We start from the raw sequence: 119,900 nt of genomic DNA, 5'->3' as shown, positions 1-119,900 counted from the left end.
AAGTGACATGCATGCATACTAAAGTTTTAGAAGCACTGCCCTAACTATATCTGAGTATTTACTTTTCTTGAACAAGAACTGGTCTGAGGCATACCAGTTCATGAATAATAGTTAATAATTTAGGCACATTGTCAGGGGATTAGAAATGACAGGACTGCCTCTTACTGTTAACAAGAAGGTCTAGGGAAAAGGTTTATGGCTCAGTCTTTTTGGATAGATCTAGAACATGATGATGTTTATCTTCCACATGGACTTCCACTGCAGAGGAATCACTTGAAAATCAGATGAAAGATTAATTTACATGCTTAAGTTCACACAGTTCCTGCATGAAGGAAGTGGAATTGAAACCCAGGTAGTTTGGCTCCAGATTCAACACGAAGCATGCTAATGCCTACATCCTCAAAATCTGCCCATTAAAGATTGGGTAGAGCAATTGATTGTTTCTGATGCAGAAGGATAGAGTTAAGGATAGAATGAGGAGGAGTTGCCTCAGAAAGGAGACAGGGAAATACTCCCTCCAGTTATTTAGTACAAGTTGAACATGGGACTAGGGTTGAAGATGTGGTTGAAGAGAGAGTGTTTAGGTACATGAGCTGGAGAAAGTTTAGCCAAACCACAATCCACATGCTCCTGCCTTTATGACAAATACAGTTTTGGGGCTTGAGATCAGCAATGCTTACTAGTCAGAGTCAGGTGAATATCTGGCTGGGGAAGACATATCCATATAAGTCAGTACTGAGGGGTAAGGAGCTGGAGTTCAGGATTAGCTTATCATACTCTTCCTGCTACTGGATTTAACTCTACTGACCCTGGAGTTTGGCTGGCTAAGTATAGCTATATTAACATTGGGTAGTCCAGACCTAGGATGAAATGAAAATTTAAACACAAGCCATGGCACTTCCACCACTTACAAAACTAGAAGAATATACCAGAAAATATTTTAGGGATCACAAAATTGGCAAGGAATTTAAAATCATAGAAGCGATGAAATAAATAATAAAAGACTTAATGGCATGGATGTTTCATATTTCTAAACCTCAGAAACAAACTTTGAAAGAATGTGGAAATTTCGTAAGGTGTGTCAATAAAAAAATAAGACAGGCAAAATGCTAATCAAATGTAATAAATAAGAAAAATATGATTCTTCATAAAGAAAATAAATCAATCATTAAATGCTTCATTAAAAGAAGATATGTGCATGATCAATGAATGTATTTTAAGGGAATCTCATTCATAAGAAATGTGCCTTGTGTCACCTCCGTGGGATTTGGGAGTCAAAGAGGAGCATGGCAAACCAGATGCATCCATTGTGTGCTGTACCACAATAATAAAGTTCTGGAGTGCTGACCTAAGACACATGTCTTCCACTAACAACCTTGAAACTGTGTCAGGTAAGCTTACCAGCGTGAAAATGAATGAAAATGTAGTCTCCACAGTTTTCGACAATGGTTTGGAATAGGAGTTTTTTGTGAAGCCCAAGAGCTTATAGGCTTGCATAAGTCTATATCTTTGGATGGTTGCATTGACAGACCAAAGTCAATGTCAGACAGAAGGAAATCATAAAAAGCTAATGATAATCAAAAATGGATTTATTTGAAAGAAGTTATTGGCATAGCACATGACTTAATGGAACAGGTTAGCAAGACAGGTGATATGAAACCCTAGCAATTCCCAAAAATCTTTAGTCAAATTCTAAAGCAATGGCTCAAAAAATTGACTATTTTTAAAAAATCTTATTATTCATACTAAAGAAATCAAACTAAAAAGATACCTTCTTTTTGTCTAACATTTATGCATAATGACACCAATGCAAGACATGTTTAAGTCCTCACACTTCAGAGAAATGACCTTTCAGCCACTCTTAGGGAAAGCAAGCTAAAATCAGTGGGGCATTCCAGTTGCCAAGGACACTTGTAATCATTTCGTTAATTGTCCTTGACAATCTTATCATGAAAGATGGGGACATTAATTAATGATGGAACATCTATTCCTGGAAAAATAGACCTTGAAGACACAATAGAGAGCTTATTCTCTGAACATTCTTTGTGAATGTAGTTTCTACAGTGTGGGTCGCTCATGTTGCAAGCGTTGCCTGGATGGCATGTAAACATTTGGAGCACTCGATTGCATGAGAATTGGATTGAATAAAATCAATGCTCATAATGCTGAAAATATGTTCAAAACCAACGTCCCCCTAAAGAAGCTTTTATGCCTAGATTAGTATCAGTGTTTAATTGACAGCCTCTTCACTTGGTTAATTACTTGGTCTATTGTGGCAGGGAGAGAGAGAAAAGGACAAAGGCATTTGTGTTATGAATAGTTGCCAATAAGGTAATCAAATAAGAGAAAGCTGAACACCCCGCTAGAGAATATTACCTTCCATAAAGTATTCCTTGTATACCACATGACTTTAGTGAATGACTATCCTTAGAAAAAAGGAAATTATTGAGACAGAGCCTGTCTTACAAAACACAAGTTAGAACCTTTGTGTTTCTAAGCTATCATGGAGAACAAACTCTGAGGTGAATTTTTGTCTTGGTGTATCTTTTGCTGTAAATAAAAGGATACAGAAACTAAAATAGGAAAATACACATTGAGGATTTATTCTTTGTACCTTTGAGCTCAGCATAAATGAAGCCTTTTTCACAAAAGAAAACAGAAATTGGTATACTATGAAAACATATGTATACATTATCATATTTTTAATTTATACAATATGATTTATAAGTTATTTCTATTCTTGATTTTTCTGGGAGAAGTTATCTCACTCTCTGTTTACTCTGCAATAGTACAATGAGGTTCAAAGACATTGAAAATATAAGATATTTCAGCAAAGGAGTAAGCTTGCTTTCTTTTCTGGTATATTTGCATTAGTTGGATCTTTAAACACTGTTGCTCCAAAGGCTGAGTTTATGGCTCAGTCCCACATTCTCTGCTCTTTTCTGTCTGCATATACTTTGTTGACCTCATTCAGCCTTATGCTTTTAAGTACTATCTATATAACTGCGATGATGACTATTCATCCAGCCTGTTCCTCCTCCCTGAACTCACTTGGTTGTCTATTGGATTTCTTAAATGTAGCATGTTCAAGTCTAAAATTCCCTTCGTTTCTGTCCATTGTGCTCCTCCCACAGTCCTCCTGTTTAGTGCTCCCTTTTCCCTCAACCACTCATCTCACTCCTTGAGATGCTGTAGATCTCAGAAATATTATGGGTTAAAACAAAACAAAACTCTCCTGCTGTTTTGTGAACTGTTTATCATTTCTTACCCATGTATTACTGTAGTCCTCTAAGTAAGACCCTCCCCCACTCTCTTCTCTTATTCTTTTAGTTGACTATCTTTAAAACCTAAGCACTTTACATACTACATTTATACTTCATATTTATCGCATTTTAGTCATCATAAAAATGTGATTATACCCATTTTATACCTAATACCTGAGGATCAGGGAGATTAAGGCATTTGCAAGTAGCAGAACCAGACATTAGGTTCAAACTTTTCTGATTCCTAAGCTTATATTATGTCTACTAAAACACAACATGCATTATATTTGGGATGTTAAGACTCTGTTAATTTAATGAAAACATTACTCAGGTAAGTTGTTTTCTGTCACCAAAGAAACTGATAGACTGAATATTTCATTTTTGAGCACTGGTTTTATTAGAAATAAACTGCAACTAGACTTTAATAAACCTCTTGCTCCCCATGGGTTGGAAGCCAAGCAAGTCACTGTCCTTGTGGAAGAGCAACAGGAACATCAGAGAGGAAGCCAAGGAAAAGCAGAAGGAAAGAGCATGACTTGGCTCTACCAGCCAAAACTTGATCTGTGCCACAGATACTCATTCAAATGAATTTATGGTTGTTGCTTTTTTTTTTTAACATCACTATTAGTGCCAAAAATGAAAGCCAAATGGTCATGACATGCTGATTGATGTGTGGGACACTACAGAACTCAACCATAAGGCGAGTCCTATAGTTTTTATCCCAACATGCATCATACTTAGATTAATTTTTATTTAGGCAATTCATACACATTTACCTTTTCATCTCCATTAAGAAAATGAATAAATTCCTAAGCCATCTAATTTGCCCTTTTAAATTTAGGTGTCAATTAAAACATCTAAATGAATAGCCTGTATGCCTACAGACTTCTAAACCAGAGCACTGCCATTGCCATATTCCACTAGAATGGTGGGGACCAGTCCATGAATTGTGTGTTGATTTTTATACACAAATGACACAACCAGCCTTCTCAAGTTGAGACTTCTACAACTACTGAGCACTTACATGCAAAGAAACCATGATTATTACCAATTTGCAGATGAGAAAATTCAGATTTAAAGAAGTACTTAAAGCTAGTTAGTTGTAAGTATTCTTTCTGGGTTTTACATCTGCAACTTAGTGACCCTTTCCTCTGTAATTATTAAAATAAAAATCTAGAACAATAAAGACAGTATCTTACATTTTGGTGATGACATTTTATTTACATGGAAATATAATAATTTTGCCTTTGTGATCACAGAACTTAACACACAGTTCATATCAGGTAATGCCTCATAATTTGACTCTAGGATATATTCAGATTTGAGATTTTCCATGCCAAGATTTCAATGAGATTCCTAGATATTTGTCACCAATGGGAGAAATGTGTGTCTTGTCTATCCAAAAAATTGACACGCAGAATTACAATAACCTGTTGCTCTTTTCAAGTTAAGAGGCACATGCGTGTGGAATTTAGTGCCTCTGTAAAGTCAAGTTCATAATTTGACAGACATGATTGTGTTCCTGCTGGACTCACAGATCTCTATTGCAAAGCATGCTAAAACGAGAAGGTAAAAGAGGAGAGAAGATCTAGGAAGAAGTTAAATGAATAAAAGTATTGATAATGTTTGGTAGATAGCAAAATCAATCATGTGTAAGTTCTCTAATTATTCCAAGTTATAATTTATGTTTCCTTGTGGGTATCTGATGAATTCGACTAAATTATCTATACAGATGATAGAATTGATAGATAAGGACATTAAAATTATTTATATTCTTACATATGTTTAAAAAGGAAAAGCATGAACATTTTAAGAAGAGACTTAGAAGATGATTTTGTAAAGAGACAAAAATTCAATTTTTAAAATGAATATTGGGACCTGTAGAAAATTAGAAACTGTTTATACATTAGTAACTATGAAGAGACAGTATAACAATAAAAACTAAAATGAATAAAGAGGAAAAAAGCTTGAAAACCTTTACAACTTCAGTGAGCCTTGGAGCAACTTCCAATGGCCTCATATACTTGTAATTAGAATACTCAAAATGGGTAGGGAAAATTTGTAAACAAATAATGCATGAAAATTTCCAAATTTGATGGTAAAGCAATAAACTTACAGATCCAAGAATCTCAATGAAACTGAAGCACAAGAAGAATGAAAACCAAATATACCCAAGTACACTACAATCGATTTCTTAATACCAGTAAAAACACAATGGGGGAGAGGGCAGGAAGGACACATTGTGTTCAAAAGGACAAAGAAATGTGACAACAGATTTCAAAAATAATCTACGCTCATAATGGACTATGGTGGAGGACTATGGGTATTTTCATGGTGGGTGTGGTATAGTAACAAATACCTGAGGGGGGAAATCCTATACTTCTAAAATATAAACAAGTGTGTAAACCAATGTTACCTCAATTAAAAAAAAGAAAGAGATGAAAAAAATGCAAGCTAGAAGCTAGTGTAACAATTTTAAAAAGAAAAAAAGCTAGTGTAACAATTTTAAAAAGAAACTTAAAAAATGAAGATATAAAATCTATTCCTCAAAATGTGCAATGATTTTCAATGTACCATTTATTAGCACATCATTCCCTTTTATGTTTGAATAACATTATTTATCCATCCATTGCTTGATACACATTTAGTATTTTCACTTTTTGGCTATTTAATTCTTGACATTTGTGTACAACTTTTGTTAGATATTAAAAAATAGATTAGACAGATAAGATCTACATTATTATAACTAGATTAGATATATTAGATTTTCTTAGATTTTAAAATATGTATATCTAAATCTTTTAATTTTTGCGGTACAGATTATTATGGGAACTCTGGTTAAATATTTTTTTTTAAGATTTATTTATTTATACAAGCATTTTATTTTCATGTTGTAAAAGTTCTTTATATATTCTGGATATAAGCCCCTTTTCCAATATTTGATTTCCCCCAAAGATTTGTCTCTCACTTTGTGGTTAATAAACAAACATTTATGATATTGTTCTTTGAAGCACAAAAATTTTTGCTGTAATTTAATTTTTAATTTAATTTCAATAATTAAATTTCAATTTCTCTATTTCTCTTGTCAGTTATCCTTTTGATCTTTCTAAGAAACAATTGATTAATGCAAGATAATGAACATTTATACCAATGAATTTTTTCTAAGAGATTTATAGTTTTAGCTATTATGATTAATTTTAATACATTTTTAAATTATGGTGAAGTACACATAACATAAAATTTCCTACCTTAACGATTCTTAAGTTCACAATTTTATGGTGTTAAGTATATTAACGTTATTGTTAATCATCATTCATCTCTTAGCTTCATGAATTCCTATATTTATTTTATTCTCCAGGGTTGGAAAGTTTTCCTCTATTACTTCTTTAAATAAGTTCTTCTTGCAATTCTTTGTGCATTATCAATTTCAAGGCCATTGATTCTATTTGCCATTGCAGCACTTTCTCCAGAACATTTTCCTCCTCTATTAGTCTTTTACATTCCCACTATTTTCTTATTAAAAGCTTTCAGTTTGTTCATTTTATTTCTAAGGACATTCATTTGTTTTCTTCTGTGCCCATGATCAACTTTTCAGTATGTTCTACCATTTCTTTGAATTCTTTCATCATGGTAATTTTGAACTCTCTAGCAGGATGAAAAGATCTTTCATGTCTTTGCATGTGATTGGGTTCTGAAGATTTGTTCTCTCTGTGGTGCTCTCTTAAAGCAACAAATAGATTTTGTGTTAGATGTTCTTCCACAAGTATAACATGTCAGTGGTATCAAATTATCTTACAAGAAAGTCACCAGTTACGCAGGAATTAACTACACTCTAACGACAATGGCTTTTATCTGACGTCTTCCCTGGAGAGGTTCCTAGTATACTACGTATACTAAATATTAGAATCTAACAAACCAATGACTGCCTCTTTTTTAACGGCTAGAGAGCTTTTGGAAATGTCTTCCCCCATCAGCCTCCACAGTGCAAACTCCATCCTTCTCTGAACATCTCCAAGGTATGCCCTTGAGATAAAATGCAGAGAGAAGGGAGGGAGTTTTTGCTTCTATTTAGACCAAACAGAGGTTCTGAAATAACAACATATCACAAAATTCTAATAATAATCATGGTCATTATTTTTGCCATCAATTAAATTATTTTTTATGAAGCCCAGTAACCTTTCAAAGTGAAGTTTACTACATCCACTCACTGATAGAGGGTTCACATTGGAGGGAAAATCTCATTGATCAAATGCTTTCTTACACAAAATTTCAAGGGCAAATAATTAGCACAGGAAAGAGGGGGGGGCATTTCCAAGTGGAAAGAGATCACTTCAAATTGTAGATCCATTTATGAAAGAATTCAGCCATGCCAGGGAAAAATCGACACAAACCCCGGTCACAAATTGTTTTGTAATTACAAATGTGGAATTTTAAATGTATACATACACATTTCCATCCATATACAATAAAAACCCGGAGCAACATTTGTTGCTCAAGCTTCAAGAATTCTCTTTACCACTCACCTCAAAAGTCGCTGATATCTTTCCGTGACATGGTAGAATCAGCCAGAAGCAAGCGTAAGTTGCTTAAAAGTGCCTCAAAGGGTTTCAGGTCTTATGTCTAGTTCTTTAATCCATTTTGAGTTGATTTTTGTGTATGGTGTGAGGTGGTGGTCAAGCTTCATTCTTTTGCATGTAGCGACCCAGTTTTCCCAGCACCATTTATTGAACAAACTTTCTTTGCTCCAATGCATAGTCTTTGCTCCTTTGTCAAAGATTAGTTGACCATAAATCTGTGGGTTTATTTCTGGATTTTCTATTCGATTCCATTGGTCTGTATGTCTGTTCTTGTTCCAATACCATGCAGTTTTGATGATTATGGCTTTGTAGTATAGTTTGAAGTCTGGGAGTCTGATGCCTCCATTCCCTTCTTTTTTTTTCAGGAGAGCTTTGGCCACTGTGGAAAGCTGTGTGGAGATTTCTGGACCTACTAAACATAGAGCTTCCATATGACCCAGCAATTCCACTCCTAGGTATTTACCCAAAGGACACAGAAACATCAATTCCAAAGAACACCTGCACCCCTATGTTTATAGCAGCACTGTTTACAATAGCTAAGCTTTGGAAACAACCCAAATGCCCAAAAATAGATGACTGGATCAAGAAGATGTGGTACATATATACCATGGAATATTACTCAGCATTCAAAAAAGATAAACACATGCAATTTGCTGCAACATGGATGGCGCTGGAAGGGATCATGCTCAGCGAAATAAGCCAAAAAGAAAAAGAAAAATACCGGATGGTCTCACTCATAGCAGGAATCTAGAAAACTTAAATAATGGACCAGGAAAATGAAAAACTATAAGAAAGTGAAAATCAAAATCAACAAAAAACTATGAACCAGAGACACTTTTAGGGGGCGGGGGCGGGAGGGGAGGGATTGGGTCAGAATGGGGGGCGGCAATTGTATGGGGAATATAACAATAAAATTTATAAAAAAAAAAAAAAAAAAAGTGCCTCAAAGGGGCAGCGCTCCCGTCTGCCTGTGACTCTGCAGGTGTTTCTTCTTACAAACATTTTCCCTCTGGAAAGTAGCCACAGCAGCTCTCTGCCCACCTGTGTCAGCAGCCGTCTCTCCTTTCCTCTCCTTTTCCGAATAAATGTGTCTCTTTAAAATTAAAAAAAAAAAAAAAAAAAAAAAAAAAGGTGCTTAAAAGGCAAGAAGAAAATGGCCTGGCAATTGTGGGTGGGGGTGGGCAGGGGAGCATTGCAAGGAACTGAGAAATGTTTCCTTTATTATTTTTGGTTTTTACAGACTCAAGACAAGTTCTTGAGGAAAAAAGGACTATAAAATGCCACAGTCCTTCCCTATTGAGAGCAAAAAGAAAACAAGTAATAAAAAATTTCCTTTTAAACATTCTTAACAGCAGAGGTAGGAGCCCTGGCTGCCCAGCTGGCCATCAGTGGGGCACTGGGGTGTAATCTCTCTTCTGTCTCACTTAGCTGCACCTCCACAGCCAGCATGCTGCCTCTTTAGTTGATTTTTTTTTTTTTAAGATTGATTGATTGATTGATTGATTGATTGATTGATTGATTTATACAAGCACTGGGCACAGTCAGAAGCACGGGAGGGTGAGAGAATTCACCAGAGCCAGAGCGGGGAGCAGAGCAGGCAGAAGGACCGAAGCACACTGCTGAGGGGAACAGCGGGCGGCAGGAGAGGTCTAGCATGCCATGTGGGACCCTCCTCCGGTGTCCGGGGAGCAGCCGGGGATCGAGCCGTCGCTGCAGAGGCTGCAGGCAGCTTCTCAACCCAGCGCTCAACCGCTGCGCCACTGGGGAGGCCCCTCTTTAGTTGATTTTTAATAGTACATAATTGATTTTGGTTTTTTGGTTGAGTTATAATTTATAAGTTAATTATAAGTTGTGCATAAATTATACAATTTGATACATTTTTATATGAAACCATCACAAAAATGAACACAATGAACATATCCATAATTCCTAACTGTTCTTCATCTGCTGCTTTTTTCCCCCTGGTCCTCCTGTCTTCTCAACCCCACACAACGTATTTGGTTTCTGTTACAATAGATTGTTCTGCATCTTAAAGACTTTTATAAAGATGAAATAATATAATTGCTTTTCATTGGCTTCCTTCACTCAAAATATAATTGAGACTTATGTTGTTGAAAGTATCAAAAGTTCATTCTTTTTATTCCATTACACAACATGCCATAACTTGGTTAAATATTCACCCATGTAAGGGCAGGAATGATCACTGAGCAGGTTTTCTGACCCAGCAGACCAGGTAAAGGAGGAAAATCAGAGTCCTCAGTGGTTTTTTTGCAGGTCTTTTATTGGGATTACCAGGTACATGGCAGGCAGAGGCGCTGGGGTGCCGGGAGGCTGACAGGCCTCCCAGCCCCCAGCAAGTCTTTAATCTTTCTGGGCTCTCCAGCCTTCTCTCTGCTTCTCTGCTCTTGGCTTCTCTTTCAGCTTCTTTCTCTGCTTCTGCTGACGTCCCCCTGATGCTGCCCTTAAAAGCACATTCTTAGCCCAGGTGAATCCCATCTACCTATGCCCACACCCTATTCCAGGTGCCCGCCATCAGGCATGCATTCAGGACCGCAAGCATCCATCATCTATCCTGATGGCGGGAGGGCAGAAAAGCCTGACATTTTTCCTTACCCTACAACCCATCAATGGATAGTTGAGCAAGTTCCAATTTTGGCTACTACTTTGTAATTTTTGTCAAATAAAGCCACTATAGACATTTGGGTTGTATAAATTTTATGTGGTCTTAAGTTTTCACTTCCCTTAGTTAAATAGCCAGGAGTAGAATGGCTGGGTCCTATGCTAGATGATTGCTCAACTTTTATTTATTTTATTTTTTTAAAAAGATTATTTATTTATATAAGATCTGGGGTACAGGCCAGATGTGCGGGAAGGTGAGAGGATTCACCAGAAACAGAACAGGCAGACAGACAAAATACACTGTTGAGGGGAGCAGTGGGAAAATGCTCAACTTTTAAAGGAATTTGCAAACTTCCAAACTGATTGTATAATTTTGTATCCCTATCAGCAAGAGTTTCCTTGCTGTTCCACATCTCTCATAACAATTTCTGTAGTCAGTCTTTCTAATAGTAAACATTTAATATGTGGAGGGGGTTCTCCTTACAACTTTAGTTTGTATGTTCTTTGAATCTGCTGATATCTCTTCATACGTAGCAGCTCTAAGTAAAATATTATTTTAGCAGGTGTAGTGCCAGCAAGGCACAAAGGAGGTTTCTATGATCCGGGCAGATGGGTAATGGAGGAGTCCTGGGGCCCTCAGCAGATTTTTCAAGCTTTTAATGATCTTTCTACACCATTTGTAGTGAGGTAAGTAGGTGCAGGACAGGCAGGGGAGCCTGGGGGCCAGGAAGCTGGGAGGCCTCCTAGCCCCCCCATGAATCTTTATTCTTTCTAGTCTCTCTGGCATTCTGTTGTGGTCTCTCCTGCTCTCTGCCACACAGTCTTCTGCTGCCTCCCGTCCTCCGCTGTGACACCCACGATCAGGCCCATGTATAAGACCACAGGTGTGGATCATAGATGCTGATGATAGGAGGGCAGAAGAAACCTGATCTCTTCCATTTACCCTACAACAATTTAAAGCTGCATGACAAAGGATAAATATGGAACTGTTTCAGTTGAACAAAGGATTGGAAATTGTCTATGAGAAATGGCTATAGTAAATCACAAAAAAATGGATCACTTTGCTGTCCAGTTATTCTTGAGACATTAGAGGTTGTCATGGAAGTCTCTTGTTTCTCAGATATTGTTATGAAAAATTAGGGTGAAGAAAAAATAGAAGACACTTCTCTGCCGACTCCACTAACTACAGTTTTTTAGCATATGGAAAGGAAAGCATTTGAAAGCTGACTGTATGTGTTAGGCTCTTTATGGTCTTTCTACAGTTTGTCTATAAAGGTCTGCCCTTGACATAATTAAGATATTGTCTAAGAGTGGAAAGGACAAATTAGGTGAATCCAGGCTCCATGAAACTTTCTTGAGCTTTATCACCTGAGACTGAGTGCTTATCTCATTAGTGAAAAGAAAGACTTGCTGTTTCAAACAGTTAACCTTGTCAAATCAACTCTTTCATTAACCTCTCACTCCTACCAGTCTCAAACTTCCCTCAGTGATAAACATTCTTGGAAAGCAATAAACAAATATATTGTGGCACATTTGCTTTGTATGATGGTATAACTAATGCGGTTATATCTTCAGTGTTTTCTTACTTCTTGCAGACTTCAACTGATTTCATTTTTACTTAACCTAATAGTATATATTTTTGCACTGTCTCTACACCAGGCACCAGAGCACTTTGAATATATTTTTAAATCCCCTGAACAGCCATTATTTTACTAAGAGGAGAGGCAGTAATAGTTTTGTATTTGTAACATTATTATAGTGATTATCAAAAGTAATACTAAGCAAAATGTTAAGAAAATTATTTACCTTAAAATACCTTTATTAGTAGATGATATAAATATACCTCATTTTTATATCTACACTGCTTTTCTGTATTATCTTCCAAAAATATACTTTTACCTTCCATCTTGATAATCTTAATTTTAAGGAGTTTATCTTCCTACTTGCCACTGAAAATAAAAGACTTTCAAGTTCAAACCAGTGCCTACTTCCATTAATGCTCATTTCCATTATACTGCACAATTCAATTTTTTGAGCCCTCAGTCTTGGCTTCCATGTATGCAAATGAAACAAGTGTATATGGTCTGGGCCTCAATTTCTCTGCTACAATTTACTCTCAAATACATCCATAAGATATCTGACCGATATTAGATATCTGAGGAGCTGACTTTTTCTTTTTAATATAAATTATATTAAATTATATAACTTTAGTATATTATAAATTAATTACAAATTAAATAATTTTAATATAAAAATATTTTTTATTTCAAACTATAAGACCTATCAGCTCTTTTAATTAATCAGGCTTTGTAAATCTTGAAGTTTATGCAGTTTCAAAGGAGGTTCTTTTTAAGAGAGCAATGTAAACTACTGAAAATAAATTGGGCAAATATTAAGCATAAGAAAAGCAATCACAACAAATTGCAAATTTTAAAAAGCTGACAAACTTCATAACCACTACAACAATAAAGAAAAACATTATATTATTTGACTGATGTTCCTCTATAGTACCTTTATTTAACTTTTTTGTCTGTCTACTTTCTAATTTCCTAATTGTATGACAAGCAATTTTTAAATATTTCCTGTACACAGAACAGGAAGATAATTCAATCATTCTTCTAATATGGATGGTAGAATTTTGCTTTTTATTATCAATAGTTAAGATACATAAAAATAGGTACATTCATACACAGACATACTATTTTCAATTTTGACAAAAGTTTATGCCCTATCAATATAATCATTCTGATTAATTCTAATTCATGAGATTCCCTTTGAAAAGGAAAAAAAAAGTGGTGAATTTGCAATACTCTGCACTGCATTGCAGAGCACATTCTCCAAGGGACAGTTTCTTTTTTGACTAGGTATTAATGAAAATAGAAAACTCAGCATATAATTATACATATCAAAGAAAAGGAAACATTTTCATAAACTAGTTTTTATCTTCAAACAATTCAAGCTTTGTCTCTCCTCTACTACATGTTCATTCGGCACTGGCTTTGTAGGACATAGTCAGAGATTGTCGCTGACAGCAGGCTATTTTGTGTGATATTTATTCTTCCCAGCCCTTTGCAAAGAGATGACATATGCATCTATGTACATGCACATTACTAGGGTCACTCCCAGGCTACAGAAATGATGAAATCTGGTGGTATTCACATACAACAACAGTATTTATTGTGTGATTTTGGACTAGAGTTTCTTCAGGTGGTGTTTGGCTGCCTACTTAGGCTTTTCTCCCAAATTATCTTTGCTTTCTGATCCAGATAGAAGTAGACATGTGAAGTTGGCATCAGCTCAGTACAGGAGCATACACAAGGTGACTGTAAAATGTGATACCTGTCTAGTGGAAAGAGAAAACTAGACAGACACTTGGAGACTGGTTCAACTCCACCCTGGGATGCTTAAGTATCTGGAAAGAAGGCCATTTAAACAACTTAAGAGAGGAAATGCTGAACTTGAAAAAGTATTGACTGAAAGCTGCGAAAGATTCAGTCCAACCATCTTGGAAAGGCAGCCTCAGTCCTCAGGGATGTCATCAAGCAAATCTGTCATCTGTACTGCGACCTTGCTAATGACAGTGGGGCCTCCCATGGACTAAACCATAATCAATCACATACAAATCAAATATTCTAAGTGGATAGACAATCTTTGTGAATTGATGAGACAGGTGTGACCCTGAGAATGTGGGGATAACGGGTACAGAGTCACCGTTTTCTCAGAGCCCATCACATGAAATGGGAAGGCGATGATGTGTGCAGCTGTATTTATCCTGTATTCGTCACACAAACGCAGCGTTCTGTTTCATTGTCAACCCATTGAAAGTAAATCTAAAATAATTTAGAGGGGAGCTCACAAGGTATCCAAACCAAATTCAGTCCTTAACTACCCAGCTCTGATGAGTTTTAAAATGCGATTCTGGTCAGGAAAGGTACTTTGAAATTTGTGAAGTGGAGGTTGTTAAGACATACATTTTGTGAGAGTCTCTTAGAAACAGGCACCAGCCCATCTAAGCAGGCACGATGCCTCTCTAACAGATGGCCAGGAGAGAAGGCAGCCAAAAGACCATGTATGAACAACAAATGTGCTCGCTACAGGCGGGAATCCAAATGGCAGTGTTGAAATTGTTTTCCATGCTAAGCTTGCAGCCCTGTGGCATAAGGCATGGGGAGTCAGTTGACTTGCGCGCTAAAGCAAAATGACCAAGCAGCTCTCATGACTGCAGGAAAGAGACCAGCTGACATGGGAGTGGCAGCGTGTTCCTAAGGTGGTGTTTCCAATGCTTATTATCCTTGTTCCCTTATGCAGGAGTCCTTTCTGCTGACTGGTAGCACCATACTCGATCTCATTCTCATTTATACAAATTAAAACATGAGAGCCACATATCCACAGACAGGCAATTTGGCATCTCTAGAGATGCAAAGTACTTCCAGGAGGCGGATCAGATACAAAGTTATGTTGCCAAGAAGAGAGAGATTATTCATGAAAGGACAGTTGTCTTTTATACTGTGCTTTAAACAACTTCCCACCAAATAAATGTGGGTTTGAGTTGTTTATAATCTTCTATCTATCCAGTACTAGTGTTGGAAGGATACACAAAACACCTGACGTTCTGTCTGCCTATGCTAGTTACTTCTGTAGTAAAAAAACTAAAAATTGGGGCCTCCCTGGTGGCCTACTGGTTAAGTCTCAGTGCTATCACTACAAGGGCCTGGGTTCCATCTGGAGCTAGCCTGCCTGTAGTGCAGCAGACCTCTCCTGTCTCACCCGCTGCTCCCCTTAGCAGTGTATTTCAGTAAATCCACCTGCTCTGCCCCTCATTCTGTCTCTGATAAATCCTCTCACCCTTCCCTTCCCCTCCCTCCCCACCCCCATCCCCTCTGGCCTATACTCCAGTTCTTCTATACAAATAAACCTTTTAAAAGCCTGTAATTTATGTTATATTGCTGAATAATTTTTACATTAATGATAATAGAGATAAGGGCATTTTTAAACAGCATGCATTTTTACATGCTGTTTTAAAAATTGAAAATCTTTATATAAAATAGGACTGAGTTATCGACTTGAGAATTTCCCCCTGTAGTGAGTGGCAAGCCTGTAGTCTGGCCAGGCAGGGAGGCTGGGGGCAGGAGACTCAGGCCCAAAAAGGCAGGCACTGTGGCTGGGGAGGGGGCGGCGTGTGGGGGGTGTGAATGGGATGGGAGACAGGCAGGAAACTGAGCCTCCCAGCTCCCCACAAACCTTTACTCTTTCTCTGGGCTCTCTCTGGTGTTCTCTTGTGGTCTCTCCTGTAGTAGCCATCCTCTGTCTTTGAGCGATGCTGCCCTTAAATCCCTGACCTTCAGGCCCAGGTGCATGCACACTTACCATGCTCACACCCAAACTCCAGGTGTCTACAATCAAGTATGCGTGCCCTGCCCACTTAGAGGCTAGGGGTGCAAAAAGCCTGATGAGTTCACTTACCCTACACCCCCCATCTGCTGAATCTAGCTAATACAGCAAAGATTTATTGATTATTCTGAGACACTGATACAGTTTTGTAAAATACGTTCTTAGGAATTCTTTCTATATCTTCTTGTTGGATTTTGTACTTTGGGCCTTTAGAATTGAACATCAATCACACTGCCAACTTTGCTACTGCAGAATTTTTTAATATTTATCAAATCCAAAGATATTTTCCCTAATTTTCACTAAAAATGTAATGTGAAATTATGGTAACATTTTTTTACTTGTTTCTCTGTAGTTTAAAGTAACATTGGTTGAAAATAATTTAAAATCACATTATTGTTAGAGTGTAATAAGAATTCACATTAGCAGTGTGAATGGTTAAGCAAAGTCACACCTTTATGAAAGTAGAATATTTAAAAACTGAAAAAATTCTGTCAGGTTAGTGAGACGCCAACGACAGTAGTTAGAATTATTTAATCATTGGGGTGCTTCTGCCCCCTACTGGTAGAATAGGAGAACTTGCTTTGTTTGCTCATTACTCATTCCCTAGGACAAAGTCTGTTCATGCTGACTCGTTCTCAATCATGCTTGCACACTATTATCACTGGAGACCCTTTCAAGCAATCCCGAGATCCTGATCTTATTCACCTGAAGTGTGGCAGGTGACTCAAATGTTCATGCTGTTAAGTGTTCACAGTCACAAAAAGTTTTTCCCCAGTCGCCCAAGCATTTAGCACCCCAGCAACCACTAACCTCTGTCATCTGTTCTGTACAGTTATTTTTCAGAAACATGATTTCTGGTCCCCAAATTTTCTTGATTAAGCATCGACCAGGTCATAACACATGCACAGGAGTATGTACAAAAGTGTATGCAAAAGCGTTTACATTTGCAATTGCAGAACCAGCTAGTCCACCTTCTCCTTCCTCTGCACCTCAGCTCCCTGCCAACTTCTGACCAAAACACAGCTTCATCAATATAACTCAGAAGTCTTTAAGCTGCTGCCAACCCTATTAGGAAGATAAAGGAACAGAAATGGTAGCATGGCACTGAAACTCTTTTTCTCTGAAAGTCATTTTAAATAACATGGCAGTTGCCACTGAAGCCACCCAGTCTGCCAGAGCATTTCCATTTGCCACATGGAGGACAGGGACACGTATTATCCTTACTGGGGGTTTGTGGGAAAGAAAATAAGGAGAGGGTGTCGCCTAAATGTCAGTTCTCTACACATGGGTAATATTCACTTTTTCTAGTAATATTTTTATATCATTGCTATATAAAAGGGATCTCTACCTGGGGTTCTTTGCTTATGTTTTTCTTTCCTAAGGAAAATCATTTGTACTAGGCTTTTTTAGTAATAAACTTTCAAGAAATGATGCTCCCGCTTTGTGTCCCCCTTCCAAGTACATGTCATTGTGTACTCCAGAGCAGGTGCTTGTACAGATTGAACCAGTGACTGATTTCACTTGTGACTCTGGTGACCTGCCCTGTATATCCAGCAGAGGGAGCAGTGAGCACGGATTTGCAGACCCCAAAGAGGATGAGGCCACTTCCACCAGATTGTATTAAACGCACACCATCCCTTTTTGCATGTTTCCTATTTCACCTCTATTTACAGACCCTGGAGCTGCAGTGGTAAGTGAGAATCCACAAGCAGATCCTATTTAGTCTTTAGCCCACAGTCGCTCAAAGATTCTTGTAGTAATGTGGAGCCAGGGAACATGAATACAGTTTCCCTTTTAGGTGATTTTACTTCTTCAGAGTCGCACATTTCCTTTTACTTTTCTCTCCTCATTTAATTCTCCCATAGTCTTTTTCTCTTGTCTATTTCCATTTCCTCAAATCCTTATCAATGGTGAGGTAAGAGTTATCCTCCATTTTCACGCTGCTCATTTTAGGTTAAGAACAGATACTCAGACCAGGAAAACAGCTTCTGCTCTTTTCCACCAGGTGTCCCTCTGCATGCCCCTAGAATGACTGGCGGTATAAACCTTTCCAGACAAGGGGCCTTCATGCACATTCAGTCAGCCAGACCACTTTTTGAGCAGAACTGAGGGGTAATTAGCTCTGGTGGACAGGCCGAGGCATGAGGCACCTTTTCCACTCACTGCCTTTGAAAATGAACCAACCCACACAGAAAGGCTTACAGCCACCTCAGTAACAGCTGATCCACTTTGGCCTCGCTGGTAACACTCTAAGAACACAGCAGCCCGGCTCTACTAAATCCTCATTCTATAAAAAGCAAAAGACTCTTGACACCAGCTTAGTGCCTCAGTGAGGGTGAATGGGGCTGAGCCCCTCCGAGAGTCAGCTGTCTCCTCCACTGACTGCTCTTCCCGCAGAACTCAGAACCCAGGGAGAAGAAGACATAGGGCCATGGGGCCCACTGAAATCACTTTGTTGTTATTTAGAGCTATGCAAATGTGTCCTCATACTCTCTCTTGTAGAAAGAATCCTGCTTCTTGCACCAAAAAAATCTTTATTAGTGCTCAGGCTTTAGTGTTCACAGGAATCGCTTGGAGATCTTGTTGAACCACAGATCTCTGGTTAGAGTCAGAGATTCTGCAAGGGTCCACCCTGATTTCTCAAAGTATGGTCCATGGACCAGTTCCACTGGCATCATGGATAAGCAAGTTATAGATGCAGAAGCGACAAGTGTTTGTAAAAAATGATGTGGAGAAAAGAGATGCAATGTTGGTAGGAATGTAAAATGGTGCAGCTGGTATGGAAAACAGCATGGAAGTTCAATTAAAAAGTTACCATATGATCTGGCAGTTTTACTTCTAGTGTTTATCCAAAGAAAATGAACAAACTAACTTAAAAAGATATATTCACCCCTACATTCGTTATAGCATAATTTACAATAAACAAGACATGGAAGAAAAATAGTGTCCATCAATGGATGACTGAAGAAAACATGAAATACATATGTAAGTGTGTGTGAATAGTTTTCAGTCACAAAAAAGAAGGAAATGTTATCATTTGCAACCATATAAATGGACCTTGAGGGCATTAAGCTAAATGTAATGTCAGAAAGAGAAAGACAAGCATAGTATGATCCCAATTTTATGTGGAATCTAAAAAAAAGAAAACAAACTCATAGACCCAGAACTGATTGGTTGTTACCATAGGTGAGGGTGGGGAGTGAGCAAAATGGGCAAATGTGGTCAAAAGATACTATGCAAACTTCCAGTTTTATAATAAATAAGTCCTGGGGATATCATGTATAATATCATGACTATGGTTAATAATATTGTATTGTATATTTAAAAGTTGCTAAGATAATAGGTCTTAAAAGTTCTCATCACAAGAAAAAAATTATGTTGTAACATATTTACCAGACTTATGGTGATCATTTTGCAATCTATAAAAATATATAATCATTATGTTGTACATGTGAAACTAATTCGATAATCAGATAATCTCTTTGAATTCAGAAAAGTTGAGACTAAATTTCTCTCAATAACCCTTCTTTCCTCTCAGTTACGTGACTTGAATATAATTACTCGTCCTGTGAAGAGCAGCAGTCAAATAACCAAAATAAAAGAATTGCTTTCCTGAATATTGAATTACAAATAATTATTCTTAAGTTCTCACTTCCTAGTGTTAATTTAAATTAATTTATGTATATAATAATGTTACATATGTAGAGCCACAAAACTAGACATAAACTTTATTAAACCAAATTAAATTTCAGATTATATACAAACAAAACTACAAGACCAACATTACTTTTATTAACATTTAATTTAATGTGACAGATGGTTTTGTTTTGATGGAACCAAGTTTCTATTTGAAACATGAAATGATGCCGACAGCGGGGGTGTGGATTCTTGAACTGGGTGTGCCCTCACTGCTAGTGCAAATGTGAAGACCCAATTCTTATTGCCATTGGTTTTCTGATCTGCTATGATGCTGTCATTCATATGGCACACAGAACATTACCTGGTCTTCAATTGGCAGGAATGAATAATCTTAGTCTGCTTTTGTTCCCTTCTTATTAAGACACAGACCATGGAATCATGTTCTATTAATGCAGCTGTAGGACTAGAAATCCAGTGATTTCTATACAATCTTGATTTGAAAGCGAACATCCAGATAATTGAGAATGATTTTCTATTATATTTAAAGGTATTTGTAAAACTATATAACATGATTTTAATTATATATAACATATAATTTAATACATATACATTATTTTTGTATGCACAATCACGTGTGTCTATGTAACCATATGTACAGTATATACATAAAACTATATGATTTATGATTTACATATTAACTGCATGTATATATGATATAAAAATTTCTGATTTTATACATAAATATAAAATTTATGCACAAATATAAATATGTAAATGCATATATAAAATTTATATTTATATGTATATAAAATAGTGAACTTACTGGTATTTGAAACAATGTCTGAAATTACCAGTTGGAAAACAAGCTATAATACAAAGAACTGGAAGGTATTGGTCAGTCAGCAATACCATCAAGCTTCCAAATTGATTTGTTTTGTGAAAAATTACAAAATGAAGAATGTGAAGACATGTCTTCTTTGTTGTTAAGGGGAGACTCTATTCTGAAATCATTTGAATCTTAATTTTCTTGGCACTGACATGTCTTTTTAGCTGTAAGAGAAGAATATAGTTTCATTGCTTTAAAGAAGCATTGTCACTGCCTTAAGGAGTTTAAGGCCTATTGTAAATTGCTCCAGATCATCCTTAGAATCAATCTCACTTTCCTGAGGTTAGACAACCCCCCCCCCCAGGATTTAGTCCCAGATCTAGGTTTGGAATCATGGTGCTGCTACTAGAAGCCAACCCTAAATTATGTCCTCTCCCTGCATCTCACTTTTCCTTACACTCAAAGTGGAGGTGGAGTCACTCATACCTGCTTCATGATAGTTGTAGGGGTCAAAAAGAGCGCATGAAAAAAAAAAAAGAGAGAAAAAAAGGAAAAAAAAAAGAGTACATGGCACAGAGCATCATTTCAAAGAGTATAGGTCCCCACTAGTTTGCCTTTGCTTGAGAAATGCCACCAAGTCAAGTTTCAATCCAGAATTCTTTTACTTCAAATATGAGACAAAGCCAACTGGCTAGTATCAATCAGCATAAACAAAAGGATATTTTCATTTTCTTTCAGCTTTCCCCCTACAGGATCTCAAAGTGTTTGAAGGTCTATTTTCTTAAGATGGAGGGGCATTTTCATTACATCTCTGCTATGGAAGACCAGTGGTGCAATGAGAAAGCAGGGAGAGCATAGCATACTTGCCCTGGAGAACAGTACCCAGGTGGAGAACGGACACACATTCACAGGTGTGGCCCCTCCATACTCACCCACATGGTGATCCTAACAGGGAGAACTTCCTGGGCTCCATTTCTCAGCTGTCAGGATTCATTAAAGTCTCTGGTCTTAGATCCAAGGTATCACAAACCAGTACTAAGAACAAGACCTCCAAATTTTGGAGGTGACTATGGACAGCCCTGCTCTTGTTACCCAGTGATTATCTGATCATGTGCCTGACGTTTCCTTCATCATGTCCAACCAGATCTGTGTCCCCCCAACATTTCTCCTCTATGGTGATTTTCTCTTCCATCCCTTAGCAATTGAAAATATTGTTCCTATCAATGTTGTCATGATCCCCCAACCACATGGAACATTATTCCAGACCAGGCTGAGCCTTACCCAGCTTCCTTGGGATTTCTGAGAGGAGATAAGGACTTTGATGTGTTGTAATACAACTTTCTACTTTGGCTTTTTAGTTACTTTTATCATCCTCATCTCTGGTTTATGTTTCAAAGAAAATCCTGAATTTCTACTCCCAGTTTAGCTCAGAGAGAATTTTAGACATTAAACTCAGTGAAAATCTTCTGACGTAGATCAGTGAGAAAATTTGCTGTTGACGATCATATCAAGGTCCCTACTAAGGGGTAGGAAATCATAACAACTGCGTCTTCCCAGGTTACCTGCAACATTTCACTGTTTTCTGCACAACTGACTTCCTCACTTCTTGGATTACAGAAATGGTCACACATGGTTTTAGATAGAAATGACTCTGCTCTTGTAACAAATCTTGCAACAAATCTCCGCAAATCCCATCCTAAGTTCCCAGGTCAGAATCCTTTTGTGACTCTCAATAGATCTTGTGATAAAGTCCCATTTCCTCATGTTACTCACAAGGCTCTCAATATCTTGCTTCTGCCCACCTTCTGGCCTCTATCTTGTCTCACATCCTTTCTAAATGTCCCAATATTCCAGTTAAATGAAATGAATAACATGTTTTTGTGATTCTCTAATGTTGCCCCCTCTTCTCACTTTTCTTTCCTAATCAACACCCAATTGTTCTGTGAGACTTAGATTAGGCATCTACTCAGTGGTAGGCAGAATAATGTCTTCTTGAAGATGTTCATACCCAAATCCCAAGAACCTATGAATGTCACCTGCCAACAGTTGTTTCATAGATATAATTTATATTACAGACTGTAATTTCAATTTCACTCAAATCTTGAAGAATCAGTAGTATTTCAGTCAACAGATGAAAGGAGGGGGCTTTATTTCAAACTGACAGAATAGAAATAATGCAGGAAAGTCTTAAAATCTCCAAGCAAGAGTTGTGATGTTGGGATGGGAAAAAGGGGGAAAGGTTACTTTTCTTCTATTTTGAATACTTGGTTTATAAAATCTGCCCAGAGTTCATAACCTAAAGCTACAATGGAATAAATATGAATTTTCTTAACTGTAGAAATAAAGAACAATTTTGTTTTCACAAAAGGCAGCAGATATTGCTACCAAGATATTAACATCTGTTTCTTATAGCCACACTTCAAAATATTACTTTTTTTTAAATTTTATACTTATAATCTATAAAATATATAGCTCAGATATCATCTTTCTCACTTTACAGGGAAGGAAACTGAAACACAATGTATGTCATAGAAAATAAAAATGAACACAGTATCTAGATTAAATTGTCATAGAATGACAATCTCAAAACATCTATCATTGGGGCCTCCCTGGTGGCGCAGGGGTTAAGATGCAATCTATGTAGCAATCCGCAGCCACTGCAGCACGAGTTCGATTCCTGGCCAGCCAGCGAGAAACCCACATGGTGGGACAGACCGCTCCTGTCTCGCCAACTGCTCCCCTCAGCAGTGTACTTTGGTCTGTCTGCCTGTTCTTTTCCCTGCTCTGTCTCTGGTGAATCCTCTTACCCCATATTTCCGGCCTGTACCCCAATTCTTATATAAAAATAAATAAATCTTAAAAAAATCTACCATTGATTTTCAGTAAGAATGGAAAGCCTTTAATGTGATTATAACTGGAAAAGTTTTGTCCAAATATAGTCATCTTAGGTCCTGGATACATCTTGGAGTCATATTATTGGAGCAGATGGTCTAGTGGATAGTTCTACAATGTCTAAGGATAACACAGAGGACCTAGTTGAGGAACAGATAGTGGACATTTGTTTTTAGTTGAAAAAAAAATTTCAAGGAAAATTATGTATCTGTGGTATGTGGAATTACAAAAGCAGTTACATAGCATAATTTAGCATGAGTGAGGAAGACACAGAAAGGTTTTTTTTTTTTTTAACAGAATGGTCTTTTTAAAAAAAGTCAATTGCATTATTGAGTCCATTCGTTCTGTAAACAGCAACAAAGGCCTCAAATATACAATAGTTAAGCTGGAACTCTTCCTAGAGGAGCTGAAAAATGAAATTCTGGTTTCCTAGGTCCTTGAAGCTCCTCTACAAATAGGGCAAATCTCTTTAGGAGTGTTTCTTTGCATATGAATAAAACGTCATACAGAAGGAGACTAGATGCCAGTTGCAGCATCAGGAAGAATGCCTTTGTAGTTGTAGACCATGTTTATAGAAGAGTAGGGATGAGTGGGCTATAAATCAGAACAGTCAATGGCTCTTTCAGTAGAGAGATTTCTGTGCCTTTATTTGGCCTTTGTAAATCTCTTGGGGTTTCAGAACCAGCTTGTTCATATATATTTTTTTTTTTTTTCAAAAAAAGAATAGTACTTTAGACTTATCATTCAAGGAAAATAGAGACTTTCTGATCTTATTTTATGAAGCTCCTTGTCCATGATGAATGTGAGGTTATACTTGAAATAAGCTATATAAGTGTTAGAGGCAGAAGTTGAAATTCTTTTACCTGAATAACAAGATTATACAAACTCTAGCTGCCTTCACCTCCATTTGCTGTTTTAAGGACTTCCTCTCACACAGACAGTAACACAGCCAACTTGAGATGCTAAGTGATGTTTAACCTTTGACATTTTCTTATTGGCATTTGATTTTTGCCATAAGTAGCTCTTTTTTTCTCTCAACGAGAACTGATTGACGCTTACATCTACCTAATGCAGTAGTAAAAGATTTAATAGAAGTGGAACACGATTGCTACAGTATATTTTCAGGTACTAAAGTTCGAGCAAAATGGAATAAGGGCCAGGTGGCGGTATCTACAAACTGTGCTAATAGCTCCATCAACAGATGTTTAATGTACTTAGAGTTATTCTCCACATCCTACGGTTGCTAACACATTTCCTCCCATACCTCCTCTCAACACAAAAATTTTGAGAGGAAAGGAAACATTAATAAACCCAAAGTGTTTAATTTTAAAGGATATTTAAATCTTAATACTGGTCATAGGTGACCTATTTGACCACTGGATAGCTTATTGCAGGCTCCAATAATTTTGTTGCCATCATTAGTAAAAGTTGTTAACCAAGCAAGGTCTTAAAAATGTGTAAGTCTTTTTATTTACTCTTGAATTGCACAATGCTTTGAAGCTATTTTTCGGTGGCTCCAAAATACAGAGGTTTTATACAGTGATGTTTAGCCTCAGGTGCAGGCAAGGCTAATGGGTCATCTCACTGTGTGAGAAGGGTCCAGTCAACCAAGGAGTCAACTAGGGAGAGCCCTTACTTCCTGCCTAGAGTTTTCAGTTCTTTTGGTGTCCATCAAGTCAGACAACAAAGTGGGTTAGACAATTCTAGAGAGTCACAAGTCAGTATCAGGGCATGGTTGTTGTTGTTGTTGCTTTTTTTTTACCACAATGGGAATAAAGAATGAAGAGCTGACTCCCACCTGCAGCGATACCTTCTCCAAGGAACAGACTGAGAGATGTGTTTCCATGATATCCAGCCTCCTGGAGGCTGGATACAGAGAACAAGGGTCTGAGGGAATGCGCTGTGAAACAGAAAGTGTTCTGTGAGAGGGAATGTTTAAAAATCAAGATAGTCCAGGGGGTTGGTGGTTGTGGCCATGTAAGGCCTTGCTAGAGATTCCATGTGGAAGACAAGGGAGGGAGTGAATGCATGTGGGTCAGCCCGTGGAGGAGCCTTCTATCTAGTTACATGGACAGATCATTCCTATGCTATCTCTTGTTCTTTTTTCCCCTTCTATTTCTTTTATCTGTTTTCACCATCCTATTAGATTTCCAAGCTTTCAAATTTTTAATATTTTTATATGAAGGAACCCACAGAGAGAAAAGTGCCCCAGGTTTATGACAGTTATGATGATGCCCTGCTTGTACATTCCCATTTGACAGAATTTAACCTGTGTTATAATCTAAGCATTCTCAATATGGATTAGACATGAAATTTTGGTTAATTGACAACTGCGTATAAGAAAAGGAAAGGCATCTGAAAGTAAAATTACAGGATGTAGATATTTTCTATAGTACTTGATTTAAGTTAGATGTCAACATCATCAATACAAAGAATAACTTCATCTTTAAAATTACACAAGTGGAATTACCATGCTGTGGTTGAACAAACTTTGAAAAGGAAGTCAAACACTCATGATGCTGTCTCTATTTTATTCCTATGGAGGCCTTATCCGGTTAGGAAAGATCGGGAAGGCCACTCATCTTGGGTGGTCATCAATTCAATGATTGCTATTGCTCTCTCTAAACTATAAAAAAGTCTCTGACACCTAAACATGGGGTTCTGTTCCTGCTCATTGACATTTCTGTTCGTAGCCAAAAACCAAGGACGGGTTAAAATAGAAACAAAATTGAGTAATAAGAATCCCTGCTCTAACGCAGTATAAAATTGTAGTTACATTAACAATTACAATTTAAAATGTCCTCAATGTGAGTTATACATAATGATTGAGTTAATTAAGAAACAAACCTGGAAAGAAAGTAATTATCTTAAAACTACAGGATGTGGATTTCCATACATTACCAAAAAAAAAAAAAAAAAAAAAGAAACCAAACTGTTAGATTTGGGGAGAGCACTGCCCTCTTGAGAGGAAGGGATGTATTTACTTCTATTAGGACTTAGCAATGAAGAGAGGTACAAAGAGATGAAGTAGAGAGGAAAGACTAGATATTTAAAAGAAGTGAGTATTTGAGAAGGTCACAATGAGCAGGAAATGCAGTTGATGATTATGAAAGCAATGATGTTAAATATAATGGAAAAGCAAATGACTGAAATTGAAAAAGTAAGAATGCTTTCTAACATTTATTAACCTATGTAAAGACATATTTATAGGCTACATATTTTCTTCTTTACTTGCCTTTCTGGTTGCAATATCCTTGAAATACACAGAAAAATATAAAGAAAAAATCTCCCTAAATCCTATACTATAGAAAACCTGTGTCTGAAATATTTTCTTTGAAATGTATGCATTCAAAAATAAAAGTTGGGTCATATCTTACAAAGTTATAGTTTTTTTCTCAAAATATTGATTTTCATGAATACTTTCCCACAAAGTCTTTAAAAAGTTGGTCATTTTATTTTATTTTTAATAAATTTTTGTTGCTTAGTCATTTGTTTGTAATACATATAAGTTTAGCAAGTAGGGTTTCACAGCTCAATATGTATACATACTGCACTACATCCAGTGCCATAGCTTAGTGCCCTTCCCCATTATTACATTGATCCCCCTAGAACTGATCCCTTCCATACTCTTTCCCTTTACCTTCTGGTAAATGCTGTAGTTTTCTCAGAGTTTAAGAATTATTTGGGTGATTTTTTTGTTAGTGTGTTTGCTTTATTTATTTATTTCCACATATGAGTAATAACCTGATAATTTCATTCACTTTCTGCCTTATTCCATTAGACATAATCCTCTCAAATTCTTCCATGCTATTATGATAGGTAAGATTTCATATTTTCCCAATATCATTTACAATAACATCAAAAAACTATCTAGGGATAAACCCAACAAAGGAGTTGAAAGGCCTATTCAATGACAACTATGAGACATTGCTAAAAGAAATAGAAGAAAACACAAAGAAATGTAAAGATATTCCATGCTTATGGGGTTGGAAGAATTTACATTGTTAAAATGTTCATTTTACCTAAAGTAACATATAAATTCCATGAAATACCTATCAAAATTTCAATGGAATTATTAAAGAAATAGAGGAAACATTATTGAAACTTATATGGGTCCACAAAAGGCCCTGTATGGCTAAAGCTATCTTGACAAAAAAGAAGAGTGAAGGTATTACTCTTATAGACTTTAAACTATACTGCAAAGATATAGTAATCAGAAGAGCATGGTATTGGATTAAAAATAGACACACAGACCAATGTAGTAGAATTGAGTCCCCATATGTAAATTCACATTTATATGTACAGTTAATATATGAATAAAGATTATACAATGTATACAAGAGTATACAATGAGAAAAGAAAATTTCTTCACCAAATGGTATTGACATAACTGGAAAACCACATGCAGAAAAATGAAATCAATCCATTCTTTTATGCCAGACACAAAAGTTAACTCAAAATGGATTAAAGACTTGGATGTAAGGCTGGAATCCATAAAATACATAGAAAATAGAATAGGCAAAACACTCCACAGCATTGTCTTCAGTAATATCTTTGGGGACTCAATTCCAATGGCAAGGAAAAGGAAAGCAATAATAAACAAATTATACTCCATCAAACTAAAAAACTTCTGTGTATAATGAAATACCACTAAGCTATAAAAAAGATGAACTCTTTTCATTTGTTGCAACATGGATGGAACTGGAGGGGACTGTATTAAATAAAACAAGTCAGAAAGAGAAAGACAAACACCAAATGATTTTACTGATATGTGGTATAAAAAGAAGCAAAACGAAAGAATTGACAAAAGCTAAATCAAAATAAGTTATAGAAATATGACTATGAAACTAATGCTACTAGAGGGGGAGGTAGAGAGGGATGGGAACAAGGAGGAATGGGCATAATGGTCTATGTTGAAAGAGTGTGTGTGGTTTGGTGGTAGGTGTGGTGTAGTGACATACATCTGAAGAGGGGTGAATTTATTCCCCCAGATGTAGTAAACCAATGTTACTTCAATATAATTTTTAAAAATTTCATCATTTTTAATAGCTGAGTAGTATTCCGCTGAGTACATATGACACAAATTTTATATGTGGTCATATATTGATGGGCATTTAAGCTGTTTTCATATTTTGCCTATTGTGAATAGTGGTGCTATGAACATAGTAGTGCCTATACATTTTTTGAATTAGTAATTTCATATTCTTTTATGCATTACCTAGAAGGGGAATATCTGAATCATATGGTATTTTTAGTTTTAACTTTTTTAAAGAATCTCAATACCATTTTTGAGATGTTGAACCAATTTACATTCCAATCAACAGTATATGAGAATTCCTTTTCTCCATACTCTCACAGTTTCCAGTCTTTTTGATATACACAGGCCACTTTCACAGGTGTAAAGTGATATCATTGTATTTCATTGTGGTTTTATTTGAATTTCCTTAATAAACGATGTTGAATTTTTTTTCATGTCCCTGTTTGTCATCTCTATGCCTTCTTTGGAGAAATAACCTATTCATATCTTCTACTATTTATTGATTAAGCTATTTGTAAAACTTGGTTTTAATTGGACTTATTTCAGTTCCTGGTGAAAACATTACCCTATTGTTATATTCCTGTGGTGTTATAAAAATGTACCCATTGTGTGGTGATATATAGTTAAAAATAACAGACTTGATGTTCATATAATAATAGCTTGCACAGAACTTAAATTCATTGAGTTGAAAAAAGTAGGGAAAAGAATGAGATGTATAGCATAGAACTATATTAATTAAAATATGTGCATGTAGAACAATAGTTTTACAGATGTGTTCACAAAACATCCACCTGCAATAAAATGGAAATGAACTATTGTATAGTTACAAAGTGGAATATTATATAACAGTAAGAATGGCCAATCATCAATTGTACACAAAAACATTGATAAATTTAAAAACATAAAGTTGAGCAGGAGAAGCCAGACATACAAATGCAAATGGTATTATTCTGCTTATATAATGTTCAAAACAAGAAAAAATCATCAGTTTAAAATTAGGATGATCGTTCCGCTACACTGATAGTACCTAAAATACAGTACAAGAAAGGCTTATGGGGTGCTAGTAACGCCTGCTTCTTGATCATGAAGCTCTTGAACATGAGGAAGTGTGAAAACTCACCCAGCTGCACATTTAGCAGAAGTGGAATTGTCTCTATCTCTATTATATTGCAATAAAACGTTTTTAGCTTTTTTAAAGCTATACATTAAATGTATTAGAATTGTTGTCTTTCAAGGGAAGAATGAAAAGGTAGATGAATAGATTTCAAATGACTGTTTCTTCAAGAACTTACCATTGAGGAATACCAAAGAATTTTTAAATTTTATTATGTTTTAAATAGTAAGATGTTAACCTTTTGCTTCAGGGCTATTTAGAAACTATTTCCCCAGAATGGAATTAGGCAAGCAACTAAAGGTAAGTCCTGCTAAGAATTAGTGTAATTAAATTTAATACTTCTCTAAAAGTATAATCAATGTACGGTAATGATGATTCAGAAAGTCACTTACTTTGCCTTAGTGTAATGTTTTTAAAATGTACCTTTTAAGCCATTTCAATTTTTAGAACATTGTATTTATTTCCCTGAACCTTCCTTTTACATTTGAACTCCAACACCAACCTTTCCCAGTAATCCCAGTAAACCCTACTGGAATGAGACTACTGATCTATTTTAGAGCAACCTAAACAGATCAGAAATCACAAAAATGCTTCTGATATTAATTCCCTGCATAGAGTTGTTAGAAGAGTTGTTTTAGGTTTTCCTGGTGACATTTATTAAGATCAGAAGGCGCAGAGATAAGATCATCAGAAATGTTTATTTTACTTAACTATTTAAATCCTCCCACACTTACTTAGCGCAGTGACCCTAAATATCCTATAATTGCTTAGATGAAATGTTTAGTGGATATGAAGTAAGACTAATCAACTTAAGGAAAATGCAGATGGCTTTGTTTTACTTCAGTTTTCATGGATGGTTCTTGTTCCATTTAATAGTGAAAATTAAAAGAATCTCACTGATCAAGTCATTTGTTATAGGAGTGGATAGCTAGATATACAGAAAAGCTTTGGCAGGCACTTTAATTTTAGTTTTAGTATTATAAGTTTAGTTAGAATCAGAATTTAGTCCACAAATAGTTTTTGTATCTGCCAATCCTCTCTGTTAGGAAAAATGAGATGAAAATTTTTGCAATTTAAAATTTTTCCTTTTGTGATTAAAAACAGCTTTACAAACATGTAACAACTGATTCATGTCTTAGTATGTCACTGCTTTTGCTTTGAATTTTAAACCCAAGTTGACAATTTAATGTTTGGAAACAGATTTATTAATGTACAATTTCAGAATGCTGTCTTTTTTAAATATTCTACAAACACATTCCTGTGATAAACTCTTTCTTCATGTAGCCTTAAGTTGTCCTAGTTGCTCTTTTTTTTGCTGAAATGGAAGCCTAATACTGGGTTCTGGTCTCAGGCTTGCTTGTGTGTGTGTACATATGTACACATATTGCCTATGTACACATATGTACATATTACCTATTGAAATATACGCACGTATATAACTCTTCACCCTTCGAGGACATTCAGTGGCTAAGAACCCAGAATCATGTGCTCTGTAGTTTATTAAAGCCCTGTGGAAAACCCACTGCAGTCGCTATGCAAAGTTCTGGTTAAACATTGTCCCAGCGTTTGCACTGCTCCGTCTGTTGTTTTTATGCTGAAGACTTAGCCCAGGTTGGAGGCAGTATTGACTTTGTAATTAAACCATTTTACCCTCAGAATTTTGTAATCACTGCATTTAAAACCATCTGTTGTAGTGAGAGGGTAAACTCTTTTTCCTCTCAAGGTATAGAAAAAAAATCTACAGTGGCCTTATTTATTTATTTATTTTTAAGTTTCAGAGTCCTGATTTTAGGGTCTTTATAAAGGAAATGTGTCATAGAATTAAAAATAAATGCAGATAAAGTACTTTTTTACCTGCTGCCCTTTTTCAATGGTATATTGTTTCCTCTTGTACGGGCAGTGATAGTTTGAGTCTAATAGTACATCAATGGAGTCATATTGCAGACAGATTCTGGTATGTTTATAGTATTGGAAACGTCTTATTAACTTACCATCATATTTTCATAATTCTAAGAGTGTGCATTTGCCATGGAGGTGTGGAGTTTGCTACAGTGAGTAGAGAGGACTCATGATTGTTCAAGAAAGGGGAAAATATTTTCAGAGTAAGTGTTTTATAAAATGTATTGGCTTTGTAATGATGTAGAATCCGTAGATCCTGCCTTTCTGTTCCTAGAAAGAAGAGGCAGAAGAGGGGCCTGATTTGCACCTTTTCAAAACATTTTTAAGGGGCGTGAAATCAATCTCATCCCCACCCCTGCATGGTAGATCTGAGTAATGTCTCAACTACCATAACTGCACCTTTTGCATTTGGGAGATGTAGCATAGGAATTTGAAAATATGAATTTTGGAATCCAACAGGGCCCAAGTCATGCTCTTGTCACACTTGAGCTTACAGGCTTGGGAAGTCACTTCACCTCCCTACACTAGGGTCTCCTTGTCTCCTCAGTGATGTGATATAAGTACTTCCATCATGGGTTTGCTGTGGGGTCTTTATGAGACAATATAGTCAAGTATCTGATATGGTGTCCAGCATGTAAGATGCATGAAGAAAATTATATATCAATCAACTGATCTATCTGTAAATAAATTCTTTTTTTAAAAAAAGATTTTTATTTATTTATTTATACAAGAACCGAGATACAGGCCAGATTCATGGGAGGGTGAGAAGATTCACCAGAGATAGGGCGGGGAACATTAACAGGCAGACTGATGAAATACACTGCTGAGGGGAGCATTGGGCGAGAACAGGAGAGGTCTGCTGCACCATGTGGGACCCTCGCAGGCCAGCCAGGATCGAACCGGCGCTGCAGAGGCTGCGGACAGCTTCACAGTGCTATGCTCAACCGCCTGAGCCACCAGGGGAGGCCCGCTGTAAATAAGTTCTTGAGGCAGTTCACCTTTAAGTCCCTATGTACTTAATCAATAAAAGTATTGATAATTGGGTATATCATACACTTCTACAGCAATTACATATTTCTCTTTGTTTGACATCTATTAGCTTCATTTGGGAAGGGAGCAAGACAGATAATTGCCAATGATGATAAAATTCACTAATTGAAAACTTTTCTTTCTTTCTTTCTTTTTCTTTTTTGCAAATAATTCAGAAACGTTGATCAAAGACCTAACTCAGAGACTCCTCTTAACAACAGCTCATGGTAAGCCAACAACAGCTGATTATAATTTGGGACAGGGATATAATGGTGGTGAAGAGAAGGAAGGGTGGGACAATTTCAATCCTAGACAGAATTGTATGATCTCTGAATACAAGCTTCAACCTCATGGTGCCTAGTTTTCTCTGCTGCTTTGGAAAACCCACCTAATTTCTCCAGCTTCAGCACAGATTTTTCTCACTATAAAATGGAAGTAACAGAAAAACCTGCCTCACAGAGCTGATGTGAAGGTTGACTAAGGCTTTCCATATATGTGCTGTCCCACTTAACACAGTGCCTAACATATAGCAGACACTCAGATTTATTTTTTATTAGAAGAGCCACCATAATTAATATGTGATGACTGCCTATTAAACATTGGAATTCAAGATAAGAGGGTTGCCACTGATATCATGAAGATTTTGAAATAGTTAAGGGTATCCTGTTTCTCTTACAAATTCATTCATACTCTGTCAAATGAAGAATTGTTGTTTTCTTTTATGGAATTAGTGTGACCACATTAATAGGAGTGTTAGTGAAACTGTGCTTATGCCAGACAACCAACAGCTAAACGGTCTTTTCTTACTCTGAAGTAGAAAATGAAGAATAATTTATGTTTAGCAAGCTGCACGCTGTACTAAGTACACAAAAATTACTGAAGCAGTGTGCATTTTGTTGTGTGTTATCAATGATGCAATTGATCCCTGAAACCATGGATGTGATTGTTTATATAGCAGTTCTTAAATTACATGAAAAGACAAGCAGAAATTACATAAAATTTTGTCCTTTTTATGTTTAGGAAAGCAAAATGTGCAAAATATGCATAATTTTATGTTTTACTTGTTATGATGAGCTTATAATAATTCTAAAAGATTCTGATACCTTCAAAAAGTATTGTATAAATCAAAATCCATTAGGATATTTAACTGTCCTAATTGGTAGAAAATTTGTATAAAATCTATGGAAAAATGCAAATGTCTATAGGCCTGAAAAGTAACTAGAGCTGTCAAGAGGAAAATCTCAAAGAAGTAGAAATTATTTTGTCAACTACAGGGATTTCTATATGCTTGAACACTCTGCAAAATAAAAATCCAATTTCACACTCCATACCAGTTCAGAAAGCAGTGCTTTTTAGCTTGGAATATCATAGGGAAATTTCTATCTTTTCTTAAAACTTAATCTGATTTATAATGCCCGAGGAATAGGCAATTCATCTTGATTAAAAAATAAGTGCTTTTCTATCCTTCCACCAATGCTTGCAATAGACCAATGTGTCTCCTTAAATTATGGAGTGTAGAAGACAGGGAGAAATTTAATGGAAAGCCTTAGAATCCCCCAGAAGGGAAAATTGTATGGCTAACACAGATCACAGCCAATCAATCTGATACTGTCTGGGAAGTTACCAATATTCCTTTAGGTTTTTGTGTGAATGTATTAATAATAAGCTATCATCAGCCTTTGTGCAGTTCAGATACTTTTCTTGTTCTTATCAGCATAGATAAAATGAGGTAAACCAGATGTGAGAGAAAGCACGGGAACCCATCAGCTGTGCCTCAGCCACTTGATTGTTCTGTGGTCTTGCTCATCTTGCCAGCCAACCAGTCACAAAGGCCTCAGCTTTGATCTCAATCTGAGTCTATTTGACAAAGCCAGTTGCAGACGCTCTTCACGGAGACAGCAGATTACAGACAACACCATGCTAAAGAAATGCTATCTTCTAGCCATGGATACACTGAAAGCTATCTCCTTACCCTGTGATGTTCTTGTTCCAAGGAGTCCTAGAAATGAGGTGACTCTGGAATGGAAGGCATTTATTTAACCAAGTTACAATATCTCCCTGAGAATGGCGAACTTTAGCAGCAACAACTAACAATCGTATATGCCATAAAATCACACAGGAATATGTCAAAAGACTGGTGATTCGCACAGGCTGCTAATACGCCTCACTTTCCCAAGGACGCTTCCACCTTCAGCTGTTGAAAGTGAGCAACAATAGCATTATAGAATCACAAAAGAACACCTGTATCCCTATGTTTATTGCAGCATTATTTTTTTAAGATATATTTATTTATTTTATACAAGAACCGGGGTATAGGCCAGATGTGCGGGAGGGTGAGAGGATACACCAGAGACAGAGTGGGGAACAGAACAGGCAGATGTACTAAAATACACTGCTGAGGGGAGCAGTGGGAGAGACAGGAGAGGTCTGCCTCGCTGTGTGGGACCCTCCCCGGCTGGCTGGGATCAAAGCGGTGCTTACTGCAGCACTCTTTACAATAGGTAAAACCTGGAAACAACCCAAATGCCCAAAAATAGATGACTGGATCAAGAAGATGTGGTACATGTACACAATGGAATATTATTCAGCAACCAAAAAAGATAAACTCATGCCATTTGCAGCAATGTGGATGGAGCTAGAAGGAATTACGCTCAGTGAAACAGGCCAGAAGGAAAAAGAAAAATATCAGATGGTTTCACTTATAACAGGAATATAGGGGGACAAAATAAGACATCAGTGTAAAAAAAAATAACAGTACAAAACACAACAAAGCAAAAACAGACAATTATAAATCAGAGACACAGTGCAGAGGAGGAGGGAGAGGGATCAGAGGGAGGGAGGGAGGAGCACAGGGGACTGAGGTGATGGTGCACGGGTGCTTTGGGGAAGGAAATTCTATGGGCACTACACCTGAGGGGGTGGGGGGAAGCAAATATTGTTTAAAAATAAAAATAAATTAAAAAAATAAAAACTAACAAAAAAAGAAAAAAAATAGTATTATAGAATCAGCTGATTGAGAGGTCACTCGTGGACATGTGACTCAAATCTTAAAAACCTATTTTGACCTTTGCTACTCCATGAGTTGGAGATTTTGATTTCACTTTGACTGATAACTACAGAAGAAAACATGCCATGTTAACATCTTTAGTTCAAAATAAACTTTACTAGAAGATATATGTGGCTTCAAGTTGCCATAAAATACACAGCCCTTCTCTTTGTACTTTGAAATTATACTATCAGAATAATTACACTATCAGAATGATACTATCAGAATTGAACAAATGAATAAGTTGATGTCAAAAGGATGGATTTTGAGTTTTATCCATCGTGAAGTAGGTCATTACTGTGGTCAAGTCCTTCCTGGCTCGACAGCCCTGAAAACATCAAATAAAAGGACATTGCTTTCCAACCACATTTCTTTCATGCTGGACTTGAATATCTTAGTCTTAATCTTTTCAAGTTAAACTGAAGCCCTTTCTCAGCTTCCCTTCCTTTTAAAAGTTGAAGGAAGATATACTTATCTTTGAGACAAGCTCTCGGTGACGTCACTCGAGGGCTCTGTCTCAGTGCTTCTCACTCCACTCATCATTCCTCTCGGCATTTGAATTTCAGAGTTTCTCACATTCTAACTTTATTTCCTTCTACTAGACACTTTCCCACAAAACTTTTTCTTGTTCAATTCTGACAGCTATCATTTTAATGAAGGTTCCAGTTGGAAAAAAAAAAAGGCACAAATGATCTGCTTTATTTCAGTTTTCATTTTGCTCTGGGAAGTTGCAACAATATCTCTGAAAATTATTATGTGCATGTCTATCATAAGCCAATAGAATGCCTATTATTTCCCCTTGATTAGAGTCCATTAAATAGGATAATGCAAAGAAGTTTTTCAAATACAATGCAAGTATTCTGGATTAGGCCTGTCCATGAATCTGTCATCACATTCAAACAGGATCTATTTATACTCTGTGAGATAAAACTCATTTGGCAGGAAAAAAAACTCATTTTTCAGAGTGATTGCTTTCAGAAATATCTAATGTCAATCCAAATATCTACCAAATGCCTATTCAATATAGAATTCTCAAAAAATACCCAGAAACCACTGGTAACTTGTAAAATAGTCAACACTTTTTAATATTAATTACCAGGTCCTAAATCTTGAGAGTGTGTACATGTATTACAAGATGTCTTATATATTCCCCACCCTGGAAAATCACTACCAATAGTTTGAGGCCTAATCTCCTCCCCAATATTTTCTTTCTTTTATGTTTACATGCAAAAAAAAAGTAAGCTAGCACACATCCTAATTTATAATCTGTTTCTCTATCCTCTCCTACATTAAGAGGTTTCTGTGTGCTTCAGCAGACTGCCAGGCTTAAAATTCATTGGGAGAAAAAATTCATTTTATAGCGTGATTGTATTCAGAAATATCTAATATAAATCCAAACACCTACCAAATGTAATAAGCTCAACTGGAAAACAAGAAGATATTGCTGAGCGAAAAAATGTAATGTTCCTTAACTGATAGCATGGCCAAACCTCCAAAGAAAATAGAGAAAATCATGAATTCTCTCCTCTTGTACAATGGGCAGACTGCAGAGGTGTTTGTGTGGATCTCAGCTTATCTGTGTCCTCAGGGATTCAGTGGGACGCCTGAAGGAGTAATTGTTCTCTGGCTCTCTCTCTCTCTCTCTCTCTGTTTTTTCACCCCTTTCCCTTTCTTATGCAGCATCCAGATATTTTCCTATGTACATATTACATGACATTTCTAATTTTAAATGTTTGAATTTGTTGCAGGAAATTGTTGTTTTCCAATTCAGCAAGAATCATTTATTGTGAATGATAAATTTTCATTCCATTTAAACATTCTTTTTATAAATTGAAGATTTAATGTAGTATATTGCATATTTGAAAGTTTAATTGGTCTTAAGTCATTATTAGAGGAAAAAATTATAACTGTGTGTAAGACAGATGTTAACCAGATATCTTGTGGTAGCCATTTTAAAACATATACAAGTATCGAATAATTACATTGTACAGCTGAAATTAATGCAATATTACATATCGATTATCCCTCAGTAAAATTTTTAAATAAATAATGAAGAATTTGAATGCACAGAATATGTTTGTATTCCAATCGTATGCAAATCTGTATAAGAATAATTTATCTTGTCTTAAGTCTTCTTTTTGTTTCTTTCTCTTTCTCTTCTTTTTTTCTCTCACTGTGGTAACCAGGGCATAAGGGCAGCTGGAACATTTGGCCTTTTATTTGATCAAAGGTAATGATCAACCAAGCCCTCAGAGAGGTAGGTCAGCTTTCCTAGTTCACCTGCTAAATAGAATCTTTTTACATGCTCTCCACTTGTGAGTCCATCTGTGCCACCATTAAGAAGGAATAATCTGCAGAAATAAAGAGATGGAACACAACAGAGCTGAATATTTAAAGTTGGTTTGAATATGCATGTCTGGCCTCTGCCACTTGAGGAATGGAAATGTGGCCTTTATTCATTTCTGTGAATGAAAAGAGCCATTGATTGGTGCTTTTGTTATTGAGTTGCTTATTTCAATTTTCATTTTCTTTTTCTGCATCACTTTGACTTTGATTTATCTTTTTTCCTTTTTAGATTTTAAGCAGAGGGCTCAATTCTCAAGATTATATTAAGAACATCAAAACATACTTATATGTTTGCAACTTACATTTGTTTATCATAGTTTCCAGAACAAATGGTCTTCATTTGTGAAGAATGACAAAAGGGGTTAATTCATTTCAGGGATCAGTAGGGATTTGCTACACTAATGTGTTTCATCTAGCACTTGAGGAAAATTTATACAGTATCTTGGAATTTCTATGAAACCTAACTATTTTTTCAGCTCTAAGTTATTCAACTGTTATTCTCTCAGAATAAAACCCAAAGGTTTACAAGTTATTCTTATGCAACAAACACCTTGCTTATTTGTCTGTTTCTCTGTACTGTTTCAGGGGCTCTGGTTCAGATTCTAATTGCTATTAGTACTCTTTGTATGGACAAGTGCCAGAAAGTGAAACTAGGTATACCTGACAATAGCTTTTGGTTCTGGAAAATCTATACTACCACAACTCAAGATAATAGTGTTTGGTGCTTAGCATCTGATTGGTTGATGTATTGATTGATTAGTTCAGAAAAGGTATCTAGACCTGCTGTTAGAAGGCAGTGGTAGTTGGCTGTGGGGTGGGGACAGTGGATAATGAATTTTTATGCCAGTTAGAAAAGATGAGAAAAGAGAAACAGATTGTCATTAATACTAAGTGAGATTACTAGGAATGAAAGGAGGATAGAACAAAGGAAACTAAGAAAGTCACTTCTATGACAAGGCTGTTTTGATGTTACTATTTTCACCTTATGGTCTTTTAAAATTTATATACATTCATGAAATTAAGAACACAAAGCATTTACTTTTTAATTTTTAAGAATCACCACATATTAACATATCAGACACCTTCACCACATTTCTAACCCTCACTCTTTCTTTCAGCTTCCACATGAGGTTGACAGAGTGAATATGAGGGGTGGACTGGATTTCAGGAATCGAGTGTCTACTATTCACTTTACTAGACAATTAAAAAGCTAAAAGTTCGGGGGTCTCCCTGGTGGTGCAAGGGGTTGAGACGCAGCACTATGAAGCAATCCACAGCCACTGGAGCACGAGTTCAATCCCTGGCCAGGCAGGTGACCCACATGGTGCAGCAGACCTCTCCTTGCTCACCTGTTGCTCCCCTCAGCAGTGTGTTTCAGTACATCTGCCTGTTCTTGCATGAATAAATAAATAAATCTTTAAAAAAAAAAAGTTGAAAGTTTGATATCTGCTTTTATACTCTCCTAACTGTGCCTCTGGCTTTTTAACATACTCTGTGTATTCTCTGTATATGTGTATGCAAAACATATCTTAAAACTACTTTATTTCAACTCAGGGAATTAGAATTTCCTTTTTTTTTTTTTAGGATTTATCTATTTATTTATTTATTTATTTATGCAAGCACTGGGTACAGTCAGAAGCACGGGAGGGTGACAGAGTTCACCAGAGCCAGAGCGGGGAACAGAACAGGCAGATCGACCGAAGTACACTGCTGAGGGGAGCAGCAGGCAGCAGGAGAGGTCTGCGCGCCATGTGGGACCTTTGCCTGGTGGCCAGGGAACGAACTGGTGCTGCAGAGGCAGCGGGCAGTTTCGCAGCCCAGCGCTCAACCACTGCGCCCCGAGGGGAGGCCCGGGAATTGGAAATTCTATGAGATGTGCCCAATAACTTGGAATTTGCACTCATCTCCACCTTATTATGAAATCATGAGGTTAATGTATTGCTGATGTAGTAATTAAGAAAGAAACAGAGAAATCTTTCTAGTTTCTGCTAGAAATCTTTCTAGTTTTCTACATTTCTGCATTCACTCACTAATTAATCATCAAGCTCTCATTTTTATCTGCCAGAATTTTTCAGAAGAGTTGGAAGAATCCATGTACATAGATGGGTTATATTGTAGTTCCTTCCAGAGAAAGTGGATAGATAACAAATTAATATGAAAATAGAGAATGTCAGGCAAATAACTAGGGGAATAAGAATAGCAAGCAGTGCATTACAAGGATGCAGTCGTGCCTGAATAAGGAGGCACCTTCTGGTGCGTCCAGGTGTTATCTCCATCTCTCCTTGCCACTCTTTACCTGGATATTCTTCACAGAATACTCTTCACTGCACTTCCTGTATTTATCAGTTATTGGCATTACCAAGTTGCTCAATCAGCCCTTTTCTTTCTCTCATCTCCAACCACTGCCTCCCTCTATCTCCCACATCTTTTCTTTTCTTGTTTTTTAACCTATTGGATTCATCACAGGAGTTGAAGTTTTAATCATTTTTTCCCTGTAATACAGCAGTATCTTCCTTACTGATTATACAGATTGCAATGATCCCAGAAATTCCAGGACCCCCTTTTATGTGATATATGGGGCTTTCTTTTTTTTTTTTCTTAAAGATTTATTTATTCATGCATATAAGAACTGGGGTGGAAGCCAGAGGCACAGAGGTTGGTGGTGAGAGGACTCACCAGAGAGAGTGGGGAGCAGAACAGGCAGATCAACTGAAACATACTGCTGAGGGGAGCAGCAGGCAAGACAGGAAAGGTCTGCTGCGCCATGTGGGTTGCTCCCTGGCTGGGGATCAAACTTGTGCTGCAGTGGCTGGAGACAGCTTGACAGCACTGTCTTTGACCCCTACGCCACCAGGGAGGCCGATATATGGGGCTTTCTTCTATGAATTTCAGGTACTCCAGCAGAAACAAGAACATACAGACTTGCCTCAGAAAAAAATCAGGCCAACAGGAGATGGTCTCCTTATATAACTTAGGAAAGGCCTTAAATGTTGGACGTTATTATTTTCACTGACCTTGAGTGAAAATTTGAATTTTATTCCTCCACAGGGATGTGTAGAAGGTGTGTCTATATCATTCCTTTTTATCTAAGGGAATGTCTGATACATCTAGCTTGAAAGCAGAAGGCAGATGAGTTGCTAGGCTATTGAGAGGTGTGTTTGCATGGAGAAATAATTTCAAGGGAGGAAGTCATGTTTATAACCTCATCAATATTAACTGAACTTGAAGAATAAATTGTGACACTGCCATTGATAGTGGATCAAATCAGGACATCCACAGTGTCTGAATTTCATGTAATTGTTTAAAGGTATTTGCCCTTACTTCGATTCTACCTGCTTGTGTTCTCCGTTGTTCCTTGTGTTAATCATCTCTTGCCTAGACTATTTTCATATTCTTCTGGATACATGAACATGGTTGTTCATGTTTCAGAAGGTCTTTTTTTTTTTTTTTCGGTATTTAGTCTAACAAGGCTATTTTGTGATTATCCAATAAGAATCAACACAGTTTCTCCTAACATTCAGCATGAATGCTATTACATAGGGTTGTTGTAAGAATTAAAAGGACCCCATCCAGTGACTAGAATGATTAATATTTTGGAAAGAATTTTTATTTAAGAAGATTTAAATAGTTTGGTCATCCCCTAGGAATTTTATTTTGGATATTTTCATTGTGACCTCCCTTTTCTTCTCCTCCTGAGTAGGCAGGTAGAACTCAATGTAGGATTTCTAGCGTAGGCACGCCAATTCCCAGACATGCTAGGAGCTGACCAGAATATTATAGTGGATTTTTTTTCTCCTGGACATCAGACATTATGATAGTACTGGGTTAGAAAATATCCTAGATCATATTATTTCCAGTGAACCAGAAAATCATTCTCTCTCTGCTTTCTAAAGTCTAGTAGTCACTTAAATATTCAACAGTAGGGAATTGGTAAAGCAAAATATAGCAATCCATACTTTGAAATTTTGAACAACTAATAAAAATCTGTCAAAAGAAAGTAAATAACATAGAGAAAAATATTAATTATATAATACTAATTGTAAACTGGTAAGTACAGAGAGATGCCTTAAATTATATGTATACACAAACACATATATGTGCATGCACATGTATGTAAAAATTATTTATAGATTTGACTTATAAGAGATAGGAATATATGTTGATTTCCCTCTTATTTTGCGTTTCTGAGCATCTTTTGCTTTTTTTAATTAGGAGAAATATTTAAATTTTCTGAAGGAAAGAAGTTATTTTTTAACAAAACCATAACTGAATTTTTCAAGATATGAATATTTGCTAATGAAACTTCAATAACCTTTGATTCTCAGTAACATTTTATTTTTGCTCACTGATGCATTGCTGAACAAATGTCTATAAAGTTTTAATTTTGAAACTGCATCGTTTCTCCCCTCTAGTGGCTTTATTTTCTCACTTGTAATTTATGAAATGATGATGAAATAATTAAATTTACTGAAAAGAACACAGAATCATTTAAGAGAGTTAATGCATCTATCCATCACTGCACTTTCACAAATACGTAATTTTTTGCCATATCTATTCAAATCTTATCTTAGAAGAGTTTTGTAATATCATTGAAACTTCACCCAGTCTTATTGACCTTCTTCCCTCCCCAAAGATAATATATAGACCATCTAACCACATATTTATACTTTTGCCACATATATATGTCTATAAACAATAAATAACTTTGTCTCATGTTTTTTAGTTTATGTGAATATTAGACTTATTCTTTTGAGATTGTTATTTTCACTCAGTGTGATCTTTTCACAATTGATGCCTGTTAATAGATATAGATTTAATTCATTGTTCTTGCCTGAAGTGTATAAGTATTTCATTGCATGAATTACTTTTCCTTATCCATCTTTTGATGGTCGTTTAAGCTGATTCTAATTCATTTATTCTTATTTCTTATTGAAGTAACATTGGCTTACAACATCATATGTTATTTTGAGGTATGGAATCCTAATTTTTTATTACAAACAATGGTGTAATGGCGATCCTATTATCTGTCTCCTTGAGCAAAAGTGAAATCATTTATTTGAGATGTATACCTGGATCTCACCACTGACAAAGGCGTCTTGCAGACCTTCTCAATCTACCAATTAGTGAATTAATCAATATTTGCTGAGGACATACTGTTCTAAACAGTTGGATCTTAGAATCCCCTTGCCTTTCAACATTATGATTCAAAGTAAAATCTAAAGACTAAGAGGAAAGTAGTAAAATTTCCTTCTCCAAAGGATACTTTTGGTGATTATAGCAGGATGAATTTGGTTTTCATAAATTTTATCCTCTCTATCATTTGATAGAGGGCGTCTTGAGTGATGAACCCAAAGGTGTTTATTCACTCTGAGTTTACATGTGTTTTTCACCTTTACTATTGATTAAATATGTATTTATTGTGGAAATACATCAATAAACTCAATAATCACCTCAGCCAGCTTAGAGCTTATAGTCTAGTTCAGGAGACAGAAAAATAATATGATAAATATTATGGTGGTAAGTATGGCACCTAGAAGGGACAAGTAGTTAAAACACTAACCTGGACTTTAGGATTTCAGGGTAGACTTCTTAGGGAATGCAATGTCTATAGTGGAAGCTGAATAAGAATCGGCCAACCTCAGGAAAGGGAGAGAAAAAAGGAAGAAAATTTATCGCATTTATTGAATTCCTTTATGTATTAACCTTTTTAAAATCTCAACTTCAGCCTCAGTTAAGCCTCTATCTGCCTACATGTCATTGAGTTCTGTTAAGATCTATTTCCTTCATCTTTCAATATTATTTTACCACACATTAGAAAGATTGAGAATTGAGCCAAAAATATCCATTAAACAAGGTTTCCTTCAACATTGTTTGTGCCAATGTTAATGCCCTGAAATATTTTAGAGCCATTAAAGCTATTGATTTTTATAAGCATTTCATCTCTATAGACCATTTATCATTCATATTCCTATACTTCCTACTTTGACCACAAAACATAAAGGAAATCCTAGTATCTACATAGTGATTACTTCTGACATCTAAAAATCCTATGAACCTTTCAATTGCAGACAAAGTTCCAGTGAGCACATTATATTGATTAATATTAGGTCCAAGCAGGAAAAGCAAAAAAGCCTTAAACTCATGTATATGAGTTTGGGCCTTGTCCTGAAATCAAAGAGGAGCCAGGGAAGACTCATGAGCAGAGAGGTAGTGTGTGTTTAGGAAGATCCTTCTGGAAGTGCTGGAGAAGCAAATTTGAGTTGGGAATAATACCATAATCTGGAAAATCGATGTGTTGTAATGGAGAATTGTATCTGAGGGCAAGGAGGATGAGCTAAGATTTCAGAAAGATAATGAGAAGGAAAAGAGGGACTGGAAGAAGGGGCATGAGGGAGAGTTTAGTATGATTTTCAGCTTTCTGATTTCCATAGCTCCTTTATGATGACAGGGAAACAAATGAGACCACCATTTGAGAAAGAAGCATGTGGCTCCAGGTCTGTACAAGCTGAGCTTCAAGTGCTGACAGAACATCTTAAAGGAGATATTTAGTAATCAGCAGCTGAATGTTCAACCTAATAGTTTGACAGAGTATATTTAGTTAGGGTAAAGGTTTTCCTTATAATATTAAAAAGAACAGAAAGCACTTTGTCACTAACCTTGTAGTTATGAAGGCATTAGAAATATCTGACATGTTAATAACCTTGTACTATCTTTGTTAGTTTACATATTCACTAGCCAAGGCAGCAGACTTATAATTTTCTTGATGTGAATGTTTTAAATTATTTTGATTTTTAATTATTTAGGGTAATTTGGACTTTACATTTCTTACTTTGATAAATGGTAATTTAACTAACTTATTTAAATAAATGGCATAGCTATTCATTATATCCCCCCAACATCTTTATTTAGATCTGAGAGATCTGTGATACTTTTCTCTTTTTCATTCTTAGTATTTTTATTTTTTTGCTTCTTCTCTTTTTTAGGCAGAATAGCTTGTATTATAGTCATATACAATCTGACAATCTGCCGTTCTGTTGTGGTGACTGGTTCATTTGATTTAATATAGATAGAGATATAATTAAATATAAGACTATAAATCTGCCATTATGCAAATTTTCTTAACTTTTTATAAAATGAATAAAATATAACATACATTTAACCATTTACATTTTTAAAATACTAATTTGACCAACTTTAAGGACAAATAAAATAATGAAAATATTTTCTTCCTAAAGGAAATTTTCACAAAAAAAATCTTCATTTTTATGGCTGCTTATTATAAGTCTATTAAAACCAAGACAATCAGATGGAAAAAACAGATGGTTTCCTTTTCTGAATTATTGATTGAGGAAGAATTTGGATCATTGTATGAAACCAATAAGATATGTACAAATACAAATTATTTTTATATATTATAATCATGTCTTTATATCTAACAATCAGGTCATATTGTGTTCTTTGTCACCTGTGTAACCATATTGAAGCATTTACTGCATTTTGTTATTTTTTTCCTTTACTTTTACATAATAAATTCTTCTTTAATTAGGACCAGCCTAGGTTTTTTAGCTAGACAACTCTGGCAGTACAGCAGTCTGTGAAAACATAAAGATACAAGGTTTGCATTTCTTTAATACTGCCGATCCCATAGGATTTGAATAATAAGAATGATGATAATAATTAATAGCAGTTTACTTATTAAGCTTGTACAAGGTATCAGAAACCACTACATTAAATATTTTGTAAGTTCCAGTGCATCTGATCCTCACAAAAAACCTGTGGCAGAAACTATCCTCAGCCCATCTTGTAGATGAGCAAAGTGAATCTCAGAAACATTTTTTGTCACATAGCTAATGGGATTTCAAACATAGATTTGTCTGAGTCTGTAGTAAGTGTTTTAAATTACTACACATCTTGCCCTCTCTTTTGTAATTACATTTTATGTTAATATTGTCCTTGTATTTTAGCAGAAACTTGAAAATCAATTCCAAGGTAAGTCTTGGAATCTTGAGATAATGCTTTTCCTAAGCTCTCAAGACCAGCCAACATCATCCTGACACTTCTCATTCCCTGCTGCACCATCTCTGAATATTTGAGGATTTCATATCCTCAGATGCATAGAATCCAGAAAAAGCTATATAGGAGTTTTGCTAAGGCAAGACACATGGCAATGGAAAAGACAAGCTACACTTCTGGGGTTTTAGGATTCACTAAGCAGCTCTTAGCCATTTTTCCCTTATACCCCTTGAGGACCATCTGACATGCTAAAAGTTATCTTTCATAGAAGGATCAGTTACCCTCAGAGGCCTTTGTCTACTAGACTTGATGTCCAAGTGCCACTAATTACTCAGGCAACTAAGTACTAAGCTTCCCATAAAATACATCAGGCAATCTCTTCAGGCACATTTTCTAAATGAAATTTCTTCAAGGAGTGGAAAGTGAAATGAATGCTAGAAATTGCAGAAGTAGTCAGACAACAATAAGTGAAAAAGAGCATGTGTGGGGAGAGGAGATGACCTATAGGGCAAATATATTACCTCCAAAATTCAAAGGCAAGAAATCTTAGCACATTTTAATATAAAGTGTGGAAACAGTTTTATTTTCCATGGAGATAATGTGGAAAGCATTAATAAGCTAAAGTACACAAAACATCATGACAAATCTTGATTAACAAACTGCCCACAGAGCTTATATTTGCCCCAGTGTGTTTAAAGATGCTTGAAGGCTGTAAATCTCTGACCCTCATTTTCACTATTGATTGGTAAGAAAACCACCCTTGTTTTTAACTAATAAAAAACAATGGTTTCTCTTTACTTTAGAGCAGGTATCATATTGAGTAGTTAATTTTTCACTCTTGTAAATGTGTTCCTCACCAATTCTTACTTAGTGACTTTACATTTATTTTAAGAAAAGAGGTAAAGTCACCACATTATGCTGAGAAATCTTGGTTTTGACCTTTTCACCTTTAGTTTCCTTCCACTTTAGGGTTAAAATTAATTAAATCAGCAATATAGGAAAACACCTCTTAAAAGCATGAACATATTTTTCCTTCTCTTTATATTTTAATACCGCTTTCAAGGGAGAAGGTCTGGGATTGAATTTGGATCATTGTATGAAACCAATAAGATATTGAAAAAATAGAAAATAGCATCAAAATGTGTTTTATTGACTGAAACGATTGTTTAAAGAGATCTAAATTAAGATCTCCATGAAGAAAATCTGAGATTAACTACCTTAATTATGTGTTGTCATAGAACACATAAAAGGAACTTAAAGCCTATTTTCAACCTTGGATTGTTGAAAAATAGTGATACACACACACACACACACACACACACACATATGTATGTTATGCTTTCCATGCTACTGAGTGGACAGAGCAGCTTTCAGTAAAATTTTCCGATATGACAAGTAAAAAGGTTAAATTAATGAATGGTCAAAAATTTTATCTTCATAAACATCTTCATGGATAGGATTGAAATTATAAACCTAATTAGAAGAAAAATTTGGGGGAAAAATAAGAGATCTCTCCAGCTGTATTAGATTATATGTAAAAACCAAGCAAACTATTGGCAATTCTAGGAAATAGATTTTTTTATAATGAATATTTTTTACCATAATATTATGTAGTCAAGATGAAAAAAATTAAGTACTATTTATAGGATTTTGATATTAGAAAACTAATTGAAAAACTTCTAATCAATCACAATAAGGATAAGATCTTATTCTGTTATCAAATATATCAAAATTCATGAATAAATTATTCATTAGAGTCCATTTGCAACTACCAATCTTTTCCAGCCATTGCTAATGCCTATAATCAAGGAGTAACTGAAATTTATTTTCTTTTCATTTAATCAGTGTGCTTTTGAAACAGACAGGTTGTGTTCTCTGCCATTTACAAACTCTAGGATTTAATTTAGAATTCAATAATTGAATGAGATAGTACAATAACCTTTTATATAAATTCATCATTTCTTATCTTTCCCAAAGCACAAAATGTCCTCAATGTCATAATCACTATTGTTTACTTTCTGGAAGGTTTTTGTTTAAATTTCTATAACTCACCCAGGATTGTAAATCCACCTTCAAAATGCAGTAGAACAGTTTACTCCTCCAGGCCTTTTAAGAGCTGCAGTTGCTATTGAGAGACTTTCATGACAATTTCATGCCTGTGATTTAGAAACCTGTGATATCCCAGGGAGTTCAGGCATATCATTGTCATTTTCCTCTTGCTTTTTTAAAAAGTTGGAACTTAAAAGTTTGGATTTCCAACTTCATTTATTGGGAGGTTTCCCTCCCTCCCTTCTTTCCTTCCTCCCTCCCATTTTCCCTCTCTCTTGGATCTGTGAGGGGGTGTGGGGGGAAATGTGATGTACTACCTAGACTCGCTTTCAAGAATTCATAGTAGTCTTTGTCCTATTTTGTTGACTGCATTTGTATGATCATAGATTCAATGGTTGAAAAACAATCAATGAGCCTCTAATTTTTTTCTTTTATTTTCTTTTATGTATTTTTTACATCATTTTTCATTTTTGGACAATGTATGCATTTTCACCTCGGTTATACTCCCCGTGAAATTCCCACCACCCATTCAAAGAAGAGGAAATGCTGCTTCTATGGGCTGGTGGTGTAGTCAAAGCAGCTGTCCCCTGAGTGGATAAATGAACACTTGCCCACGAAGGACTCTAAAGGGCAGATTCAAGCTGGCAGAGGAGAATCAGACCTTGTTCTCTACTGGCGAGGATGGTGACTGTGTCAGCCACAGCCCTGGTGTCCTACAACAGGTGTAGATAGCTGTTTTCTCTATATTCTCTTTGAGTCCCCTCACCACACTCCCCCTCCAGTTTTTGCTTTTTGGACCTTTCTCATATCTCAGCTTCTCTTTAGTCCTTCTTTCTTTCTCTGCCTCTAGCCTTACTCCTCTGCCTGTCTAGGTTGTGTGCATGAGTTTCACAGTCACAGTTCTGGAAGAGATGATCTGGGTTAGTCAGATAATATTTAATAGAGCGCTGCCATTTGCAGCTTGGGGGCAATCACCTCACAGCCTATAGGTCTATCTCCATTACTCCAAGAAATGCTATTGTCTGCTGAAGTGAGGCAGTTCTTCTTTGTGTAAATCTCCCTACACGTTTCAGGATATTCACATCCCTGGCCCTGACACTGAATGCTAATGCACCTGTTCCCTTTGGGCAAGATGGCAATGAATATCCCCCGCCCCGTTTCCAGAACAGGCTCTTGACATGTGTGACCTCTAGAGCCTCATGAGCTCTTTCATCCCAAAGTAGAAACAAAGAGAAACTGTTTATATTCCTACTGTAATTGGAGGTTAACTGAAGTAATTTTTGTGAAAATCCTTTCTGACCAGATAGTATACTCGGAATATATCACTGAAGAAAGTTCTAATTCTTTTTGGCATGTCACTACCTGGAAAGAAAAAGATAAACCAGATCCAGTCTGATCTGTGATTCTGTTTAGATTATAAGAGTCAAACAATAGGGTCTCTCTCGTGGTGCAGGCAGTTGAGCGCAGCACTGTGAGGCTGTCCACACCGGGGGACAGTGCGGGTTCGATCCCTGCTGGCCAGCGAGAATCCCACATGGCGAGCAGACCTCTCCTGTCTCGCCCACTGCTTCCCTCAGCAGTGTATTTCATCAGTCTGCCTGTTCTGTTCCCCACTCTGTTTCTGGTGAATCCTCTCACCCTCCCGCGCATCAGGCCTGTACCCCAGTTCTTGTATAAAAATAAATAAAATCTTATAAAAAATGCTTTTAAAAGAGTCAAACAATAGCATCCTAAGAATTGAATTATAAACATACTATTTTTTTTAAGATTTTATTTTTTATTTTTATGCATACAAGAGCTGTGGTACAGGCCAGAGGTGGGGGTATGTGTGAGAGGATTCACCAGAAACAGAGTGGGGAACAGAACAGGTGGACTGACTGAAATACACTGCTGAGAGGAGCAGCAGGCGAGTCAAGAGAGGTCTACTGCATCATGTGGGTTGCTCCCTGGCCAGGGATCGAACTTGTGCTTGCAGTGGCTGCAGTTAGCTTCATAGGCTGCATCTTAATGCCTTGCGCCATCAGGGAGGCCATAAACCTAGTATTTTTTATTTCTAATCTTAATTTTGCATTTCAAGTATGTATTAGCTTAAACTGGTCACTTCTTTATAACTGATACTTCACAACTTCTAAGAATAAATATACCTTATTTACTTAAAAAAAAAACAAACACTGAAAAACTAGGTAAGGTCCTTTAACTATGTCAAAATAATATAAAGAAAAGCAGAAATTGCCTTGGACATTCAAGTTTGAGATCCAAGAAGAAAACAGTTCTTAAATGATGAGTGTAGCAGAAAGATATTAAATGTCTGAAATTCCTAGGTAAAAAGCAAAATGCAGTTACACCTTATTCATATAGGAGTGGCACTGCTTTCCTAGGGTCATTTGGAAATGTGAGAGATGTTTTTTATGAGTCAAATTGGGAGGTAGTGCTTTGGCATTTAGTCTTTGAGAGACAGACATACAAAATCTTGGGTAATATGCAAACTAGTACCGCAAAAATCGAGTTTCTACATGTTCTACATGAAACTCTCCATTGAGAAATATTGTGATGCATCTAATAGAGATAATTTCCAGTCCCACTGTCTGGGGGAAAGAGCTTCTTGATATCAAAACAGCATCTTATTATCACCAGATGCAAAAGAAACCCAGGGACATTGCTCCCCGTTTAGATGAGTTTTCCTCATCCACGAAGGTGAAATCAAAATATGATCAACTATTCACACTGAAATTCTTTGCATCCTGTCACCACCACTACTGACACATTCTTTTGTGTGTGTTCCTTACATCTAGTCAGGCATCAATCTTTCACCTATTTTATGAGATACTGTTCAAGTGCCTTTGAAATGATACTCGTATTTCTTTCTCTCCCACTCATATTCACTCTACTTCCATGCAGCTTCTGTGTTTATCTCCTAGACATCTGAATGAGAGAAGTAGTCTCCCAATCAGGCTATTCCTCCCCTCCATAGTACAACTCTTCTCTCTCTTCACTGATAATGCCCCTAAGAATTACTCCCTTCCCCCCATTGCTTCTTATTCAAAAATCTTCAATGAGATTTTTCTATTACATCCGTGGTCATCATTATATCAACATTTATTAAAATTATGGGTAGTGTCTTTTCATTTTTACATGTTCATTTTCTTCTTTTCATGTTTGATTTTCCAGTGTGCCTGACACATCATAGATGATGAATATGCTAACTGTATATTTAATTACTAGACAATGGGAGTTTGGTTCTTAACTTTCAAGACTTAGTCTAAACACTTCTTAAAGCCATTTTATTTGCTACTTCAGTCCCAGTCCTAATTGTTTCATTCCTCTTTATAATTATACAAATATTACTATAGCAAAAAAGAGAGTATGTAGTTTGCTACTTTTGTTACAGATGCAAAAGTTTTCTCAATTATCTCAAAGCACAAATGCTACTGAAAAATGCTGCTGAGAAAATGGTAGCAACACCCCCACATAAATCCAAGGATAATTGTTTTTTGCTTGCTGAAAACAACTCCACAGTCTGTCATTACCAAATTACATCATAATGTATAATGAGTATCTGGGGCTTATAGATCTATTTATAATATATCCAGGGTTTGTGGTGTAACCTAATTCTTAATATAAATAATATGAGGCATGTTGTAAGACTGCAGAAGAAGCCTGCAAAGTTAATGGAAGTTTCCTATGATAGGTGATGAGTTTTACAACAGATCTTTCAGCCAAAACATGAAAAAGAAACAGAGCTAGATGGTGTATCAAATTGTATTAATTTATATGTAACTAATCCTTCACTTCTGAATGTCTGTTCATCCAGATGGTCCTTGAACATTCATTCACTCTTAGTTTATAAACAAAATACTTGATTAGAGACTTTCCAAATCTGTAGAAACTCAAATGGTCTACAAGATACAGTTTCTTTATGTGTAAAGATCTGATATACAAATGTTCTTAAATTATATTTTGACCAAATGGCTTTATTCTTTAATTTGATATTCAACGGAGCCTTTGCCTGCCAATCATCAGTACACTTCAGAAGTAGTATCAACCTTGAAAGAGTAACCCAGTCTTTAAAAATATTTCCATATATTTTCCTTTTATTTCTTATTATCTTTGTTAAATAGAGAGGAAAGCATGTAAAATCTCATCAGTTACATAGAATTGGAATACTGCTATGTAACAGAAATCATGACACTAACACACAGGAATTAAAAGCCAAGAAACTCTGGTCCAAGCTGAATTAAGTCTTGACCTTGTAAACATTTCCATAGGAGGTAGAACATACACATTTGACGTTTTGTCAAATTAGGGATAGTAAACAATGATTCCGAGATCCTAATAAATTAAAGTCATTTTCAAGGCATTAAATAAACTTTTCTCTTGTTAGGAACCAAAGATAAAATGGCACACAGATTTTTAATAAATTAACACATGACATATTAAATCTTCATAATTGAAATGTTTGCATCTTTAAAACTCCAGTGGTTTCATAATTTTGAATCTAAGATTAATAATAAGATCACATTTAAAACTATTTGTGTGCAGGGCAAACTCTGCAAATGTCTCCATTCACTATGGAGTTGGCCATAGTTTTATACCAATGACTTGAAATACGATGTCCTGCCACTGCATGTTCCATATTCTTACTCTGATGGCAGTCTGAGTGAATAATCTTTGAACAGTAGAGATTGTTAAAGTTTCATTAAGTGCCTCCAGCTGCTGTTCCCATGAACACAGTATTGATGGGTGGTAAAGAGGACACCATTTCTCTACCATTTGCGCCATGGGAGTCCAGGGTTTCTTGAGCTGGGTACTGAGTGGAAGCTCCATACATACACTGGGATGAGGAGGAAGGAATTGGGGTTTGTAGGTTGGATGCTGTGAGGGAGAATAAAACCAGTAATTAAAAATGGACTGACCTTTACATTGCAAATGCCGAATCACTGTAAGCCACTATATTTAGTTTTGCATTTAGCCTAAATAGCTGTACTAAGTTTGAGAGTGTATGAAATTCAATTTGAGAGCAATCCCCATATCTTTTCTTCCATTTCCCTTGCTAGGAATTGCTATTTCTTCCGCGCATTTCACAACTTTAAGTTAAGGAAACTCAAATTTAAGTCAAACTTGAACTTGGACAACAATAACCAAAACAAATCCCCAATGTACTGCCTCTTTCCAGCTGCATCTCCACAACTGTAGCTCAAACCTCCCCCTTCTCTTACAGGGCCAGTGAAGCAGCCGCCTAAGCAGTCTATCGCTCTCATCTTTGCCCCCACTTTTTCACCCCTCAGACATCTTCACGAAAGTGGCAGTGACTTCCTTTAACTTTTAGAACAGTCTTACCTCCTTTCCCTGGTTCCTAAGACCATATGTAAATTGATCTTTCTTTCTGCTTTATTGTTCTACACTCCTTTCTGCATTCACTATGCTTAAAACTGCCTTACCTAAAACAATTCCTCTATTACTGTCATTTTACTCTAATCAACTTCACAGTACCTGAAATTCTTTTCAATACATTTGTCTGTGCATCCAATGCCTTAACTTCCCCTTCCAAGATATAAACTTTCTATAGACAGAAACTCTGCTGATCATTACCAAGCTCTTACTCCTAGAATGTAATTTGGCATTTAGTTCATTCTCAAAATATGCAACTGACTCCTTGACACTGCATTTCCTACATTTATGGTTGCTGCCTTCTCACTGATGTTTTCCTTATTTTTCTATCATCTTTTTTGTCACTAAAAGTTTTATAACTAAGGAAACAGAGTGGCTCCTAACTTCTCTTGCACTACTTACCCACTTACTCTAGTTCCTCATTCTACCCTGAAGCGCTCTTTGCAGTTTCCTTGTAAGCCAGTTCTGACAATAAAGCCAGGATTCTACCCTACACCCAAGCTATGCTTCATCAAAGCTCCCACTATCTCCACGAGTAAATAGCACTAATAGTAACACTAGCAACATGGTGCGTTTTAGTATCTCAGTGAGGAAACTTCCTGAAGTGGAATTTTCTGCTTCATTAGAGTAACCTAGAAGCAATGACCATCTGCAGACAGCATGAGATGAGCTGCTAGACTCTGCTCAGGAGCATCTGTGGCCATCACGGGAAGGGAAGAAGTGCTTCCTATTGAATTATTGGAAAAGCACACTGAGTGTGGAGAGACGGCACTTACCTACCTCATTTTGCCTCATGCTATGGTTGGGTGTCAATGCCTTTACATACGCTAGTCTGAAATCCCTTCCACTGGAAGATTTCAAACATCTCATAGAAACAGTAGCACTCTGCCCTGGCTATATATTTGCTTGGCTATATATTTGCCCTGTGATACCTTATTAGTAATTTTAGAAACTAAATCTATACATCAGTTTTGGCCCCCTTCCACCTCACTGATTTATGGAGCCACTCTCCTGGGGCTGACACTTTCCTGGCACATGTTGTAGAATTTTCTTACAGATGGCAAACTGGTGGAAGGAAGATGCTTGTGGACTTCACGGAAAACACACTGCTTTGCTTATTTTTATATAAACTGTATGTTATGGAACAATAAAAATCACAACACTTCTGACAGGCTTGCTAATCACATTTCCGATGAAACTGAGAAAATGATAGCAACCTCAGTCAGAGGACTCAATATTTTAAACAGGATGTGGCTGGAGGGTATTGATGGAGATATCGGATCCAAAGGCACTTGTGGGCACTGCCCCTGGGCCCCACAGTGACACAGAGTGAGAGAAGACATCACTCCCGCTATCGCAAACTTACAGTCTTTTAGACTGGATTTGACGGGTGATACTGATTTTTGCACACATCATAGATGTCCACTATTCTTTTTGGAAAGAAGAACAGATCTAGCAGTATAATGCATATATGTATATGTATACACACATACACACATATACCATATATATATATATATATATATATATATATATATATACACATACACACACATATATAAAATATATAGTAAGAGTATTACTAACAGGTACAAAAAAGTAACTTTAGGTCCAAAGTGATAAATCAACTGTGGGAATGTGAGTACCCAGTTCACTGCAACACTTCTCCCTCCAAAATATACTGTGTACCTGAGGTTAATGACTTTTTAAAATGTTTTCAAGAACTACTAAAATAATTTACCTACTACTGGAGGACGACAGGCAACTGAAGATGACGTGTCTGCATAAAATGAACTAGTCTGCTTTCTACTACTGTCATCTAAAATGTTAAGAGGATCATGAATGTCACTGTAGGGAGGCAGTGAGCGAACACTGCTGATGACAGAAACATGCTGATTCACCATGGATCCAAGTCTGTGAGACTCTGGGTAGTTTATATTGTTTCCATAGTATCCTGTAATAGAAAATGTTGAGAATTTTCTGTTAACATATTATAAAGATCATACCAAGAAGGAAAAAAGAGACTAGGTAGTACCATAGAGCTCTTAAAATATTCTACTGTAACTATTATGTTCACATCAATACTTACTATAGAGACAGGCTGTGTTTATGTGTGGATATTGTTTACTATGCTGTTTCTTGTATTTTTTTTATAGTACCTAGGACTTATCCTATTATTAATTTTGAGACACAGAATACCTTTCCTATTTCCTTTATCTAAATTAACAAATTCTACCTATGAAATAAAAAGAGCACTGTTAGTCTCTCACAAAGATTGCACTCCTTGTAAAATACTGATTTTATTTACAGATTCATGTTTCTGTAAATAAAGGATTGGTCTGTATTTGGTAGCAAAGCATAAGAGAGCTAAATTCAGAGCTTATTTTCCTGGTTAAAGGAGTCAACAGATCTTTCCACTCTCTCAACTTCAAATGTTTCATTAGCATGGTTTTTATCCTAATCTTTAAAATCTGCTGCTAGTTCTCCAGAAGAAACATTAATTCCTAAACATATTTTCAAGAGTCAAAACATTTTTCTCTGGAGCTATTAAGATTGGTCTTAAACATATATATTGACATAGTATTATTTCCTCATGTGTGACATTCAGAAAGGCAACTTTAATAAAACCACAGTTAAGGACATGTTCATAAGTTGGAGAAATTAGTTTCAAATGTGTTTCATAATCTCTAGAGCTTGACATGGGATGGCATGCTGCTCAGCAGAGGTAGAACTATATGTTTGATTTTGCCTTATTGCTACCTCAAAAGCCAGGAAATTTTTTTTAAATGTCAATACCATTAGGCGAATTAGGAGGCAATATTGCTCCTTGGCAGTTGGTAGTCCCTGTGTTGCTCAGGAAATTGTAGCTTCCTGTACTTAAAAACTGCATACTCTGTGAATCTTGGCCATGTGGGGATGGTCCATAGCTAGAAGGTGGCCGAGAGTTATATGGAGACCCAGCACAGCTGCCACTGAAGAAGTCTCTAGAAAGTTGCTGTTCACTCCAGGCCACGCATCGACCATGCTCTGGGCGATGAGGGTAGAGTCCTGATGGTGGCTGGGGCTGCATTCTAAACATAGTCTGATAGTTAGAGTTGGCCCCATAGAGGTCATGGTTGGCTTGGGGAAGAGTAGGATAAATGGACTCTGAATATGTGGAGCAGTGTGTTGGAGTGGACAGTAGGGGGCCCACACTTGGAGGTCTCCCTGCCATTGGTCCTTGATTAATGACACTTCCTCGGCTTGCCATGGCTGGAGAAATGGGTGGTGTCATCAGATGACCAGTGTTCTGGGGGAGCTCCATTTGATCTAGAAAAAAAATCACCAAAGCTTTCACTAATGCACATTAAAACAGATGGGCTCAGACTTTTATTACTGACAAGATTTATTGATATATCCTTTTTCCCAACTTACTCCTTCCTACCTTCCCCAAATAACAGGACTTGGAAACACCAAAAATCTAGGTTTAAAAAATACCATCACAACACATGTGTGCTTCACAAAAGTGGAGACTTTTAGAGTTAGTGACTATTGAAGAAAGTCTAGAAGGCAGGTTCTATAAAGATCATTGTTCTGCAGATATGATCATTTTTCTACAGATATGAAGCTCATATCTAGCTTGGGAAGAGCCAGGATGTCTGCTACTTACATTTATCTAGAAATAGAACTAAAGCTGATTGGTAAGTGATTTGATTTTCTGGGTAAAAGAAAAAGGGAATCATGTCAAAATGGCTATGGCTTCAAAGCAGTCAATTTAAAACATGCAAACACCAGAGATAAGAAATAGAATTGTGAAGGTTACCAATTCCCTGGGCATCTGATTTTTCCATTGGGGAAATTAGACCCTTGAACTATAAGATGCTTCCAGGTTTAAAATTCAGTATGTCCAATGAAGTGTTTTACATAAAGGACTTCTAAAGTGACGTGTAGAAATAAGCAGATTGCAAGTATTATCTAGTAGCTAATTCAAGTTATAAAATATTCAGTTTAACACAAAAGGAATCCCAGACCAAGATGAAATTATAATGGTTATTCTAAAGTAGCCTAAACTATTTTTTAATTCACTTTTTTATTGAAGTAACATTGCATTATAATGTTATAGAAGTTTCAGATATGCAACATTATACGTCAACACATATATATATATTACCTTAGACTATTAAAATTCCAATTCTTTATGGAACATGTCTCCTCAAAACTAAAAATAAAAACAGCATACTTTTTTACCTTCAAAACATATCAAGGATTTCAAGTACACCTAATCTAATTTTATATTCCTCTAAATGAAGATAACTAGTTTCATACTTCTGATATAACTTACACAGTGTGTCAGTGTGATACCTATGTTTATAATGGAACTGATAAAAATGTGAGGGTCAAGTTGGTGAAAACCACACAGGTAAAGGGTTATTATAAGTCAGTTAGGATAAGCCTTTTTGTCTGGAGGTTATGAGGACAGACAAACGCACGGGCTCCTGAGAGATGTGTTGAGCCTAAGGGATCTTGGGGTCCCACGGTGTACCTGAGAGCGCCATGTCTTCGGTGCTGCCAGTGGGGAATGGGTGCAGTGCAGGGGGCAAGCCTCCAGGCTGACTGGGGGGCAGAGGAAGGTAGGCTGCTTCCACGTGGCTTTCATTCTTCACAGAGTCATTGGAAACTGAGCTTCCTTTGTTACGGTTGGCTAGAAAGCATGAACTCGGAGAAGCAGTGAAGGCAGCTTTACTTGCATCTGGAAATATTTTTTTTTTAATTAGGAAAGCTAGTCATTCCCCAATTCACAGTAAAAGAAAGTAAAAGTAAAAGAAACTGAAAATGTTTTATGGTTATGTGATAAATCTGGAAACTCTAGAGAATGTTTTCTATGAGAAATAATGCTGGTGGATCTCTGGTCTTGGCCATGATGCTGGGTCTGATTGGCTGCAGATTTATGAGCTTAGGGGTGTGCTCTGGGGCCACTACATAATCCATGCTGGAGTGAAGTCTTGAAATTGCAAATCACTACATACTTAATAGATGTGTTCCCTCCCATCTCTAAATTGCTATAGAAATTATTTCTACACCATTTATAAGATTGTACTGTGTATTGTCAGGAGTTAGTTATTTTTGCACTATAGTCACCCTCCATCTTTATCTAAATTCTCAGAAGTGAAGAACATCAAATCTCTGTCCTTTCAGGAAAGTACACTGACTATGTATAAATGCAGGAAAGAAAAAACACTGTTCCAATAGTGTTAGCTTACTCTGTTAGTAGCAGCATGTATGGGGGAAAACCCTGATTATAAATCTGCTTAATATATGCTCTTATAAATTCTTGAACTTAGGTTTAAACAAAGAAACATACAAAACAAGATATTATATATTCAATTACCTGAATTCTTCATATACTTGTCCAATAAATTCTGTAATTCCTGCTCTTTGTCATTATTAAACTGGGTCTCCATGGCCAGGAGAATGTATTCATCAAGAAGCATTCGGATCAAATGGAAAGAGCCTTGTTTATGGACAGGGAATGGGAAGGGGACATTGTGAGATGAAATAAAGGAGAGAAAGAAAAGGAACGAGAGAGAGAAGTCAAGTTATCTTTGTGACCATCTCGCAACACTCTGCAAGGAGCAACTGAAATAAACAAATACTTGTTGGACTTTAAATGACCTGCTAAGACCAACATGCTTAACTTGGGTCTCTAATCTTTCTGTGGACTGCCTGCCCACCTCACTGTGTGCACTGTCTTGCTAGCTCTTTGGCCACTAATTACATCAAAGGAAAATACGGATGAAAGTGAGGCATGCTTTATGCTTTAAGAGGGCACACACTGGAGAGTGATAAGCTTTAACTGGAGAGAGAATGAGCTCTACTATGCTCTATTTCTATTTACTTTCTACTAAATAATTAGTCAATGGCCAATATGGTTTGAAAAAAAAAATCAAGTAAGAAGATGTCTTTCTAGCATGAAACAAAATAGTCTTTGATACAGAAAAAACAAAAAGCTAAAGAGAAATTTTCATATGGATGATGTCCTGGAAAACCTTAAACTTCTTTTAACTATTCAAAAGATTTCCTAATATCAGTCTGTTCATAATAAATTTGGGCTTCAATGCTCATTGTATATCTTAACATGCCTTAAATATAGTTAAAATATTTTTTAAAATAGACTCAATACATTTTGTTCATCCCTCAATATAAGCTGACCAAGTTTGTCTAATTGCATTGAAAATTAAATAAAAAAATTTAACTGTAGTTAATTGCAATCTGTTTAAAATGTGAAGATTTCTCACAATGCAATTACTAAATGCAGAGGTACTGTCCACTATTTAGAATAACTACAAAATAAAAATCTCAGAAATTCTAAGGAAAAAAGAATTCTACTTTTGCAAAAGACAATTTGAATCAATTTCTTTCACAAGCAATATGGATTAAGGAAAGATGGTCCAGAAACATGAAATTGATTTCTGGAGTGGAAATATATGGGTTCCTAGAAAAAGATGTAAAAATTACCCATATTGCAATGTGTGGTTCCTTTGGAAAATACTGTATTGATTTTTGTTTATTTGCTTATTTAATGAAGAAAATGTATCCAACCACGGATAAAAGTAAGGATGATAGCTACTATTCATTAAGAATTTTCCAGGAGATGGGCAATTGTTTTTTATTAACATCCATCACCTCACTTAAGTGCCAACACAACCTTATGAAAAGAATATTCTGTCCTTTGTACAGTGAGTGGAAAGTTTGGTAAAACCCACCAAGAGAAACAGTGTTAGGATTTAACTCTGCATGTGGTCTAAAGGCAAAACCCAGGCTCACAACTAGCATTCTCTACTGATTTGGTGTTCAGATGTGATTTGAGAGATAATATCACATGTTTAAAAACTGATAGGAAATGAGACTGGGATATAAATGATTCAATTCATTTAAGAAGATTTTTATAAAGCACAGAAGGTACCAAAACTGGATGCATTGTTCAAGGTGAGATTATGCATTACTCGAGCACCAAAGAAGCTCCACTTAAGCAGAAAGTCTTGAGCCCTCTTCTTTAATGATCTTCCATTTTGTTTGCTGGTCTAAAAGTAAAGGAACAACATGAAGCCATAAAATTTGTCCTCTACTGCATACAGCCTATGTTAGATCACGAGGGAATTAAATTGTCTGACAAATGGACAGATGGCAAGGTATGCTATTTATTTCATCAAATAAAGTGACCTGTCCAGGGATTTTAATTTTAGTCTGCTTTGTTGCCATTTTTAAAGTTAATAGATCTCTTCTATAGGGTTTTTTACTTAATAGAATTAGACAAAAAATGAGATAATTTACAAAATATTTTATCTTATAATTTTCCTTTGATAGAGCTGTAAAAAGAACAGAAGGTAAAGTGTGAAGAAAGGGTTATATATTTCTGTGAATGATTAACTCAAACTTCTCAGGTCCTGAATGATAATCTGTTTTCCTTCTAGGAGAAAAAAAAGTCCCTACACTATAACTAGTTTCCTTGATATGGAATGGCTAACTCCAACTAGTGATGGATATATTTGCTCTTATTGCCTTATTTCATGATGGATGACTTGAAGGTTAACTGAAGGAGATGAAGCAACCCCACATAAAACACAAAATTCTGAACTCCTGGAAGTCAAACATATCAATGCTGAAAACCATGTTTTCTGTCACTGTTTATGAAAACTTGATTTTTAGAAAAGGGTCTCATGTTTCCAGGTTCTAAGTCTTTCACCTCTGATGTTACTCAGCTGTAAATTTATTGACAACAGGAAAGGCATGAACTGAATTCGTGCCCAGGGCTCTCACATATAACAAATATTTTGAGATTTGGACTGCTTTATTTGAAGCGGTCCAAAAGCTTTTCATCTTTACTTCCTTTCAGTCTTAATATTTTATTTATTTATTTTTTTACTCATGTAACATACCATTATGTTACACTGTTGCTTGTTTATTCACAATATAGGACTTTCCCTCTAAGGTGTGTCACCATAGTTTTCTACCACCAAAGCACACTTATTCCTCTACCATAGTTTATTGCATGCTCCTTCTCCCTTCAAAAGCTTTCAAAGCATTTTTACACAGCCTGCCACCTCTTCCCTGCCAGTCCAGAAATTGCAGTTCTGCATTTACTCTTAACAAAAATTTTATTTTCTGAGTCTGTCACTGAAAAGTACCTTAATAACTCTTTGCTCTACCACCGTGTCCAACCATTCAATAAAAGCCTCCACAGTGGCATTCTTCTTCAGGAGATCTTTCAGTTCTTGGAATACAGTGATTGAGTCATCTATCCAGGAATAAAAGATAGGAAAGAAAATATTGCACTCTACTGTGAACCCAAGAGAAAACCTAAAAGTAGGCACCATTAACAGTTTCATAACATGAAAGGTAAGGACTGGTAGATTACCTTAAAACTTTTAAAGGAATTAATTTCATATTCTGAGGTCAGTAACAACAACAAAAAAAAACATTCTCAGTATATTACTCTTCAAAATTTTAATCATAAATGTATTATCTTGGTTTATTATGTACATACTAGGGAAGAATAAGTTGTTAATATAGTTGATGAATGGGACCTCCCTGGTGGTGCAGGGGTTAAAGTCTTAGCACTATCAAGCTAAGGCCAGCCACTGTGGCAGGAATTCGATTCCTGGCCAGGGAGCTGACCCACATGGCAGAGCAGACCTCTTCTGTCACACCCACTGTTCCCCTCAACTGTATATTTCAGTAGATCTGCCTCTTCTGCTCCCCATTCTGTCTCTGGTGAATCCTCTCAGCACCCCCCACCTACCCCCTGCACCTCTGGCCTACACCCCAGTTCTTGCATGCATAAATAAATACAATAAATCTTTAAAAATATATAGTTGACTATTTATTTTTAATCTAATGTTTTCATTAAATGCAGCAGATGAGTTGAGCGCTAATGAATAAACTAAGTTTGTTGATTTCCTGCTCTCTGAAACATCCTTTATCTTTAGCAACAATTAAATCCTGCACTGTAGAATTGAACCACTTACACGAATAATCCTTTATCATGTAAAATTTAAAGGGGAAGATTAGAACTATCATTTTATTAGTGTTTGAGGTTTACTGACTCTCAAAGGGTAATATAATTTTATATGAGGAAATAGAAAGCAGGATTGAGATTGGACTGTCCCCCAGAGAGCAGTCCATTTTTTGTGCTGTGGCCTATAGCACTGGTTTTTTTCTGGAGAAAAATAGGAGGGGAAAAGAGGAGTGGATTGCTGTCACTTAAAACTGAACCTGCTTGTCTAGTCTATTGGCTTGGCAGGCTCTGTGAGAGGGTCCACATCTGAGCAGGGTGTCTTTGCTTTGAAAAACAGTATTGTGTGGTGATACCATTCATACATATCATATACCAAAAATCTACAATACATGGAATTGTGTATACATGCAATATAAACTGGAAAAAATTCACTAAACTCAAAACCATTTTATTTCCAGATTATTTGTAGGCATTAGGTATCTATATGACTTTAATTTTCCTCTTAAACTTACTAAATTTATTCAGTTTTCCACAATCAATACTGTTTTAGAGGACACATTTTATTAAGAATGGTCCTGGAAACCAGGGTTTCTTAAACAAATGTGATTTTGTAGTCTGAGAGAACATGTGAAAAAGTCTACAGACATTTTAGTGGTCACAGTTGGGGAGAGGCTGCTATTGGCACCTAGTGGGTAGAGCATCCCACCCAAGATGCTAAGTGTGCCAAGGCTGGGAACCTGCTCTAAATAGAGAAAAGACTTACGTTCAGTGTAGATATCAGATTCAGTATCTGTGCTGCCCGAAATGGTGAGAAGGGCCTGAGACCCAATACTATTTAAGTCAACTTTTTCAATATCAGATACCATAGAATTTACAACATGCTGGTCAAAGAGCGCTGGTCTGGCAATCTGCATAGAAAAAGCAAAAAAGACACTAAGCTATAACATCCTAGTCTATCTATAGGAAAGTTTTAGTTGCTAGAGAAATAGTTTCTAGAGGAAAAATGTCAGAAATAACTTTTTGTTTCTTTAACTTAAAGTAATATCTAAGATTTATGATCACCTCTGAAAACTATTTTTGGACTTAGAAAATAATTTTTTCATGGTTATGAGATAAAGATTTTGCAATGTTACCTTTCTTATCTAGAGCTATTTTAAGTGTCAGTCTTAAAATTTAGGGAGCTAAATACATAAATCTTTTAAAAAATAAAATAATTTTTTAAAAGGGGCCTCCCTGGTGGCACAAGGGGTTAAGTGCAGCACTATGAAGTGGTCTGCAGCCTCTTCAGTGTGATTTTGAGCCCCGACCAGGGGGCTACCCACATGGCACAGCAGACCTCTCCTGACTCGCCCGCTGCTCCCCTCAGCAGTGTACTTCAGTTTATCTACCTGTTCTGTTTCCCACTCTATATCTGGTGAATCCACTTACCCCCACACCTCTGGCCTGTACCCCAATTCCTATATGCATAAATAAATAAATCTTCAAAAAATATAAAAATAAAATTTAGGGAGCTAGAAACCTTCATAAATCAAGCAATCACTTGAGGAAAGGGAAAATATATTTTCACAATATATAAACATGTATTCCTAATTTAAGAGTTACTTTTTTTCCCCTCCTTATTTAAGAGATCCAGTGGTTTTGGGTCTGAGGGCTTCACGTCAAATATCACATGGGTTCATTTCCCATAAACTGAATTTTTTTTAAGTTGGATTCATGTGGAAAATGAGAATTTTATATTTTACATTGCATCAGAAGGTTTTTTTTAAATTTTTTTATCTTCAAATAATTTTAAATTTCATAAAAAATGGAAAGATAATGTAATGCACTTCCATGTACTCTATCCAGCTTCTCCTAATATGTCATTCAACGTATAACTACTGTGTGTTACCAAAATCAGGAAACAAACTTTGGTACTGTTTATTCACTAAGTAGTGGCATAATTCAAAATCCATCAGTTTTTCCACTAATATCCTTTCTCTGGCCCAGCATTCACTTTAGAATCTCACATTTCATTTAGTGGTTGCCTACCTAGTCTCCAGTTTCTGAAAGTTCCTCAGTCTTTGTTATCAGAAGATTGATTTTTTACTTGGTCACTGAAATACCAACGTACCTGAGCAAGATGCAAGAAAGATGTTTGTCGTTTCAGAGAAGATACAAATCTTCGTACAATGGGTATTTTCTTGTCAGTTAGAGCTTCTGGTAAGTTTTCCAAGGATGAAACAACCCACTGTTCCCAATTTTTAGCAAAATTTCTTATGTCTGCTAATAAACTACAAAAAAAAGCCCTATGTGTTAAATGTTGAGTTGTTCACAATGCAATGTAGTTTACTGGAGGGATACTATTCTATAGTTTCAAGAACTTAATTTTTAAAGTCAGACATGACCCTGGTCTGCCACTTGTCATCTTACTCAAAATCCTCAGTCTCCTCCAACATCAATTTCCTTATCTGTTACACAGGAATAAGTTTAATGTCCATGTCACAGGATTATTATAAGATCTAAATGAAATCATTTATAGAAAGTGCTTAGATTAAAGTCTGGCATGCAGAGAATGTCAAATAAATAATACTTGATTATTAAAGTTAACTCATGATTCAATCACTTTTATAAATATTTCTGGGGAAATGTATGAAAATAATTTCCCTTATCTTGGTTCCATGAGAAGTATCACATTGGGATCATAAAGCCATATCAGGTATTTAATATTAGTTTCTAGAGAAATATTCTTATAACCCAAATATAACTGTGGGATAAACAATCAAAAAATGTACTAATTTATAGAAACCTACTTAGAAAATTGCAAATGTTGGTTGTGTATGTTATATCAAAATTTAAAAATCAGTCAACAATCCACATATTCCCAACAAAACAGATTTAAGTATGTGTGGGGTGGTGCGTGTGTTGGAGAGCAGTGACATAGTACAGGAAAAGCAATGAGAGTTTGGAATTAAACAGTTATAAACTACAATCCAGGCTCTGCTTCCTACTAATTTGCTGATATTGAATAAATAAACTTTTTTCTATTTCTAATTTCCTCACAATAGTTATTTTGGGATCATAATAGTTATTTTGTAATAGTCTGATAAGTTGTGTGTAAAAATTTCCATTGTTCAATGATAAGGAATTAGTTATATAAAAGTATAGCACTTTTCAGAAGTTGGACATCTAAGCAACCATTTAAAAAGATAATGATGTATACTTGTTGATAGAGAAAGATTTTTATAATATATTGCCATAGTAAGCATACTTCAGTTTCCATTTTTAAAAAGTGTATATTTAAAGATATTCCTAGAAAAAAGTCTATGAGATAATAACTAAGAGTTTAAGAATATAATGAGTTATGAGTGATTTTTAAATGCAGTTATGCACATTTTTCACAATCTACAATACATGTGAATTAATTAAGAGACAAGTACATAAACAGTCCCTTTCAGGCTTGAATAGGAATTAAGTGAAATAATTTATGTAAAGTCTCAAAACCCACATTGTATTTAATAAAGGTCTGTTATTATTACTATAAATCACATGCTTGATATTAAGTAAATAGGGACATTTTGCCGTGACAGGGAAGTGTTGAGTGTACCTAATTCAGAGCACAGATTACATGCGTACAGACCAAAAGCTGATAATTTAAACCAACTATTTTATAAATAATCTAGAGAAAAATGTAAATCCAAACTAAAATTTATTAGCCAACATGTATTTTTTGAGTACTATGTCTAGTCTACATTTATTTGTATCCCAAATTCCAAAATAAATTTGATGATTTCATTGTTTTCAAAGAAAATTTTCTTTTTTTTTCAAGTTTCTATTGCTCTTATATAACAAAAAATTTTGTGAAAAATCTTCAGGTATCATTTCAATTTGAGATTTTTTATCTTCATTGAAAGAAAGCAATTAATTTTGCAATTAAGACCAAAGTTAATAACAATAAAATAATTTTCTGATTTTATTATCATTATTTGTCATTGATTTTTCCAATTTATATTCCTCTAGCCAGTTTCATTGAAGAACTTTTTCAGTCTCCCAAAGGTCAACCACACTTAAATATTTTTCACCAGGGCAGTTGTCAAGTTAAAGGTATTTCTGGATTGTTACAGCAATTTGTTCACAGAGATTCAAATATAAGAGTTGAAGCATATATCTTGCAGTTATTACAAAGAACAGCAGCAGGGAAATTTTCTTGGTAAATTAATGAATTTCAGCTTAATGTCTTTATTATAATGTATAAGATTGAACTCTATACTAAGAAACTACATATTTTATGGACTGGACGTACCTTTCAGGCATTTCTTGCATTGTTGCAGGAATGAGTACATCCGTAAGAACCTTAATACAGCAGAGAAATTAACATAAATCCTTATATAATAGTCTATACAAAGACATATTATTTTGCAATACTTTTATTCCTTGCTTTCCAGAGAACAGCATGTTAATTGATTTCTGGAAATTAGAGTTTTAGCTCTAAAATGAATATATGCATGAGGTAAGTGTGTGTGAGTGTGTGTGCACACGTGTGTGCATGGGGGAGGAGAAAATTTAGAAATATTGTAATATTGGGTTAAGAAGATAACACTAATGTACTGGGTAGAGAGTTAATTATCGGAATAAAAGGAAATTTGAAGAGAAGAGCTTAGACTAAGTCCTAAATGTGGGTGACAAAAACAGTCATCTTTCTTCCCCTTTCTGGTTACTTTCTCACGCAGTTATTATCACAATCAGTTATTGCCAACTAAACATTTTCATTCTTAGACATCTTATTCAACCCAGAAAATGAGATAATCTTTCTACTCCTTTGTCCTTCTTCAAATTGAATTTGAACTAAAGGAAGAGAATAAACTGTGCTTACTTCTCAATTCTTATACTTCATTGAAGGAGGGAGAACAGAGGATGAGAATATGGGCTCCTCCATTCTGGTTCAAGCCTACCTATCAAGTCTTGTTCTGAGAAGTTGCTTTCTGAGCTGAGTCTATTTAGTTTTTGCTTCATTTCTGCAACTAACATGAATTAAAAAGGAAAAAAAAAAGGAATTTATTTTCTTAATGTTTAACAAGGCTACAGTTTGGGTTTTCCTGCTGACTCAGGTTATTTTTTAAAAGGAAAGCTTTTGCTTTTCCTAATGACAATTTAACAGGTAAATGTACACACGCTTGCTTCAAAGTACCCAGATTGCACTAAAGTTTCTCCCTCAGCTTTGACCTTATTGCAGCTCTGACTAAAGAACAAACTCTCTGGAGTTCCCCCCCTCTCCCAATAATAGCTTGGCAAGAAGGCAACTAGCTATGCTTTGTTCAGGGTGTCTCTCCACACCTTAGTGGACATATGGGGACTCTTACCTGGTTCAAAAACAAAATAAGACATTAACACATTAAAGTTAGAAATTTCTAAGATTTTTTTTCAATTAATGAAAGCAGAATTCATTAATTCTGCTTTTTGCCCAAACATTGATATTATTAAAAAAACACTGTGTTATTTAAACTGAAAATACCTTCAACAGTTAATTAAAATGAAGTTTTCATGTGTTAGTGTGTCACAGTGCAATCATTCTCAATTTGAACAGAACTTGATTTTTTGTTGAATGTAAATTTATATTAAAACACAGACCATTAAACATACACTATTAAGCTGCTTATTTTCTCATTAGAAAAAAAATGGTGTACCTTCAGTAATAAATATAAGTTTATTGAAAATATCTTGCAAAATTTTAGCTATAATGCTCTTCAAAGAAACATATGATTCATGTTTAAGATATTCTAAGGTTCTTACCTTATAAAGAATCGAGTCACAAACACAGAAAATGTCAATGATAACAGGGTTTTCAAGTAGGGGAAGAAGATGATCAGGCATTCCTTGCCAAAAGTGTAATAAAAAATGCTGGATCTAGTTGCAGAACAAAGAGTGTGCACATTAACATTTTTTCTTTACATGAACTCACAGAGAGAACAGAAGAATTTGGTGAGCAAAGCATTCTTTGTCACCCTTACCTCTTCAAAGTTTCCATTAATTGCATTGTCCAGGATACATTGGCAGTGAGTTTTGTACATCATTATGAGGGTATCAACCTATTTCAAGGAAGAAAAATCTTAACCAAAGCATCCTTTCAACACTGCTTTCATCTGTTCTTTCACCCAAAACATGTTTTCTAAACTCTCGTTATATACCGAGATTCGGGCTTAATGCTGAAGAATCAAAAATAAAGGCACAAATCATATTTGAAGGCATTTAAGGGAGCAAGGCAAGCAAAGGGACAATTATAGTACAATAGGAAAATAGTGATGAAAGAAGGTGTTTGTGCAGGGAGCTATGGACCACATCGAACTCTACCACTTAGCAGGCACACATTTGCACAGGCTGTTTTATCTCTGAGGCCCAAGCTTTTTAATCTTCAAGCATGGTGGGAATAACATATTCTCATATGGTATTAAGATTAAGTAAAATTATATGACACACAGAATAATGCCTAGTACACAATAGGACCTTACTAAACATTACCTAAAATTAACAATGTTATGAAATGACACATTGACTCACAAAAAACTGAACATTGAATATATATTACGTAAGTCTCTATTTTTTCCATTTCACCACAAATACTTGGACCACACAGCTTTAAAGTTTTAAGCATATTCTAAAATTTACACTGGATTACAATTAGATAATCTAGCAATTCAGCAATACTCAAATCTAAAACTCTCTATTTTATAAACTAGTAAGTTCCCTACCTGTTAATGATTGTGTGACCTATGAGAATGGAAAGATAGCCTATAGGTCAAAGGTTTGAGTTTTGCCTTTGACTATCTGGATTTGAATGTCAGGTCTAATATGACACTTATTAGCTAGGAGATGTTGGGCAAGCTACTTAACATTTGTGTTTTAATTTCCTCATCTGCAAAATGGAGATGATAATAGCAGTGAACATGTAATAAGGTAGTTATAAAGACTAAATGAATTATCACATGTAAAGCGATTGTAATAATCTATAACACATGTTAAGAAATTGACAGATGTTAACTATTTTTATCGTAATAGTATCTAGGGTAGTGATGATGATAGTAGTGTTCCTATCCTAACCCTTTGTTCTTTGACCTTTTTCCTGCAGTCAAGTGACAGCACACATCTTTGTAACCTAGCTCAGAGGGGGATAATGACATACAAAATACCAACTTACTTCCAAAGAGGTGTGCTGACTACCGGACACCTCTAGAAGGATATGTCACCGAGAATGCCATTTAGATGTGCTCTACACATTAGGCAATACTCTGTTTTCAGATGGCTCAACAAGACATATTTTACAAATAAAAATAACAGCACAAAGAATTCATAACTATTGTCAAAAATTAACCCTTTGAGACCCAAAACCTATAAAGTACAAATAAGATTTCATCTTTAATATATTTCTATTTATTTATGTCAAAATTTATTCTTTTACACATGTAGCATAAAAAACTTTAATCACACTATTGGTACTTCACTCATTTATTTAATATACACATAGTCTTCAGACAGTAATCTTTAGTTATAGTATACTTTGCACTCTTTATAAACAGCACTTTGCTCAATTTTCTGAGAACAGACATCACAGAGGACAGGAACTGAGGCAATGTTTAGTGAGCACAGTGAGGGGGTGGCAATAGCCTTAAGTGACATTTGATGAGGCAGAAAGCAGGTTGTCAGTTTCACCCAAATACCGCTGAGGTGAATTAAGTAAATTCCTACTGGGTAATCGCCAGCCTTCCTACCTCAAGAAAGCAAGTACTTAAAATACTTAGCTTCAGCCCCACCCCTCCTTGTAGGAACTGACAAGTTACCTGAGGAACTTAGTTACTGGCCAAAAGATAAAAGGTTAGGACCCTGCTGTCCTCAAAGGACAAAGAGGAGCATTGGTAACTGGTGCTCAGGATGGGGATCTCTGGGGATGAACTTTGAAACCAGGGGCTATTTATGCATCTTGATCCCTGAGTGAGAAATAATCTACAGACCAGTTTTTCAAGTTCATAGGTAAGAAATTCCTTTGGAGGCTAGCAGAGAAACTGAAACAAACTATTAGAAAATGTGCCTCACCTCCATATTTTTCTTTGTTGCTCTCCCCACCCCCCATTCTCTCACCAGGAATATTTACCTAGTAAACTACTGATTGATGTATTTGCATGTAAGCAATTCTCTCTATAAAGGTCACCTAATGATACCCTCCCCCAAAGAAATGTGTTCCTAAGGTCCCACTGATTTCCCCCCAAACTGCCAGAAGTTAACATTTACCAGAGGTTTATCAAATCTTAAGTCATAATATCACATATTCTATGTACAGGGTTAAAAAAAAAGAATATGATAACTTGGAGAAATGTGTTGGGAGAGAATAGTTAGAAGTGGACATACTTCAGAGGCTTGCTTGGAATCTGTACTGAGAATTATCTTCAGTTCTTTGTTCTTAAATGGGGAAGTATGTCTATCATCAGAATGAAGCAAAAGTTACTGTGCATGTCTATTTATTTATCAATAGGTTTTTATTACGTGCTATTTTTAGTATTTGTTTTTACAGAAAGCCCATTACTAAAGCAATAGAGCTGCACATTCGTTAATCATAATGCTCTTTCATTGCATCTTAAAAATAAAAACTGACTGACTATACTATGAAAGGTATTTTCCACAAATGTTAATGAAAATGAACTTTAGTTGAAAGAATATAGAAATCCTTATGCCCTGATTTAATAAGGGATCCTGCCATTAGTTAGCCAGTATGTGCCCAGCAAATGACTCCAGCAGTTTAGAAATAGAGGAGAATTTAGCCTTAGACTTTACTATATGAACAGGAAAAGTCATACTGAGGATTATTTATGAACTGAATCCTGAGTTTTTTTTCCTGCTACAACTTTCAAAATAGATTACAAATGTAAGAGAGCACAGAATTAAAATAACCTTTGTGATCACATAGTATAGTCCTTTCATTCATCTAGATATCTTCCTAGATAGAAATAGACCTAGGTATCTTCCTAGATAGATTCTGTCCTTGGGAAGTGCTCAATGATTACAGTATTTACTGAAATTATTAAAGGGAACAAATTGAAAACATAAATATCATAAATAAGGAAAATACATATGATAGACACATTCTAGCAATTTCTTTTTTGTTATTTAGTTTGACATAAAATATCTTTGAGAATTATTTTACCACTTTGTGATTATATATTATCATTGAGATAGTAAAAATTAATTGGGAAGTGTTTAATCAATACAAGTAAACATTTGTCTCTCCTATAAATCAGTCAATTATGTTTGATTATGCAAATTTCTGATGGCTTCCTACAAGTGCCATGAGATTCCCAGCAAATTGAGATACGGAACCAACATATCAGAGAGTCAATAGAGAAGTATCTTTACTTGATACCTTGTCTTTAGCAATGCATCCTTGGTACACAAGGTGTTGAGCACTGGGGAATTCTGGAAGAAGTGTTCCAGTTTTTGAGCTAAGTGAATATTTACGAGTGAAGCCACCCTACAAGTTAGAAAAAAAAATCATTATCAATTATTAGACTCCAAAATACAATTCTAGTAAAATAAAAACTTACAAAATGTTACTCTTCTTCATTCTACAAACCATGACAAATTAGGAGATTTGGGTAAATTGTTTAGCTCATGTAACTGAATAAACTGGACATGTCAGCAGAATTATTGTTTACAACCATAAATAGTTTCATAGGATATTTTTCCTACTACTTTAGATTTTAGCCTTGAACATATATGAGTTTTTATAGCTTTAAGAGATTTAATTTTCACTCACATATGTTAATGGAGTAAGTCCATTAGATCCTTAGATTTACTGAAGTTATTTCAACTGTAATAGGATCAGGAGCTGCTCAATCCAAACTCATTTATGGATTAAGTAAACGAGATAAGAAGCTAATTCTCTTACTCAGCTGCAGAGATTATCAATGGTAGAATTTCCCAAACTAGTACTCAGTACTTCCCCACCTCAATCTACCACTATACTAAATTGAGGTGTTAGTTGCTCTTTTGAATACCTTAGGGAGAAAACATCTTTAGCAGTTTTCAGAAAATTAGAAAAGGTGACAATAAATAATATATAAGTGCTGATGTGTACAAAAGAGACCCACATAGAAAACAGAATGCATATTCATGAAGGAGCCATGCAGTAAGGAATCTATCTTCCCACCAACACAACAACTGCACTGGCAGAATCTGTCTGCACTGGTAGCCTAGTGGTCTGGCACAGCTAAATTGGAAGTCTATTAGAGACTTCCATAGTTTTCCAGAGGAAGGCTTGAATGATAAACTGCAATTAATTATGGTCAATTTCAGCTCTTATTTCAGTAACAGCTACTACCTGTCCCAGGCCCCCCATTCCAATCCCATAGCAGGCAATGCACAATCTCAGTAGCAACTTACTCACAGCTTTTGGAAATCAGAATGAGTAACAAGGACCTTGTATTCCAAATATTGGGGGACTATGTTCTGATCTCAGATTGCTACTTCTAATCATACAAGTGCAGACACAGAAGGAAGTAGCCATTATTGCATATCACTCTCCCTAACTATTGCAAACTTTCCATTTCTGCTAAAGAGACTTCCATGAAGATTTAAAGGGCTATAGTCATTTCACTCCCTTCATTTTTTTATCTTACTTTGAGAACCAGACAATAAAGTTTAAGACATACAAAAGCAACTGCCTTTATGGACAAAATTAGAGAGTCAGTGAGCATACACTGGTTTAAAAAAACAACAGGCTCAGAAAAGAACCAAAAGGACCTTAAGTTTATACCTCAGGCTAACATTGGCATGGAGACAGCCTACACTATGAAAATGAAATCAAAACAAAAAGAAAAACTAACTTTAATCCTTCTTAAAGATCCCCCAAAAACTGAAGAGGAGGAAACACTCTGACATTCTATCAGGCTAGCACTGCCAGGATATTAAGTGAGACAGAAACTACAAGAACAATATACCTAGTGAATATTGATACAAAAAATCCTCAACAAATTATAAGCAAACTGAATTCAATAGTGAATTAAAGAAGATTACACATTACAAGCGAGTAAAATCAATCCCTGGAATGCAAGGATGGTTCCATACATGAAATCAATCAATACAATATGCCACATTAACAGAATAATGGGACCCCACCCACATAATAATCTCATTAAATGTATTTGAAAAAACCTGGCACCCTTTCATGATAAAAAGCCTCAGAAAGGAGAAATAGAAGGCAACTACTTCAATATAATAAAAACCATATGAAAAAATTCAACAACAAATGTCACACTCAGTGGTGAAAAGTGGGAAGCATTTCTCTTAATATCAGGAACAATGCAGAATAATTGCTTTGCCACTTCCATTCAACATAGTGTTGAAAGTTCTAGTTATAACAACTAGGCAAGAAAAAGGAATAAAGGCAACAAAATTGGAAAGCAAGAAGTACTTCACATTCATTATGATGACTAATATGAAAAAATAATTGTTGGGCCTCCCCTGGTGGTGCAGCAGTTGAGCACTGGGCTGCAAGCTGCCCACAGCCTCTGCAGTGCCGGTTCAATCCTCGGCCACTGGTGAGGGTTCCACACGGCGCGCAGACCTCTCCTGCCACTCGCTGCTCCCCTCAGCAGTGTATTTTGTCAGTCTGCCTATTCTGTTCCCTGCTCTGGCTCTGGTGAATTCTCTCACCCTCCCGTGCTTCTGACTATACCCATTGCTTGTATAAATAAATAAATAAATCTTTTTAAAAAAAATTGTTGATGAGGATGTGGCAAATAATTATTGGTGAGGATGTGGCAAAATTGGAACTCTTATGCACTTTTGGTGGGAATGCAAAATGGGACAGCCACTTTGTAAAATACTATTATGATTCTTCAAAAAAATTAAAAGTAGACTTACATGATGCAGTAATTCCTCTTTTGAGTATGTATTCCAAAGTATTGAAAGCAGGGCCTCCAAGAGATATCTATTCACTCATGTTTATAGCAGTATTATTCACAATAGCTAAACCTTGGAAGCAACCCACATGTTCACTGATAGATTAAAGGATAAGTCAAATGCAATATACATTTGACTATATACATAGTCAAATATATATTTGATAAACTATGAAATATTATGCAGCCTTACAAGAAAGGAAGGAAATTCTGAAACTTGCTATAATATCGATGAACCTTGAAGACATTATGCTAAGTGTAGTAAACCAGTGACAAAAACACAGTACTATATGATTCCACTTATATATGAGGTACCTAGAGTAATCTCAATCATAGAGAGAAAGCAGAGGAGCTTGCAGGGAAAAAAATGGAGAGTTATTGTTTAACGAGTATGCAGTTTTAGTTTTGCATGCTGAAAAAGAATTCTAGAGATAGACTGTGGTGATGGCTGCACAATAATATGAATGCACTTAATACCACTGAACTAAATATACAAAAATGATTAAGATAGTGAATTTTATATTATGTGTATTTTACCACAATAAACTTAAAAGTCAATTTCAGATGAACTAAGGACTTAAATATTAAGAGTAGCTTTATGCCTTTAGAAGAATATAAATAAAAATATTATCTGGAATAGACAGATAATAAAATGTTATTATCTGGATTTTTAAAAACATGATACCAAAAAAAATTGATAAAATCATAAAAAAATTCTCCACACAATGTGGAGCCATGCCCCAATAGAAAGAAGCTTTATAACATATCACTTCTAGGGGATTTATATCCAGAATTAAGAAAGAACTTCTAAGAATCAAAATTTTAAAATGGAAAAATAAAATAATCTGAACAAATATTTTATAGAACAGAATTAGCCAATAAAAATTCAAATAGGTACTCAAGCTCATATTTTCAAGTCATCAAAACAATTTTCAAGTGAAAATCACACATGCTATTTCACATGTGCCATTGGATTGACATAAACTAAAATGTCATTCAATGCCAAGTGTCCATAAGGATGTGGAACAAAAGGAATGCTGACACAGCTGGAGAGACATAGTGCATACAACTGTCTTTGGAAAACAACTTGATAGAAACTAGTGAAGTTAAATACAAACATATTCCAAGACCTGGTTTCTACTCCTACACATGAGCACTTGGAGAATGTTTATAGTAGTATTGTTTCTCAAGCAAAAAAAAAAAATTCTATCAACAATGGAATGAATAAATGCATTATGATCGATATTTTCACACAACGGAATACCAGCCAGCAAAGCAAAAAAAAAAAAAACAAAAAAAAAACCCAGGTACTAGAACTACATGTATAAACACTGAATCACAAGACCTAAAGTTAAAGGAAAACAGAAAGTCCTAGAAAAAAAATTAATCCATATCTATACAGGGTAAATAGTAAATAATAGGGTCAATAACAAATAATACATTGTTTTAATAATACACGCACAAGACATGTTAAGGAAAAACAAAGGTGTGATTAACACAAAATTCTGGAAAGCAGTAACATTTGGCAGATAGAGGGGGAAGCAATTGGAGCAGGCACACAGAGGACTTCCCTTAAGTTATGAGGTAGGGCTAGAGTTTTTATTTTATGGTTACTTTAAAAACTATGTTTGTGCTCTATGTGTTATGAATAATACATTTTCCAAAAAAAGTAAGAATGCTAAGGTAACACATACTAAGGAACAAAGTAAATGTCCTTTGTTTTAATATTTAAAATTCTCAGGTTTTGCAACATTTAGTTTGTTTCCCTATGTTAACTATTGTAAATACTGCTACAATAAATCTAGGAGTGCAGATTTCCTTGTGAATTAGTGTTTTGTGTTCTTTGGGTAGATTCCTAGGTTTTGTCTTTTTCCTAACCCTTTGTGTGAGGAAACTTTTACTGTTTTGAGGAGCCGCCACACAGCTTCCCATAGAGGCTGGGCCAGTTTCTATTCCCAGTAGCAATAGAAGAGGGTTCCTTTTTCTCCACATCCCCACCTACACATTTGTTGTTTCTAGTTTATTATTGTTGTTGTTTTTTAATATGGGCCATTCTCATTGGTATAAGGTAGTATCTCATTATGCTTTTAATTTGCATTTCCCTGATAATAAGTGATGTTGAACATTTTTTCATATGCCTAATTGAATGAATCAAGAAGATATGGTATATACACACAGTGGAATACTATTCAGTGATGAAAAAAGATAAACTCCTGTCATTTGCAGCAACATAGATGGTGCTAGAAAGGATTATGATAAGCAAAATACGTCAGAAGAAAAAAAAATATCTAAAGGTTATACGTGGAACACAAAGAAACTGAACAAAAGGTCAGGAAAAAGATAAAACTTGCAAGCTGACCATAGATCTGAGGCATACAGCAGGAGAGGGAGAGGAGAAAGGGTCAAAACAAGGGAGGGAAAAACTCAAGGAACTGTACTGATAGTTCATGGATGCTATGGTAGGGGGAGGATTCTGGGGACTACATCTGAGGGAGGAAATCAAACACTGTACAAAAATGAATGCTGTAAGAAAATAAATAAGCTTAATTTTAAACAAATAAATAAAATCCTTAGGTTGATAATTAAAAGTCTTATGTAACAGAAATTAGTAACAAGTCCTAGCAAAACGCATCAACAGGAGGCTACAGTATCCAAGGAAATTTTTTTTTGGTTATCTTTTTTTCAATTATATAATTTTTTATTTAGGCAACATTGGTTTACAACAACATACATGATTTATTGGTATAGGGTCACACCTCTTACAATGGATGCTAGCACATGTGTACAAAGCTGGCAGAAGTTAGACTTATCAAATAATTATATACTGTGCAGTATGTACAGCACATAAAGAAAAGAAGGACTGGTAAACTAGAATAAAAATAAAATATGATCATTTTAATTCCACTAATATGTGTGCTTCCTTAATTGTATTAAAGAGGGGTCAGATCATAGGCCAGCTACAGAGGTTTGGTGGTGGTGTTTTTTTTTGTTTTTTTTTTCTCCACTGATGACTTCAGCACTTCTGGGTGAACTATTAAGAATCTTATTTCCAAAAGAAAACAAGAAGGAGCTTACAGAAAAGAACTAATATGATTAGAAGGCAAGAGGGTCTGATTTATGAGAAAAGATTAAAGGAGTTAAAGGCACAGTTTGGCTAAGTGATGGCTAAAAGAGAACATGATAACAGTCTACAAATATTTGAAAAGCATATACCCAGAGGGAGGATTTGTTATTTATCTTGGTACAAAGTTGTTAAACTGGCTACGAATGGTTGGTGCTAAGAAGAAGGGAACTCCGTCTGTCAGGAAAACTTCCTGGTTGAAATGCATGAAATCAAGGGATTTATGTCCGTAGAAATAATGGCAATATCATTTGTTAAGTGAAACAAAGTTTGGCTCCCCCTAAGATTCTTTGATCAGGACAAAGATTTAAACTAGGTTTTATTTGATTGCTTGTTTTAATCCTGGAGACTGAAGGAGTCTGAGATATTCTCTAAGATATTTCTGAAATCTGAACTACTAACTACATTTAGGAATAAAACCTTTAAAGCAATCAAAATTCATATCACTGACAATTTCTCTTGTCATCCTCCTGTCTTTTTGTTTTGCTTTTGTTATTGTTGTTTTTGTTTGCTTTTATATTATGAACGACTTCAAACTTAAAAAAAAAAAGGCATAGCTCATAATATAAATAATCACATGCTTACCATCAAAGATATTAAACATCTGAAACACTTAAAATCTCTATAACCCTCCCTAATCTCATTCCTTACCTTCTCCACAAGAAATAATTAAGGGCCTCGCTGGTGGCGCAAGGGGTTAAGCACCACACTATAAAGCAATCCACAGCCTCTGCAGCCCAAGTTCGATCTGCGCCCAAGTTCGATCCGCGGCCGGCCAGGGAGCAACCCACATGGCACAGCAGACCTCCCTTGATTTACCTGCTGCTCCCCACAGCAGTGTACTTCGGTCTATTTGCCTGTTCTGCTCCCCACTCTGTCTCTAGTGAATTCTCTCACCCCCCGCATCTCTGGCCTGTATGCATAAATATTTTTTACAAAAAAGAATTAGTGTTGTGAATTTGGTTTATATAATTCTTATTCAAAAATTTAAAACTTTACCTTATTTGTAGATATTCTTAAACAATATGCACTATTAATTTTAAGCAGATGCTATATAGTTAAATTGATAGGATTTCTTTATATAGTAGAGATAAAATCCTATTGTCATATTTGCTGAAAGTAGTTCCTCCAAGCTTTTCTTTTGACTTGAGATTTTGCATATTGTGATTCTGACACAAGTTTTTGATTTCTGTGTTTTTACATTTTTCTTTATAATATTAAAAATTATTTTTATGAAATAAGGTACATACATGTTTCCTTGTTATCATTTTTTATAATTAATAATTTATACAAAATACACAAAAGTATGAAATTAAGAAATTTTTTTCAAAAATAGCCCATTTTTCCAATGTCATGCCCTGAAGAGTAACTTTTTGTTTGTTTGGTACTCAGTCTTCTTTTAGAAATGACCTAAGACATTTTATTTAAAATGATTTTCTTTCTTTGCTAGTTGTAACGTCTCCTTAGTCACACACTAAATTCTTATACATACCAGGGTCTTTTTTCAGGTGTCCAATTTCTGCTAAGGATTTTTCCATCTATAGTTAAGTATCATAGCATCACAATATTCTGATATCTGCCAGAAAGACCCTTTCTGACTTTTCTTATTTACATTTCTCTTAATTATTGCTTCCTGTATATTCTTCTAGATCAAATTTTTAGCCATTTTAATCATTTTGGAAAATAGATTACTCAGTTTTTATTAACTATGTGGAATGTCTTTTCAGTTAAAATTTTATTTTATACCTGTAATTTTTTTCCAAGCAGGTAGCTTCTTATTTTGATGATCCCTAAATATTTTGTGTTTCTGCTGGTTCCTGTAATTTAAATTTTAAGAATGTCCCATCTTTATTCTTCAACAGAGATAGTTCCCAGCTCTCTCAATAGGAGAGCTGTGAGAAAATAAGTCCTACAGAAAGGATTTGAAAGACCATTCCTTAGCTTCCCAGGTTGGTGCTAAAACTAGTTCCCAACTAGATGTAACAAAGAGCTCATTCTTCATATGCCATGTGTGTCTTAGGGCATTAAGGTTACATTCTCATTGGAAATTCTGATTGAGAAGAACTGAGACTTTAAGTTCTTCAAGCTCTACCCCCCACTCCCCAGCGATTTTCACTGAGAGCAGAAGTCCAAACTGACTACTGACAACACCTCAGAGAGTAGTCTGAAACCACCAAACCACCTCAATTTCCTGACACAAAGGTTTTTGCATCTGAACTTACTCTTTCCTCCTTTCAGTTTTACAATCACTGAATTGTTCCTTCTCTGTGGGGTCAATTTCTCCACTGTGAAGCTCTTCCCTGCCCACCTCCTCAGTGACTTTGTACTCTCAACTTTTCCCTCTATTTCTTAGCTCCAACCTCAACCTCCACTGGATCTGTTTTAACAACACTGGAAAGATAATCTTGTCATCTTTCAAAACTAAACTTCAGGGCCTCCCTGGTGGCACAAGGAGTTAAGACACAACCTATGAAGCTATCCGCAGTCACTGCAGCATGAGTTCAATCCCCGGCCAGGAAGCAACCCACAGGGTGCAGCAGACCTCTCCTGACTTGCCCGCTACTCCCCTCAGCAATGTATTTCGGTCAATCTGCCTGTTCTGTTCCCCTCTGTCTCTGGTGAATCCTCTCACCCCTCATACCTCTGGCCTGTATCCCCATTCTTGCATGCATAAATAAATAAATCTTTAAAAAAAATGAACTTCAACTCTTCCTCTATCACCCACCACTTGACTAAATATTCAATACCCCTTCCCCTTTATTTCAAAAACCTATCAAACCTCAGTTCCCTACTTAAAATGCTCCCCCTGAAGTCATTAATTATCTCCACTTCAATAATTCCATAGATATTTTCCTGTCCTTATCTTGATGACTGTTTAGCACCCTTTTATAGCTGTAACCATTCCATTCTTAGGAAACATTATTTTCTCCTAGCCCCTCTACCACTAAATTCTTCTCTTTCTCTTACCTTTCTGAATTCTCCTCAGTTATCATGCTGACCCTTTACTTTTTACACTCTTTATAGCTCTTTTCTCATAAACCCTTCTGTTCTCATCCATTTTTATCCTTAGACATTTTAAGCCAGTCTTGCATGAGTCTTCAATCACCATCAAACTAAACATCTAACTTAGTCCTCTTTTTCAGTCACTTATATCCAACTGCTCACTTCAAAGTTTACTTCGGATGTTTCACAAGCACATATGACAAGTCCCAAATTGAACCCATTACCATACCACTTTCTCACCTGCTTTTCCTTCAATGTTTCCAAGCGAAAATCAGTCACTACTCGCTATCCCTATAGGGTTATCATCCCAGTCTAGATATTTTCTTATCCAGACAATCCATGTATCTGTGACATGACATGATGTTCCTATTGCTTGTCTTCCCAATGCCAGTGGCTGATATTTGACAGGGCCAGTGACATTTTGGTTATCACAGCATGGGGAAGGGAAGCTATTGGAATCTGTGAGCAAAAGCCAAGGACAGGCCGATACTGCTGAACATCCTACAATGCACAGGATCATTCTCCATAGCACAGAATTATCCAACACAGGTATATATAGTACCATGGATGAGAAACCCTAATCTGTATGTGTTCCATCTAATCTATACGTGTTCCATCTCTCTGCACCGCTCTTCCTCCCTTCTCCTACTTCACTCTTCCAAATGCCTCCTCATTTTCACTTCTTTCCTTAAACATCACTTCCTATGAGAAATGTCTTTAAGCACTTAGATTAGGTTAACTGACTTCATGCCCTTTACTTGTCCACCATATGTTTTCCTGCTACCTGTAAGGAATTAAATCTATCCATTGGCTAGTCTGTTTCCTAGTACCTGTATCATCATATGTCTATTGGTAAATGTCGAGATCATGTGTTAAAAAATGGATTTTATTTTCAATTAATATAAAAATAAATACTTTTCTAAGCCTCAGTTCCTGAGCTGTAAGTCAGCAATGTTAATACCTGCTATTCCCGCCTTAAATTTACTAATGTTCAAGTGACCTGAAGTACATGTAAGTTTCCACTGAAAGTCTCACATCAGGAACAAACTGAGGAGGTAACAGTAGTACCTTACTAGGAATACGGAGGAAACAGTAGACTTGAGAAACATTTTGTTTTTGTCTATGCAGCAAGGTTTGCATTACAGAAGCTGTATCAGCTGAGGGCTCCTTAGTGCCACAAGTCCCATCAAAGTGGTAGAAAGAGAGAAATTATTTAAATTCCATATTGACGTTAACTTCTGTCAACTGAAGTGTATTTCTAAGTCAATAATTTTGCACTTTCACAATTGTTTATCTAATAAAGAGCTATTATTTCATTGATAAAAAAGCAATCTGCAGGATTTTATTATGTAATTAACCATTAACTGTATTAAAAGCACTGGTGGGAAGAAATTGGTCATTTCGTGGGTTGGGGGCTTTATATTACTTCTAGAGATAATAAGCTTGCATCATTTCATCAAACTAATGGAGTTACAATTTACCTCATTTCACCAAACTAATGGAGTTACAATCTGGAGTGGTCCAGATTTACAACACAATACATTGTCATGTGCCCTTAGTTCCATGTGCCTCTTTTAATGATTAGTTAACTTGAGGATAATGAAGGCCTTATCATGTGCCTAATTAGCCATGCAGTCCCTAATGGTAGTCTAACTTATTTAGATAAAGTCAGTTTGCTGATCTGTTCCTTGGTTGGGGATGAAGAGGCTGGGGGAAGTCTAGGGAGAGAGAAAGAGTATGTGCGTGTGTGGGGGGGGGTGGGTGTGTGTATTTGCACACGTGCTTCCTCCCTAGATTCCAACTTCACCCTCACTCCCCCATTGCAGAAGATATAAGCAAACTATTTTATGTACACGTACACACATACACACGTACATACACACACACACACACACACACACACACACACACTGGCAAAGCAAACCAGAGCATTACTTTTGGGCTTTTTGATAACTAGTAAAGGTTTTGTCTAAATAAGTACATTCCAAAAGCTTTACACTTTAAGTTTATATTCAAGTGGAAATTTCTTGATTCAGTAATGGCCTTTTTCTACAGTATCTTAGGTATCTGATATTAGCTAACGATAATTAAAAAACTCCTCCTCCTAAGTTAATTTGGAAGTTGTTTAGTAGGTCCATATAAAGAATCATTAGTTACTTCAAATCTAATTTAGCTTGGTCTGAGGTTCTCAATCATTCCAAAAACTCTTAACAACATTTATGCCTATATTTGCCAACAAGGAGGATTAACACTTATTATTCAGTTTGCAATATATATTACAACAGATGTAAGATCGAATGAAAATAATTCTTACCTCATTCTTCAGTTTGCTTCCAGAAAACCTTAAAAAGCAGTAAATTTTCCATTAGTTAAAAAAGAAAAATACATATATGTACAGTTATAGAAATCATGGTAATGCAGAAGACAGACAAAAGTAACAACTTATTTTAGCAAAATAAATCCGGAAAAAATTTGTTTAATTTTTCAAAGGAATCCAGGCAACTTTCTCAAATCACTAAATACTTCTATTAAGGGAAAGAAAAATATAGAATATATAGGAAAGGCAGATAAGATTTAGGGCAAACAAAAAAAATAAATAAAACAGTTGATATTAAATAAATTTGTGTGTGCTGTCCTGTATTTTCACTTTATAGTTAGTTACTAATAAGCTGCTATTAGGTTCTTTATAATACCTGAATTCATCTTAGTGTGAATCAAATGACTCTTTTTCCATAAGGTACTTTTTAAAAATAATTCATGTTTTTGAATGCTAAGAACAATTCTTGGCAAACTGTATTATAAAACAATCTCTGATGCAGATTATTTAGAGCTCCAGTATTTTTATTATTATTGCTTTCAGTGGATGCCACCTCATTTGTCAATAACCTTCTCCTGATAACTAATGGCAAATTAGGATAACTTGTTCTTTATTTTCTTTTGTTTCACTTTTCATAGACTCAAGTCAGTAGATTTGTCTTATTAAGGTAAGCTGGTATTCAAGCTATATGTGATTAGAGATGCTTATTATAAACTTTTTGTTTTAGTAAGGTAATTGTCAAACACATAGATCTTTCAAACAGATTATCTGTTAGAAAAAATTTACATTTTGTGTCTTCATTTTATTGCATCTAGCCTTACTCATAACTAATTTAAATGCAAGTCTGCTTCCCTGATTTCTCCTCTCCTTTTACTGGGACACCTCATTCACCATTAATTTCTCATTAATGATGCAAATTATATAAATTGCCCACTAAACTAGACCCTATTTTTGTAAATGTCCAAACAAAGTTGAATTAAGGTCTTATGCATAAACGAACACACTTCACAGGAAAGCTTAGCAAGTAATTTTATTCTATAGCTATTTTGCAAATTTAAAGAAATGCAGTTAACTTTTCTTAAAAATAGTGGAACTCTACCTTGTCAGGCCCTTTCCAGAATAAACGGAGTGGTAATAGGCACTGCTCTCTTTGATGCCAATCCCATAATAATGATACCTAAAGCAAGGACAGGAACCAGCTCTGTGTTAATGAAGTTATTTCAAGGGAAAGACACTAAATTATAATTGAAGCAAAGTTCAAGTAAGAACTACAATTTCTCGGTCACTTTATTTTCCTGATGTCTTTTCAAATAGCATCTTCCTATGATAAATCCTTTTTGATCATCACTAGTCCTACCTAGGGTTGTATTTCTGACTCTGGTTTGAACAAGAGAGGAGAATAACATCCTGCCAGTTCCCTTCGAACTCCTAAAACATTAGGTCTCAAAAACCAAAAATAATTGTCAATGCAGGCATTTATAAGTAAGCGCTTAAATTTGTAAATGTAGGCATTGGTTCTAAGTGTATCAAATGAATCTATTTGTAAATTTCTTGTTTAATCTGAATTTAGTTAATTGAACAAGAAAGTTATAGACTACTGGGTAGAGAAAAGTATATGACGTTTTGTGTGAGGAGGATCCTGATGTCATGTACAGGAATATGTATGGAACATGTGACCTTTTAAAAGTTTGGTGGAGGATTTTAGCAACATTGATGATGGATAAGGTGTGCAAGAACACATCTGTAGAGGTTTGAACTTATAATCCCCAAGCAAACACAAAGATGTAAACTTTCTTTACCTCAATAAACACAATTTGGGAAACAAAATGCAAAGATCAAAGATGACTTGAAATTGACTTCCTCTGCCTCATCTAAGTGTCACAGAAGTACCTAAAGCAACTTGTACAAAAATAACTTTTGAATTAAATTGGCTCCCCCCCAAAATAACAAATTTGTGTCAGTAATAGGTTTTTTTAAAGTTATTTTCCTTATGAGGATGAGCTTTGCTCATTGTCATTCATTTTCTCTTCAGACTTTTGTGCAACAAGGGGGAAAACTGTCATGAACATATGGAAATTACACACAGGGAATGGAAGTGTTACAAATAATTTGTTACAAATGTCTGTACGGATTCTGAGTCACAGACCATTACAGCATTCCGCAGATTCTCAAGTTGTAACTTACTCTCCTAAACTGTAGGCCCTGATGTATTACACACCCAAGTAGAATTGCTATAAATGTACAAAAACTAGTCAAATAGAGGCTACTCAGTGAGGGTGGCCAAAGTCTGCTAACTTCTGCTTTTACTTTCCTTCTGTCTCTGATGCAGCATCACTATCAACTTGGTTATCTATCATTTCAATTTGCATTCATGCAAAATCAGGGAAGGAATGAAACAAAAGCAAGGGGCTTTCCAGTGGACCCCAGTGTAACCACATCTAAAATTTCATTAAAGTACTTTCATTAAAGTGGAGACGACAATGAAGGAACTAAGTTTCAAGGTCCCTCTTCTGACCTCAGCAATAAGAAGGGAGTTGACCAATTCCACCCACGTTTTTAAAGCCCAAGAGTGAGAACAGATAATGGTTTATAGAGATTTAAATATAAAATTATAAATCAAGCTAACAACTTGCTAAAAGAAATATCTCTGTCTACTAGTCTTGACAATTTACCACCACAATCACCTGGTAGATATGTTTGAATTTGGAAGTTTTAGATTTTGGAGTTCCTTGTGGGAGCCAGGCAATGGATGACAGCCACCCCCACCTCCAAGATCCACCCCCAACACAGATCCCCTTCTGGCCACCCTTCAGTCTGTGCACATGCTGGTCAGCCTCTTCAGTACAGATGGAGGAGAACACCACATAGGTTCAGGAGACAGCTGGTCAGTTTGGAGAGGGAGTTCTAGTGTGCGAGAGTCCTGGACTAAGATCTAGAAGGAGGTGATGGTCTTTGGGTGGACATGTCACTCAGGCTAGGGACTCCTTTTCTCCTGGGCGAGGCCAGATGGGGGAGGGCCAGAACCGAGTCCTCTAAAGTGTGGGGTCCAGAGATGGGCTCTCTCTCAGGTTCTAAGGGCAGTGATGTAGCAGAAAAAGAGCCTCTAAAGATCCTCGGCCATTTGAGATTGTGAGGAAAGACTTTATAAACATGAAAAAATACATATGTTATAAGAAAAATGTTTTCAGAAAAGGTTGTTATATTTGCGAAAGGCTAATGGGAAATGATCAAGGTAAATGAAGCTATTTTGTGATTTTGGAAGACTGGTGAGTAGTTTCAAGTACTCAGTTTGGTAGAAGGACAACAGTAGTCTACAAACCTGACAGATATGGCTCATACCTGTGCCATTTCTACAGCTCAAAATATAGATAGATAGGGAAAAAGAACCTCTGAGGTATGTTTGACCAAAGGAAGAAATATGAAACTTACGGAAACCAAAAATACTGTACTGATTTTGTTTCTAATTAGAAAAGGAAAGAAGTAAACCTCTTTAAGTTATAAAGACCTTGCTGGAAACAGTTATAGTAATAGAAATAGATGTATTACTAGAAATAGAAAGAAAATACCTATAAATAATGAAAAAATGAGCAGATGTAGATTATATTAAGCCAAGAATATAATTATAATTAGCCAATAAAACTAGGACACTGAAATAAGTATTAATATTTCCTTTGTTAAATGTTAGAACTAAGCCACCAAGAGAATGTCTTCATATTAAAAGAAAAAAAGCAATGAATGTTTGTGTACCAGGAAATACAATGGTGCTATATTATAATTAAATGTTCTTTTGCAAAACTTACTGTTTATTCTATAGACATTCTAGTATAAATAAAATTTTAGCTACTTGCTGAAACAATATATATTAAGCGCTGCTTTAATAGTTGATAACGTTTTATAATTGATATCATTTCTCATCTATAATCCCTTTATTAATTATAAATAACATTAAACCACAGCAAAGTGGTTTGTCATGCAGATTGAGAAGAAACTATATTGCCTTCACAGATGGTAGACAAAAATCTCAGTCAAAGAGATGACCCTGAGATCATAAATATTAGAGTCAAACTGTGTCCTGACCTCTCTGCTAGGTTGTCAATACACTGATGAAAAAAACCCAGCGCGAACAATCTGATGAGGAGTACATGGACTTCTGAGTTCCACCCTCACCCATGGCTTCCTGAGTCAGTCTGCTTGCTGATCAAGGAACAGCGGCCACCTTCCCCAGCACAGAGGTACATTTACTTCCATTTTTCAAAGCCACCAGATGATCACAGTTTTAAAACAACATTCTTTAAGACTTAATAAATACTGGGCCTCCTCTGGTGGCGCAGCGGTTGAGCACCGGGCTGAGAGGCTGCCCGCGGCCTCTGCAGCGCCAGTTCGATCCCCAGCCGCCAGCGAAGATCCCATCAAAAAAAAAAAAAAAGACTTAACAAATACTGACCCATATGGATTTGCAATTTTTTTACTTATGACATTTAAAGAAAGAATATTTTCATTACACAATTCATTTCTTCCATACGTTTATCAGGTGACTGCATTATTTTGCCCTCTCTTCAATCATTAGGACAAAATATCTCTTGAAAATAGATTTAATATCTCCAGCTACATTCACAGCTATTTTTTTTCATTTATCACCCCAAAAAAAGCTCATTTAAAGTCATAGGTCAAATGTATATGACACTGTCAACCAGACACACAGAAGGTGTGTCTCAAAGGTGACTTGGTCAGTTATATTCTACTTTATAAATGAGAAACAGCATGTCCTGTTATTAGTAATATCTAGAATTTAGAAATGTAGATGTAGCTGAGTGTGTCCCATCAATACAATCTTATAACTGTGCCAAGTAATAGGGAACCAGCCATGTATTCAGTCCTCACTGCGTGTCAAGTGCTGTAGATTAAGAGAGACAGGAGAGGGTCTTTGTCCTGCAGGAGCTGACAGTCTCGAAGGGAATAAAAGCATGCAAAGAGAGAACTGTAATACCCAAGTTAATATATGCTAAAATTAAAGCCAGGAGTAGGTGATAACAGAACTAATTACCACTTATTAAGCACCTATTGTAGGAAAAGCTGACTTTTCTCAGTTTTCTTTTCCTTCACCACATTACACCTCAGAAATTACTGGATAAGTCAATATATCCTGCTAGAAACTTGGAAATGGTTAAAACACAAATTCTTATAAACATATATAACTGTGGTTTCAATAAGCATCACCTGACACAGTGCCTTTCCAGGTTACCAGTAAAATACTGGTGCTGAACAAAAGTGTGTGCCTAAACAGTATATGTAAGGGATATGAAATCAATGTATTTAGGCAGAAAGACTTGTTAAAAATACAAAATCACTGTTTCGTCATGGCTTTTACAGCACATTTCATATCCAGTTTCTTCTGGAGTCAATAAAATAATCTTTCCCTTTTAATCTTCCCTTTTGTCTAACTAGGTACATGTTATCATCTGGGTGATGACTTAGTGTCTTTGAAAACAGAGAAGAGATAATATATGAGCAGCTCTCTGTCTGTCTCACAGCTAAAGATAAAGCTCATAAAACTGCGGAGAGAAATTTCATGCAATGTGTTCATGAATTTTTTTCATCTCACTTGCAGCAATTTATAGCATTATTTTGTTATTAATACATTTCCCTAAAGTAAATCTTGCTATGAAATATTTGCCAAATATATTTGAACATAACAAGAACATATGGTGGTACATGTTAAATGCAAGAGGTTTGCCTAGCCAGGGATAGCTACTTGTTTTATTTTATATGCCACTACATGATGCCTATCTTGTAGGTTACTCTGAATAAAAGATTCCCAAACATTTCAGTTATTTCTTTTTAAACACAAAACACAACCCAGTGTATGATTAACTAACTTCTCTAAGAAAATGTTTACATAATGCAAGTAGTCTTTGTGATAATTTAACAAAATTGTGTTCATTCATTAACATAACTGTCCTTAGCCTTATGTCAAGAAACAGATATTTACAGTTTAGGAATAAAGAAGAATTATTAATTAATTTTTACACCACATGTTAAAGTGAACATATCATAAAGTATAAGATATTTTAATAGGACAATAAAATTATTGCTGTCTTTTCATTACTAACATATTTACATTGTGTATAACACTTTTCTTCATTTGTTGACCTATTTATACCTGCACCTATATTTCTTCTTTTCCATTTCAGACATTATATAGAATTCCTGAAACATATGTTCCTCCTGAGCTAGCAGCCCTGATGTCAGTTTACACTACACAAATGATAACTGATAAGGAAATGATGGGATTAAGCTGTTCAGGGACTTGCAATAACTTACTATGATAAGAGCAGCTGCCATATCAGTTTTATTAACCCACTAAATCACTACTAATAAATAAGATAATAGCTTTTGTCCTTCGTGTCTGAAAACCAAGATTCAACTGATCAAAGTCTACATGAAATTAAAATGTAACTTCAAATCAAACAGTCTACCAAGTGCATGAAATCTGTTCGGTGGGCTCCACTGTGATCTTCCTTACTCTGGGGAGCTATTCTGAGTGAGGGTGGGATATGGGTCTTTTTGTTCACCACAGTAATCTAGAACAGAGTCAGCACTAGGACACTCAGTCAAGTGTCTACTCAATAAATAATTATTAATAATGAATGTTTTTGGACATCATGTACCCTGTTTTACTATTCTCTGTATCTCAAAAACTCTTTAGCACCATGCTTTGTATGTCAATATAAATATGAATGGATTATTGCTATAATACAGTCATAATATAAAATATATAAAACATTCTTTATTTGCTATCTTGTACCTATATCATTTTGTTTCATCTTTGTTTATTTAGAATACAAATTTAAAATTATTGCACACAGAAAAAAATCAGGTTTATATTTTCAGTCTATTGGTGGTAAATAGGTGGTAAATCAAAGAGAAGAAAAAACACAAAGTAAGTCAGTTTTATTTCCATGTTGAGACTCTGCAGAGTCTCCCATTAGAGCTTTTGATATTTTTGGCAGGAAGAGGATGGTAAGAGTGAAAGAAGGGGTGAAAGTATGGAAAAGCTAATGCTGCCTGCCAATTGACTAGCTTTGACCCCAATACACACTTATGTTAGATGAAGCAGGTGGAGGCTTTCTGACCCCAAGTATTAATCCTGAGAGACTTTTTCCATCAGCAGCAATGGCTTCCTCTACATCAGACTTGGTATTGGAAATAAATTTTTCAATTTTTTTTCTCATTTTGACAGTGGATGATATCTAGACTTATGTAATCATTCTGTCCATCTGGATTTTTTATTGTTTTCAATGTATCTGTTTGCTTTAAATGTTTTATCTCTTCCTTTTGGCTGAATAAATATTTGGCTCATTTTATTTAAACTTTTTCCATTTTTCACTTTTTGATGAGGGTAAAAAGTGGCACCTGCACAAAGGTAGGTTGTCCAGACTGACCATTTTACTAGCCGTTATCAGAATTTCAAGATGCAGAACTTTAAAACAGACACAAAATTCACTCATATTTTAGACTCTCCTAATCATGTCTTTGTCACAAAAATCAGTGTTTCCCAAATTTTTGGATTTCATATATAGGCCAGCAAAATTTCAAAAGGCAATTTCTCATGAGCCCCCAAAGCATCTACAGACAGTTTTAGAAACAGTGGTCCTATCTTTTGCCAGGATACAGAAGAATCTGTTGAGTTAATCATCATCTAAAATAAATTGTGCCCAAAAGAACATACTCTAGCTATTTTATGAGAATTTGATAAAAATCAAGAACTTATTTTTTAGTGATTATCATCAGAATATTAATCTTAATTTATTTAATTTACTTAAGTAAATTTAATTTAATAAATAAATTTAATTTATTTAAATTTATAATCCACAGAAGTTAAATTAATAGCACATTCATTAGAGTCTTGAAATAATTCAATATGCATTTAGTATGTTTCGGATACTATACTAAACACTATGACAATAAGTTTTGCAAAATTACTAGTAAAATAGGGAGAAATTATAAATTCCTGTTTATCCAATATATGTTTAATTCTTCATTTATTTTTATATTTCATCAATTGTTCACATTTCTATAAAGAAAAAAATTTTGACAAGATGTAAATTTTTAAAGTAGTCAACAGTCATTTGAAATGATGATTGTAGCAATGACATACTAATATAGAGAAATGTTCAAGGTAAAAATTAATAGCAGAAAGAAAAATTGTGTTTGTGTTACAAATCTGTTTTCATATAATTTGTATAAAACATAAATCTCTAAATAAAGACAAAAAATAACTTAAAATGTCTCGAGTGACATGAGGAAATGTTAGATCTTGGAAGAAGAATCTGTTAATAAATTTTTTAAAAGTTACATTAGACAAAAGAATAAGATGTATACCTCAAAAAAATCAAAAGTTCAATTAGATAATTGTTTTGTTGACAATCACTGGTACTGGAAAGCTGATTGTACTAGCTGCCAAAGCACAAATTTTGGAGCCAGATAAAACTGGATTTAAATGACAATACTTTTATTTTGTAGAATCTGTATGGCCTTGGGCAAGTTAATAACCTTTGAACTGCACTTTATTCATCCATAAGACACAAATTTATAAAATTTGTAAAACTCAATCTTGTTTTGTCATTGTAGAGAATACAGCATGTATGTGTGCATGTAGTGCTCAATAAATAATTTTTAATTGAAGTGCTGATTTTTGGAGATATTGAATGATTAACTTCGATGATTAAGGATAGTGAGGTTGAAAGCAAATTCATTTCTCCATTTATAACTATACATTATCTCATTTAACACAACAAAATTATGAGATAGCTATCATAAGCTTACTTTACACTAATGAAAAGCTGAACAATTCTTCCAGTGTCAGCTCTACACAGAAGCTCCTAAACACTAGGTAGTGCTAGCATTTGACATACTTTTGAAAGTACATCAAAAAGTGTTTTCTTTATATATATCTTTCAAGATAACAATCTAAAACTATTTCTTGGAAATAAACAATAACAGGAAAATTACCTAAATAAGAACAATTACATCAACACATTATCATTACAAGATACACAAATTTACATCTTCCAATATCTTTTAACACATTTAGCTTACATGTGGAGAATTTCATTTTCCCCATAATATCAAAATACCACACGTGTAATAGGCATGTTATAAAAAGCAAATGGCATACAGTGGGATAGGAAAAAATTCTAGTTGTTAATGCATTTCTCTTGGGCACATCTGTTGTTAGATATCAAATTGCCCAAAGTGACCACATATTGTTATATAAACCTAAACACTGGAGCCTCACTGTGTCACAATGGGCAGGGTTAATGATTCAACCCTAATCCTAAAGGCTCCTTCCAGGATTAATTGACTTTCCCTGCAGCCTGCCTGCCTGCCCACTTATAGATTCTGTGAAGAGGATTTCTCTCCATTACTTTGCCTGTCTTTCTACTATCTATTTACTTCAAACATTATCTAATCTTTCTTTCACCTATACAATTCACTAGGACTCAAATTCAGCAGAAAGTTTAACTGAGTCAACTTTGAAAAAAAACTGACTTGATAAGGAAAGGGACAACTTTGTCTTTTTTAATCTCACATTTTATTTCTCCTCAGACTACAGTATTAACATTAATAGGAATCATTCATATACTATTGATATGATACTATGATTGATAATATACTATGTTGCCAACCACAGAAAGGATATGAATGAGACAAAATTTCTATTCTCAAAGTACGTTGGTTGAGGGGAAAGAAAAGTTAATTTTGCATTAGGGTAGGTACCCACAAACTGCTATGAGGGTACAAGGAAAGAGCCTAAAGCAAAATCAAGAGACCAAGGAAAGAGTCATAAGATATTTATGAGACATTCTTTTAAATGGATAAGATTTCAACAGACATGTAAGGAAAGGAAAAGAACATCCTCCATAGAGGAAAACAGCATAAGCAAAAGAATGACCGCTGATGATGACATAAAGGTTGCTAGGCAATAATTTGGTAAGTTCATAGGCTACATGCTGAAGAGTGAGAAGCTGATGATAAGATAAGAAAATAGGTTGGGTTTACTTTTTAATGTATCCTGAAAGGTGGGGTATGAAAAGTTGGTCCCTAACAGTAGAAATTATAAGCTGCTGAACATGAAGGAGATATGATTGAATTTGAAGGTATTAGTCATCAATATTTTTTTTTAAGATTTATTTATTTGTTTATACAAGCACTGGGTACAGTCAGAAGCACGGGAGGGTGAGAGAATTCACCAGAGCCAGAGCGGGTAACAGAACAGGCAGACTGACTGAAATACACTGCTAAGGGGAGCAGCGGGCATGGCAGGAGAGGTCTGTGCACCATGTGGGACTCTTGTCGGCGGCTGGGGATCTCGAACTGGCGCTTAAGAGGCTGCAGGCAGCTTCGCAGCCCAGCACTCAACCGCTGCACCATGGGGGGAGGCCCATTAGTCATCAATATTAATATAAACTTTAGAGGCTAATTGGAAAAATTGTATTGAATGGACTGGAAAGTCAGAGTGAAGTCAGGGTATAAAAATAAGAATGGAGAGAGACAGACTCAAGAGATTTCAAAAATAGGACCTGATTTTTGGTAAGTGCCAAAAACTGAACTTGCTAATGGGGTATCCATAGCGACTAGTTACACATGGGTACTGAGCTCTTGAAATGTGACTAGTCTGAGTTGAGATGTACTATAAGTGCAAAATAGACATTGGATTTCAAAAATTTCATAGGCAGTAAGGGATGTGAAATACCCCATAATTTTTATTTTGATTACATGGTAAATAATATTTGGATATGTAGGATTAATTAAAAATATTAAAATAAATTTGTTTCTTTTTTACTTTTTTCATGTGGCTACTGAAAAAAATGAATTAAATATCTATTGTGTTAAATTTCATTGAATAATGCTAGACTATATGTTAGGACAGAAACAGATACTAGACAGATAAGAAAGCTCATGTTATAAGAGAGAAGAGGACCTAGGTTGGGCTATCACATAGAAGACAAAGTTGCATATATTTATTTTAAGAGGACACTATCAGCAGATTCAAATGGTAGACAGGTGCCAAGACAAGTGAATGACAGTAAAAATGAGTTATTGAGTTTTTGCCTAGGTAAAGAATGGACAGGGTGGAGACATGATCACTGGTGAGGCAAGTAAGCAGATGGCTACTCTTTCAAGAAACAGCAAAGAGAAGGAAAGCAACAGAGCAACCTTGAAAGGTATGCAGGTTTGAGGTGATTTCAGCATAAAAGATATCTGGAAATAGAGACAAACTACAGGGGAGGAGAAGAGAGTAGGATCAAAACAAGGGTGGGAAGAGCATTAGGGACCATGGTGATAGTTCATGGGTGAATGGGTGGTGGGAATTTTATGGGGACTATAACCAAGATGAAAATGCATGCATTGTACAAAAATGAAAGATGATGTTAAAAAATATTAGAAAATTAATTAATTAAAATTTAAAAAATATATCTGGAAAAGTAAAGAAAAGGCAGAAAACAGAGGAAATAATGGGTTACTCATAATCTATGACTGGGGTTTCTCTAGTTATTGCTGCAAGAGAAATTAAAAGCTGAAGTTATTAAGAAAAAGAGTAAGTGGGGCCTCCCTGGTGGTGCAAGGGGTTAAGATGCAACCTATGAAGCTCTCCACAGCCTCTGTAGCACGAGTTCCCGGCCAGCCAGGGAACAACCCACATGGCGCAGCAGACCTCTCCTATCTCGCCCGCTGCTCCCCTCGGCAGTGTGTTCATCAGTCTGCCTGTTCTGTTCCCTGCTCTGTCTCTGGTGAATCCTCTCATCCTCCCACACATCTGGCCTGTACCCCAGTTCTTGTATAAATAAATAAATCTTTTAAAAAAATGTAGGTGATGGCTTATTTTATGTTTATATTTATATTAGGAGGTAACAAAAGAAGTCATTTATGCATTTTATTTGTCTTGAAGGGGAAAAAAGGGATTATTGAGAAATTGTTATGTAGAGAAGAAAAGAAGTCAGAGGAAGAACCTGAACCATGCTTCATCCCTGGCTTTGGTCTGCTCTTTGGGAATATTTTAGATTTTTTTTGGTCACATTTCCTCTCATGACACTGGTAGCTTTAGTAGTGGTTCTAGGATTATGAAAATGATTCATTCAAATTATTGCAAAAGAAAAAATAGTATGTTATGATTTTTCTATGTAAATTTTGTTTTTAAAACATAATTCCAAAATCCAAAGTCTGCTTCATCAAGAAGAGAATACCAGGTTCTATTCACTGATAAATACTGATTTCAACCCATGTGAAGCCTCAGGTACAAGGTACCACATGTATAGACCTAATAGGTGCTCTCAATGTGTCTTACTTTGAATGACCTCTTGTTCCAAGCCGCCTTGTTGTTAAGAGAGGAAATTTCTGGCGAATTGTCTGAAAAAAAAAAAGACAATTATTTTAGTTTTTAAAAAGAGTGTGGGTCTAGTGCAAGTCACTTGCAACTAATTAATTCTAGGAAGTAAAATGTTGAACTTTGAGTAAATATTTAGTCTGGAAAAAATAATACCATTCACATATTGCTAAGCAATAATACAACATCAGGAGAGGCAAGAAGGAACTTCTTTTTTAAAGATTTATTTATTTATACAAGCACTGGGTACAGTCAGAAGCACGAGAGGGTGAGAGAATTCACCAGAGCCAGAGCGGGGATCAGAACAGGCAGACCGATGAAATACACTGCTGAGGGGAGAAGCGGGCATGGCAGGAGAGGTCTGCGTGCCATGCGGGACCCTCCCCTGCATCTGGGGATTGAAACGGTGCTGCAGAGGCTGTGGGCAGCTTCGCAGCCCAGCACTCAACCGCTGCACCACAGGGGAGGCCCAGGAAGGAATATTTTTTGATGAGGTTGTCTACTACCTTTATCTCAATTTCCAAAGAAGATCATACTAATACCTGTTTTTGCTTGATGTTACTACCAAAGCAGTTCTTGCTTTATTTATATACTTAGTGGGAAGATTTAGATTTCTTTATAATAAACCAGAGATTTACCACAATTAAATATCTGGCCCAGTCTCACCTGGGAAACATGAATCTCCCTTTGTATTACTGGATCTCAACAGCAGTTTTTAGAAAGTGTTTTCTTTTCTATGCACTTTTCTCTAATTAGCAAAAATTAGTGTATGATTAAAGAACAAAAAAAAGTCTTCTATATAAAACAGGAATTTTAACTAGAATTATAACAGATCCATTCATGATCTCTGAAGGGCTCTATCAGGTAAGTTTTTGTGTATGTCGATTTCTCAGGAATTGTTTCAATAGTTTTACTTTTTTTTTTAAATCAAATTCTCAAAGTGTTTCATGACTCCCCAATAGCTAAGGATTTCTGACATAAGGTGGACTCAGAACAGTAATACTAAATGGACCTTAGAAGTTGTCTTATCCAATCTCCTCATTTTATAGAATGAGTGAACTGAGAATTGAGGTTAATTGACCTTCAGAAAGTCTCACAACAAATTAGTCACAATCTAGGCAAGAACCTAAATCACTGAATCACCACACATACCACACTGTCTCCTATAAACAGATAGTTTTTCAATTAGTTAATAGATTATTTTTAAAATCTGGAAAGTTGGGGCATAGTATGCATTATTTTCTGGATGATGAGTCCCTCTACAGGTTAGAATTTGGATTTCAGTTTATCAGTTATGGGATGCAGTATTGGAGACCCATGTTTCCCATAGTTTTCCTAAGGCATCCTGGGTTCTTAAAAATAGAGCATGACAAAAATCTCAAAAACAAGACTTGCCCAAGACATTGACACTGCTTCATCATTCTCACAATGAGAGCAACATATTTAAGTCTACTAACATCAGTTCTATACATTCCCATCCTAACCATACAGGTTGGGTAAAAAGGAATGTTTTCAAATCAGAGAAATTTAACCAACTCCAACAAAAATTCCTTAGATTTGGGGGTGTACACATTTTCAGCATGAAATGGAGAATCAGAACTACTGATGTAATGGAATAAAACCCTGTTAAAAACTCATATACTTGGGCTAGCTAAATGATAAACACAACCCCCAACTGCATCATCGAGATACTTGTCACCACCACTTTGTTTTTCTTCATAACATAGGACATAACACACTCTTCAGTGTGTTATTTCCCTCTTTGAAGGGAAATATCATGACTCAAATGGAGCTTCCTAATGGGTCATATTATATCTCCCAATGGCCAGGGTTCTAGCAGTCAAAATCAAAGCAAAATAAATTTCTAAATATTCTGTAAGAACACTTGCTCAGATTAATTTGTTTCCATATGCCTATCTTACAAGGCTCTAGTTGTAAATAGTGTAACCAGTATGTCATTTACCTTTCCAAAGGTGGCTGCACAAGCTGGCTCCAATTTCTCTTTCCTGCAGAAATCTAAGTAGTGTGCATAAAGGATGCACCTTGGTAAGCAAACTCCTTCACATACAATGTAATTCTCTTCAAGCCTAAGTAAGAAAAAAAAAGGGTAAAATCTTTCATTTCTCCTTTCCTTTTCTCTTTTATTTTTTTCATGATGAATTGCTCATTTTGAAAACCTGATTACATACAAATGAGTTCATGAGTAAACTTCCTTTATTTGGGATATTATTAAAAATTGGATCATGTGGATTAATGTTGGTGCAGTTTAAGTATCATGGCTAATGTAAAAATCACTCCTGCCTGGTCCACATCCCAAGTAATAGGTGTTACTTCTATGTAAATATTCACTGTTCATCATGGTCTGTTCTGTGATATAAAAAAAAATGGTGAAATTGAAGATGATGGTTTTTTAAAGGAACATTCTCAACACTAAAATGTTGTTGAGTTTTAGGTTGACAATTGCCAACAATCTTATTTTATTTCACAAACTATTACAGTTCTGAGCCCTTGATAGTTATGGAAATATGGAGATGCATTTATTTGCAAAAATCACATAAACAAAGCATACTTCATTTGAGTCTGAAATGATACACTGAAGTGATACCCTACAACATTTTGCTGTGGTGAGTACTATAATTACCACAAATGTTGTATACTCCAAATTAAATGTAATTCTCTATAGTTGACTCTATATATGCCAAAACTCCAACTGCATATTATAAATATCATTATATAAGCTTGAAAATTTAGAGATAATTCTATTTAGTTTGGATGCTGCATTGCATCCAAATGCAACATATATATGCAATAATACATATTTCAGTATTACAACTACTTGAACAGTAATCTAGAAATCAAAACATGTAGATGTTATTTCCAGTTTCCTAACAATTAAGTAAGTTATTTTTGGCTGAAATTTACTTATACCCACTTTACATAAGTAAAATTATATTATTATAATAAATTTATAATAATTATACAGGGAAATACAGAGTAGGCATTTAGATTAAAATTGGGTGAAACCCTTCATGATCTTCAATTCAGCATATTCCCAAGATGAATGAAATAAAAGCTAAAGAAGGAGTTTCCTGAGCCAATAAAAGGAAAAGCACTAGATGCCCGTTTTCCTATGAAGAAAAAAAAAAGGACCAAAATCTAGTAATTGTTACATAACTAAAACCAGACGCCTAGTTGACAATGAAAACTGGAGTTATTCAACAAGATTTTTCACTTTGATTTCCAGTTCCCATTTCTTATATGCCCCCAAATCATCATAACCTTAAAGAAAAATTATCAAACATAAAACCAGGTTTTTAAAAATTTAACAGTCATTTTAAAGGTGAGAGTATGGAAAATTCAAATAAAAATGATAGTGTTTCATAGTTTCAAAAATATTAAAACCACTTATAAGAAACATTCAGTTTTTTAAAGATTATACTTCAATGGCATGCATATAATGCCCACTACTCATTTGCTACTTTGATACTCTTGTAGGCATTATCTTTGTCTTGTAGGCATTTTAATTCTGAGCATGGCATTTTTCACTTCTTTAATTGTAATCCTTGCATATTAATAAAACAAAAACTTCAGTTTATTTCCAATTCACTCAATTTGAACTGAAAAAAAAATGGAAGGCATCATTCAAAGGAACTCCATAATATATTTGAAATCAAAACTCTTTTGTTCCAATTATCCTACCTAAAGAAAATAGTTGTACTCTAAATATTTCATATAATTAGTTAAATTATTTCCTGCTCTAGTGTATTCTTAATCAGCAAACATGACACCAACTTTAATAGCTCAACAACAACTTAAGAATCAAATCTGGTTTCTATTCCAAATATTTGAAAGTGCTCAAGTATATAAAAACAAAAATTTAGCATATGCAAATTGTAATTCAATGATTAAATAAATATTAAATTTACTAGTTTTTAGGAACTATTTTTATTGCATTTTTCTAAGGTTCATATTATACTTTACATTTACATTTTATATTTATATTGCACAGATTATTTACTAATCTATAAATGAAAAGACCTTTTCATTTCTTTATTTATAATTAGGAATTTGGAAGGAATTTTATACACTAATTTCTTTGCACTATGTAGAGAGTTTAATGTTTTGTCTTTTACTTAAGATTTCATTTCCTTTTTAGAGCAATATTACAAATTGTTGTCTCTATATAGAAAGTCTACTGATAATCTCTTGTGTTTAAAAGATTTTCCACAAAATCCAATTTGTGATTTTTCACTATAATAAATCACATATGGCAGGTGCTATAAAAATAGTTGAACATTTATTTAAGTTAATAGTGATATCTTGACTAATTTTTCTACGTATTCTAGTTCAAATACAGTTTATCTTTTAACTAATACATTATTTTTAATGTGTAATGTGCACACTTACGGGTAATGGTAATGTAAAGATCCTCCCTTTAAGGTGTTTTTAGGAATCGTGTTTTATAAACACAAAAACTACCAAATAACAAATATTTAAAAAAACAAATTGATTGCACATTAAGCAAATTTCATTAAAAACATAATTGTTTACATTTGAAGAAATTATAGTTTTAGTCAATAATGAGCAAAACATTGTGATTTTTATGGTAATGCAGGCAATTTCCCATCAGTACCAAAATATACCTCTAACACAGATACACAGAGGGAAAAAAAATTGAGTTTCTAACTGACCCTTTAAACTTCCCCACAAAAGTTTGATGGAGAAGCAAACTGAAAAAAGCAGTTTTTGAAGACACTGACTTTTATAACTCAACAGGTGTTTAAGAGGAGCCGAGTGGGCAAGTCTTACCACTGCAACGTGAGCTGAGTCTGCTTCTTTTTATCCTTCATAATCTGCGTGATGGTTTTCTTCTGCGAGAGGTGCGAATCAGCTGCTTTGGCTTTACTGTCGTGACTGTCTGCATCATCTTCTTCAGAGGAAAAGCTACCATTGCTTAAACGCATTTCTGATTGCAAGTTGAAAAGAGGATAAAAAAAAATCAGGATATAAAACCAACTAAGTAATCTCGAAATGTACCTTTTTGGATACAAATGGGGTACACATATAAAAAGGGCGATGGCGGAGTGGGGGAACAGAAATGGGGGAGAGTTATGAAAAAAAATCGCTTAGCGTTAACAATCTAGTTGACAAACATTTTCTTGAACGTGAACAGCGTATACCCCATCTCTCTGTGTGAGAAGTGATGCTTATTTTTATCACTGGTTGCCCTCCTTAGAACATTCGCGCTACAAATTACATCCTGAGAGGGGCAGAGCACTCACCAGATTTAACTCCCACCCGCAGCTCCGGATCTTCACTTCTCTCCGCGCTGCCCAGCGCGCCCCCAGGCTGAGTTTCAGGCACCAGGTAGGCCCGCTCCTCGGGGTAGACGAGCAAGCCCCTGCCCAGGAGCTGTACACAGCACTCCTCCTGGACTTCGGGGGAAACTTGGGACGAAGGCTGAGCCTGCAGGAAAGCGTCTTCTAGCTCCGGAACCTTGGACATCCTGCTGGCCGACGGAGACCAGGGCACCCGCCGCTCGGCGGGCTCCCAGCTGAGCCCCGAGCCCGGGGCGGGGCGAGGAGGGGCGGGGCGGGGGGCCCTGGGGCGGAGGCTGCAGGTTCCGATGCCCCGCGGCGTCGCGGAGACTGCAGCCGGCGCACAGGTACAGCTCTAGCGGCGCCAGGTAAGGAGGGGGGGGGAATGCGGAGCAGGACCCTTTTCCACCTGTCAGTCTGCCGGGCTGATGCTCACCTGTCTTGCCCGTCTCCTCCGGAGCGACAGAGCGCCGGTCCCCACACCTCTTTCCTCCCTCACAGCTTGCGGTGGACCCGTGGACACATTTCATACAGCAACTCCCAGAAAGATCTGAGCGGGCTCCGCTCTGATTTCCTTCGGAAGAGCAGCTACAACTGCCTCCGTCCCTACAACCTGGAGACGCGAATGACGCTTGCGGCCGAACAGCCTTGATTCTGCTCACCTGGGCCAGGGAAGGGAGGCCCCCAGAGCATTCTTTGCTCAGTCTTTGTACGCAGGGCTGATTTATTATTTCTGGAGTAGTCCTACGGGGTGCTGAGGGCTGTACTTAGTGACCTGTGGACAGACGCCATCGTATCACACACTTGTCCAGAGTGCCCGGCTCCTGGGCTCACCAGCACCCAGGATGCCGGATCTCACGCCGTTTTGTATCGGGGCTGCTCTGTAACAGGGGCACTAACTGGCCCAGAACTAGAAAAAAAGTTATGCGTTCTCTGCGATTTAGTGTTTGGTGACTTAAACGCGTGCGGCAGGCCTGACGATCCCTCATCTCTTATACTGGGAAAGAGCCGTGTACAATTGTTAAAATGAAAAATAAAATCACAATTTACAAAATAGCGAGAGAGTCCTCTGCATTGAAAATCATAGCCTGTGCTCTCTTCAAAAAGAAGTTAGGAGAGACTTGGAGTCAGCGTTGCCTAGCTGCAGACTGACACACAATCTCTCCTTCCATGTTCTTTTAACAAATAAGCCATGTGATTACTGCTATGCCTAACGCTCTGGGGGGTGGAAGGGGAGAGGGAAGAGGAGGGGATTTGGATACTGTTAGCCTTATTTGGAACATTGTTAAGAGAAATCACCCCTTAACTTGAATTTAGAATTAGACTACATAGCATGGAAATTTAACATAGAACAATGACAACAAAAATGGCCCCCTATGTGGTAGGAAGGTAATGAAAGGGTGAATTATGGGGAACTGTAATACAGTCTAAGAGCATTACCTTGCCTAAACAGCCAGGATTAATGGTGTGTTTGAACCTTATCCACTCTTTAGTACCATTATGGAAAAGCCATCACCTCTCAAGTTTCTCTTTACCTGGTACCTCCAGAAGTTGGGTCCAATTAGGACCACCCATCCATCCAAGCAATCAAAGATAGGCTACCACCTCCCACAACCTTGTCTATCAATCCTCTCTTCCCAGTTTTCAAAAGCCTCAGAGCTTTCTCAGTCCTTAGGGCTTTGCTCTTCAATACTAAAATTTAGAATATTCCTCCTTTACAGAGACACCCTCAGACTCATAGTGATTAACTATGAATATGCTCATAATTACATACACACACAAAACTCAACCTACTTATATCACAAATTCAGAAGAAAAGCATTCAGGAAAATAGTGGGATTTCTTTTTGAATTTTTAAAAATACTAAACACTTGCTATCCAGTTTGATTGTGTGTGTGTGTGTGTGTGTGTGTGTGTGTGTGTGTAAGTCATACAGACACTAAGTAAATATCTGGCAATTATCCAGCTTACATGATCAATGAAAATACAAAGATCATTTAATGTTCTTTTTGCCTTTATTTTAGATAAACTATCTTCTTAACAAAATATCTAAGTTCTTTGTGCTTCTGGTCAGAAATCAAAATTAAATGGATCTGTAACAAAGAAATTAAATGAATAATCAAAAACTTACAACATAAAAAAGCCCAGAGGCTTCACTGGTGAATATTCAAACAATTACTATTTGAGGAATTAATGGCAATACTTCTCAAATGAATAAAGCAGTGCTCAAAAAGAGTGGGGATGGCAGAAATTGTCATTATGCTAAATTGTCCTTTGTGGTTATAATTAATTTGAGCATATACACCCAAAGTTTTAAAGACAAAATAGTTATGAGTCATAAGAATCCAGGCAGGGGGCCTCCCCGGTGGCGCAGTGGTTGAGCGCTGGGTTGCGAAGCTGCCCGCGGCCTCTGCGGCGCCGGTTCGATCCCCGGCTGCTCCCCGGCCATCGGAGGAGGGTCCCACATGGTGCGCAGACCTCTCCTGCCACCCGCTGCTCCCCTCAGCAGTGTACTTCCGTCCTTCTGCCTGCTCTGCTCCCCACTCTGGCTCTGGTGAATTCTCTCACCCTCCCGCGCTTCTGACTGTACCCAGTGCATGTATAAACAAAACAAACAAACAAATATAATAAATAAATAAATAAATAAATAACATGCCTCTATTAAAAAAAAAAAAACTATAAAAAAAAAAAATAAAAAAAGAATCCAGGCAGGAAAATAATAACAAAAAGAAATTTTCAAAAACAGTGATTAACATTTTTTTAAATATTCTCTTCAAGAAATCACTATGGTTATTGAACACACAATTGCTAGACAATTTTATGAATAATCACTACATCTTTGATCACCATTGTTCCAAAGTTAAAGCTGTGTCTTACACCTCAGACAGGGACTTAATTTTGAATGACAATCTAGAGGTAGTAACTCAAGCTTGAGGCACAAGTGTCTCCATTGAGAGAAAGCTGCTGAATCTAGTTCCGGGTTTTAAATATTCATTAAATTTTTCCTAGGGCTATGATGTTAGACTTTCTTGCCTTGTAACTCTTCAAAATAGAAACCCTAATGAATCACCCATCTATGTTAATTTGTGTTTATATTTACTTGATACATTGTTCAGTAAACTAAAAAGCAGGATAGAAAATATATAGATACTTATTACATCACTCTTTTTATTTATACAAAAATCATTTCAAAATAAAAGTTTAAAAACATTAAAGTTTTATCTTTGGCTAAGTTGACCTAAAGTTGTTTGTAAATGGAAGGTATTTAAATATTATAGTTCTAGGGGAATATGTATGCACATAAAAATGTTAAAAGCTTGAAAACTGTTTTTATTATGTTACTGTTACAAATAGAGTGCATGTAAATATTTTAATATTCATTTCCTTAATTAAAATAAAATCACTGTTTATTGAAAATTACTTTGTTCAACCTTAACACTCAGCATCTCCACTAAACTTTATCCTTCACATATAAGTAACCACTTAACTCTCCATTTTCAATAAAAGATAATCTAATGGACTTTTTGCGATTAATATAAAATTAATTGTATGTTCACAACAGTGAAAACAATAGATTAGGTTAATCCATGTACAAAAGTAAATAATGGACTGCTTTATTTGTTATCTGAGAAATGTTTCTTATATAGTGTGGTAAAAAGTGTACATAGTAAATAACAAAAATATTACTTACAAATCAAAATAAATATTAAATATGTATATTAAACCATCGATAGTATTTGGTAGCTGCCTACTAAATAATTGGTATAAAAAATGAATGGAAGAAGCATATCTAACAGACTCCAGTATGATAAGTACTGTTATGGTAGCATGCACAAAGTGCTCCAGGAGCACTGAGGTGAGTGTGACCAGCTCAGGCAAGGCAGCCTTGTCCAAGGAGGGCAGACCAACAGCTCCACAGATAATATAACTTTCTTGTTGCATTCACAGGGGGAAGGCAGGCTAGACTTACAGAAGTGCACATCTGGTTGGAGGACCACCTAATTGGAGGATAAGGAGAACCTACTTGGAGCATCATGAGACCTGAATAATCATGAGTTGAGGTCAGATCCTAAGGGATCTAGTTCAAGCTAAGAAATGTATAATTTATTTTAACTTATGGTAATGAATCATTGAGGTGGATAGGAAGTCTAAAGAATGAGTGGGTTGCAGGAGAGGAAAGTTAGGAAGACCACATGATAAAACATGGGATTCAGCTAGGGCATGGACAGTATATAGAAAAGAAAGAGTGACTCGGGGAAAGACTGGGAAGCATACATGGTGATTGTGATCAATTTTTGCAATATTGTTTCCTAATAATTCCTACATTCTCCATGCATGCCTTTGGATATCCCTTATATGTGGACTCTGAACTTGAGGACGCAAGCAGAGTCTTGCAAAGCATTTATGCACTGGGGCATCTCTTCTCTTTTGCTGATGCTGGAAACCTTAAGACCACTGACTGCTATGAAGCCAAGAGAACAAGGCAAGCTTGCTGGAAACATGACAAACCAGCTGACAGCCAGAATTAACCAATAAGTACAACCAACTGTAAATAAAGGCACTCTAAAACAACTGGTCTCCAGGTGCCTTGCCACTTGAGTACAGATTCATGAATGAGTCTTGGTGAAGCCCAGTCCAACTGAGTTCCAAGTAGATTGCTGACTCAATGAAATGTGCACAAATAAATGATTGTGATTTCCATTCACTGAAATTTGGGATTGTTTGTTACAGCAAAAACTAACTGATACACTAATGGATTGGTGATAGCTTTACATATCACAAGAAGTTGGCTGAACTTGTAGAGACATCAGAGTGGCTGTAGCTAGTGGAAAAGCAGTTTGGAGAGTGAGTGTGGAGCAATATTTTATTTTATTTTTTTGATGGGGCATTTGTTTATCTGAGATGGGGAGGGATAGAAGTTAAAAGTGAAGGATATTTTGAATAATAAAACTTACCTCCAAGGATTCATACAAAGATCAAATACAATATACATTAAAATACTAAATAAAAAATGTTACTTTATAAATTTATGTGTAGATAAGTAGATTATACATATTTTATTCTCTATTTGACTTTTTTTAAAAGATTTATTTATTTGTTTATACAAGCACTGGGTACAGTCAGAAGCACGGGAGGGTGAGAGAATTCACCAGAGCCAGAGCGAGGAGCAGAACAGGCAGACTGACGAAACACACTGCTGAGGGGAGCAGTGGGCGCGGCAAGAGAGGTCTGCACACCGTGAGGAACCCTCGCCGGAACCAGCGCAGCCTCGCAGCCCAGCGCTCAACCGCTGCGTCACCAGGGGAGGTCCTCTGTTTGACTTTTTAAGAAATTTCACAGAGATATACCCACACATTCCACTTGGCGGAGAAACAATGTGCGGTACCCCAGGATACTCTAAAACAGCTACTTAAATTTCCTGACTATCACCTCTGTAAGATTCGTAGGCATCTCTCTTCTACTGCACCTCCAGAGAATTCTGTAGTTGCTTTTATAAAAAGAAATGTTCATAATGAGATACAGTCTATGGGTATTAAAAAAAGATAAGGTATTCCAAGTGTGAACACTGACTCAAATAAATTCGGCAAAACAAACTTTTTCTTTTTCAACCCTTTAGTTACAGTATAATATTTTCCACATATTTTCTTAGTGGCTACTAGGTAATAACTGATGCTATAAGATAAGCTGTTTTATTAAAGATTTAATTTCCAAAGATAATGTGTAGTCTACAAAGTGAAAATAAATTGCTTCATGTTAAACCAGTGTTCATTTGTGAGAAATGGGGAAAAGCAGGAAGGAGAAAGGTTTTCAGTTCTAATATTCCATCATAACTAGGCAAATAATTGAAATGAAAAGAATTTTATTGTAACTATGGATTTTTAGTTGTTTCCTCTACTGTCATAGACAATATAGAAAGAATTAGAGCATCTAAAATTTAAGAAAGTATACATGCTTTATTATAACTTTGTCCTGAATTTTCTGTAATCAATAGCTGACTCCAAAACTGTATTTCTTCTCAGTGTGCTTCTGTATATCATAGCTCAGTTGTGAATTATTCTCAAAATATTTCCTTTATCTAGAACCCCTACTCCATGTATATTGAAATATAGCTTTATTTTTCCCCAATTTCCAATGTTTTGTATCTTATAAAATCACATGTGAATATGTTGATTATAATCATTTGTTGCATATAAAATTTGACTAATAACCATTAATAATTTTGATGAAATATATTGCTTTTTAACTGTATTATTAAAATCAATAACTCTTTTCAGAACTCATGTAATCTAAAGCTAAAACAATTAGTTTTGATTAAATCACTAGTTTTTTAACTTGTCACTTAGTGAAATGAATAACTGTACCGATGAGCTCCAGCCTGTGTTATAAGAGTGTGTATGCAGTGAATTTATTCCTCGTCCCTCATTCAATTGGAAAGCTTTTGAGTCCAATATATCATCTTTACTGAACAATTTATCAATTGGAGAAGCTGAGTAAATGCTACTCTTTCCATATCCTATTGATTTGGGGTGCCAGTAGAGCATAAATAACAATAGAATAATGTAATAAGTAAACAATTGATCAAAAGGGAAGGTGTTTGGTTCTATCTGATGCTACAATTAAAATGGTACTTCTTGAAGTTGGACCATCTGCATCAGAATTAACCCCAAGTCCATGTGAAATTATGTAGTTTCCTTCCTCAAAATTAGAGAATTATTAGATGAAATGGATTGTATCAATATAGTGTCATATTTTATAAATTTCTCACATCAAGACAAAAAACTTGGCCTTTAGAAATGTAGGGATGATGAAGTGACCAAGCCTAAATCATAGCCCAAGGATGCATTCAGCAGGATTACAATTTAGTATTGGCTAAGTAAGAAAGGCACTGTGGAGGAGGAGAGAATTTGGAGGACAGATTGAGGAATGATTGTTGTCACAAACTCTTGGTAGTTTCAGCAGCTCTTTCCTGGTTTTTCATAAATGACATGTGTGGACAATTGGGCAAATAGATGATGTTGGTCATAGAGAGGTCAGCAGGACTCTGGACAGTCCAAAAGAGATAGCGGGGATCAATCCCACCCCTTAGAGGCACCCCGTTGGGTCTCTGCTCCAGGAAAAACTCATCTCCCTTGTTGTTAGTGTGTTCATCACAACATGCTCTTAGCAATATGCGGGCATTGACTTTGTCTCTGTTTTGAGAGCACGGGTGTTATACTAAGAAGTTGAAATGTCATTCTTCAGCTCTTTGTGAAAAACGGCTTGGGGTAGTTTCCTTATTTCCACTGCTAGTTAATTAATATCATTAAATGGATATACTATCACACAAAATATTTTTCCTTGGTTACTATGTTATTTATGTTTGAGTGAAATAAATAAGTTAATAATTATTATAGCAGGAAACAAGTACAGTTCATTGTATGTTCTTTTTCTTTAGCCACTCAAGGGAATTATTACTTCACATTAAAATGAAAAATAATAAACATAATGTAAGAAAATGCAAAATGTATAGACAATTAATCAAACTCTATCTTTAAATTAAAATTATTTGTTGATTATGTTGGATCTTTTTAAAAGCATCATGCATTCCAGGTTAAAAAAATTAAAGGTGCATGGGAGGAGTCAATAATAGATAGATATGTCAAAAGTGACTTTGATATTAATTTTTATAAAACCAAAAATAGCTAAAAACATCAAATGATTAATATTTTAAATAAAATACTTATTAATTATTTTCCTAAATCTGTAGTATTAAACATGTTCACTTCCATATGTAAATAAGCAAAGTATTTTCAGTTTTAGCAATGGGGATCTTTCAGCATTAATTATATGCATCAAAATAAATCAGAAAATATATAACTCTGAAAATAATATATCAACTTAAAAAAAGTGGCATGCAGTACTAAAAGTAAATTACAGTAACATTTTACACTATCATAGAAAGCAAATAATTACATATGATTGATTATACATTTGGGGTTGATATATTTGTAATTTCTGTTTACTCATGTCTCCAGAAATGGACTCAATGACAAGTAGGGCTACATAAAATCAGATGTAAAAGCAAAGTGCATATTAAGTCTACTCACAAACTTACAGAAAATGTGAACTAAGCTTCAACTTTATGAACTGAATAAAAAACCACTTCACCCTCACAGTATAGCTATTAGAGTTACTAATGTATAACTTAAATCATATCAAAAATGTGGTTGATTCTAACTATGAGTTAATTTTGAAGGGAGACATAAAAATCAATTGATCCCTCCAGGGATACTAGGTAAATGATCAAAGTCATTCTATGACTTGCTGGCAGGCCATGTAAGAAAAATTAAACTAATGGAAAATTCTCCAGCAACTAGTTTCCGTTAAACGTATGGATTGCTGACCGCCTTCAGTATTCACTTAGTGTTAGAAATAAGAGGATAGAGGAAGATCATTAAAAAAGGAAATTGCAATCATTGAGACAGGAAGTGATTAAGACAAAAAGAATAATTTCAGTAGAGCCAGGGTCATGGTAAGGATAATTTCTGGTCTGACCCTGTTCTGGTATATTGATAATTGCACTCCTATAGAGAGAAAAAGTAATTTCACAGTGCCAACAATAGTCATATATTAGACTGCCAATTATTTCATCATCCACTTTGATGTGCTTGAATCCAAATGATTTAAACTAGAAAAATTATGAATATTTGCAGAAATCTGAATGTGTGTCAGAAAAAGAAATTCTGAATTTAATACAAAAGTTAAGATTGTAAAGTGATCTTTTTTTCAAATTTGTGAACTTCCATTGTTTTAAGATTCATTGCACAAGAGGATGGTAGGATGTTATGCTTTCACTGTTTCATTCAGTGAACAGTGGGAATGAAGTCCTCTTTGTGTATGTTGCTTTGTGGGAAATCTTGTAGGATGTGATCCTCTCTCCCTGTCGGTAATGCACTTTAACTCTCGCAGTGAGAGGACATCCAGGCTTGCTGAGAAAGCAGGCTGCCTAGCCTCCTCCAGCAAAATGATCTCTACATGACAGATTGATGATATCCAAAGAGATCTGAAACACACATTCATCTGTGTGCAGTTCTAAGTCCAGGAGGAAAATAAGAAATGCCACTGAAAATATGTATCTTGGGAGAAAAAGAAATGGGAAAAAACCCTCAAACCTAAGCATTTGATATATATATCTAAATGCAATTTTAAGACCCAGAGAAAATAACCAAGATAAACAGAAAGGAGTAGAATTTGGCATGACTGAAAAAACACATGATAGAACAAGAGAATATTGAATCCTATGCCTAGAAGAGAGGGCAAGAGACTCAGGAATCAAAGAAAAATTACAAAGCATTTGTCAATATTTATAACCATAAATACTCAATATATTTCTCATAATTGGTTTTCAATATTCATTATTCATTCACTATAATCCAAATCAATTTATTTAATTTAATAATAATACATTATTTATTCAAAACTTATTATGTGCTGGGTACTATGTTATCCATTTTATCCTTATTGCTTCTATGAAATAGGTGCAAATATAACGTTTTTACAGAAGAAGCTCAGACTCAAAAAATGTAAGTGGTCTATCCAAGGTTAGGAAATGAGGAACCAAGATTGAACCCAGCCCTTGATTTAAAGATTCATATTCTTAACAAAAATGAATAATATCATATTCTTACGAATAAAGTGCCAAGTTTATTACACTTCCCAAATATAGGTGTATTTCATACTTGCTTGGACCAGTGGCTTTAAGCCCTGTTAACCCACATCCCCACAGCTCCTTTTAACACAAATATTGTGTGATATTCTCTTTACTATACCAAAAGAAATCCATAGATACCTATATACATAGGTTTAATTAATGTAATATACTGACTCTGATATAAACAGTAAACTAAGAAAAGTAATTAATGATAAATAATATACATTTCAGGGGACAGATGCTTAGGCGTGACTACAATGAAATACCTTGTTAAGTTTGCTTTTAAGATGTTTGCATCTAAATGCAGAATCACCAGGAATGAAGAAATTACATTCATACATGCAGAATAATATTGGTGTGCTGTTGGCAGGGGGGAGGAGGTTGGGGAGCAGGACTCAAATACATGAAAATTATTCCATTGGTGATATGATTTTCTGAAATAGTGAACAACTTTTGTTAAAGTTCCATACATAATATAACCTTTCCTCAGCTTATACAGTGGCTGAATTCCTAGAGAAATCGTTAAATGTTACAACCACACCAAAAACATTTTTGTGTTTACTTGTAAGATGAGTAAGCTTCTGCTCTTGTAGAATTATCCACAGCTATCTCTTTTATATATGATAAATACCAAATATACCGCATGTATGGGTCAACTAGAAACTTAAACTTAGTAGAAAGCCTAAAGGAAATGATACTAGCCAGTGAAGTTATCAGTAAACAAATATTTATTTAGTAAGTAATATGTGCCCTCTAAGGTTTTGTATGTTGCTATTACGAAAGAATTAACTTACTCAGCCCTGCCCAAATGAAGTATACACTCTACTAAATCATGAAGTGAAATATGCAAAAAAGAAGAGAGAATCAGAATCAGATAATTGGATGTCAGAGGCAGGTTGGTTTGTTAAACTCTCATTTAAAGTTATGAAGACCATTTATGTACAAAGTTTAGATTAATTCTGAGAAGAGGTTTAGAGGTATTTATCTGAATCTTGGTGGAAGATGTTCTATGAATTTTGCAAAAATCAATAAGAAAACTTGCCCATAAGGAGGATGATATCTGATTCAATAGAGCAACAGATCAGAATTTCCACAATGAAGTTTAATACTGTTGATACAGTGCAAATAAAGGATGTTAAATATTCGTTTTTAACTCACATGATCAACTATTTTGATAATTATTATTAGCCTCTAGAATTATTTCACCTTTGGGGGAAAAAGGAAAGCCTGATAATTTTCTAAGGAGTCTTGACCTGATAAATGAATCAGGCTTGTGGAATGAAGGAAAAAGGATGAGTCTTCTACAGGGGTAACCAAAGGTGATAGGCTCAGAAACAGGAATTATTTGAAGTTTATTGAAAAACCCCACAATTTGAAGTGTCTTGTTACTTCAAGGTAGGTGCTACATGATAGCCATGCAGTTAAATATTGGAAGTATGGCTCCAGTGTTAGTAAGGACAGAGAGAGTCATTCCCAATCTGCAACATTATTTCTTCTAGTTTATGAAGTAGGAAGATTGGGAAAAGTCCTACATTTGTTCAGAGCCCAAATATGGAGAATTAGGACTTTGAAAAGGCTGATTGAAAGACTCCACATGTTTAAATTTCTTAAGTATGTGGTAATCTCTCTTCCAAAGTCCTGGTTTTTTTTTTTTTTATAATAATGGCAAAAACTGGGAAGTCTTTGGTTCTGTATTAAAAATCCTTTCTGTGACTTGTCTAAAGTACAATTAAGCTGATTTGCTAAATTAAATAAGAAGTAGGCATAATCTTCCCATTCTATTTTTTTTTTTTTTTATTTATGATTTATTTATTTGTTTGTTTGTTTTGTTTATACAAGCACTGGGTACAGTCAGAAGCGTGGGAGGGTGAGAGAATTCACCAGAGCCAGAGCGGGGAGCAGAGCAGGCAGAAGGACCGAAGTACACTGCTGAGGGGAGCAGCGGGCGGCAGGAGAGTTCTGCGCGCCATGTGGGACCCTCCTCCGGTGGCGGGGGAGCAGCCGGGGATCGAACCGACGCCACAGAGGCCGCGGGCAGCTTCGCAACCCAGAGCTCAACCGCTGCGCCACCGGGGAGGCCCTTCCCATTCTATTTTATTTCTTTTAATGAGAAGAGAACGGTCTCAGCTCAGTCTATTAACAAATAGTGAATTGAATCTATTAACAAATAGTGAATTGAAGGTAACCTTGTCAATCTAACATCAAAAGATAAATCTGAGTTTTCTCTGAAAACAATTTTAAGCCTTTTATAATAATCATGAACAGGTTCATCAAGCTTTTGTGTATAAGTCTGAATTTTATTCCAAACAATAGGCTAGGAAATGCCATGAAATGATCTAATAAAGATTGCCCACCAGTTTTATTGGCCTCTCCCCAAACATGAGGGTTTTGTTTATCTAAATACTTTTCAGGATTTTCCATCCGGCAAGTCTCATCCAATGTTTGGCTTGATCTTCACCAATAGGCATGCGAGTTAATCCATACACATCAGAAAAACCTTGTTGATAAGCTTGTATTATAATGTTAAATTTTTCAGCAAATTTATGAAGGCCATCAACTATTTTAGGAAAACTCCTTGTTTATAGACCACAATTTGTCCTTACTAAAGGAACAGAATAGATCTGAGGTTTGTCTGGATTTTCGAAAGTTTTAAGTTTATAAGGGCAGCTTATATTGAATTGTGAGGATGTAAGCTCAACATAAAATACAAGTTCAGCAGGGAAGTAAATGATGTAGGCTGAGGTTCTGGAAGAAAGGTGAGCAAACCAGAAAGGGAGAACAAAGACTTCTCTGGAGGTGGAGCCTGACCAGTTGCTGAGCTTGAGGTACAGCTGTTGGGAATCTAGAGGCAAGAGAGGAGGTACAGGAGAGGTACGTACATTTTTAAAGACTTTTTAAAAAGTCTCTTCAAGAACTTATTTCCTTTTTTTAGTTTTTAATCACCATGAGAAAAATTAATGTTACAGCACGTTGATGATTGATTTGGGAAAAAGCTGGAGACAGAGAAGTGATCTAGAGGGACTGATACAATCCTCTAGACATAAGGTAATATGGACCTCAGACCTTACTCTGTATTGAGTCAATGATTTGTTCTCTTGTCTGTTGATAATGTTGAAAATGATCTCTTCCTTAATATTGACTCAACCCAAAACTGAGGTTATTATTCTGTGACTTGTGACTACCATATTATAAAGATCTTTAAAAGTTCCTTAACACATAGGAGGTGCTCGGTACACATTAATCACTATGATTATGAATTGTGCTTTATATCTTAAAAATCAGGTACTTTCAATTCTTTCACTAACTGGATAATATCATTGTTTAGATTGACCAGTAGGTGGGGATGTTGAACAACAATATTTTCCTTTAATTATAATAGCGATTGAGCAGCCACTGGTGCCAGGTGCTAACTCAGATGTTTTCCATACTTGGAATTATTTAATCCTCCCAGAAGTCATGGGAAGTCAGTATTATTAATCTTAGTTTGCAGATGAGGGAACTGAGAAATTATGTTACTTGACTAGGTTCATTCAATTACTAAGTGGTAAAGACAGAATTTTAAATCAGCATTGGTGATTCTCCTGTTTTGTTTCTCATCTGCCTACTAAGATACCAAAATTCATTTACTGAGAAACTAACTTAAACCTGTTCACTGTTGGTCATGTGTCAATTTAATTGATGACCTATGTTTTGTCTTAGGAGTCAATTTTGACTACAGAACCAATTAGTAAGTGAAACTAGCAAATGCTTTCTCACCCAGTATCAAAACCATAACAATTCAATTGCAAAATAAATGAGCTTCAGACTCATTGTAAGATTTTGTTGTCATCAGTGGGACCTGTCAGTTTAACAACTAAACAATGTTATTTTTTTTTCTGACTTTTCCATGAAGTTCTCTTCTTGGGCTAATAATTTTGACCTAAATGGAACACTATTCTCTGCAATACTTTAGGGAATAACCATGGAGAGAGGTTTGGGAAGATAGGATACAGTGTTAGAAAACATTCCATTTATATGTTTAGCAGAATTTATAAAGAACCCCTTCAAATCAATAAGAAAAAAAGTGATAAATCTCACTTTGGGATATGTACTTCTTTAAAGACATCTCCCTGTAGCTCTCTCTAGACTGAATAAAAGGCTGAGAAATGAGAGCACTGGGAAGTGGGGGGGAGCAGAGAGGGGTAATAAATCTTACTTAGTTTAACCCAGTGTTTCCAAATTTTATTTAGATAAAAAATCCTTTTATCAAAGAACAACTATTAACATCTTAAGAAAGTTTGGAAAACATTGACCTGGAGTTGTTACTCTCTTTTCTCTTCCTCTGGTAGCTCACATAAAATTCTCTGTCAGATTTTCCTACCACCTAAATAAGGAAGTCCTTGGATGTTTGGCTTAAGAAGCATTCTGTCATTCACTGAAATTGTGACTCATCAATGTTTTTATTTTCTAGTATCTCATGGAAAGATTTTTCTTAAGGACAGCTTTTTGTTTACTCCATAATTACAAGAAAATGCTTTTATCATCTCTTGTTTACTAAAGCAAATTATAGTGATTTTAAATGAGTCTTTTTTTCCCCATTTTCACTATCATTGAAGACAAATTGAGGAAACACTGATTTTTTGCAATTTATGAGCTAGAAATATGCTGATATTGTTAGGTAAACCTAAGGACAGACCTATGAAGTTCAAATTAGGTGGTTCAGTGACCATCATTAAAAATATTTACTACATACTTAGTAAGTTAAAGGACAGTTTGCACTTTATCTCTTATCCCATTTTATTCGACTACTCCAGGCTAAATATAACAGTAGTACAAAAAGATTGAGAAATACAAAGTTTTCTTGAACTTTTACTACATCATATTAACAGTAATTTGCCAAGTAATTTGGCTTCCTGAATCTGCCCCAGCATTCTTAGTGTATCCATGAAAAGAAACCAAGAAAGGAAGAAAAAAAAACTTTAGAGCTGTCAATTTTTCTATATAACCATGTCTGCAAATTCTGTTTACTCTACCTTTTAACTATATCTAAAATTGACTGCTTCTTTACTGCTACAAGACTCATAGGAGCCTGAATTACTGTAATCACCATCAACATACCTCTAATCTAGTCTCAACACAGAGACAGAAAGAGCCTTTAAAAAAATCTTCTATTGGGCCTCCCCTGGTGGCTCAGCTGTTGAGCACTGGGCTGCGAAGCTGCCCGCAGCCTCCGCAGCCTCCGCAGCACCGGTTCGATCCCTGCCCACCGGGCGATGCCGCGCCTGCTGCTCCCCTCAGCTCCCCTCAGCAGTGTATTTCGTCAGTCCACCTGTTCTGTTCTCTGGCTCTGGTGAATTCTCTCACCCTCCCACGCTTCTGACTGTACCCAGTGCTTGTATAAATAAATAAATCTTTTTTTAAAAAAATCTTCTATTTCTCAAAACCAGCCAATACCTTTCCATTTTAGAATAAAAACTAGTTCCTTACAATGTCTTATGAGGCTGTCATGACAGGGTGCATTTTAATTTGTCTACTTCATCTCTCACTACTCTTCCCTCTGTTCCCTTTAGCCCATATTCACTAGGGTGGTGCAGCTGCAGGCCTTTGTATTACCTCTAATGACAAGTCTTCCCTCCCACCCTTACCTTTTTTTAAGTCTGTAGTCAAAAGTCATTTCCTCAGCTGAGCCTTAACTGACTGACCAGCTTTTCTGACCAAAATCCCAACACAACTCCAGAAACTTCGATGCCCCTACACTGCTTTATTATTCTTCTTAATACCTTCTAATATCTTATAAAAGAAATTTTTATAATTGTTGCCTCACCGTTAGAATGCAGGCTTCATAAGGAATAGTATTCCTTTCTCCTTTTGTTCACTTCTGTTTCTCTAGCACCTACAATAGTGTCAGACACATAGTAGACACTTAGTATGTACTTACTGAATATTAATATATTTTGGGCATAGTTTACTATCCCTCTTCCCAAGAAAGGAAAGCATCTACAGGTGATGGAAATTAACTTTAATCAATTGTCAGGTAATTGTCAGGCTAATTTTGATAAAGTGGGCCTCAGAATAAAAATTGCTGGTATAAAATGATCCAACTTCTGGCTACACTTTTCCAAAGCATCGATACAGTGTAAGGAAAAATGTCAGGCTTTTCTGCCCTCCCGCCATCAGGATAGATGATGGATCCTTGCGGTCCTGAATGCATGCCTGATGGCGGGCACCTGGAGTAGGGTGTGGGCATAGGTAGATGAGATTCACCTGGGCTAAGATTGTGCTTTTTAAGGGCGGCGTCCTGGGACGGTGACGCCAGTAGAAGACAAGAACAAACGGAAGCCGAGAGAAGAAGAGAAGCAGACAGAACGCCAGAGAGCCCAGAGAGAGTGAGGATTGATTGGCTGGGGGCTGGGAGGACTGCCAGCCTCCCGGCCCCCCCAACTCCCCTGCCTGCCACATACCCGCTAAATCCCAATAAAATACCTGCAAAAAACCACTGAGGACTCTGACTCCTCCTTTACCCGGTCTGCTGGATCATAGAAAACCTGCTCAGTGCCCTGTTCCTGCCCCTACAATCGAATTGCTACATAATCACCTTAGCTTTGACAGTACCTCAAGAAATTGAGTAATAGTGTATCAGCACAAAGATTCTTATAAGTCAGCCCCACTTATTTCCAATTTTCATTTTCTACATTACAGACTCAAAGGATTATATACATTTATTTCTACTATGTTTGAGGAAGAATTGGTGGATTCGAAGAGTAAAATGAAATTACTGTTCAATAGAATCTAACAACTAGCATTCAAGACAGCAGTCATAAGTAGAATTGTTCTCGCTTTAAATTAGTTATCAGTTATGCTTTTTCAATCATAACAGAGAGGTTCTACCTCTTTCAATAGTTCTATTGTCTTTCTACAAATAAACTTTGAAATAAACTTCCAGTGATGGTTTGCTGTCAGATCTGCAATTCACCAACTGAGTCTAAACAAAGTTGTCTGCCTTTGATTCCATGATTAAACCTGTTGATTTTCTGGAATCTCAAGAGTAGACCTGATATTGTATCTTACACAATGTTTTACTTCCCACTCAAAATGGCCAACTTCTTATTTTTTTTGTGGATGTGAAACTTATAAAGACAAATATTCCTATTTATGTACACTTACTTTTTTTCCACTAACAACCTGTTTATATGACAGAATTTCTGAATTTGCTGTCTAATTGCTTATCATTTTCTTCAGCTGTTCCTTGCAACTGAATTGAATCTAGGAGCTGCATGTGTATCACTTATGAAAAAGTTATTTATCCTTAAAACACACACATGCCACACTCACAACATGAACTGTTAACCTGAAGGAGTATGTTGAAAACAAATAAGTTTCAGTAGTAACCGTCTGTTGGGCCTACAATCAGCCAGGTGCTTACTAATTTGCCATATAAGGAGTGGAGAGCAGAGGACTAAACAGGGAAGCAGGTGTCACTGACTTTCCCAAACAAATCTCCATTCTGACATAACAAACTTGAGACAACTATTGTGAACTTGGAGTTTCCACTTTTAGCTTGTGGGTGGTCCTCACCAATTTCCAGCTTTTGAGCTCTCCAGGGCTGCAATTTCCTCAAGCTATTCACCCTGCTAAGTAGGGCAATCTAAGCTATAATCATCCATTTCTGTGCTGTTTGAATGTACTCATTCATTAATTCAATAAGTAAAATCTGCGATAGTGAATATTCTGTGTCTGTGGAATTCCGAAGTAATTAATATACTCTGTCTTTCTTCAAACTTAATAACGTAGGGAGAAAATAACCAACTAGTGAAACATTACAAAAATCAGAATTTCCATTAGGCATGCACTTAAGATGCTTGAAAAGGAGCTCTGACGAATGGTTTAGTTAACCACTGAAAGCATACCAAATTTAGGAATTAATAATTTTCACTTTGGTTTTGGGAAAGGAAGAGAGGAAGCTGCTATGGTCTGAATGTTTGTGTCTTCCCAGAGCTCATGTGTTGAAACCTAACTCCCTCCCACCCCTACTCCCACCCCCGTGGTGATGGTGTTACTATGGTGATGGGGGTCTTTGGACAGCGATTAGGCCTAAAAGCAGAGCCTTCTGAATGGAATTAGTGTTCTTATGAAAGAGAATTTAAGGATGTTCCCTTGCCCCTTCTGCTCTCTGAGGTTTATTGTGAAAAGACAGCTGTCTATGAGGAAGCTGGCTCTCACCAGACATCAATTCTGTGCCAAGATCTTGTACTCCCCAGCCTCCAGAACAGTGAAAATAAGCGCTTCTTGTTTTTAAGCCACCCAGTTTGTGATATTTTTTTAAATGGCTATTTATTTATTATTATTATTATTTAAAGATTTATTTATTTATTTATTTATTTTTATACAAGAGCTGGTGCATAGGCCAGAGGCACAGGAGGGTGAGAGGATTCACCAGAGACAGAGTGGGGAGCAGAACAGGCAGATGACTGAAATACATGATGAGGGGAGCAGCGGGCAAGACAGGAGAGGTCCGCCACACCATGTGGGAATCTCCCTGGTTGGCCAGGAATGGAACCCATGCTGCAGAGGCTGCAGACAGCTTCACAGCGCTGCGCTCAACCCTCTGAGCCACCAGGGAGGCCCAATTTGTGATATTTTTGTTATAGCAATCCCAACTCACCAACATGGGAGTTAATCATTGAGTTAGGAGTTTTACAAACTATTCAGCAAGTCTCAAACCATGAGACAGAGTATTTTACTTATTTTATAAATGAGAAAGTAATTGTTCAGCAAAGTCAACTGCTTTTTAGTGGGCAGAGCTACCCAGCCTGTCAGTGTCCAAAGTTAGAGGGTCTTCTGCAACATGACACCTCATTTTACAAAACAAGAGCTCTCAAAACCATTCGTTTTTCTACCTTTCTTCTTCATAGATTGTTACACTTAGATTATGTTTATTAAAATAAGAAAATGCGGCCTCCCCTCGTGGCAAAGCAGTTGAGCACTGGGCTGCGAAGCTGCCCACAGCCTCTGCAGCACCAGTTCGATCCCTGGCTGCTGGCAAGGGTCCCACATGGCGCGCAGACCTCTCTTGCCGTACCCGCTGCTCCCCTCAGCAGTGTATTTCAGTCAGTCTGCCTGTTCTGTTACCCGCTCTGGCTCTGGTGAATTCTCTCACCCTCCAGAGCTTCTGAGTGCACCCAGTGCTTGTATACATACATACATACATACATACATACGTACATAAAATGTTTTAAAAATAAATAAAAAATAAAAATAAAATAAGAAAATGTGGATTAAGTTTTGTCAGATTATAAAGATCCTAAATATTGCTAAAACTGCAACCAAAGAGAAATTGTTGATAAAAATTTGTCACTGATTTTTCAAACAAATGTCAGATCTGGGCAGTATAGTCATATAAGGGTCATACTTATCTACAGAATCACTCTGAATTGTTTAATACTTATACACTTTTGCTGGGAAATTATCTGAATTTCTTATTTTTCAGTCTGTCTTTACTAAAATTATCTTTGAACTTGAGGTTATGTGAACACAGTAACTAAATTCATGAAAATGTAAGTTTTTCCAATTATATATATACACACACACACACACATGAATAAAATGATTTTGGTGGGTAAAATACAATACTAAACAATTGAAGAGTCTTCAAATTCATAAATGCTTATAAAGCTTTTTCAACAACTGACATTATCTAATTTGGGTCCTAAGAGGAAATCCTATTAATGGTAAAAATGGTAAGACTTTAGGAAACCTTTGACACTTTGAAGAATTGGGACCTCTCCATTCTTCATTTGGCACAGTCCCTCATGTCAATGGAATCTATGACTAATTTGGATGATCAAAATACTATAGCACCCATTATATTCTTTAATTTTTTGAAGTTCCTTTAAATGTGTCTGCTACCTAGCAAACAAACTGGATGTATTGGATTTGGAACAGCCTGCCCGTGATATATATTCCTTCTTAAGCCAATGCTTGAATGATGCTGATTTTTTTTTAAATATTACCTCCTTTTCACAGAAATGTGTCTGTAAC

General features: G+C 35.8%; 1 protein-coding gene and 1 long non-coding RNA gene across 4 annotated transcripts; one reads left to right on the top strand and one right to left on the bottom strand.

The window, feature by feature from the left end:
• Window positions 1–51,826: 51,826 nt before the first annotated feature.
• On the bottom strand, window positions 51,827–100,436 carry RFX6 (regulatory factor X6). Its single transcript, XM_037520296.1, has 19 exons — window positions 100,157–100,436; window positions 99,684–99,840; window positions 96,838–96,961; window positions 94,836–94,897; window positions 83,586–83,663; window positions 82,484–82,511; window positions 71,507–71,614; window positions 68,109–68,186; window positions 67,891–68,004; window positions 66,404–66,453; window positions 64,235–64,394; window positions 62,888–63,032; window positions 61,295–61,404; window positions 60,073–60,190; window positions 58,498–58,620; window positions 57,652–57,858; window positions 55,926–56,438; window positions 54,871–55,083; window positions 51,827–52,613 (listed from the first exon to the last, which is right to left on the bottom strand). The coding sequence occupies exons 1-19, from the start codon at window positions 100,377–100,379 to the stop codon at window positions 52,438–52,440; spliced, it is 2,787 nt and encodes a 928-aa protein (XP_037376193.1). The 5' UTR covers window positions 100,380–100,436; the 3' UTR covers window positions 51,827–52,437.
• On the top strand, window positions 92,494–101,226 carry LOC119252822 (uncharacterized). 3 transcript variants are annotated; one of them, XR_008553323.1, is made up of 7 exons: window positions 92,494–92,646; window positions 93,606–93,714; window positions 96,848–96,920; window positions 97,373–97,498; window positions 99,651–99,754; window positions 100,179–100,241; window positions 100,694–101,226. It is a non-coding gene; the product is annotated as an uncharacterized LOC119252822 (long non-coding RNA). The 3 variants fall into 3 exon arrangements; XR_008553324.1 differs by lacking the exon at window positions 97,373–97,498; XR_005126922.1 differs by lacking the exons at window positions 100,179–100,241; window positions 100,694–101,226 and adding an exon at window positions 100,111–100,170.
• Window positions 101,227–119,900: the final 18,674 nt, after the last annotated feature.

This window comes from Talpa occidentalis, unplaced genomic scaffold, assembly GCF_014898055.3.
Source record: "Talpa occidentalis isolate TD23 unplaced genomic scaffold, MPIMG_talOcc4v2.1 talOcc4.2, whole genome shotgun sequence".
Lineage (NCBI taxonomy): Eukaryota > Metazoa > Chordata > Mammalia > Eulipotyphla > Talpidae > Talpa > Talpa occidentalis.
This window is presented reverse-complemented; position numbering and strand designations above follow the sequence as displayed.

What these genes read in the sequence shown, in the direction of transcription:
- RFX6 (XM_037520296.1), bottom strand. Translation starts at nt 100,379, where the DNA reads ATGTCCAAGGTTCCGGAGCTAGAAGACGCTTTCCTGCAGGCTCAGCCT. An exon ending in CTTTCTTGCATCTTGCTCAG is followed by an intron (nt 63,033 to 64,234) that starts GTACGTTGGTAT and finishes TTTTCTATGCAG; the next exon opens with ATTGCCAGACCAGCGCTCTT. An exon ending in GCCTCCTAATTCGCCTAATG is followed by an intron (nt 55,084 to 55,925) that starts GTATTGACATTT and finishes TTTCTATTACAG; the next exon opens with GATACTATGGAAACAATATA.